The 144,179-nt window shown below is 46.3% G+C and overlaps 3 long non-coding RNA genes across 4 annotated transcripts; all 3 read right to left on the bottom strand.

Annotated features, from left to right (window-relative positions):
• Positions 1-38,055: 38,055 nt before the first annotated feature.
• Positions 38,056-41,384, bottom strand: LOC118600371. The gene is made up of 3 exons (XR_004949973.1): positions 41,051-41,384; positions 40,212-40,304; positions 38,056-39,223 (listed from the first exon to the last, which is right to left on the bottom strand). It is a non-coding gene; the product is annotated as an uncharacterized LOC118600371 (long non-coding RNA).
• A 15,425-nt stretch (positions 41,385-56,809) lies between these two features.
• On the bottom strand, positions 56,810-131,709 carry LOC107506253. 2 transcript variants are annotated; one of them, XR_004949979.1, is made up of 7 exons: positions 131,257-131,709; positions 130,118-130,262; positions 65,868-65,971; positions 63,575-63,849; positions 59,617-59,717; positions 58,324-59,215; positions 56,810-57,994 (listed from the first exon to the last, which is right to left on the bottom strand). It is a non-coding gene; the product is annotated as an uncharacterized LOC107506253 (long non-coding RNA). The 2 variants fall into 2 exon arrangements; XR_004949980.1 differs by having other exon boundaries at positions 58,324-58,488.
• LOC118600373 lies at positions 70,462-80,818 on the bottom strand. Its single transcript, XR_004949981.1, has 2 exons — positions 80,442-80,818; positions 70,462-72,302 (listed from the first exon to the last, which is right to left on the bottom strand). It is a non-coding gene; the product is annotated as an uncharacterized LOC118600373 (long non-coding RNA).
• Positions 131,710-144,179: the final 12,470 nt, after the last annotated feature.

The raw sequence follows: 144,179 nt of genomic DNA, 5'->3' as shown, positions 1-144,179 counted from the left end.
CAATATCAGAAATGTTAAAACGTGAGGAAAAAACAACGTATGAATTATGTGTACTGGGAATTCAGCGAAGCACAGAGTTTAGATTTAAAATTCATCGAACCAACCTATCCTTCTATCCCTATGTTAAAGAAAAGAAAATTGAGGCCCAGCAAGGGACAGTGACTTCTCCTAGTCCAGCAATAGAACCAAGATGAGAATTTTGACTGCATATCAAGAACTCCTTAACAGGTCCCAATAGATACAAATTTTTGCTCATGTTACCTTGCCTGATAGTGACATGTTTATTTAATCGACCACCTGTTCCTGTTTTTTGCCTCTAAAAGATGTGGCACTGGATAGGCAGAGACAAAGGCCCTCACCCCTTCCGCACGCAAATGGAATCAGCAGTCGCGCAGGAGATGGAAACATGTCGCAGCAAACTCATGCTCTGCTCATCTGTTACTAGGCCTACGCCTTGGTCAGCAGCTCTGGAGGGAATGGGGAACATGGGGAGGCCACCGAGGCCTGCACGTAGGAGCCTTCTGAAACCCAGGACATGGCGGCGACACAGCAACGAGCTGATGGCTGGGACCCCAAGGGGACGCGTTCAAACCTCTGCCCCCTCCTCTTACACAATGAGGAGATTCCCTGGGCAGTGGTGCCCATCACGGGGACCGCCAACAAGTCTAGACGCTCAGGGTATCAGAGATGGAAGGGGCCTGAGAGTTCACGCATCACTCCAGCGAACGCTAAAGACAGAAATGGTTATCATCTCTCGTAGTCTGACTTGGGTTAGAAAGACCATGCTAGTACCAGTGCGGTTGATTCTGGAGGCAAAGAATACAGTACTGAGGCCTCTTCAGCTGTTTGGGTAAAGGATACTGGGGACTAAATACCAATAACACCGGAAAGAATAATAGGGATGATCTAAGCAAACATCAGTGAAGCTCCCAAAACATCAAGCTTCTGAAATCATTTTCCTGTTCTTGGTACCAAATAGCCTATGTCCTCACTCTCTCAACACCCCTCATGGCAAACCATCCTTATTTTAGACTATGCATAAATGAGGTAAGAAGGACTAATCACAGCGTAGACTGCCGATGACAGCTGCACTTAAAGAGGGAATCCAGGAGTTAAACTAAATAATGCAGTTGGCGATGGCAGAATTTCAAACATCAACCTGAGCATGGAGAGGCATGTGAGTCGTGGGGCTTCCCACTGCCACTGGCATCCTCAGAAGTCTTTCCTTCTCTGAGAATGCGCGCATGAAAAGTAAGCATGGTTTTCCCATTTTTTTTCCTAGCAAAAATCTCAGAATCTCAACATGTGTCTGTGTGTGTGTGTGTGCATGAAAGAAGACGCGAACGTGTGAAACTTTTGCACAATGAAACAATGCAGAGAAAGGTGAAGGATTACTGTTCAAAATACACAATAGCATGGATTGGATGCACAGCGGGGGGAGAGCGAATGCGTCTAAGGGCCCTGCTTCAGACGAATACCCAAGAATGGTTTATAATTAGCAGAAGATTTGGAAATGGGTCTTTCTCTGGTGCTGCGATCAAATAAGATGGAGTTTGTGAAAATGCTTTAAGAACCAGAAAGCGCTACAGACATGTTTTCTTTAACACCACATGATCCCTTGAAACGGGCTCGCCCTTACAGTGCGCTGAGTATATTGCAATTGAGTCCTCCCCACGATTAGAGCCAGGATTATCTTTATTTTGCAGAATGGGAAACGAAGCCTCAAAAAGTAAGCAGACCAAGACAATGCCCTTACTGGGACTGTGGTTACCACTCAAGGTAGGGGGCAGGGTGTTAGTTTCCTCCTTGTGACTGATTCCAATGAAAAGGATACAGGACTGGTATTTATCGAGCACTCTCCACGGTCAAGGAAAACTTGTAAGCATCACCTCAGGTAGTTCCCAGAGCAAACCTAGGAAGTAGGCACTATCATTATCCCCATTATAGGGATGAGAAAGGTCAGGTTCAGAGATGTTAGGAACCTGCCCAGGGTCACACAGCCAGGAAGTGGCAGGACCAGATCTCAGACCAAGGTCTGCTGAACACAAAGACGCAGCTACCTTTTCCCAGTGCAGAGTTCCCCACCACCGCCACCACCACCACAGTCATGAATATGCATTTGGTGTCTTTAGAATAATAACAATGTCTCCCAGCTTCCCTGGGGAGAAGAGGACCCAAGGGTGCCTTTAATCTGGGTAGATATTGCCTTACCAGGAGTTCATTTATAGAGTAAGCAAATAGTCTCCTTCTCTGTGTAAACCTGCATTCCGCCAAATGAATATATAATGAGGCCTTCGGAACATTGAAACATTATTTTTCCTGCAAATTCTGGACCATTTAGAAGGAGATCAGACCTTGGTTTGCTTGGCGAGGAGTTGTGTTAGTGATCATTCCAAAATATAAAAAGATGGTAGAGAAACAGTCACTGGAAGAAAAATGTCAAGAGCCAAGAGGAGAAGTCAGGGTCAGGGGTGAAAGGGGAATGAGGAAGAGGAAGGAGGAGGGAGGAAAAGGGAGGGAGGCAGGAGGAGCAGCTACTGAGAGCGCTAGGCAGAAGATGCCTTTGAAATGCAGACACCAGGTCAGATCTCAATATAGCAGCTGATCCTAAGCTTCTAGAAAAGGAACTGGAGTTAGCACTTCTGTCTGGCCACAAAGGCAGCTGGAAGACGGAGATGAAAGAACAGGCCACTGGCTCTCTCCCCCCACACCCACCCCGCCCCCATCTCACACGGGCTTCGAATGCCTCCAAATGCAGGGGAGAGAAGGGGTGCCAGACACAAAGATAGGGGTGGGCCGGAAGGAGGGAGAGGCCCGAAAGCTGATCAAAACCACTTTCAAGTTAAGATTAAACTCCACAGATTGCAGGAGGCCAATTTAATGGGAACCATTCCCTGTTCTCCCTGTCCCCTCCTCTGGCTTCCCATGGGAAGGGGACTGGGCTGTGATGTTGCTCATCATAGAAACCCCTGGGTACCAGATCTTATCCAAATGAGCAGCTGTGAAAGGCTAAAAAGATAGAACTAGGGGGAAAAAATAGTTTACAAAGTGTTGAAAGGGATTGAAGGATGGGAAAAAGGGATTTTAATTATCTTGCATCCTTCCTGTTGGGGGCAGGACACCCATGGACATTTAAAGGTCATTAGCTCTGTAGGATGAAGCTGGCTGGTGCAGGGAGGCCCTCTGGCCTAAGAAACAGGGTACCTGGGTTCCAGCTCCAGCTCACCCATTTTACTTTTCCAGGCCTCAGTTTCCCCATATGAAAAATGGGAAAGGTGGGGTGCTATTGGGGTTGTGCTATACTGAACCAGTACACACAGTGGTTAAGCCTATGAAGTCTGCTCGAACCCCTCCTCTCTCACCGTAAGATGTGTGACCTTGACAATTGCCCTAATCTCCCTGAGCCTCAGTTTCCTTTCTGCGAAATGGCAGTGATGGTCACTACATCCTGTTCTACCTGTTAGAAGTATGATGAGGGTTAAATGAGTTAAATCATGAGACATGCATAAAACAGCTTCTGGCCCAGTGTGCATGGAGCATAGAAGTAACTGTTATCATTATTATTCGCTGATTAAAACCATATGGCAAAACTTGGTGGGATTTTAAGGAAGGGAGGGCTCCTAGGTATAGATTTGAGATAAGACTCCTCAAGTTACCTAGCTTATCCCTAAGCCTGACCTTTTTCACCCAAAGTGATGGACTCATGGGTATTAAATAAGGTGAGTGACTGCCAAGTGCTTTGTAAACTCAAGGTCAACACTGGTTCTCTCCTATCATCAGTAGAAATGGGGAGCTATTTTCAAAGGGTATGATCTTCAATCATGCAAGGTGAATGAGTTCTAGGATCCGCTGTACAACATAGTGCCTGTAGTTAATAATACTGGACTGTGCACTTAAAAATTGTGTCCAGTGTTCACATTAAGTGTTCTTACCAAAACAAACAAACAAACAAACAAACAAAGAGGCAGGAGGAAATTTTTGTAGGTGATGTACGTGCTTATGACCTTGATTGTTGTGATGGTTTTAGAGGTATACACATATTTCCACATTCATTGCATTATACACACTAAGTATGTGCCTTTTGTTATATATCAATTATACCTCAAAAAAATCTTTTTAAAAAAGAAAATGCTGTTATGCAAAGAAAATTCCATTTTATGAATATATTTTAGAGAGGAAAGGATAATTAAACAGAAAGTTGTTAGATGTCCCAAACCTTTTCAATAAACATAAGTTGGATTTTGCTTGGCATTCAATACTATATTACTGTGTATAGATAGATGATAGATAGATAGATAGATAGATAGATAGATAGATAGATAGATAGATAGATAAATAGACAGACAGACAGACAGACAGACAGACAGACTAATAACTCCTGTTAGCTCTGAAGGACTTCCCATGCTTAAATTCTAGGGTAATATTCTGAACCCTTGTGCATCCTCCTGGCTGACAAGATCCACATGTGGTTGAGTCTCACCCCACAGTGCTCCAGGAGCATGTTAGCATGTCTCCAGCTGGACAGGCATGAACCTAGAGCCAGAACTGAGTGTGGCTAATTGGATGTCTTGCAGGATGTCTGCAGGCAGGGCCTCCAACCTGCCTGGGAAGCCCCACGCCCATCAGTGGTCACAAGCAATAGGGCATTTTCTGCCTCTGTTTTTCCAGTGGCCAGAATACAAGATGCTTGAGCTGGAGAAAGGCTCGTTCAAAGCCATTGCAGCCCCAAAGGGGTCGGCCCACTGTCGACTTTTCCTCCCAATCAACAGCGTGCTCTGGTCTTGTCCACGTTAAGAGCAAAGCTCGTTGCTTCTCTTCAATTGCACTGCTTGCTGTAGGCATTGGTGCCGTGTAAAGGATAAGGGTTCATATTCTGACCCCACCACTGACACTTACGGTGCCACCTGTTCAGCCCTTTCCCCTTCTCTGGGCCTCAATTTCTCCATGGGGAACTGGAGCCAGAGATTCCTAAACTATCTGGAACATATAATGGTCTATGTCTTATATTTCCAGCCCCGAAGTGAGCATCGTATAATGGTGGTGGACAGGTATTAAGGAGTCTCTATGGATCCCCGCTTGCTGATGTTCACGCCCTGTGTAATCCCCTTTTCTTGAGTGCCAGAGAGCCTGTGACTTGTTTTGAACTAACATGGCAAAGACGATGCAATGCTTTTTCTGTGATTAGTTACGTGAGACTGTGACATCGGTCTCACTAGGAGACTCTCTCCCTTGATGCCTTTAGATAAACACATGATTATTTTGGGGAGGCCCATGTGGAAAGAACTGAGGGCGGCCTCCTGCAAGAAATTCATGTTCTTGGTACCATAGCTGCAAGAAACTAAATGCCGTTTAAATAAACATAAGCTCTTGACCCCTCATGACTACCAAGTTGAGCCTTGAGAGATGAGAGTAGCCCAGCTGACACCTAGATTTCAGCTTTATGAGCCCCTGAAGCAAAAGGCCCAGTAAAGCTGTAACTGGACTCCTGACCCATAGAACCTGCGAAACAGTCAACATGTGTAGCTTTAAGCCATCAAGCTTGTCATACTATTGGTAATGGCAATAGATAACGAATACAATACGATGAAATGTTTAACTCTGTGACTGTGGGACAGCCAATGAATAATTGTTGAATGAACTATGACGACAATCGTGGTTCTCAAAACCTAACATAGGTATTGTTCTGTGCGCCCTGGTGAGGGAAGCTGCCCTGCACTGGTCTCCGCCCTCCATCCGGGCCCTGTTCTGCAGGATGTAACCTAGTTCCCCAGGCCCACCCCAGCAACAAGAACCCAGCACTGTTCAATGGAAATACACTGCGAGCCACATCTGTGATTTTAGATTTTCCGGTAGACACATTAAACAAATAATGTTGGTTTAAATACCATATTTGATTTACTCAATATGTAAACACATGGCATTAGTCACACTTCTAGTGCTCCGTAGCCACACTTGCCTGGTGACAGTGAACACAGGGCAGGGTTAACTGGTCACCTGCCCCAGAGGCAACTTGTCCATAGAGTAACTATTCATCAGAGAACCAAGCCAACGGCCTCTCCCCACAAAAGATGAGCTGGACCACTCGCAATTTTTTTTCTCTAGGCAATTTAAACTAAGAAACATAAAAAGACTGCTATTTGTGAGGAGCTGCAGCTGAGGGGTGAGGATGGGGCTTCAGAGGCAGTGAGGGACAAGGAGCGAGATTTGGTATGGAGGAAAGGATCTCAGAAACTCCGGAAGCGGAGAAAAGCAAAAGGGTGACAGAAAGCAGCATATAAAGGGAGTGAGCTGGAGGCATGTAAATAGCAGGTTACTGGAGTAAAGAAATAATCCTTCTTTCTTTCATTCAACAAATATTTATGGAGGATTTCCCATGCACTAAGCGCTGGCCCTAACAGTGGGGGTACCATAAATAGCAAAACAGATACAGTCTTTGCCATTGCAGAATTGACTATATGCATTTATAATGGGAAGGGACAGATAGGGAACAAATAGTTGTCCAAGCACACATGTAGTTACAAAAGAATGCTTTGAAAGAGACTTAACATCTACTTAACGTGTATGGGGGCTGTCAAAGGCCTCTTAAATATAATGGCAATGAAGCTAGATCCAGATAAATAAGCAGAGTTTTTCCTGCTGTTAAGAGGGAACAAGAGCATCCCTGCAGAAGGACACATGCAGGAGGGCGTGAAGGCAGGGAAGACCCAGGCGCTCGGGGGCTAACGGAAGGCCACAGACAGGAGCATAGTTTGATTAGGGACAGAGGTCTGCGTTGAGGCTGGAGAAGTAAGCGGGAACATGAAGCAAACGTCTCAGCCAAGCCCTGCCAACTTGTCCTGATGCTCGCGTGAGATGGGGAATGCAAAAGGCTGGGAAGGATAAAGATCTTCAGTGGAACAAGAAAAAGTAAAACGAAAGAAATAAAAATAAAGACGAACTGACATTGGTGGTCACTGGTCTCAAATCAGATTCCTTCACACCGAGTACTTGGTACCTAGTGGTTAAATAAATGAAGAGGGCGATGGATGGATGAGTGAACGGCGGCTGAGAAGAACACTGGACCGGGGATCAGAAAACCTGGGTTCTAATTCCAGCTCAGCCAAACCAGAATCTTACCCTCTGCCCACAGGGAGCACCTAGTCCCTTTAGACTCCATGTCTTCATCTCTAAACCCAGACCTACACCCAGAACTGGAAAAGCCCTGTTGCAGAACCCTAAGCATCCCAGCTGCCATGGTTTGTGGAACTGGGAGAGCCCGGGACCCTCGCTTCTGACACAATGCAGCGGGGTTAAGGTAGCACCCCCAAGCTTGCTGAGAGCTCCTATTCTGACCCCATGACGAGATCACTTTGCATCCCTCTCGCCCTGACGTGAGGATGTCTGCATTGGTTCTCGCAGGCAATGCAGAGGGAGTCCTTTTCCACCAAATGCCATTCGCTGGAAGTGTTTTTCAGTGCGACTCTGAAACTCAGAATCAATCAGTGTGCAGAGAAGAACACCATGGAATAAGTGTTCACACTAGGGTCTCTTGCTCTGAAGTCTTGTTGGTTCTGCTGGTTCAAATCCCATCTCTATATCCTTTATTCCTTCATTCCTTCTTTCAACAAGTATTTATTAAGTGTCCACGTTGCACCAGGGACTGTACTAGACACTGGGTATTCGTGGTGGACTAAAGAAACCCATCCTCTGTTCTCTTGGTACCAATTGTCTCTTCTGGGATCCAGATATAATTCAAATAACCACACAAGTAAACAAGCCCAGACGTCACCACGATGCCAGGGACTGTGAAGGAAAATGTACCGAGCATGGAGGGTGTGCCCAGCGAGCCGAGTCTAGTCTGGGAAGTCCGAGCAGACTTCCCTGAGGAAGCAGGTCCTGAGCCGAGACCCGAAGGACGTGTGGTGAAGGGGCGGGTGGGCATCCGGCACCTCTGCTTACAAGAACAAGAAAGGGCACCATCTTTGTTCAGAGAGTCCCCAGCTCCACCGGCCGCGTCTCCTCACTTACAGGATGCAAACGTCCTGAGCTCTTGTTGCAATCTAATCTGTCAATTTTTCTAAGTCTTTATCACACTTTATCAGAATGTGTATCAGTGTGAGAAAGCGAACGTCTGCCACCCCTCTCCTCGGGCAACTGCAAAACTGAAATCCTGCGAAGACAGCAGCACGTTTCCTATTTTAATTATTTTTTTGCATCTTCCTTGGCTGGTCTCTGTTTTATGATGACTCTTTTCATTCCCTCCGAGAAGCAGACCCCACTCCCTCCCCGGGTGGAAAATATGCTTGTCTCTACCGAGGTAGAAAATGCTTCGAGTATGTCAGGATGTCGATTGGAGAAATCGTGTGAGGGAAGAGTCTGCTCTCTTAGACGTGCTAGCCGAAAGCTACTTAAGCAAAGAACGTTTCCAGGAACTTGAGGGTCTTCTAAAGAGCACTGAACTCAGAGGTGAGCTGGGGCTCAAATTCTGACTAACACTCTAACTAGCGGGGTGACCTTGAGTCTGCCAGTTTACTCGGCGCCAGAGCCTGTTCTGAGTGCTTGACAAGGACTGGCTCATTCGGCCCCTAACACAGCAATGAGATAGGAGCTGCTGTTATCTCAATTTCTGTTGGGGGTGGTGGTGGGGGGCGGGTAGAAATAGAGGAATACATGCTGCCCCAAATTCCCCAGGGGGCAGCGGCAGAGCTGGGAGACGAACCTAGGTTGTTTCCCTGCTACTACCACCAGGCTTGACTTCCTCGGTACAGTAAAAATGTGATTCTCCTTTTAAATATAAGGAACTTCGAGGCACAGAAGGGCTGAACACTTGCCAGACTTTATACAGCTAGTAAATGGCAGAGCTGGGCTAGGAAGCCAGGCCTCTGGCTTCAGAGTCTTCTCTTCCCCACTCTATGTGGCTGCCTGTGAAGACGGCCATGTCTCCGTAAGCCTGGATCCCAGTCACTGGCCACTGGCTTAGTGAAGGGTTCCTGGGTTCACTGGTGATAAAGAGGAATAAAATAAGCAGAATCACCACCTTCCCTGAGATGGTGGTCTATTGGGGAAGACAGTTGTCAGGCAGAAAAATAAATGCTAGGCTGCTCTGGGAGCTGGGGTTAGCTTTAAATAACGTGATGATGATACAAGGTCTAGTTAAGTGTCTGGCTCATCGTAGAAACCCGGTAAGTGGAAGGGATTCTTTCTTTCTTGGTCCATGAACGTAGAAAGGATGGGGGTAAGAATGAAGGAGAGAAAAAGGGACATCGGGGTGGGAAAGACATCAAAGTGGTCAGTGGATAGAAGCCCAACACACAAAATCCTTAACATGCTTCTAGTCACAGTGCAAACGCCTTTCATGACATAAAACTCACGCCATCAAATAAGGAATGAATGCACTCTAAGTGATAAAAATCCCGAGGCTGGGGAGGGGTTAGAGTTTATTAATCTCTAAAAATGGGGGGAAGATTATCTTCCCGTCAGAGGTTTGCGAAGGTCACTTAAGTTAGTCCACAAAAGCTCTTACAACAATGCTCGACCCATAGTAAGTAGGCAATAAGAGTTCGTTATTAGAGTCCATGACGTTGCTGCTGTTGTCATCGTTGTTTTTGTGTGGGGCCTAAAAGCACCAGCTTCAGCATCAACAAACCTGGACTCGAATCTACCCCGAAGAATCAAAGATTTTTGTACCCAACATGCTCAGTCCTGTGCTCTGGCTCCTAGTACATGTTCAATAAATAGAAGGTATTTAAAAAATCTTTTTTCACTACTCAGAAAGCATTTATGCATGTCATGTTTTCTCTTTTTAATTTTAATTTTTCAATTAGAGTTGACATTCAGTGTTATTTTATATTAGTTTTAGTAGCCACTTCATGTTATGAACATGAAGTGGACAGTTGGGCCTAATGTATGAAGAGGTGTCATAACCTGCTTATCCCAGAAGAGAGAAATTCGAGAGCTAAGGTCGTAGCTATTTTTTTCAGAGGGAGCTGGACCAGAAACCATCTCGGTCCTACCATTATCCTGCCCCGCTTCTTCTATGAAAGCCCTGGACTCCCCGGGGAATGAGGACCATTGTCTGACGGCCAGAGCTGCCCCAAGGTGAACCTGGCCATCTTAGAAGGGAGGGAGGTTCTGCCAACATGGTCAAGCTGGACAGCCACGACAGAGATGCTGTCGAGAGAATCCAAACACTGACTCAGGGGAGGAAGGAAGGGAATGAAAGGAGAACCAGGCAGATGGTGTGGAACAGAACGATACTCACGGATTGTGTCCCCTGGAACCCTGACCCTAGTGTGTGTCCTCAAGTTTAGCCACAGAAAATGGGGGAGGTCAGATGGCTGAGAGTCCAGGCTTTCCTCCCCCTTCTTCAACAAGATAACCTCCATTTGTATCTATTTATTAATTTGGGGGGATAGAGGTTTATATTCGTTAGCTATCGCCACAAAATCGCTGTTATAAAATACCACACGACTTCAGTGACTTCAACAATGAGCATTGTCTCTCCCTCGTCCTCATGGCTCCAGCTGTCCTCAACTGGGCAATTTTGAGCTTTGCCCTGCTCGATGGGGGAACGGGGGGAGGGGAAGGATGGGGTCAACTGACCTAAGCTCGGGTTGGCTGGAACCATTTGGCTCTGCTCCATGTAACGCTCATCCTCTTTCTGGAACCAATAGGATAGTCTAGGCATGTCCTTCAAATAACTCGTCGCATGCCTCTCCCATATTTTGGACTATTTGGAAAAGCAGATACTCCTCTATATGTTACGGCTCAGAAGAAAAGCGGATGGCCAAGAATACTGAAGTCTTTTGCCTCTTTGAATTGGACTTGGTTTTTTACCACATAATTGCGAACTGCAGACTAGGGAGCTGAAGCTTACAAAAACAGAATTTTCGAGAGCGAGATGACTTCATGGTGTCCGTAAACATGAATTGTCCCTTAAAACCCGAGAGACACAGAAAAACAAGTGGGGAGTGTAAAACCGCAGAAAGGGGAAGAAAATGGATCGTGCTTGAAGAAAACTTCCTCCCCTGAGAAAAGAGATGAACGTGTGATGGGATGTCAGGAGGAGAAGCACCAGAGGAAAAATACTAGATCTTGGGGTCCCTCATGTTCCCGGCCTCCTGAGCCAGGTTACGGGTATGGGAGTGTATCAGCTTATTGCCACACAAATGCTGTGTAACGAACACAAAATCTTACTGACATATTACAATAGAGCTACAGGTCAATTTATTTAGGCTGGACTTGTCTGGGTGGTTCTGCTATGTATGTATGTATGTGTATATATATATGTATATATGTATACATGTATATATATACATATATAATCTTATCCTCCTCAGATCAGAAGGAAAGCTGAAGAAAGATCCCTTGGTCATGGTAGAGGCACAAGAGGACACATGGAAACAGAGATGGGCTATAAAAGCCGAGACTTGGAAATGACACACCATTACTCTTGCCTCATTCTATTGTCCAAAGTAAGTCACATGGCTGTACTCAAAAGTCTAGCAGGGCAGGAAGGTTGGCTGGGGGAGAGGGATGTGCATTGCCTTTATGGAAAGAATTCCAAAGTCACATGCAAAAGGCATGAATATCAAAAGTGGCAACAACAACAACAAAAAATATCTCAGGGCCAGAAATACAAATACTCGGGTAAGCTTGGCAGGTTACAGAGCAGAGGGTACAGCTCCCTGGACAGGGCAGCAGCCATGGCTGCAGAAATGTCCATGGAGATGAGCCAGGGTCAGACTCGTAAACTCCAGACTCCTCAGGGGATGCTGAGAAGGCTGACGTGCAGGGTGTGGAAGTGCCGGCGGACCTGAAGGATACCGGGGAGGACGTGTGAGAGTCTGACAACTGTGGGGCCAGAGGGAGACCACCAACAACAGATGCATCTGGAAGGAGGCCAATGACTCCTCACAGTGCAAGCCACACCTCAAAGAGGCCTGCAAGGACCAAATGCCCTCCTGCCGGTAACAGGTAGTTAAACATAAAGGCCACTGGAAATTAGCTCACATCTCCTACTTCGGGGAGAAGAGGAGGAGGAGGGAGGAAGAATCTTGACATGCCTTCACTGAAATCCCAAACCGATCACCTTTAAATCTGAAAGTCGCCGAGTTATTTGAATGTACAAGATTAAGTTTCCTGCCCCTGGCAGAAATGGGGACTCTGAGCTAAGGACAGTCACAAAGAAATAATGAAAGTTACATCTAAGCACAGTTCACAGATGGGGGTGACTGTAAACCTTAAACCTGCTACTTAATATGTGCCCACTTCTGTACATTGTAATCACATTTTTCTTTTTTTTCTTTTTCTTTTTTCTTTTTTTTTTTTTTTTTTTTGCTGGACTTCTTATTGCTTTTCATCAGAAGATCAATTACATTGCTAATGGAAGCCTTTTAAAGGCTTGTATCAAAGCCCTATGTGAGGGACAAGAACCATCCTTATGGAGATTCAAGCCGCACACACTAACCCTGGTGGCTTTCTCAGCTCCTCCCCCTCGCCCCCTACCCCACCTCTTCCTTGAGCTCTCACAAACACTAAGGATGCTTTTTTGCCTCAGCTGATGTGGAAGGAGTCTGGCTGTCTAGCATTCTCCAGGGGAAGTTGTAACGTGGGGCTTAGTGCATTGATCATGTTGCTTTTTCTTTTCATTCTGTGTTTCTGGGAGTGGGAGGGGAGCGAGGGGTGAGACCGGATGGGAGCCAGGCTGTCCTCGTTTGACTTACCAGTATTTGGAAAGCATTTAAATTTTTCTCTTTTCTATTGGAAGGAGAGTGAAAGCCAAAATTCCTAGCTGTCTCTAAATACCAACTGACGAAGCTTAAAGACTCCCAAAATAAACAGCTTAGCATTCCGGAAAGTTACCAGAGACCTGGGGGTCTGGTGAATGAAGCACGTCCCTCTTGCCCTCCTCGCTTAGATTCTTCTGGAACGGCCCCTGCCTTGCCAAGGAAGCGAACATATGTTTGTTTTGTAGCCAATCGATAAGAGATGAGTTTCTAACACTTCATCTTGTGATTCTGGGGCCCCAAAATAGAATGTTATATTGCCAACAGAATGAAATTCAAATTTAGCATGGTTAGATTGTTCCTTTCTACCTGTCCAATCCCTACCTATCCTTAAGAGGCTGATTCAAGTCTTACGCCCCCTCTCATAATGCAATGGCCTGTGCTCAGCTCCCGGCCTTTAAAAAGCAACACTTTTTTAGGGTCGACAACACTCGGCACAGATGTCGTCCCTTCCATGCCCTGCCCTGTACAGACATTACTAATTGATCGCAGCACTTCTTCCTGCTGATTTCACATACAACCTCACCGTTCTCCGCCCCAGGCAGCCAGTACAAGAATTGGCACTTAAGGTGAAACAGCTTTGCCATACCAGATTTAGATTCTATTTTGGACCTCGAGGCACTGAGAGTAAAAATAAGTATAATGATAGCTATCATTGATCGAACAAGCACTGTGTTAGATGCTTTTCAAATATCATCTAATTTGTTTCTTTCCACGTTGCAAACGAAACATCATGTTCCCCCACATCATGGATAAGAAATGAGGCCAGGTAACGCATACAAGGTCACACGGCTCGGATGGGTGCAAGTGGAGTGAGTGAGAGTCTAGTTCTAGTATCTGTGGAGGCCACTGGGGTTTTGATTTCTCCAACAATACACTGTATCCTACGCTGGTTTGTCCCTAACATGCCATGCTATTCTGTACTCTGAAGCCTTTACTTAACTCCCTTTTCCCAGAACGCCCCTTATCCTTTCCAGCGGGCAGAACCCTTATCTCCAGAGAACCAGCACCTCAGGCATCAATCACATGCTCCAGAAAACACTTCCTGACTCGGACATGACTGGCCCATTCTTTTTTTTATTTGCCTCTCCCCTCCAACGTTGCAACACTCCACTGGATTTTTACTTTTAAAGTTCCTCTTGAAAGCAGCATCTATACCACATCGGTAAGGAATGAATAAATGAATGCATGCATGCAAGCCCCGGACCTGAGGCCTTCAGGAATGGGTTGTTGACATTTCAGTCCTCCAGGAACTTGGTTGACTCCCCGTAGATATTTCCAATGCCTGTTTGCCAGAGTACTAGGTACTCTGATTCCTTATTCTTCCTAGGCAGGAGGATCCAGGGCCCATTCAAACATGAAGACATAATCAACTGAGGCCACCCAAGGAAACACACCCAGAATGGAGACCCAGAACCTTTGACCAACAGAGTTAAGGTCTCAGCCAGGACATACAATGTCAAGTGTCAGATCCGAAAGGCCAGGTCAGAGGAAGGGTGGGTAGATGTGGCAGCCTTCTTACTGATCTCCACCTCTGTCTGCCCATCCAACTCCCTTCCACACTGCCCTAGGGTTACGCTTCGCAGGCAAACATCTGGTTATATCCTCCCTCAAAACACCTTCCACAGGTCCTCATTACCCCCAGGAAAAAATCCCAAACTTTTGAACACAGCACACAAGGCACTTCATGATCTGAGCTGAAATATCTTCTCCAAACCTTCTTCTGCCTCTCTCCAGTCTACTCCTGACATCTCAGTCGCTTTGAATAACTCGAATCTCTACAGGAGCCAGGTGATTTCTGTGCCTCGGCCTTTGCTCATGCTAGTCACCCTTCCTAGAAAGACCACCTCCTTCCTTGTAGACTGGGTCGCTCCTACTCATTCTCGATGACCCAAATATCCGGCATCACCTTCTCCTGCCTTCCAGACAAGATCGAGGACACCTGTGTGTCCACAGCCCCAACCTCACCCATGACACTTGCTTTACCCGGGCACCTATGAGGCTAGCACCTCGCACAGCGCCTGGCAGGTAAGTGCACAGGCCTTATTTGATGGATGAAAAGTCGCTGGCTGAATGGGTTGGATTCAGAATGGATATCTGTATTGAGGAGTAGGTTAGTAGGTTAGGCCAGTAGTTCAGAAGAGACACCATGATGGGACTTTGGGCTGGAGCTTTGTTTTTTCATGGGTTGCCAGCACATGTGACAGGACTAACATGCAGGTCGGGAGACACAGATTAACCCTCTGACCACTCTGTGCAAAGAGAAGGGTTAGAATTCGCAACCCCATTTGAAAGGAAAACTATGGCTGTCTCCCCTCACTCTAAAATCTCTGGGCCGCTCGTGCTGATGAGACACACACTGTCTCTCTGTTTCCGGAGCTCTCTGGTGACAAGACCGAAGCGAGACCAAACTCGTCCACCTCTCCTATAATCGAGCTTGACTTAGTTGGCTGGGCGGGGTCCACCCCTTTTCAACTTCTGGGTCTCAACCTCTTCCCTTCTTCCATTTTCCACTTACTAGACCAAAATAGCTACACATCCTAGAGTGCTTACGGCCAGCTGGGGTCCACATTTCACATACATTAATATCACATTAGATCTGTACAACAATTTTCTGATAATATACAGCAAATTGTATTAATTGCCAGCCTTCCAACCTGGTTTTCTCTGGTTCCAACGTGCTAAGAAATTCCTCTTTTCACTCTTAAAAATCTCCTCGTCTAGGGCATCCTCGCTCCCTGCTACTTACTATGAACTTCCAGCAGATGAAGAAAAAGCCTGTAATATGTTCTCTCCTCCCTGGTCTTTTCCCTTTCTCAATAAATCAATTTAAGAGTAAAGTGTTTGATGGACAGTTTAATAGAGCTCTCTTTAAACCTGGCCACATTAATGATTTCTGGCTGGCTAAATGTCAACTTCCGTAGCTCAGCAGCTATTTCCCTTCCTTAACCATCATTGTTTCGCTCGAGGTTCTTTATCTGGTGGACAGAGTACAGTGCTTTAATGGGTCACCACTAAGGCAGTGGACCTGGGATTTAAACCAGACTCGCTGTGCGACCTTGAGCGAGTCATTTAACCTCTCTGGATCTTAATGGATGTAAAATAGTGACATTGATGCCCAGGTCCTGCCTCCACATTACGAGGAAGTGTTTCATTGTGTCTGTCATGTTTGTTAAGCTCCCTGGAAAAGGGGCAAAGACAGGTAAATATATGTTTAGCCCCACTGTGTTCTTATTTTTAAGTATTAAAGTGCAAAAGTTCTCTGAAGATCCTTTTGTTATCTTACTGCCTCTTGGATAATGCAGGTGGCTTCTTTCCACTTAAACTAGAATGATCTATAATTTTCTAGAAACTGGAAATTTTGTTCGTCTCTAGAAGACATTTTTTTTCTTTTTTTCTACGCTAATGTAAATGGAATTATCTTCTGTGAGAAAAAAGCGGCTTTATCCTAATTCTTTCATATACCGTATGCCATAGACACTCAGCCCCATATTACAGAGAAATGGAGTCTCAGAGATGTTAAGTAAGTAACCTCCCCAAGTTCACACAGCAAGCCAGTGGCAGACTTGGGATTCAACTCTATCCATTTACCCAGCCAGCGAAGCCACCTCCGAATGGATTAGGGTATCAGAAAATAGACCCACGGGAAGCGGGGTGAGGCAGAGTGCATTGGGAGCATCCAGGCAACAGGGCAGCTTTCCTCTCTGGTTGCAGAGTGAGCTGAGATGTTTAAAGCCTTGGAATCTATGTTAAAAGCCGTAAGCAACAATCACTTTTATTTTCTAAAATCTTTTCTTACTTTTAAATTCCCTGACTCTGGCCCATTTCCAAAGCCTCAGGTTATATGTTTAGATAATAAAAATTGTCATCCTGGGTTCCGCTTGTATGAAATTGTTGCTGCAGCTCAGCCCCATGTCCTGTGGGGAAAAGCAGAGCAGAGAGCTTGGCGTAGGTACAGCTGTCTTTATTACATAGTATCCCAGGACTGCAAACGTTATCTTTTGATATAGTGACTCCTCACCCACTTGAGGATTAAACTGATACTTTCACCTGTTCCGAACCTGATCTGGTGCTACAACCTCCGAAGAAGCAGGTCCAGCCACGCACTTAAGTGCATTTCTCATTTAATCCTCACAACTGGCCCTTTTAAAAGCAGAGGCAAACAGAAGCTGAGAGAGCCTGAGTAACTCACTTGAGGCTACACAACCAGTAAGTAACAGGGCTGGTCCACGTACTGGCTGCATGTTCTTAATCGCCATTACTCAGAAAACAAGGACAACTAACACAGCCACACAGCCCAGAGAGAGAGTTACCTGTTTGAGTATTTTACTCCAAGGCGAGCAACACCTATTCTTGCTTGGGGTTCATTTATACTGGCTTCACAACAGAACCTACGCTGCCTTCTAGAAGCAGCGATGCAGAAGTCAGGGAGGAGGCTGCAGACGCCTACAGAAGCCAGGGAGATTAGTTGGGGTGGATCACACGTCTGGGAATGAGGACGTCTGGGTTTTTCTTCTGGTTCGTCTAACTCAAAGCACTTAACTTCTCAGCAGTGAGACCGAAAGTTTGACTAAGTGGTCTCTGAGGATGCTCTGGGCTACAGAGCTTATAAAGAAAAATAGAAGAAGACAATCTTTTTGAGAAATGTACAGCCCCCTAAAAGAGACGGATGAAATGTGCACCTCTAAGGTGGGACGGACAAAAGTCAGTGTTGATTGAGTCAGAGGTGGAGTGCTTTCCGCGGGAGCCAAGAATGTGAAGATTCATTCCGAAGCCAGATACATGATAGTCCCTGTTGTGAATATGGTATGCATCTGCTTTCTTTTTTTTCTTCTTCTTCTTTTAATGCTGACTGATAATCATTACTTTCAGAGTAATGGCACAGGATGGACTAGAAGATTGCATAGACCATTTTGTTAACTAAGGAGTGCTTAATCCCTCAGTTATGGGGACAGTTCGTCTATCCAGAAAGTCTCCTTCCCGCCCTTCCCCGGCATCAAGGTTATATAGCCCAATAGCTCAATGTTTCTACAAAAGGGGCTTGTACTTGGCAGTAGTTCTGGCTTGTTCTGTTATACAAAGCAATTTATTTTATCCTAGTGAAATAAAATTCAGTTGTCTTTGATTCTCTCTTCTGAATCACATCTAATTTATTCTTTATTGGACTTAGAGGGTTTTTTATTTTCTTTCCTGGTTTTTTTTTTTTTTCATCTGAAGTTTTATGAATGGCCCAGAACTAATATATAAGTGAATTGATGTAATTGGAGGGCTTCTGAAACTAGATGAGAATCCAATGCTCCTTGGAGGATCAGGGGGCCTTGAGGTCTGACCCCTGCCCCAACATGGGGCTCAGGTGGAAGGGAGACACAGCCCACCTCTGAACTCTGGTTATTGGAACATTTGAACCCAGGACTTGAAAACCTCACTGTGACCTAGATCCTGTTTACATCACCAGCCCCTGCCCTCTCCTGCAGCCCCGCTTGACGTTTGGGGCCACATTGTTCTCATTGAAATGCTGCATATCCTATGCCCTCTGGCTGGAAGACACGCCCAATCCACCCAACCCTCAAAATTAAACTTATAACTCATCATTATTTTCTACTTATTCATCACTGGCTCCAGAAAGTCTTCTCTGATGCCCTAGGTACCCCCTCTGAGCTTTCCTCCTGCACATCTTCAGCCCTGACCAGCCTGCCAGCTAATCATCACTCTGTCTCTTTCTCATTGGAATCAGTTCCCTGAGGGTCGGAACCAGGGCTGCCTCTTTTGTCCACACTCACACATATCCATCATGTTATATGACCCCGAGGGGATCATTTAACCTCTCTGTGTCTGTGTCCTTATCTTTAAACTTGAGACAATAACATAGGACTTTTATATAGATTAAATATTAACACATGCAAAAAGTTTAGAACTGAACCTGACACACAGCAAGTGCATAATAAATGTTAGCTGCTGTCATGACTGACCGAGGTTTGGCAAACACTCATCACAGTATCCATGACAGAATTCTTGCTCAATAAACATTTTCAGGGCATAAATAAGTAAACATTGTACCCTACAGTTTTCACTGTCCATCTTAGACCAGAAGGGGCCTGAGGGATCAGTTGGTAGATATATAAACTAGATTTCCTTTTGAATCTATTATATTTATTCAAAGAACAACAGGTAATAAAAATAAAAGGGCCTTGCCCCATCCCCACTCTCCTAAAGGAGACCAAGGGAGACCGTCTAGTCTTAAAGCCTGTTGTGCAGGAGAAACAGCCGAAGCTCAGAGAAGGGAGGCGACTTTCTCAAACACAGGGAGCTGGAGTGTGGGAAAGGGTTAAACAGAATCCTGCACAGGAAGCTCTTAGCACAGTGCCTGACCCTCCTGCAGTGAGGCTGGACATTCGCTGGTTATCATCGTCCTCACAGGATCGTTGCTCCCCTGTCCCCTCTGCTAGGTGGCCCCAGGCAGCATTAGCCACAGTCCAAGGGGCCCGCAGCCCTTTGCCCTTCCTCCCTCTCTGACCTTGGCAGGAGCGTGCGTGCAGGTCCAGGGTAGACACTGCGGTTCCCTCACTCGGCACCTCGCGTGGGACCCATCGCAGGAGCAAAATGAGGTGTGGTGCTTTCACCTGTGCTCAATCCCTGCTTGGATGGGTGAGCCACTGAATTCGTGTTTGTCACAGATAGAGAAAGGCTTGCCCTTGAGTTACCACGTGTCATATCAAAGCCCAGCCTGCAATCCGGTACAACCACCGCTGGCAGCGACAGCGCGCACGCGGCATGCGGCACGCGGGGGTTGCTGGGAGCGCTCTGCGCCCTCTCCATCCTCCCGACAGACCTAGGGAGAGAGGTTGTGGGGTTTGACGGTGACCGAAGAGCTTGTAAGAGTTAAAACCCAGGCGGGTGGGTCTAGGTCTGAGCTCTAAGGCCGGCTCTGCTCCTCCCTCGGACCTGCCTTCCAGCCCCTCTTCTGCCAGGACCTTTGGAGTTCCAGGCCCCTACACTGCCTTGATTTCAGACTTTGTGTCTCATTGTAACTCTGAGACTATAAATCTCTGATCTAAGCATTTACATTCATTCATCCTTATCCTTGACCCTAAACATAATTACTGTTTCCATTCCCTGTAATAATAGACTTCTGGGAAATAAGAAGCTAGAGGGGTTCCCTAGTCAGGCCCATCTCAGTCTTCGGAGCAAGGGTCACACTCCACTTATGCATCAGAATCTCCTGGGGGAGTTTTTTTTAAATGCAGTTGCCAGGGCCCCGCCTCTGCCCCGCCCCCCACTAAATCAGAAGTGTACTGGGTCAGACTCAGACACCTCTGTTTAAAAAGGATCAATCCCCAATACATCCCAAGGGCAACGAGAACCCTGCCCCAAGGAGCAGTGCCTTCTCTGGAGTCAGCCTCACCCCTCTTGTACCTGGCTTGTGACCTTGAGGGAAATGTGCAACTTCTCCAAAGAGCTGTTTCGCAATCTATAAGATGGGAAGAAAAACTGTGGCTTGTAGAGATGTCAGACAACCTAAACGTGATATGGCCGGCAGAGTGTGCGGAACACGAAGTAGACATTCATTAAACCTAAGGCCCTGTTCCCATAACCATATGGCTACATGGCGCTTGCTCTTCCACTCCGATGAGTCAGGACTGCAGTTGAAATGAGGGTTTTAGGGGTGAATTTTGCCTTTCCCTCCTAATACGGTTGCTCCCTTGGGCAAGTTGCTGACCCTCTGTTTCCTGACGCGTGAAGTCAGGCTGACGCCATACACCCCAGCAAACATTAAAGGAGAGCGTGTATATAATGCGTTCAGCACAGACCCTGGTTCAAAGTGCTAAGTACATGAAAAAACTGAAATGTACAACACTCACATCCGCTTCTGCTGCCCACAGTTTTATACCTCTGTAAAATCAAACCGACACGCTCCCGTTGACTCAGACCAGGAGCGTTCGGAGACTGGACCAGAATTTCAAGGACTTTTAGTCCTCCAGGTGCCAAGTGAACAGATTTTTGTTTTGAAACTATAAGGATTTAGGACTTAATCCATATGAAATGGGCTTGGCAAAGCACCATAAGAACCAGCACAACGTCTAACTCAGTCTCTGCCCAGGCCTTTATTTACTGATGCAAAATTAATTTAACAGTCGTCCCTGGCTGGGGTAACTCCAAAAGAAAGGGGGGTCAGTTCCAAAAAAGAAGACAGAGGGAACAAGCACATTAGACAAAAGTATCAGGATCCAGAAAGATGGGAACAAGTTTAAAAGAGGAGCCAAATCAGGGTAGAATGTCACGGGGGCAGATGCTCAGTAAACGCTGGTTTGGAAGACTGTTGAGTCCCGTTTCCGGGTTCTAAAAACCAGACACATAAATGCAGGGTATGGAAATTACGGTATTACGGGCTTCAGTGCTCAGTGAGCCAGTGGCTCTCAGGCCTTCACGTTTCAGTCACGGTGGGGCTGTGGTTGAGATCGGAGCTCTGCAGCCAGCCCACTTCTACCATTTACCAGCTAAATTATTTACCTCTGTGCCTCTGTGTTCCCATCGAGAAGACAGAGATATAATAGTGTCTACTTTACAGCATTGCTGAGACAACTAAATGACACAATGCATTGTCCCAGTCCTGGAGGCGCAAATAATAATAATAATAATAATAATAATAATAATAATAATAATAAAGCAATTTCTGTTCCCTAGGAAGACATGCCCTAGCAGGAAAGACTGGCACATAGCTCACCGGGACTTGTTGATACGCCAAGTCTGTCCCTCAGATGTTGTAGAGCAGAGGTCAGCAAACTGCAACCTGTATGCCCAGAAGAGCCTTCTACCTGTTATCATGTTTTGTTGAAACGCAGCCACATCCATTCATTTCAATATTGTTTATGGCTGCTTTCACACAACAACTGTAGGAATGCATCATGACAACAGAGACCATTAGGCCTCCGAGGTCAAAGATGTCTATTATGTGACCCTTTATGGAAAAGTTTTGCCACCTTACAGAGGAAGAAGTTTACTGTCTTAGATGCCAAGAAAGAAGAGATTTTTTGAGCCCCTAATATGCGTTAGGTCATCTGAATAGGTGAACACATATTTTCTCCGGTTAATAAATTTGAGGTTCTAAAAGTTTCAGTAATTGCCCAAAGTCATAAATACGTGTTAGAAGCAGGATTCAAATCTGGATCTAATGACTCCGCATATCAGGCTCTTTTTGCTGTCCCAGGCAAACTAATACAATCAGAGAGTATATTTAAAGTATGGAAAGATGAATAGGAGTTTTCCAGGCAGAGAGAATGTCCAAAGACAGATGGAAGAACAGGAACAAAGTATCCAGGACATGAACATATTTGGAAAATGCAAATAATTCCAGTGCCAGGAAGTTTGAGAATAGGATACCTAGGGAGGAAGATGCTAAAGAAGAAAGGACTCCAGAGGGCAGGCAATAGCTGAGGGAGAGAAAACAATGTCCACTTGTAAATCACCTCCCACAAGGTCTGAGGACTAGCCCTCCCACGAAAGTGGATTCCAGGAGCAATAGGCACAATCACAGCAAGTCTGATCCCATCAAGCCTACATGTTGTACAGATGGCAAAACTGAGGACCGCAAATGAGGAAACTTTGCCCAAGGCCACACAGCACATCACTAGTGGAGAAGCCAAGATCACAAATCCTGCCACGCCATGGAGCTGAGATTCTGCCAGCAGGGGGCGCTGCACCCAGCTCACTTATGGTGGGTGATCCTTGAGATTTTGCAGTCAGTTGAGGAAGGTCTCTTGTTTCCTTGGGACTGATAGGTTCAATCGCATTATCTATCTTGTGTGATGGCGTCCCAGACCCATTTCTGTGGGGTCACCACGCTCTTTAGGATGAGTGATGCTGACTGGAGGCCTGCCAATGTACCTATGGTATTTTGATAACTTCACATATTGCCAACTTCTCATATTAAACATACAACTTACCAGCAAGGCAAAGTTTAACTCACTCTAATCAACTGTAAAATGAACTGGGGACTTGCTGTTCCCCTCTAAAGACCTGTGTCTGCACCATGCTCATCATTAATGGTCACGGAGCTCTCTGCTTCCCGAGACTGGTTATTAATGAGGGCTGGAATTACAGATTTCAATTAAGCGCTTTACGCTGTCCCTGAAACACAGTGGGATCCACTCTGGGGAAATATAAATGCTGAGATGAAATGCAATCCTCCCTCCCACCCCCTTGCTTCCCCAGGTACCATCCTTTCAGCCCCATCTCTGTGGATCAGCAGCAGCATAGTGCAGGGCAAAGAGGATGGGCGTCGGTCTAAGCCACAGCTACACCATTTGCAGGCCCAACCCCGCCGCCCCCACCGCCCGAGTCTGGGCTTCCTCTAACATGGGTTTATGGGAAGCTGAATATGTGTTAGGGGCTGGAGTATGAATGCAAATGAACATGCTCCCGCCAGCCGCCTTGTCTCTCTAAGAACTGTTGTGAGTTTTAACGTCACTTAATAAGTTGGCGTTGATTAAGCACCTACTATGTGCAAAATGATGTCCTTAAACTGATGCCTGAGAAAACTCTCTGGAAAATTCTTTGAAAGCCAACAGAACTGAGTTTAATCCTGGCCCTGCCCTGCTCAAACCATGAGGTCTCAGGCAAGTTTCTTAGCTGCTCTGAAACCCAGTTTTTCACCTCTGATGCGGGAATGAGGGCATCTACATCTCACGGTTCTAAGGATTAAATGTTATAGCCTGCGTGATTCACCTAGGTATTCCTGAATGCTATTCCCCAGAGCTCGTGGGAGCTATTTACGGCAAGGAGGCATTTCTTTGTTCTCCCTCCACCATTGCCCATCCTTGGGACTCTTTGCTTCTTAACATCTCTTTCCCTTGCTCTCATAAGCATTCAATACAAGGCCATTACTATTGCTATTATTACTGATCCCTAGACCTTTACTGAGCATCTATCGCGTTCTTAGGCCTATAATAGGTGCTTTGAAAAAAATACATCGTTCCATGATTAGAAAAATATCTACTTTAAGCTCTAGTTTTAAAAGCTGGAGTGTCAAACATTGAGAATGATTCTGTGTCTAATGAAGATTGTGTAGTGCCTAGTTAAGAGAAGGGCTGAGGACCTCAGGAGACTTGGTCTGGAAAGAGAGCTCAAGCAGCCAGAGAGGAAGGCTGCCAGAACTGAGGCGGGGGCCAGAGAGGGGGCAGAAGAGCATCTTCTTGACTGGCTTGCAGGGCACTCCCAGGAAAGCGATGGGGACTGTAGCAAGAGCTGCCATGTGGCCAAGAAACCCCTGGACTCTCCCAAGCTCTGCTGTATGACCTTGAACATGTCCCTTTCCTATGTTGGGCCTCAGTTTGCCCATCTATAAAGTGGGGACTGTAAAACCAACCCCCTCATGGGCTTGTTGAGAGGATCACACAGAATGAAGCATGTGAAAATGCTATGAAAACTAAAACTTGTGGTCTTAGGGAGAAGCATCCCAGCCATCAGGGAAAAACAAGACAAAGACAAAGCAGTGACACATGAAATGGGACCTCTCTCTCGCAGAGTTAATCTCTTCCCTAAACCTAGTTAAGTTTTTTTCCCTCCTTCTTTGGAAAAAGGCTCCCTCCCTCAAATCCTAACAGTTACCCTGGCGACTCAGAACCTCTGGCTATTGATAAGGGTCATCAGCCCATTGTTAAGCAGAAAAGGTGTTAAGCCAGGCAGAGCCCTTAAAGTCTGAGGGGGGAGGGGATGTTAAGCCAAAGGTTTTTTTTTTTTTTTACTCTTTAAGAAATGTATTAACCAAGTCTGTTTCCCTTTACTCACTTAATAGGCAAATCAATAATTAATAGAGGTACTATTTAAATAATGAGTTTGTATCTTCTTTTCCTTGTCTAGGGACTACAGTGGCACTTCAGCAGGAAACCCAAGACCCCACCCTGACTGAGGCACAAAGGGAAAGAGCTCCATGAAACCCCCATAGACAGGGACTACAGTCATTCTTAGCAGGAAGCAGATATGGAAGAAGAGACCTCCTGGCCCTCAACATCCATAATCATAAGGGGTTCATGGCTCTTAGAAAAGAGGTAGGAAGGAAAGTTAGTTAGGGGGTTTCAGGCCTGCAAAGACACTGAGATCATCCTATCCTAGAAGGGGTCTGCCCTAATCCGCCCACAATTAAGCAAGCCAGAGGGCATTTTTTAACTCACACAAAGGAACCAGTAGGCAGAGATTTAGGTTCCAGTTTAAGCCAGTCACTCGCACCTGCACAATGAAGACTCCAATGACCTTCAATTCACCTGAGTCTCATTATACCATCATTATATGATGCATATGCCCGGAAGTTCATTAATATCATTATATAACAGACTGAATTCTGGGAACAAACATGTGCAGAAAGCAAAATGATGAATCACTGAGTCCTGTCAATCTTAGTTGTCAATCGAGGAAGCCCACTCCTCAAAGAAAAGTCTCCACCCACAGCAAAAAGGGATTAAAAACTTTAAAGTGTTTGTTTCCAGGCCTTTTGAGCCACGCTTCTCTTGCTGGAGGCCTGCGCCCACGTCTGGAAGTGGACTTTCCTTTCTAGTAAAACTTTTCTTTTCTACCATATTTCTATGTCTTGCTCAATTCTTTGTTCGAGACTTGAAGAACCAAACAATGTGCCGGGAGAGGACCCCACTCTCCCGTAACACACAGACGCACGCATGCACACAGACACACAAGTGCATCCGCGACTCGAGATCTTCTGCCTTGGAATGTGTGACCCCAGGAGATCTCACGTTGGTCCTTACTATCTGCTGCCGTCCCTGACCTGCCTTCCTCTGAGCTGAGCAGGATCTGGGACCCTGCTCGCAGCCTCACAGTCCACACGGGCCAGTTCTTTCTCCCTTCAGTCTGTGATAAAGTAAACCCCAAACAGATGTCCCATGAACTCATGACAGCCTTGCTTCCCGGAAGGCAAAGCGTCCTGCATGTCCTCACTGCTCCCCCAAGGAAAGGTGGAAGGAAAGAGGCAGGTGAGGGAGACAGAAGGGTTCAGTTCCCTCACTTTGAGGGGACACGCAGTAGGACCGAAACTCAAGAGGAAGCTCAAGAGGAAGCGTGATGATTCTCCTGTGCCAACTAAGTGCTGTGCAAACTTCAGTGTGGCAGTTCACCTCTCCGAGCCTTAGCCCTTCAAACAAAATCGCTCACATGTACACTTATTTTTAAAATAATAATAATAATAATAATAATAATAATAATAATAATATCACTGGGCCTTGTTTCTCCTGTCTCAAAAGTCACAACTCACATGTGCGGCCAATTTTGGAATTTATAAAGCTCAGCTATATCTATTCTCATAATCAATCCTCACAGCAACTTGGGCAGAACGTGGTAGAAATCCGGTTTCCCATTTTACAGACTGGAAAACTCAAGTTCAAGGTGAAGTCACAGTGGCTAGCATGGATTCCAATCCAATGACTGGCATCCTTATAACAGAAAAATTTGAACCCAGAGACACAGAAACATGCACAGGAAGAACACCACGTGATGATAGAGGCAGAGATTGAAGTGATGTGTCCACAAGCCGAGAAACCATCAGAAGCTAGAAAGAGGCCAGGAACAATCCTCCCCAAGAGCCCTCAGTGAAAGCATGACCCTGCTGATACACTGATTTTTGGGTATCTAGACTCCAGAACTCTGAGAGTAAATGTCTGTTGCTTTGAGCCACCCAGTTTGTGGTGCTTGGTTATAGCAGCCTTAGGAAACTAATACAATAGCATTGGCAGGACCAAAAATGAGTGGCAGGTGTTATACCCACCAGTATCCATCTTTCCCTGAAGCTCTAGCCCCTTCCAATTGCTAAAGTCTGTGGATTTTACTGCCCATGTGGTCTCATGTTATGGAAATCAGGCAAAGCCACATTTCAGTCCATTGCAGAAGGTTTTCAGAAATAACGGCGTAGGTTTTAAATTTTAGTGACTTCTAGATCTCTTCCCAATTCCTCCACCTTCCAACAGACTCTCTTAACCATCTACATTCATCCACTATCCACTTGTCCTATACATAGTATGTCCTAAACACTTGGGGCACAAAAGTCCTACGATCGATCGTATGGAGCTGAGTCATAGCAGCAGAAGCTGTGGGGAGAAACATAAACATGCAAGGTAATGAATAAACAAGTTAATTTCAAATACGGAAAAGTGCTGTGTAGAAAACAAACCAAGGTAAGAGGATAAGGAGGAATGGAAATGTGGAAGGCAGCTTCAAACGGGATGCTCGCGGAGGGAGTGATCTTTGAGGCAGGTAGATAGAATCTTATTAAAGGCAAATAAACAAGAAAACAAATCGATGTCATTACCCATGAGGCTCTGCATCTCAAGAAGAGTAATCTCAAATCGTTTATATCATGACTTCATATCCTCTACCTCCCTACTGCGCCAAACCTTAAAAAAACAAAAACAAAAACAAAAAAAACCCCTGAATTATAGATTTGTTATCCCTGAGGTTCAAATATGAGCCACTATTCCCCTTTCCTAACTGTATGCCACGCTATCTATAGGTAGGTGACTATAAAATTTATCATCCAAACTGGAACACTTTTGAGTGGGGTGGGGGCATTCTTGATAATTACACCAGGACCATAGGCATAAACTAGGACTGTCCCTGGCAAGCGGAGCTGTACCATCATCCTACCTATAGGGGGCTGTAATGAGCCCGAGATCTGTAAGCTTGCTTATTTAACAACAGTATCACACATCAATTAGCTGGGATGGAGAGGAACAAAGGAAGGCCACTATTTACAAAGTCATAGAGTTTAAGATGAAAGCTTTCTACATTCCTCCAGATTCCTGTGGTTCTCTGTTAACACCAGACTTTTTTATTTTACGATGTATCCTAATGCATGCACAACGGATGCCTGCCTGCCTATCTTGACCTTAAACTTTGAATCGTAGTCTTCCATTAAAATCCCAGAATGTCAGAGTGTGAAGGGGAATCAGAGTTTACGGCGGAGGCTGCTAGCGACCCCCAATCTCCACGCTCCCCTTCTTTCAGAGCAATGGAGTTCAGAGGAACTCCGTTCCTTCTTTCAGAGGAATGCAGAATGTGGTCTGCATTCCTGGCTTCTCTTGCAGCGGGAATGGCCACGTGACTTCATTCTAGTTACTAGACGTACGTACGGGTGTTCAGTGGAAACTTCCAGAACCTCTCTGCAGGTGCAGCTGTACCTCTTGTCCTTTCTACTTCACCTTCCACCATCTTTCTGCCATATGGATGACAGTTGAGGTCAAAGGGCACACCATCGTGATTGATGGGGGAGGGGCGATTTGGAAGGTACCCGGGTCCAGAGCACTCTATGGAATAGCGCCCCCTCGCAGCGCTAGACCGTAATATGAATGAGAAATAAGCTTCCCCCTCATTAGAGCCACTGCTTAGGCACTCTCAGCTGAGCCTAATCACTGCGTGAAGACCAAGTTCCTCTGATTCCTGGTGTTGATTCTGTAGGCTGGGAGCACTGAGTCCTGGAGAGGGGCAGAGGGGATGTCCAAAATCAAACTGGCTAATTAGATAATTAAAAAATAGCAGGCTTCTCAATTTCTAGGTTCCATTACGCTCATTCTCCTATTTAACAACCTTTTTCTGAACACAAACTATATGTCAGACAGTAAACCAGTGCTGAGTAAATTATGGTTGCTCTTATCAGGAGCTCATGTTTGAGAGAACAGATAAAATTATAGTCTATGTATTTGTATGTGCGTGTGTGTAGGGACACAAAGAGGAAGGAACAGCCCACTGTCTAGGCTCAGGGAAGGCTTCACAGGGAAGCATCATTGAAGCTGGTACCAAAGAAAGACTAGAAGTTTGCTAGTTGTGGAAGGGGAGAATGATGGCATTTCCGGCAGAAGGAACAGCTCATGCAAAATTATGGAGGCCAGAAAGGACATACAGCGTGCAAAAGGCAGAGCACTGTCCCCAAAAAGGTCCACATCCCAATCCCCAGAACCCATAGGTATGCTATGTCACATGGCAAGCTAGAATTAAGATTGCAGATGGGATCAAGGTTGCTAATCAGAGGAGAATAACCTGTTAAGTGGCCCCAATCTAGTCACAAGCGTCCTCGAAGGGGGAAGAGGAGAGCGGGAGAGTCAGTGCTGCTGTGTGAGAGACACACCACTGGCCATTGCTGGATTTGAAGAAGGAAGGAGGGGGCCATAAGCCAAGGAATGCCGGTAGCCTCTAAAAGCTAAAAACGGCAAGAAAACAGATCTTCTCCGATCCCTCCAGAAAAGGAGGCAACCCTGCTTACACTTTGATTTCACCACAGCGAGATCCATTTCGGGCTTCCGACCTCCAAAACCAGAAGGTAATCATTTGTTATAGATAAATATATGTGTGGTTAAAGCCATTAAGTTTGTTTCCATCACTGTTACAGCCGTGATGGCAAACTACTGTGGAGATGAAAGCTTGTCATGGTTGTCGTGTAGAGTGTGTAATTAATAAGGAGGCTGCGGACATAGGTGGTCCAGGATGACCGTCTTAAATGCCAAGGTGAAGATTTTGAAATGCATAGACCATGGCCAGACACTAGGGATTGTGGGAAGAGAGTGATGTGGTCAGATCTCTATTCCAAAGGTTTCCTCGGCTGATACACGTGAACTGTTGGGGTGAGCCCTGCAGGGAGATTCCTGGGAGCAGATCCCAGTGGTCCTGGTGAGAGATGCTGAGCTGCAGGTGTGGGAGTCGCTACCTCCCCTGAGCCCTGGAGAATACTGGGAACCTCTGCATCAGGCAATGGCAGATGGAGGCCACACTGCTTTCTCCTCTCCCTTTCTTGTGTCCTTCCTGAGACATTCCGTGTGGGAGAAAGCTCTGGACTACGAGAGACCTAGACTTGAAACCTTCTCCACCATTTACTAACTCTGGGGCCCGGGCCAAGTCACTTTACCTCTCTGTGCCTCTGTTTCCACATTTGCGATGTGGTAGTGACAGTCTCTCCCTCAGGATACTTCTCTGGTGTGACACTTTCCAAGCTTCCTACAAATGCCTGCACCATCCTACGGCGCTCCCTTCTGGGCTGAAGCATTCTCCCCATGTTTTGGGGACATCTACCCTGATTGCTAGATAAAGCTGCCAAGCACAGACTTCTTCCTCAAAGCCCACTGGAACTGTGCAGTCTCAAGGGCCCAGTGTCTTGTAGAATATTGGTCAGAGGGCTGGGCGCCATCTAGAGGGCACCGGCAGCAACACCAGGAAGACGAGGAAAACCACAGTAGTTTCCAAAAATGAGCAAGGAGGATGCAGGAAAACCCGCTTCTGGTTCTGTGCACAATACAATAACGTGTGAGATTATATAGACTCTCAGACACGCCAAGTTATAGACCAAAGACTCTTTGGATTCTAGAATCTAGGAATCATGGAATTGTAGAATAAAGTCTCCAATCTAATAGCCGCCAGCTAATTGTCCAGTAAGTAAGTAGTTAAGGCTATCAGTTTCCGTCCTAATTCAGACTAGTCTTGGCTGCCTGGCATTCAAAAGCAAAAAGGTCTCGGAGGCCGCTGTTAGTGTCCAAGCATGTGAGAGCTGAGAGAGATCAGCGAGATTAGCAAGAGAGTGCAGTAATACATGTGCCCGTGGATCTCAACTCTGGCCGTTCTCCCTCCAAAGAATGGTTTATTTCCAGGGGGCATTCTTGACTGTCATACTAGACAGAAGAGACACCATTGGCATTTGGATGCCACACAGCCTGCAGCACCCAGGAGGGCACTGCCCAGTAAAGAATCGGACCACACCTCATTCAGTCTGGGATTGTCCCACTCGACATATGCGTGAAAACTCCCTGCTGTGATGATCTGGGCCTAGATCCTAGTTCCATTTCACATATATGGGCACAAAGAATTTTTTGCATGATTTTAATAAACACTGGATTTCCTAGGAATTAAACCACCATACAGATGAAGGAGGGATTGTACTTAGTTTTGTTCGGAGCTCCCCTGTTTCAGAAAACCATGCCTCCGAAGGCCATGCTATTCGTGCATTCCAGGGGCCAGTTCCACACAGACATTTCCCTTTCCATCAAGCAATCACCTGACTGCAGTTGTGAAAGCAGTCTAGTCATATCCTCTCATTCTCATATCAACACACATATTATTTTATTATCAATTACTTTGCCTCTTATTTTTCATTTACTTTGCCGTGTGGGCATTATATAGACTTTTAAAATGAGATGTCTAAGTGGGTTACGTAATTTATGAATTCCATTTGAGGATAATAAAGGGAGCATCACGAAATATTAGTCTGGAGGGGTTGAGAACCACTGGGTCACGTGACCCCTGAGGTCCCTTCCAGCCACAGCAAAGTGAGGGTATTATGCAAAGAGAGGCATGCCCAGATCACGTGCCGCACATTACAGGCAGAGAATGAGGGTAAATTATCTTGTTTTCCACAAATTGTCCTCACCCACTGAATGTCCCTTAGCCATCCCGGAAGGCACAGTAATCTGCACCACTGAATGCATCCTGTCTAATCCCCTGAATGATGAAATTGCCTGGAATTGAGTGTGGGCACATCTGAAATTGCTCAAGAATGGCCCAGCCTCACCGGGTTGGAGCTGAGTACGTGCTTTCTCTTTTTTAATTTATAGTGTAATTGATTTCTTTATAAGCCATTCAGACCTTATTATTTATTAATTCACCTGTCAAGGTTAATTTAAACTACTTCTCAATAAGGTAGTTTGACAACACCTTTGTTTACCAGGTTGACAGCCCCAGTGAGTAAAGAGATGGCGGAGCGATTCTCCCTCCCAGAACACCGAGCTCTGTAAAGCACCTTCCAGCCCTCACTAGGAAATACAAGAGGCCTCCCTCCTATCTGATGGAGACAGAAATCAGAAGCCTTTATCCTCTGTCTCCGAGAAGGTCCTCGGCCCCAGGTCTTGCAGCCGACATTGGGTGACCACTGCATGCTATGGACTGTGCAGCCTCGAATTCTCCCGGATCTTCCTCTCCTCCCCATTCCTACTGCCATGACCTTAAGACACAGTCACCTTCTCCCGGGCCCATTGCGACATTTCCCTCACTGGCCTCCTTGCCTCTGCTGTTGCGTCCGTCTCATCCGTCCCAGGTGATCTTACCAAAATGCAAATCCGATTATGTCACACCCCTGAACAGAACCCTTCAATGGTTCCCACAGAGCCAGGTCCATGCCCTGGCCCCGCCTACCGCTCCGGCCTCATCTCCCACCACGACCCTCCTGCTACCTTGCGTGTCATGTCCCATCCATACCACGCAGCGTGCTCTTCCTCGTCGTGTTGCTCCCTCTTCCTAGATCCTTGTCATGATGGAAACTCCGGCACTCCCACAGTAGGTGCCACTTGCTGCCCTAAGTAGCTCTTCCAGAAGGTTGACCCTTTTCCACTGTGGATTTATATTATGTAAAAACATGTCCATCAAATCGACAAGTGACAAGTACGTACTGAGTGTGGACCATGGGCCGAGTGTGGTGAGCACTGAGGACACAAAAGACTAGCGTCCTGTTCTTCCAAAGCGTGCGGTGCAGGCTGGGAGCTCCCAGAAAGCAGTTGTTCTTAAGTATTTCTTAGCACGGGGCTGCAGGAAGCGTGGGGAGACAGGTGAGGCTCATGTTCACTGAATGCAAGCCACGAACGCGCTTGTATTTCGTCTTAGCAATAGCCCTACGAAGCCAGCATTTTCGCGTCCCCCTTCGCAAATGAGCAGACTGGCATACAAGGAGGCAGAAGCGCTTGTGAGCATTCACCCAGCTCATCTGCGGTGAGTCCAGCGTTCAGACTTGAGTCTGGCCGATTCCGAAGCCTCAGTTCCAGCTCTACACTCTACTGCTCTCTTCCACACGGAGTTCAGGCCTGTTGAATAAACCCATGGCATGCACCAAATCGAATACCCTGTTCGTGTTTCCTCAAGTGCCTTCCATAGCATCAGAGGAGAATGACTTTGATTTTAATGACGTTGAGTGGCTCAGTCTTCAGTAGGTAGGCCCATGACCCATTAGAACCCGTGAAGTCCAGGATCCAGCCTGCCTTGGGTGATATTAGATTCCTAGCACCTGAGCATCACTCGAAGATGCTGAGTGCCTGTGTTTAAATGAATGAATAGGTGAAGTTCCCTGAGAGACTGACAGTGAAGCATTAACATTCAGTAGGTAGAATGCTGGCTTGATCCAAGTCTGCATTCCACACCTTTTCAAGGTCAAAGTGTATAAACCGCTCAGATATTTCACAAAAGGAAGTTTTCAGAGTCAACACAATCTCCAGGTGTGAAAGTTTAACAGGCCACCACACAGCTGCCCTGTGTAAGGACAGACCCATCACCCCGTCTCCAGTCACGGAACCAAGTTAGTCACAGTGATGCAGTTGGGATGGGAGAATCCAGGGGTACACAAAATTTTGAGGAGTCCACGTAAGATATCGAGAGAGAAGAGGATTTTCATTGTTATTCCATTTGCATTTATAAAAAGTAGCTGTTGAATACATAAAAAGCCCAATTTAAAAATAAGAAACACATTTTGGATCATGTGGGTTTGAAATGTTCTGCTCCATCTCACACCTCGTCCAGGCCTTGAGGTGGGAGCAAAACATGTAAGTGGAGCAGTTACTTAACCAGCCCGGGGCCCATCTTCCCATCATCTTTTTGGACTTGGGCACGGAAGTTAACGGCAACAGAGAAAAGGAAAAAAGACGTGTCAGAAGACAGAGGGCAGAGTCTTGAACACATTCGTGCCAGTTCGTAAAGGGGAATGTCACACCCTGTGTGGCTTTGACAGGCCAATTATGTTGAGGACAGGATTTCCGCCTAGGCTTGCAGGGACAGTATGGAAGGGGCGTGTAGGGTTCCAGATGCCTTTCGCTAGCTCCACCCACAGAAAGACGCGTTGTTCGTCTGATTGGCAGGAATCTGAAGTTCTAGGCCATGTTTCACTAACGGACAGGGTGGGTCCCGGCACGTTAAAGGCCCGCCCTCTTGCCCGACGTTTCGCTGATGCTTCGCTGATGCTCGCATGCAGGAGGACTGCTTCTCATTTAATCTTACTTCCTGCTTCATGGAACCATGAGAGTGCTGAGGCTCAGGAAGGCGCTAAATCCCCACGCATCTCTTTGTTGTGACCTTTCCTTTTGGGTGGCAGCCTGGCTCTGGTTACTGCCACTGGCAAGAACTAGGCCACTGGCCCAACTCAGTGCATCACCCCTTGAGGGGTAGACATGCTCATTCTCCTTACGCTTCCAAATGGCCTTTCTTCCCACGATGGAGAGAGCATCCCACCATCAGTTTTCTGGAGGCAGACATTTGGGGATGATCTAGACACAGATTCAGGGAAATCTGGGGGAGAGGTTGAGAGGAGGCTGGAGGAACCTCACTCGAGCCTCCTGTATAAAACCTCGTTTTGACCTGCACTTGGCACCGGCTGTGGGAAACCATTTCACTTTGTAAAGTCAAACTTGACTTGCCATTTGTCTGTTGACCTTTGTGCAGAATTCCCTCAAAACCCCTGAAAGGAAGAGGGTGGATTTCAAACCCTTGACATGTTTTAAGCTGCCAGGACTCAGGATGGGCACAATGACGTCTGACTTCCTGCCACCAGTTCTTGGGCAGCAATCAGTCTACTAAGAGCATGAGTGCAAGCCCCAAAGGGCTCCGTGAAGGCAAAGGGGCAGCCTTCCCTCGGTGACCGTAAAAACCCAAGTCTCACTCCCCCTCCCGTTTCAGGGACCTAGAGGCCTTTGCTGTTTTTGCTGTGAAAGTGGCTCCTGTTGAACACTTCAGCTCTGGATCCCTCCTTGGCTCAACTTAGGAAGGAGGTAGTGGCTGGCAGGTAGGGAAGTCAGGGCTTAAGCCCAGTTCTGAAACTAGAATAAAATACAAAATACGTAACACCACAAAGCCCTGTACCATCTAAGCCCCACCTATGTTTACATGCTCACCTCGATTCACTCTGTTCCTCACTCCCGACACATTCCGGACACATTATTCTTTTCATGGCTAAGTTGGGCCAGACTTCCTCTTGCCTTTGACCTTCAAACACATCAATATCACTTTCTCCGAATGTTTCCTCGCCCCGGCTTCTCCCTCACCTGGCTAACGGCTGCTCACCCCTTGAGTCTCAGCTTACACAGCCTTCCTCAGGGAAGCTCTCCTGAGTTCGCAGCACAGGTTAGGTCCCCTTGCCATTCGTTCAAACAGCAGCCTACGCCCCCTCCCCAGAGTAGCACTCATACCCCTCACAGTACTTCCGCGGATGCTGCTGGATTGACTGCTGGACAGTGAGCATCATTAGGACAGAAGTATCTCAGTTTAATTCATTGATGATCACTGCTGATTCAGTCAGGACAGGTGAGGATGTGCTGCAGAAACGAACATCACCAAAGATGTAGTGGTTTAACAGGAGAATGAGTTATTTCTCATTTATAGTACATGGGTCTTCAGGGGACGCTTCTCATTGTAACTTAGGCTGATGAAAGTTCTCTCTTGACGTGTGCCTCCATGGTCACACGCCAGGGGAAGAAGTGTCTCACTCGAGCAATTAAATGTTCCAACTCGACTACGTCACACATCTTCACTCACAACTCTTTGGCCAGAATCAGTCCTGTAGTCCTGTGACCACACGACAGAACCCCAAAGTGCAGATGTCCAGATATTGGTGAACAGCACTAATGGCTACCACAGCAGTAACTCCTGGAGCACAACGAATGCTCAATCGATATATGTTGAATGATAATAATAGCCCCTATTGATCAAGCATTTTGTTTCAGACATTGTGTGCTAATTGTTCTACTGAAATACGAATCCATTTCTTCCTCACAATGGCACACACAGGTCACAATGTCACCTTCCAGCTTTATAAAACCTGTTGACCCCAGAACCCCAATATTTTTCAGCAGTTACCTAGAAGATCCATCTACACATGTTATATCCCCTTTCTCACCTCCCATCCTAACCTCATTCCACTTCAATCGGGCTTAAACCCCACCAAGACTCTTCTGACAGTCAGCTGTGACTCACGCCTGCCAAACCAGTGGTGAGGTCTCTGTCTTCCTCTCACTTGACCTTCCACCAGCTTTTGCATGGTGAATCCCCCAGCCTGAGATACCTTCTTCCCTAGATGGCCATGGCACCTTACTCCTCTCCCGTTCCTGGCCATACCTGCCCAGTCTTCTTCTCTGGCTCCTCCAGTCTGCCAGGCTTCCCAATACTATCGCACTCTAAGATCCTGTCCAGCCCTTCTCCTTGCCTCACTCCCTAGAGGGTCACACTAGAGGGTCTTAGCACTCCCATATATTACACGTCCCCAGTACATCTTTCCCAGTCTTCTTCCCTTCTAGCATCTCTATTTGATGTCTAAAATTTAATATCTGCAAATCAGAACTATCGATTCCTACATCCTGCCTCAACCCCATGGCTTTCCCATCTTAATAAAGATCAGTACTATCCCCTCGATTGCCCAAGCCCTAGACTGAGGAGTCACCTTAATTTGCCCTCATTTCCTTACACCCCACATTTAATCCCATGGTAAACGCTCTTGGCTCTATCCCCACCGTTATGATGGGGGATGAATCCAACCGCCTGTCATTATTTCTTTCTCTTCTCCAAGCCACAACCAGCCCTTATCTGGAAAATTACCACAGACTCCTGAGGAACCTTGGAACTCTCCAGTGGCTTTCCCACAATATCCTGAATGAAACTCACATGACCCCCTGAGGTCTGCCTGGCTGGCACCCCCTCTGCAACCTCACTTTTCCCCTCCCCCTTATTCAGCCCATTGCAGCCACCCCGATGTGGCTGTCTTTCTAATGCCGGTCACTTCCAACCCGGGGTCTTTCACTTGCTGTGTTTCCTGCTCGGAGCATTCTCGCCCCAGAATTTTGCCTGGCTGGCTCCTTCTCATCACCTAGGGACCAAGTTGAGCATCATCTTTCTAAAGGGAACCTCTCTGTCCACCCTAGGCACTTTCAGTCTAATCAATTGGCCTCGAGCACTAATCGATACTTGAAACTACTTTACAAATTAAGTACTGGTTGTAGTGGTTGATGTCCCTTCTCCTGCAAGTGTTGGCCCTGTTGACAGTAGGACTGTCCCTGCTGGTTCACTACCTACTGTATCTGCAGTGCCTAGAACTGGGGTTGGCCCATAGCAGACACTCAATAAATACTTGCAGGCTGACCCACTCAGAGGTAAGGCATTACTATCTTCATTTTACAAACAAGTGAGGTTTTCACTTTTTCTTTTTTTTTTTTTTGTCTAGGAGCTCATAGAATGTCACACAGCTAGAAAGGGACATGGCCAAAGTCGGGAAAATTTTGTTTGCTTCTCAAAGTCTTCTTTCTTAGCACTACACTGCCTGATGCTAGAGAGTGGTGGCTAAGTGCATTATCTTTGCCTCTCTACAATTCCTTTCAGTATTAAAATTCCATTTTCTTCTAAGTGTACTTTTGCAAAGGCCATTATAAGGTCATCTAGCATCTAATCTTTCTTAACTTTGGACCAAAGAGAGTTCTCTAGGACTTTCTCAGCTGTAAAAAAGAAAAAAAAGATAATACCTGCCCAGGAGACTTTAAAGACAGGCCTGGCAAGGTGTCAGGCACACAGTAGGGATTCACTGAATGCTAGCTTCCGTCCTCCCTGAGGCTGTTTGCTTATTCCACAAATATCTGTAGAGCGATGTTCCATGCTCGGGGATTACAAAGGTGAACTGGAATAGGGCTGTGTCCTCTAGAAACGTAAATCCTCGTAGGGGACAGAAAGCATTTACTTAAATCATTGTGAGTAAACCGTTCTTTAACACGAGGTAGGAAATGTGAGGTGCTTGGACATTGGAGTCCAACAGACCTGGGTTCAATTCTTAGTCCCTTCTGACCAGCCATGATGTTCAGGAAGGTATTCAACCTCTCTGAGGCCCGTTTTCTTTGTCAAATGGAGTCAACACCTAGACTCTGTATTGTTTACAGGAATTAAAGTAGTAGATACACATGCAATATATAGCAAGTGGCCAATAAATGAAAACTGTTAGGATTGTGTTAGTTGACATTTACTGAGCACTTACTATGCACTAGGCATGTTCCAGGAGGGAGCAAAGAAAGCTGAATTCCACCTGCGTGGTGCAGCCAGGCTTGGGGGGTGGAGGGGGGAGCAGGGGGGTGGTACAGCTCCCGAGTTCTCCTTAGCTCCAGCCTGTGCCCTCAACAATACAACCGGCAGAGGCTGGAAGGTTTGACCTCTCCCACCCCCAAAGTCTGGCAAGACTGAGGTGTAATGTTTGAAAATTGCCCAGTAAAGCGTGAGAGCAAACTGGGCAGAATGCTAAAAGACCGGAACACATAAAATTTAAAAACAGCCTCTGACCGTGCAGAAATCAAGGAAAGATTTTTGCAAAGACAACTTTGTTTCCAGCCAAACGGAGTTTTAATGCACCTGGTAATTTAGCACATCTGCTCTCCTTCTCCTGAAATAAAATCACTTTACCCTGGGCAGAAAATAAAACGAAGCTGGAACCAGGTCCTCGGTTATGAGAGCATTTTGCCACCTCAGCTGTGTGGGTGAGGAGTGACAGAGGGACAGAAGTAAGTCAAGGGAGGTATGGAGGGAGGTGCTTTGGGGTACACAGAGTCATTCTTGGCCCATGTCAGGAGGAGACCCTTGGAAGCTGAGCTTCCCAGAGGGGGAAGGGAGGAATTGGGGGTCCGAGGACACACGGAGAGCTCAGTTGCTTTGTAGATCTTGAGAACCAGAAGAAACCCTGAGTTACGTTGTGGGAGCGGACCACAGGGAAAGCATGGACCCTGGAGTTGGACGGGCCGAGGTCCGAACCCCAACCCTGCGGCTTCCTGCCTGTGTGACTCTGGGTAAGTCCTTCTGCCTCACTGAGTTTCATTCTTCTGTGAAACAGAGATAAGAATATCTGCCTGGTGGGGTTACAAGAAGTCAAGTCCCACACCATCAGCCAGAGACACAGTGTCAGGCACAAAGCACGAACTCGACCAGTGTCCCCGTAACCTCCCTGTCTATCCCGGCCTGTCACAGTGTCACGCAGGTCCCCCTTTAGGAATGAAGAAGTTTCTCCTCAGCTGGCAGTTCTTTCTGGAAATTGCCCTCTGCTGAAGAGAGCTTGCCTTGCCTCAGGTCGCGCCCCACTTCCCAGGGGCCGTCCGCACCCAGGGACTGGTCAGTGTTAGGGACGGAAGGCCCACTGCCCTCACTGCCATGCTTACCCACACAGCTCTCAAGGGTCAGCCCGGATGCACAGTGCTCTGCGGCTTGGCGACAGCTTTTGTGGAGATGGCACAGTATGGCTTCTCCCTTTGCCCATTCCTGCTTCCTTCCGAAGAGTGTTCCCTCACAAACCTCCTGCCCGCTCATCTCTGTCCAAGAATCTGCTTCCCGCGATGTGGTCCTCATCCCTTCCGGTCGCCAGTGCAGTCCCATGAAGAATCCTCAGCCTGCTGGTTACGCGCCACTAACGAGCGATGGGAATGTTGTCCAGAGACCTGCAGAGTGTAGGACACATTATTGAACCAATGATCATAGCTGGAGTCAGGGGCTCGCGGTGGGTGGAGCGAAACACATGCTTCTTTCCAGAATGCGTCTATTTGTCTAAGTCAATATATCTATTAATCACTCACATTTATTGACCACCTATCACAGGTTGGGTTCTTATTTAATATGAACTCCAACCCTAGCAGGCAGGTACCATCATCTCCTTTTAGAGATAAAAAATAAAAAACTGAGCCACAGAGAGGATGCGTGACCTGTCCAACGTCACAGAGCTAGTGTGTGGTAGAGGTAGGTCTCGAACCCAAGAAGTCTGGCCCCACAGCCCACATTCGCAAGCACTACCCTACTTTCGGACACTGTCCTTTGGGCTGAGGGAGGAAGCAATTGGCATGGACAGAGCCCATCGCACCCTTGGGCAGGTTGGAACCCCCATGGGGAGGGGCCGACCCCACCACCGTATGAGCCGTTCTCCAGAGGAACTGAATGAAATGGGGCACAAGAGCATTGTTCTGGGGTCAGGTGACAAGATGAGACAAAGAACTAAGGAGCAGGTGTACCTGACCTGCAGATGTGGAAGGCAGACTGGGAGGCACTGGAAGGCAGCATCCTTAGTAAGAACCTAGAGATTTCACTACAGAAATGGCGGTGATGCCCAGGGGCCAAGGGTGAAACACACAGACTTCAAAAAGATGTTGGGGACACCCCAGATGCAAGGTCTCCTCTAAACTAGGGAAGATGTATGTCTGGGCTGAAGACCTGATAGCTCATCAGTGAGGGCTTAAAGCTATGAAGATGCCAATATTGGAGAGAACGTGGCAATGAGCAAACCCACAGTTTGGGAAGACTTGGATATAAGGGCTTCAAAATGTTCCCGTTGTGCAGATGAAGGCTTTGGGGTTCAGATTGGTAAGGTAATCTGCCCGGGGTCATACAATAGCCACCTCCACAGCCCAGCTCGCCATCTGAAGGGCTCAAAATCACCTCATTTCCTCTTCTGGCAAGGAGCCTGGCCTGCAATCCTGAGTCACACGGGACTTGCCTGTCCTCACGGTTCCCAAAATCCAAGAGGAAACCCTGAAAAATAGTGGGAACACACCTCACCTCTGAGTTAAATCTTTTTTTTCTCAGCCATCTATTTTCTTTCAGCCTCTAGTGTTGGCTTGCTAATAAAATATCAAGCAAAATAAGTAAATTTCATCACGAACAATTGAAAGAGTAGCAGTTAAGCTGCAGGAAACCTGAGTTCTGATCCTGGTTCTTTATCTCCCCTCTAAGACCCTGAGAACCATCCTTCCCCTCTCCAGTCTATACTATAGGGGACCCGGTAACAAAACAGCTGGCTTGTCCTGGATCATCTGTAAAGATCATTTGGAACACCTTGTAAATTCAGATTTATTTATACTATGGTATAAATGACTGCTAACAGCTGAAAAACTCAATCTCCATCTGGAGAACTGTAACTTAATCAAAGACCAAGCTCTTGAGTTGAAGCAAAACTAGAGATAGGCTACTCTTGGGGCAGCCTTTTAGCAGAACAAGTCCTGGTCATCAGGCTCCTTTGAGTGACAGAGAAAAGAAGCTAACATTCATTGGGCAACTTATGGACGTTTTCATTAGAAAACCGCTAACCTCACAATATCATAAGGTGGCGACCACCCCATTTTCAGACAAGGAGACCGAGGCTCAGAGGTGTGAAGGAACTCGGTCGAAGTTCCCCAACGACCAAGTATGAGACATGAGTTGGCTCCATCGCAGCTCACTGTCTCCTGCCTCCCATCCAGCCCATCCGCCCCATGGGAAAGACGGTTAATGGAGACCACCTGCCATCTCCACTCTCCAGCCTAGAAAGATCTTTTGTCTCGTTTGCATTGATTTTCATGTGTCTGTTTGCTCTTGATGCATTTGCAGAACCTGAGATCCCAGCTGCCAAGAAGGCAGATGAAAAGGGAGGTCGGAGAATGAGAAGGCGGACTCCTCTCCGCAGCTCCCGGCGATGACAACATTTCCTGCCGTCTCCACTCTCTTGTTTGTTGCCTCCTTAATGCCTCCATGGTAATGTGCCAGCCGCATCTCCAGCCCGTCGTTTTTCAAAACCCTGGTTGGTGATGGCTCCTGAAGGCGACCACGGAAATTAGTAGATTCTGAGATATTCATTTGCAGCCCTCCTGCCCAAGTGCAATAGCCTCTTAACCAATCTTGCCTGCGGCCCCTCCCAGCACAGCCTAGAGGATGCTACAGTATGCAACGCCCTCGAGCACAGCCTGAAAATCTTCAGTGGTCCCTTATTGTTCTTCAGAAGAAATTCCCCATGCTGTCCTTGGTTCAGCCACAAACTGGCTGTCAAATCTAAGATCCCACTGCCTCCTTTACCCTGCTTCTCAGGAATGAGGGCCTCTTTTGTTTGCTATAAAGGGGCAGTGATTTTCTACTCTACACTCGCTTCATGCTGTTTGTTCCCGGTTCCCAAAATGGCCCATCCTGCAGGTCCCAAGCCAACCACAGAGTCATCTCACAGACAGCACCGAGAACCGCGAGCGAGCCTCGTATTTTGTGCTAATGATTTTATGTTGTGTCGCCTTTTCTGCGAGTCCCCTCTCCTCACCCCTGCCGCTCACCTTGACCCCACTAAAGGCCGTGAGCTCCGCCTACTGCAATAATAATGCATTAGTTCATTTCTGCGTCTCTGTCCCTAAGGAAGAACCTGGAACACAGTAGGTTTCAGTAAATGCTTGCAAATGATAGGAGCCAATTAATAGAAAGAAGCCCCTTGCATTAGAACAGCATTTGCATGAATGACCCATTTCTCAGGCGAACCCTACAAGGACACCAGGAGGAGAGATTACCACTCGGCAGTGACATCAGAACTACAGTTTTGCTCTCCTGTCCAAGTGCAGTGTCTGGAGGTTTTTCTTTTATAGAAACGCTTTTGTCCCTTCCAGTGATTCTAGCCTCTGTCCCAGACCACTCCCAGCCCTGGCAGGACTGGGAGGCTTCTCAGAGATGCCACCGCAAACCCCGGAGGACTCCGTGACACCACCCCGCTGACTCGCCTGCAGGGCCCAGCCAGCTGACAGGTGCCAGCTGCTCCTGAGAGGGCACTAGAGGGAGACTAAAGTGAGGCGGCTGGGACCACAGCGGCCGGTGCCCGCCGCGCATCCTTGGCATCTGCCAGGCTGACTTCATTTCCAGATTTGCACCTCCAGACGTTGAGGAAATTTCTTGGCCCATCGGAACATCAGGACCAGGTTTATTAATTTGCAGCCTCTAATCCACCTCAACGGCTGGTCTCAGCCCCAGGGTCATCACCCAGGCACCCATCTGGCGACTGCTTTGAAGGGTCCTTTGACGACATCTCCTCTTCAAATCTGCTTCATTCCCGGCGGTGAGCAAAGAAGCCAACACTTATCTAGAAAGGTCAAATGCCTGCACTGTGTTTGTTCACGGGAGTGATATTTCACCAAAGAGCAGATGCTTCCTAAATGATAAATAAGAGGATCGGCTCCCCACAGGTCTCGGGGGAGGGGAAGGTCTCCACTCCGCATGCAGTGCAGGCTCCAGCCAAGGCTGGGAAGCAGGAAGGGCAGAGTTTAATTCATTAGGATATGCGCATTACAGTGCAGTATCCATCCTTGGAATGGAGACTGCACCTAGCACACAGTGTGTCCTCCATCAGTGCTTAGTGGGTAGATAGATAATAACTTAAACAGCCATCAGTTAATAAGCACTCACTATGTGCCAGGCACACTGCTATATTCTTAAATATATCTCCTTATTTAACCCCCATCACAATTCTCTGAGGAAACGTGCTCAGAAAAGGTGAGCTACCTGTTCAACGTCACTCAGCTTCACGTGATGCATCTCAGGTGTGCCTAACTTCAGGGCCTGTGTTCTTCAGCATGCTGGGACAAGGGCATGGAGCCCAATTAACGTGGGCCTGGATTCAAGTTCTGCCTGAAGCCCAGCAGATGGAGGGCAGGACCTCAGAAATGACCCGGACGCAGAGGCGGTCAGCTGCCTGTGTAGCACGGGAGAAGCGTGGCATAGCTGGCGTCCGACGGGCTTGGTCTGGATGTCATTTTCTCCACTCTCTGACTGGATGATCCCCATGGGCGTTACTGAGTTTCCGATCCTTATTTTCCTGCTGTGTAAAATGGAATGAATAATAATGCAGGATGATCATAAGCATTAGACAGGGTGATAGATATAAAAAACAGGTATATAGCAGGTGTTTAATAAATGTTAGCAGTTATTACAGGTTTATGAGTGGGAGGAACCGAGGCACATATGGAGTGGATAAATGCTGAATAAATTGAGACGACAGCCAGATTGTCAAGATTAAGAAGCATCTCGAGTTGTCTGTGAGACTGAGGGCCACCTCATAACATCGTCACCACTGGCTACAGGCAGCGTGACCTATGAGAAAGGAAAGCACCTACCACGAGCATATTTGGGTCCACAAACCAGTATACAGACTCCATCTCTATGCTCAGTTCTTCGCCTTTACACCAGGAGCACACCAACCCACCCACCGACAAAGTGGCCGGTGGCGTCCAACTCTGCTTAGGGGGCCAAGGTGCCCGGCAGGGTCTGGGGCTGAGTGGGTCGGAGCATGAAAGTCCCTTACCCACCTCTAGATGGCACTGTGCCCTGGACATGAAGCAGGCCTGCCCTGCCCTGCCCTTGGACAAGGCGTGCATCCAGCTCGCTGGCTGCCGCTGTCACCCCTCCATCCATGCATAACGCCAGTTGCCTCCGCTGGCAGCAGGGGACAGAGGCTGTGGAATCCTGCCGCTCTGCTTTCCCACACAGTTACACACATGTGTGCATGCCCGCGTGCTCGTGCGCACCCATGCATGCACACACACACGCACACACACACGCATCTCTTTCTTCTTCCATCCTCCAGAAAACTGAAGCCTTGGAGATTCTGAGTGGGGCGACGTGGTAGTATCATCCACACCCCCATGTACCCATGTCTCAACTCTGCTCCAGTGGAATATGGAGGCACAAAAAAAAAAAAAAAAAAAAAACGCCATTTGCACGGGAGAATCAAGGAGGGTTTCACAGAGGTGGTGACATCTTGACTGTGGTGTCTAGATAATGGAGAAAAGCCGGAGAGACCTGGAGCGTGGGTTGTGACCTGGGAAATAAGGCTAGGACCAGTCTTGGAAGGCCTTGAACACCATGGCAAGGTCTAAACAGTATCCTCAGTGGTGGTGTTACTGAGGGCAGTGTCACGAACCTTGGGAAGGGCTTTTTATAATACGCATGCTTTCCTCCCCATCTCTGTCCTCACTCCACATCACTTCTAATGTTTTACACCTGGAGCGGAACCTGGAAATGTGTATTGGGATAATATGTACCATGCAATTCTGGCATATGCTCTTTTTTTTCCATCCTTGCAAAGCCCTTTCACAGACAATGGGGAGCCATAGAAGGTGTTTGAGGGAGGAGGTGGCTTGGTGCAATCCATATCTTGGTACCTGCAGCAAAAGATGAACCAAGGAGAGCCGCACATGCACACTGCAGTCTGCACGCCCACCGCTAGCCTGTAGTACGCCCCTGTGCAAATCAGAAGGCGCCCCACCACCAGCAGCAGTTTTTAGAGTTTGTAGGCTACCCCGAACAGCCACAAGCAGCCTGGCTTTGATTCAGCAGGGGTGTAGGCACAGGGCCCCTCAGGCTATGTTAGGTGCCCCTCAGGTAAAGAAGGGGGAGGTGGAGGAAGGAAAGGTGGGGGACGGGGACAGGGTGGGGAAAGCTCTGGCCCTGTCTTTACTCTGCCCATCAGCTAAAATTCACAGCACAGACACTTCGCGTCTCCGGCTTATGAAAAAATTGATAGAGTATATATGTCTCGTTAAGAATCAGATGTCACTGCTGTTGTGTGAATGTGCCCACTTGGCCTGGCTCTGCCCCAGGGGAGGTTTCAGAGGGCAGTGAGCAAACTCACCCATACCTTCTCCATTCCCACCTGCTTGGCACGGACTCACATGCCGTTTGCAGACCACGCTGTCCGAGACCCCTAACCCCCATCCCTTAGATGAGGCAATGTCAGGTTCAGAGGGAGAGAAGGTGGGAGTCAAGTCTCTAAGAAAATAGGTGGATGATCTCGGGAGTCATCCAGAGTGTGGTCAGGACAGGGGCTGGGGCCACATGTCAATTCGCCTGCGAGTGTGTTGTGTGTGGGCTCCCTGGGTGATACACAATCCTGTGCGCCAGCTGGGAGGCCTGGGTTCTTCATGACCACGCGCATCTTCTCATATAAGTCAGTCCATATTCTAATAGGGATGGTGTTTTTTTGGACGTGTAGTGCACAACCTGAACAGCTGCATAGAGTGGCTTTGATGGTCTAGTAAAGAGTCTCATGTATCTGGCTCTCTCCCTACAAGACTGTTGGGAGAATCAAATAAGAGAAGAGATGGAGAAGCACTTTGATCCTAGATTTTATTATTATTGTTCTTTTACTGCCCTAAAAGAATATCTCTCCTGGGTCTTCGAATTACCTAGACCATTTCTTTTTCTATTGACTTTGGATCCCCAAGAGAGAATCACAGTTTCAACAAGTTTTAGCTGCTGTAGATTCATGAAGTGATGGAATGACAGACCCGGAAGGCGCCCAAGGGATTATCTACTCCCACTTTCATGCGGATGGGGAAACGAAAGGCCGAGGTGAGTATCTAGACTGAGGACACATGGCATGTTAGTTTGCACCCTTCACCTTGACCCGTCTGCATGGTGACGTCCAGTGGCTCTGAGGTGAGAATGTTTCCAGAAGTCACTGAAAGAAGGACCTCAGAGACCCTCTCCTCTCCAAGCTCTTTCTGAGGGAAGAATTGGAAGACCATGGGACCTGTCTCTCTGTCTGCAGCTGAATCGGCAGGCTCGAGTTGGCTCTGAGCTTACCAGAGAGGAAGCAAACAGGTATCGGGACATGGGCGCCCCAGCATCTCCCCTCGGCCACCTCCAGCGCTCAAAAGACAGTTAACATTTCACATGGAACTCTTGACAGAAATACACTATTTCGTGCAGAGTTCCTGACAGGCTGACAGGGGAGTCTCAAGAGAAACAAAGGAAGATTTATTGGAAAGAAAAGAGAAGACATCGAGAAGTGGAAGTGAAAAAAGAAAATGGTTCTGGCGAGAAGGTGCGCTGGCCATCCGAAGAAAAAAGCTCAGACACTTTCCATCCATCTTGTTCCACAAACTACACTTCCATGATGCCTTTCTGAACGGAATGATTTAATTCTCCCTCTTTAAAGTTCCCTGCTACGACTGACAGCCGGAACGGAGATTATCACTATAGCTCTATTACCACAGAGGTGGCCCACACTTGGACCCTACCAGTCTGTGTTTGGCTTGTCCCAAAGCAGATGGGGACCTCCTTGTTCAGGGACCATGTTATTTTGGGGACCCCACCCCCCTCCTCCCAGCATCTAACCCATGGCTGAGGAAACAGCAGGCATTTATTTTTGAAGGGACTTTATTTAAAAATAAAATATTAGGACAACTGATCTAGGAGCCTGAATTTCTTTGGGGGACAAAACAGAATATTTGAAATAGGAACATGCCTGAGAACCTGAGACAGGTGAGCAAGGCACCTGTGTTATTTGATGGTTGAGAAATTATAGTCACCCGAACAATGACAATAACAACAGCAGATACCTTCTGATTACCAATAGATTATAAGATTGCCTTCTCCAATTGCCGACTCCTCCAATATTTATTTAATGATTCAACAAATATCGAACACCTGCTATGGGCCAAATATTGGTGTAGACTTTTGGGGAAGGGGATGTAAAAACAGAGAAGGTACAGTCACCACCCTCCCTCGGAGGTAGAGCTCAGGGGACAGACACATGAATGAAGATGTGCAATGTGACCACCGACAACACCGAGGTCTGAGTGATGTGCGGATGGAGCAAAGGGGAGGCCCCTTAACTCTGCAAGGGGAGAAATGGGGTCAGCTTGGCAGAGGTGGGGACCTTTCAGTTGGGCCTTGAAAGATGAGTAGAGGGTTCGAGGGGGTGAGCATGGGAGAAACCAAAGAGACCTTGAAAAGGAAGAGAAGTTTGAGTAGAAAGTTCAGTGGGAGGTTGGGCAATGGTGAGAAGTGAGGCCGTGAGTGCCTGGCTGGGTTGGTGAGGATTTGGCCTTAACCAGTAGGTAACAGGGGTAGTTGAGAGCAGGGGGACAGTGCCCTGGTCGGGATACGGGAGGAGGACTTCACTTGAGGAGAAATTTGGAGGGCTGCCGCCATAACGGAGGGACTGGGAAGCAAGGCTAGATTCAGAGGTCCATGAGCATAAGTGACAAGACTTACTGACCATTTGGATGGAAAAAGAAGAAGAAAATATGGTTAAAAAAAAAAAAAGAGGTTTTGAGCTCACATAACTGAGAAGCTACTGGTGCTTTTAGCCAAATTTGGAAATAAGACCGAGAATCTAATTCAGGGAAGAAACAGTGAGTGCAGCTCTGACCCCTTCCCTTGGCCAGAGCTCCTGGTGTCCAACATCACGTGGGTACCCCATTATGAATTATTGTTACCAGACCACTAGAAACATACACTCTCTTACAGATGAAGACATGTACATAGATAATATAGTCCAAGACAAGACTGGAGTACCTTTCAAAACAGAGACCTCGGGAAGGCAGAAGAAAGATGATCTTTGTTGGAGAAATCAGGAGAGGCTTCCTAGAGGAGGTGGCATTGAATTTCAGCCTTGAAGGATAAATAAGCGTCCAATCCATAGAAACGTGGGTGAGGAGCACAAGCTAAGGCAACAAGGGACAGTAGGTTAAGGCAGTTTGGCAGAAACAGAGGGAGGAAGGGAGGATTGTGAGGAGAAAGCAGCAAATATTGAAAATGCCAGTGGGAATCAGTGCCGATGGAAAGCCAGTGAAGGTTTCTGAGCAGCGGAAGGACCCTGGACTTGGAAAGTCACAGCTGACAGTAGCAGAGGCCCCAAAGGATCTTAAAATGGGGAAGGAGAAAATGACTTTCTGAGCCGTCCATCCAATCTCTCATGGGTGGCCCGTTCTTGGGCTGATGATAGCTCTCTTCTGGGACTAGCTCAAAAAACGTACTCGGAGCTAATAATTTTATGTCAAGTCTTGTGTAAAATCAGGTTGGATTAATTATTGATGCGAACTTAGGCAAATGAAAGCTCACTCTGGCTTGGCAAGGTTCCCTTCAGCGAAATTAGCTTACGCAGCTCTGTCTGTCTCCTGGGGAGAGGCACACGCCTGTCAGCCGCTCAGACTCACCAGTGGGGACAGGCGCATGGAGGGGCTTTGAACCTCTGACTTCAGATCTGCGCCCAGCATCTCGGCCGCTTCCGAACGCCATCTGGGCTGGGAATGGGAGTGCAGGCCCAGAACGAGCGGGCGGCTCGCTCCCAGGCCTCCCCTGGGTTCCCTCGCAGCCGACCGTGCACAGAAAACAATATCGGTGATAACAACCTCGCAGATTCAATTTCATCCATTTAATTAAATGGCTTCGGCGCTCGCAAATTGCAGCGACGGATGCGAGCTCATGCCAGACACACAGCTGCAGGCCTGCGACATGGTGCACTCTGGAAGGTACAGCAAAGACCGGTTACTGCCACAGGAGAGCCCGCCACCAGGCAAGGCGCGTGGACAACAGGAACAACCCTCCAGCCTCCCGGCCTCCCAGAATGGACGCGTTCCCTTCAATCATTTATTCAACAGACGCGTATTAAGGACCTACTATGTGCGGGGCCATTAGAAATGGAGGCGTGAAAGAGATGGCCTTTACATTAGGAGACCAGAGTCTCCTGGTAACACAGAGGAGCACACGGACGATGAGAGGCGGGTGCGCTCAGCGCGTTCACAGGAGAGCTCATTTAGCGGTGCCGGGGCAGGCTTTAGGGGCAAAAGGGCGCGAGCGTTTGGACGTGATCCTGAGTGCATGGCAGCCCCTGGGGGAGAGGGAGGGTTGAGCAGGACAGCATGAAAGTGCTCGGATACTGTAAGACACAAGACATTCACACTCCCCGTCCCCCTCGCCCCACGCACCTGTGCCCTTCCCTCCCAGGCAAACATCAGACCTATGGGTTCTAGAAAGTGCACCCCCAGAGAGACCAGTATGAGGGGGAAAAACCCTGGAGTAGGTCAACTGAGAAGAACAAGTGTTAATGTAGCATCAACGACTTGGGCCATACCATTGCCTGATATATGTTTTCCCCACCTGAGAAATGGACATACTGCGGCATGCGCTGCCTACCCACCAGGTGTCTCACAGATTCGAATGGAAGATTTCAGGTACATGTAGGCACTGAGCGCTTGCCTTGAGAGTGAAACACGATGGAAGTGCCTGATCCAGTAAAAAGCACCATATCATACAGGAGGTAAGTACTGTGCTCTCAAGTTCTCAGTCTCCTCATTTGTCGAATGTCAGTTGATTGTGCTTTACGGTCTATAAAAGGGAAAGAGGGCTGGGAATAGCATTTACTGAGCATTTATTGACTCGTTCATTCAGTCATTCATTCATTCATTTATTCAGCAAATACTTATGAGCCAGATGCTGTCTTTGCACCCTATGGTTACAGTGGTGAACAAAACAGACCTGGTCCCCTACCCTCTTGAACTTCATGGTCAGTAGAGAGGTGCAGACTAACAAAATAGTCCCATTAGAGAATACAAAATCACCCACTGTGGTAAGTGTGCCTGAAAGAGAAATGCAAGAAAATGTGGGAAATTGAAGAAAATGGCCATGAGAAGCCTTCCCACTCCTAGGCTTTTGCCTGTCATTTCCCCCGCCTGAACAGGGGTGCCGTCCCCAGCTCTGAACAGGCCCGGCTCCTTCTCAACTCCTAGATCTCAGCTTACAGAGGTCATTTTCAATGACCTTGGCCATTTCCCAGACACTCTCTAATGTCACCCTGGTTTGTTTCCCACAAAGCACTCATCATTATCTGATATTTCCTTTTTTTACAGGCCCTTTTCTTTGTCGATTGCCTTTTTCTACCCGGTAGAATGTGAGCTGCATGAGAGATGGGGCCATCTCTGTGTTCCTAGCCTTTGGAACCATCGTAATGGAAGCCAAGAAACATGAAACTGATCTGTAAAGGACACACGGCCAGGAAGAAATGGGGCTGGCATGCCACCAGGATCTGAACCCAGAGCTTTCCTACCCAGGGTGTCCTCAGCGACAACGATCTGAGAAGGGCTCGGCTTCGAAAGAGATGTGATCTCTAGAAACATGAGTTGTCATGAATCGAATTATAATAATAATAATAGAACGTACCTCTTACAGTTGTTACAGAATGTGCTTCGAATAGTTCAGGCATAGTTGTTGTTAGTAGTAATTGGGGTGGTGGTGCTGATGCTGGTGGTGGTAGAGCATCGTGAAAGTTTTAAAGCTACTGTCAAAAATGTATGTGATTGAAGTTGACTTCAAACATCACCAGAGATTAATTCTGTTGGAGGCTTCAGAGAGCCTCTTTCTTCTTCGTTAAATTATTAGTTAGAGGATTCCTGTGCCAAGCTCCAGTGTGACTGTTTAATATTTTCTGTATAACCATTAAGTAAAAAAAAAAAAAAGAAAAAAAAAGTGCTGGGTAAAACAAACCCAGAGTTAGAGAACAGACTGAAGTGGGTTCAGATTCTGACTCGACCCCTTACCATTTGCTAGACTCTCAAGAGGCCACGAAATCTGTGAGCCTTTCTTTCTTCATCTATGAAATCAGAACAAGAAAAACTGCCTTGTGGAGTTGGCGAGAGGATAAAAAAGATGCTAAGAGCAGTGTATACAACCTGTAGCTCGTCACACACACTAGCTGCTCCATAAATATCACTCACCTGCTTCCTGAGTTTGCCCAAATGGAGAGGGGTTGATGAAGTCTCACCAGGCTCCCTGAAGACCTTTCATCTCCCGAATTCGTCCCTAATTTTACAAATGACTTTGGGCCACAAACCCACCCTCTCTGAGCCTTGGTTTCCCAGCTTCAAATGTTAGAGTAGCCAATTTTGTTCTAACTTAATTATACCCTCAGAGAAAGAGCCTCATGGTGCATGTAACTAAATTAAAACATTAATTAAAATAAAACGTGAGATCAGCAACAATTAAAATGGGAGAAGAAATCTATAATAACATAATTCTTATATGCACACACATGTACACTCCAGCCTCGGTCTCAAAGCACTCAGGATATAAGAATGGCTTGAAGTCCGACAACCAGGGACTTGTTGCTAAATCATACAGGATATGTAGGGGGCCACAAACTTCAAAGCACATGCTCTTTGCGTTTCTCAGGGTCAATGTTTTGAAACGTTCGCAGGATTCAGCTTTTGCACACTTACTCATTCAAACAAAGGCATCTGGTTAAATATAGCTAAATGTTGAGATGCAGAGAAATTCCTTCATTGAAACAAGTTTGTTTGTTTGTTCGCTTTGTTTGTTTGTTTGGTTGGTTGTTTACGTGCTGCCCTATGTCAGCCCCTGGGCCAGTCTGTGGAGATGCAGAGGTACCAAAGTGGCCTCTTTCCCAGGGAAGCTCTGAGTCCAGTGGCCAGGCCGAGCAATGCCAGCGTGAAGCAGAGGCCGAGAATGCCCAGTGATCTGTCTCGGCTGACTACTTCACTGTTTCCAAAAATAATCTATTGCAGTCTCTTCCTTTCCCTTTGCTTGGCCATTTTCTCTCCATGATCGCCTTTCGTCTAATAAAATCCTCCTCATTGTTCAGAGCCCTGCTCAAGACCACCTATCCTGGGACGGTCTTGAGCCTGCCTGGACCAGCTCACCCCAGCCAACTGCTCCCTACCCCAAGGTTCTTCCCTCCCGACACACTGCAGCATTTCCTGGACACAACGCTTATTGCTCACATGTCGATACACGTGTTTTTATAAGGACGCAGCGTATAAAGGAGACTTTTCAGAAGGAAAGGGGACCTGAGAGATGATCTGGCCCACTGATCTTATTTGACACCTGAAGGGCCTGAGAGCCCCAGAGGAGAATCAACGAACTCACAGCGAAAGGTGAGATGGAGCAGAACCAGGCTTACATCCCAGGCCCCTCGACTCCCAGGCCCACTGCTCCTCACTGACTATCTTGTTCATTCAGATTTCTGGGTAACAAAAAGAGAGGCCGGTCTGACTGGCAGGATGGGCGGGTTTGGGGAGCCAGTATCACTGCAGCAGCTGGCTGTGGCCATCCCAAGCCCATCTCAATTGAACATGTATAGTAAACATTGCCTCCTTCAGGAAGCCTTCCTGATTAGCCCAGCCCATCCTGAGCTCCCTGCTATAAGGTCTGTCACGTGGTTTAACAGTTCCTAGAGGAGAGGGCCTGACAAATTCTTATGTTCTTGGGCCCGCCAACTCTGCAGATCTCAAGGGAGTTGATTCTCCCTGAATCATTTTCCTTTATATTTGTGGTCAAAGGGACTTTGAGCAAAAATGGGATTCTACTTATGTTCGTTAGTTCTCTGATCTATAAAGCTGTAAAAGAAAGAGCAGTCAACTCAGAACCAGGGTTCAAGCTCCATTTTGATACTTCTTGCCTGAGCCTCTCTCAACTTTGCTCAGTCCTCTCCTTATCTGCCTTTCTTTTCCCATCTTGTAATGGCCAGTATCCCATGACAACTAGGTAGGGCACTCATGGGAGAGACTGGAGAAACGAGGTGCCAATGTGGCATGTGCTCTTATTTTCAGGCCCAGGTCTCCTCCTATCTTCCTGTGGCCTCTTGAAGGATATGCCAGAAATCTGCCTGTGAATGAACACTGAGCAAAAGTCCACGTGGAGCCAGGCTTCATTTCACATCTTGGCCTCAAATAGATGTAGGGAGCTACTCTGGGATCTGCACTTAGGCAGCGGGGATTCTGGAGTCGAATCACTCTGGTTGCTGCGGCATTCTCTGGTTCTTCTGAATTAGGCAGATCACGGCATTGGGTCAACCAGCATATTCCTACCCATGCAGCAATGTCCTCTGCTGAGAACCTTCATTTGCTTTGCTCTTAGAACACCCTGCTTTTATTCTCAATGACATTGAAGGTCAACATAAATTGGTCTGACCATTTCTTTTGCCCCTCTAGCGGAGCTTAGCATCCAACAGGTCCGATTCAAGCCCTCATTCTATACCTTACTAGTTGTGAGATATAGGGCAAATATCCCAAATATCTCTGTACCTCAGTTTCCACATCTGTGAAATAGAAATAATAATAGCACTTGCTTCATAAGCTTTTGTGAAGATTAAATGAGAAAAAATATGTAAAATATGTAGCATAGTGTCTGGCATGGAGTAGGTACTCAATGAATATTGGCTATAATCACTGGCTATATTGTTATCATTATATCATAATCATCAGTAGTAATAATAGTAATATTAACAATTCCTTTTTAATTCAGTGCGCATCCTGCTCCTTTCAAAGAGAATGCTCCCAGCAGAAATCCTCACCCAAGTCTGGGTGTCCCCTCAACATAATCCTCACCTGTCCAGGCTTCCACAGTTATAAAGCATTTACCAGAGCTCATGTGAGATTTGAATTTGATTTATCAACATTAAGCACTTAATGTGTTCCAGGCTCTGTGATAGGCACCTCCAAAGATACGTAAGACAGTCCTTGCCCATAGTCTACTAGAAAAAAAGGCAAGGACACAGCTCCGAGTGGCAGATCTCACAGGGGTAGTCGCTCATGCTTCACGATGGCATCATCCCCAACATCACCTCCCCCAAAAAGCCTTCCCTGGTTATCCCGGCATCCTGAATTCTGTCCTATGAAGTCTCCATGGTTACATGAGTCAACAGCTCCTTGATGAGAAGAACTGCCTATTCCTTATCCCCTTCCGTGCATTCAGCATTGTGATCTCAAATGGGCAATACCCCAAGGATCTGTTTCCTTTTTCTTTGTGTCAATGGGACATTTGATGGAAACCGCATACAGCTTCTGTTCCTTAGTTCTCTGGCCTCTGAATGTAAAAGAAAGAACTCTTGACCTGGAGGCCACCAGCTTGGTTTAATCTTACTTTTGAGGACTCAGAAGAGACACTTCCCTTTTTGATCCCAAGGGTCCTCATCTACAAAACAGGACCAGCCCCTGGGCATGTCATGAGGACCAGATAACATGAATCACAGTGTGGCTAGTACATAGTGGGTCTTTCAACAAGTCATTCCAATTCTTTCCTGGTCCTTCTCTCCAGAAATGCCATGGACTGATCACATACCGCTGCAGAGCATGGACCCCAGGCAGGGCTAGTCAAGTCATGTGCAATTAAAGTTTCATTACCTTTACCAAGTAGAGTACAGTACATTTACTAATGTAATTACACTGCAATTCTCAAAGTCAATGAACAATGTGCATTTATGAAATAGCGTCCTCAACAATTACAGCCGCTTCCCTCTTCCTAACCCACAGTGTCACCGTCTCACCCACCGAAGACTTCCTATATCTCAGAGACTGAATAGCCCAACTTCCTTGGGAGAAATATGAAGAGGCTGGAGATTCAGAGGCTGCTTCTATCTCTGCTTTCCAACTGTTCCGGACGTCCCGATGGCAGACAGAGGACAGTGGAGGAGGGACGGTCAAAACATTCATTCCTTCTAAGTTCCACTATCATGAAACTCACCTCCTCCTGTGGAACAAGATCTTGAGATATACACACATCGGTTTCTGAGGCTGTCACGCTGCACACACTCCCCACCTGGGCAAATGCCTTCTCTGTGTCCTCTAGGCTGCCGAAGTCCCAGCATAACTGTCTTTTGGCCAAGCCGTGCAAGACCTTCATTCACGCCATCGTAGCCGTGCCACGGCAGGCACTCTGACTTCTCCAGCCTTTCTCATGTGTTATCCAGTTCTCACATCGCTCGGTAGGAAGAGCATCCTTCCCAATGGCCCGAGGAAGGAACAGAGACTTGAAGAGATGAGTAGCCCAAGAATACACAGCTAGGAAGTCACAGTGCTGAGATTCAAACCAAGGCTCCCAGGAAGTCTGCCCGCTCTGTGGCAGGGAGTGGGAAGAGCCAAGGCTTCTCCAGCTCTGACTCTCTCCGTGGGGACTTCTTTTTCCAGCTCTGACACTTCCTAACTGAGGGACCTCCCGTAAGTCACTTGCCTGGCTCCCCTCTGGTCCTCACTCAAAGAATGCTTCATAGACCCCAAATCATTGGTATAGGTTTCCTGCTGCGGTTATTCATTTGTGTTCTGCGGTTGGTTCCGATTCTGCTGCTAACTTGGGGAAATCACATCTGGGGCCTCGGGTGCCCCGTCAGTGAAGTTGAAGTGATAACCAAAGCCATTTTCCATTTATATATCTGAACTAAGGCGTTAGAGGTGTGGATCTATTTTTGGATGGAGATGGCTGATCTGATACATGTGAGAGAGTCACACAGGCCCGGGTTAGCATCCCGGCCCTGTCTACTTCCTGGTGGGTGAAACCCCTTTTGCCAAACTTTTCCCAATCTCGCAGAGCACTTGTCAGGGCCAAGGCTAAAGTCTTTGCCCTGCCTATCAAGTCCTGTAACTGCCCCACCCCCCACCTTTCTGGCCGCACCTCCTCCCAGGGTTAATCTCACCCACCCTAAACTGTCTACACCCTCCTGCCTCAGGGCCTTTGCACTTGCTCTTCTCTCTTCCTGAGCAGCCTTCCTCCAGATGGCAATTGGCTGACTCCCTCATCTCCTCCAAGCCTTGGCTCAAATGTCACCTTTCCTTAGGGCCTTACCTGATCACTCTATTTAAACTTGCAAACCTCTCTCCCCACCTTCCCGCAGCCTGCCAAGCCCTCCTTAGGCCCTGACGCAGTTATATTTTTCTCTATAACCCTTATCACCATCTGACATACTACATATCATCTGTCACTTGCCACTAAAACGTTGGCTTCATGAGAACAGCAATCTTCGTTTCACTGCTATATCCCCAAATACCTAGAACAGTTCCGACACCTGTTAGGTGCTCACTAAAGACTTGTTGAATGAAAAAAATGAATGGACAGCATAATGCGAGGAACGAATATTCCTTCCTTCTCCTTTTCTTCTTCCTAATAAGTCCAACCAGTATTGGAACACTTCCTATAAGTCAAACCCTGTGCTAAGTGTTCTGCCCACAGTGGCTACCTGTGGTGTCATCCTCAACACCTGTAGCTTCAAGCTACTTGACCTCTGAGTAATCAGAGATGCCCCGTTTCTACCTGTCATTTTTCACATCCCTGGTTCTCCCAAAACCCGTCTCTTAGATGTGTTCAAGGAACCAGTGAATCTTTTAATTAAAACAGTCTGCTGTGATGAATCTGTTATTACAGAGCCTTACCTATGTAAAACATTAATAATACAAATTTCATTTGTTTATGTCAGTGCCAAGCATTAATTTTTAATAGCAAAATGTATGAGTTATGAAAGGCATTAATGCAAACCAAATCACCAGCTGAGGATGAAAAGGAAATCTATTTTTTAGGGTAAGCAATGGCGATGAAATATTATTGTGGCTTCCGAGCCAGAGGAAAAGAAAAAAAAAATATTTCTTCACCCTTCAGCGGTAATTAAAAAAAAAAAAAAGATCCAGGTGAAGAAAGAACTTTATCATCACATTAACATCCATTCTAAATTGGAGCCGAGAGCTGTCCCTTTTATCCTCCTGGATCTCTGGTGACAATTTCAGAGGAAGAAGTTTAGGCAAAATTGTCCTAATTAACTGCCCGGTCGCATTAATACTTCTAGGATAAAATATTAATAGTAATTTGTTACATTTGCACAGCACAATAGAGTTTACCAAGCGCATTCATTAAACTATCTCAGCTAATCCCCACAATTCTGGAAGGGAGGGGAATGGCTGCCCATTTTACAGACGGGCTCACTGAGGCATTTGGATGGAGATGGCTGATCTGATACCCGTGAGAGAGTCAGTGACAGGGCTGGGACTGCAGCAAGTGTTTAGTGAACCAATGAAGGAAAGGGGGAAACAGACAAGGGAGAGGAAAGGGAAGGAGGAAGGGAGGAAGAGGGCCGCAGGGGGACGTGGCAGAGGGAGAGGGAAAGGAAAGGAGGTGCAGACGGCCTAACGTTCAGGTGAGTTTCCATCTGCCACACCTTCCCTTCTCAGATCCATGCGCAGCCCTCCTCTGCCCTCCCCTAGGGCCCAGGAAGCTCGTCCCTGAGGACTTCATCACCGGCCTTCCTCCTTCTTGCATTCAGCCAATAGGAGGCCCCCCTGGACGGATCACCAGATAAGGAAGAGAAAGGAGCAGGGGCCTTTCTGCTACCACCCTGCCCTCTCTGCTTCAGCACCAGCTCCGTAGCCATGACAACATCTCTCCACAATTGCACAATTGCGACTTCCACCAGGGTCCCCCAAGAACCCTCTGCCCTTTCATTGTCCCTTCATCCCTAGAGATGCTAATGGCCTCCCACCGATGCCAGTCTTTGGGTGCCCCAACCCTCTGTGGTTTTACTCCCTCATGCCTGCTCCCACCTTTGTAAGTGGTCCCTCCGGCAAACACCCTTCAGCTGGACCATCCGGAACTCATCGTGGGTGACTTCTCTTTCCCGCCTGGAATGTGACCTGCGTATCAGTTCTCTCACCCCACTATTACAGATGAAATTGGATTACCAGGATGGAAGCTGATCCCAAACAGAGATCAGCTATCATTTCCCTGGAGCTCCTTACCTCAGTAAAGGGCATCTAAGTCAGTTAACTCAAAGCCCGTAGCCTCTGCTTTCGGGTCCCGTCACATCGTTATGGTCACACGGGACGGTCAGGGGCAAGGCTGCCCTTATGGAGAAGGCGACAGCAACATGAACAGCCGATAAGACCCTTCGGGATGAAGAGAATGTCAAGGGTATCGATGTTTGCACACTGTGTATCAGATCGCTCAAAGATTTCATAAATACATATGTACCTTAATGTGTTACATTTATATGTTTATGTATCTACCCCTTAAATAGGTATTATCATCTTCACTGGTAAATGAGGAAATTGTGGCTCAGAGGCTGAGACTAGCTTGCTTTATTAAGGTCACACAGTTATTATTATTATCATCAAAATTTGCCTTTTACGGAGTGTCAACTCTTGAGCAACACCTTGAACAACACGTGGCATCACATTTAATCCTCTCAACAGCCTTTTGAGACCGTTATACGTACCATTCCCAGTTCACAGGTGAGAAAATGGGGCTTAGGTCGAAGGTGAACGTATCCACGTGAGCCCCAGTGTGCTGGCTCCGAAGCCCGTGCCTCTTTCTGCGATGCCACAGGAATTCCTACTAGACAAGGCCACGGTGCTGTCCCTCTTTACCGCACACGTGGCCTCTGCCGTGAAATGAGAAACACTGATTTGTTCTCAGCCAGCCTCCGAGGCCACTGCAGCCTGGGCCTAACGGTTTCACAGGGGCCGATGGAAGGCCCCGCCCTCTCTTAAACACCTTCCCCACCTGCTGGCCCCGTCTCCTCTCTGATGCTCATGTCTATTTTCAATCTCGTTGATGACTGACGCCAAAAGGTAAAATCCTGAGATGACAAAAATAACTATTCCTGGGAAAAGATTCATCCTATGGCCCTTTGAACCTGGTAGATTCTTAAATATTAATGTTAATAGTAATGCACCATCACCGTTATCATATAAAATGGTATAGAAGGGAATAAAGTGAAAAGTGAATACTTCCCCTCTTCTCATCTGGTTCCAAAACTCGTTTCTGAAGTAACCACTATATATAATTTATGTCTTGACCCCAACAGAAATTTTAACATGTTTTAGACGAGTAGGATTAGGCTAGACAAATTGTTCCACAGCTTGATTTTTTTCCCCTCTAAAAGTGTGCCTTACACATCCTTCTATATCAGTACATATACTTCATTCGTTCATTCATCAAATATTTATGGAACTCCGCATCGTGCCAGGCACTGTGTGAGGTGCTGAGCGCACACTGGCGAGCGCGTTGGCCTTCCCATCATCGTCGCCTTCAGCTGGGCAGCTGACATGTGCCCTTCACATTGACCTTCTCGTTAGAACAAATGATGGTATAGGTACTGTTAACATCTGGGGAGAGAAAATAGCGGTGTAAAGAAGTTAAGTACGTCACACGAGGTCACCCCATTAGACCCTGGTGGATCCAGGATTTGAACCCAGGCAGTCTAACTCCAGATCTCAGATTCCTAAGTAAACCCATCGTGTCTTAGGGTTCACGTCCTTATCGAGTTCACAATCTGGGAGGCAGGGGTAAGTGTTATTTAAAGAAGACGGACAGGTGACATATTACTTAGCATCTTATGTCATAATTTACGTAACCTTTTCCCCATCGATGGACATTCGGTTCTTTTCCGGTATTCCATGATTACAAACAACATACAGTGAACACTCGGGTCCACACCATGCTGGGCAAGTACATCTGTAAGATAAGTTCCTGAAAGGGGAACTATGGAGGCAAACAGCATTCGTACCTTTAATTTTGATAGATAATCCTCACGAAGTGACGTCGGTCTGTGCTCCCGCGTGTAGGGCACGCGAGCGTGCGTTTCGACATTCTTACCAGGACCGGCTCCTAGGAAACACTTTCATCTTTAGTGAAAAGTGGAATTTCACATCTGTCGTTATTCATTTCTTACTTCTATATATTTATTAACTATGGTCATTTTTTTTTTTATTTCTATTCATTATCTGGGGAGAGAGTGCGATTTCATGGAAAGAACTTAAGATCAGGGCACAAGAGATTTGGGATTTAGTTCCAGTACCAAAACTTACCAGTCAGGTGGTCATGAAGATGTCACAGACCTTAGAGTTGGGGTCCTGAGGCAGAGAAAGATTGGGGGCTACAGCCTTCTCTGGGACCACCATAGTGACAAGCTTCCTTATGAGGGTTTTGGGACAAGGCTACCTGGAGGGCATCAGCTGGAGGATTTAGGCCTGTCACATATGACACTTCCGAAGCCTAAGGGTGTATTTGGGATTGAGTGCCTCAATATGAGAACCTATGGGAGTCACCACGTCCATTCTGAGCTTATAACCCAAGGTCTAGATCACTAAGAACCAACCGAAGTGAGGGAGACTCACTTTCCATGAGCAGACACACTCCCCCTTCCACTTCCCTCTCCCTACCTCGGAGCCAGAGGGGACCAGGCAGGGGAGAGGGGACCCCTTCTTGCAACCCCCACCCCAATCTCTGAGGCTTCAACTCTAGACTTTTAGGGTGGTAAAGGGAGCTTTGAATCTGATATAAAATTGGAGTTTTAAAAATAAACAGAACCAAATTGTAATCATCAAAATAGGACTGTTTTAATACCCAAAGTAACTGACAGTCCTGGAATCAGCCCGAGCTGTCATTACGAGCCCTTCACTCAGCACGAACGCCGGGATGCAGCGGGCGCAGCTGTTGGCAGTTACGAGGGGGGAAATTTAAGCAGTTTGTGTTTATATCCCAACCAGTTAAGACTCTTCATTATTAGTAAATAATGAGAAGATTGACTCAGCTGATCTTTCCTACTTCTGTAATTCTGAGATTGCATGATTTATTCATTCATTCAACACGCCTTTGAGGAGCACTTATGCAGTAAGAGTTGTGCTGAACTGTGATGCTACGGAAAAGAAGAGTATTCTCTTCATCCTCTAGGAAGATTCCATCCTCAGGGGAGACAGGGGCTCGACAAAGCAATAACCACACCATGCAGAGGTGCAGCACCGAAGTGAGCGGAGGACTCAGCCGGAGGAAGGGACCAGGGGTGTGAAAGAGATGTCTAAAAAGGGAAACTGAGTCTTGAATTAGACAAAGGAGGTTGCTGCTCAAGAAGTGAGGACAGAATGTTCCAGACAGAAAAAGAGCTGTGCTCTGGCACGGAGATACGGTGGGTACTTGGAAGAATTGCAGAAAGGTCAAGGCTGTTGGGGCAGGAGTGAGTAAGAGAGGGATGAGGGGGATGAAGGAGCTTGGCCTTGGTCCCCAAGGTAATGGAAAGTCATGAGAAGCTGGAGGCTAGGGGTGTTTCATGGTTAGCATGAGTTTAAGATAGCTCATGCTGATCCAATCTGGAGAACCAGTTGCAGTGGCTGAGAAGGGCGTGGAGGCAGCCTAGTCTCTGCTTCCAACACCTCCTGGGTGTTTGAGCGCCCCAAGGAAGCACATCCAGGAAAGCACCCTTGTTCACCTTTTCTCCTGTCGCCACAAGTTTAAGCAATAACACAGAGGTTTTCTCTCTTTTACTATCCCAGCAACGTGCAGTCCTGTCAAAATGGCCAGGCTGAAACAGGAGAGGTGGTGGAATGAGGGGCGGAGAGAGAGGCACGTGGATTTCACAGATGTAACCCCTGAAGGTACCAGGGAGGAATCTTCCCTTGTGTCTTCTAGCTTCCGATGGCCCCTGGCGATCTTTGACTGATAGCTGCATTGCTCCAGCCTCTGCCTCTGCCTTCACGTGGCATTGTCCTTCTGTGTGTGTGTGTGTCCCTGTGCCCTTTCCTTTTCTCATAAGGACACCAGTCATTGGCTTCAGGGCCCCCACCCAAATCTAGTATCACCTCATTTTAAATTAATTCATTCCATCTGCAAAGACCTTATATCTAAATGAAGTCATATTCTGAGGTTCCAGGTAAATAGAAATTGTAGGGGATGCTCTTCAGCCCGATACAAGGGGCAGGATTCTTTGGAGGAGAGCATTAAAATGAAAAGAGATATTTGTACTATGAAGATTAAGCTCTTGCTAGAATTTCTCCAGTACCTAATAATGCTAAAATAGACTCTTTCTACTACCTGGCTTTGAGTGACCTCATCATATGTTACCTTCTGTGACATTCACTACCAGAAGTGCAGGGTCAGAAAATGTGTGGGTGGAGGGACAGAGAACCTTCCTTCGCCACTGAGTGTGGTTGAGGAAACAGGCCCAGAGAAAAGTGAGTGTGGCTTTTCCAAGGGGTTTAGAAGCTGGGTCGCCTGACACCAAACTGGGGCTCTTTCCACTTCACCACCTACTTACAGCAGGAAAACAGGTGCGTGTGTGTGTGTGTGTGTGTGTGTGTGTGTGTCTTCACATGACTAAACATTAGGCCCCTGAGGGGAAAGAGCCAATAACCCAAAGATAATGAGGCAGGTATGTTTTGTTTCTCTGTGCTGAAGATGCCCAAGACCTGGGGCTAACATCCCTAGGACCAGAGGCGAGCGCTAGCCCTGGCCAGGAAACACCACACAAGCTTTGGTGAGCTTCCAGACTGTTCTATCTCTTATCGTGGAGCCTGGCAGTAAGTTGCACCCACGTTCTTGAATTGGAAAGGGAAAGGCTCTCTCATGTGGCATGTATAATACTTTTCTAGTCAAGATGCACTGATTTTGATCCTTGCCTCTGCCCATTGGCGAAAGGAGGGAAGTCAAGTGGTTTCAGGGCTGGAGAATGTCAAAGATGGGTTCGTTTTGTTTTGTTTTGCCTTGTTTTGTTTGACCAGCTCCTATGAGCCTGGAGTTTGTCCAGGTCAATGGAGATAATGACAGCTCCAGGGCTCTTTCAGGTGAGAGTTCATAGCGTTCCAAAAAGATGACAGGGGCAGTGGGAGGAGAGAAAGAGAAATGGCTGCCGCCTGTCTGGTGCTTGGAAGATGCAGTCACTCAGGAAGGATGAGCCATCTAGCCTGTGATTGAATCTTAAACCTGCAATTACCTGCCATGCAATCTTTAGCAATGCCTACTGCTGTTGGCCTCAGTTTCCTTACCTATGAATAGGATGCTATCCAGGTGGCTGTGAAGGTTGAATGAGATCATTTATTTTTAGAATGTATTTACATACCTGTCTTGTTCCAGAAAGGATTTGCAGTAGCTATGAGATAATGTAGACACAGCACTTTGCACACTGCTTAGCATGTAATAGGTCCTCAATCAACGTTAGCCTTCCTTCCTAAGGAAAACCTCAGCAATTCAGTCTAATTCGATGTGGAGAGAATGCAGCGGCCAAAATGAATTAGGGAAATGTAGGTATTTTTAGAGAAAAATCATCTTAAAAAGTAGATCACCTAGTCTTTGAAAAAAATAATAATAACTTTGGAAATTGGGTAGCAATATAAAAAATGTTCTAAAAAGGCAGTGGAAATAAAATAAGATAAATTTTTAAGGGGGGGAAGCAGCGAATAGTTCTACATTTGCATGAGGCTTTATACAATATTTCCTCGAAAGATCAATTTTTACTTCTCCCTCACCCCTGCTTTTTCTTCAAGAATTTCTTTGGATAAGGGAACAGCATTCGTTTAGGTCAATTATTTGGGAAGAAGTAAGCTAAGGAAACTACACCTTCCCACGGTCCCCTACAGTTGAGTCAAGTTATGAGCTCACGCACAGTTGGCGGTAGGAGGCTTGCTAGGGTACCAAGGGACGCGGTCGGAGTTTGTGCTCAGACTGATGTGAAGATAAATGAAAACAACACGTACAGACACAGGATCACGGAGCAGAGCGAAGCCAGGGAGCGGTGGAACACAGAAGCCGTCAGACGTGGTGAGAAGAGTTCGCACTCTCTCGAGGCGTCGAATCAGAGAATCAGGGGCCCGGTGCTGACCCCTGGGTTACATTTTTATACATGAACAAAGATGTAAAGAAAAAAATGAAAACAGGCAATATATTATGATGAAAAAATTGTGGTTGATTTTCTAATACTTTTTTTTTCCGATTGTAAAGCCGTATATAGGTTCTGCAGAAAATTTGAAAACTACGGAAAAGCATAAAGAAAAAAAACCAATGTTAGTATTTTGGCGTATGTCACTTTGGTCTTCTCCCACAAGTATGCGTGCTGGCTTGCACACTTGCCCATGCACACACACACATTCGAATGTATAAGGTCACATGCATCACATTTTCCGCCCTCTACTTTTTCTACACAACCACATAACATGAGCATTTCAGGTGGCACTAAATTTCTCTTTCTAGTTCATTTTTAATGGCTGCATAGTATTCCACCTAATGGGAGTACATAACTTGATCAATTCCTTAATTTTGAAATTCACTATTCTAAATAATGCCCCAAGGTATGCTCTTATCCCCTTGTTTATAGATACATGGCCATTTCTTCAAGATCCATTTCTAGAAATAAAACTGCTGGACCAAAGGTATGTATATATTTAAGGTTTTCACCACACTTGGTCAAATGTCCTTCCACAGACATTTACATATTTCATGTACCACCAGCCATGTATAAAAATGATCATTTTCTCCACATGTCACTTAACACGGGATAATAATCTTTCATCTCTGCCAGGTTAATGAGCGAAAATGGCATATTAGTATTGTTTTAATTTTTTTCTTTGCTCACTAGGAAAATTAACCATTTTCTTTTACTTATAAACTATTGGATTTTGATTTCATTTTTTACTAATTATGTATTTGTGTCCTTTGGCCGTTTTCTTATTGGAGCTTCTTTTCTTTTCCCTATATACTTTAACCATTTATCTGCTATATATGCTGTAAATATTTCTTTGGTTTATATTTAGCTTTTTAACTTGTTTATGGAGTTTTTTGAAACATAATAGTTTTAATTTTATTTAGTTAAATCTATTAAATTTTCCTATATTATATGTAATGAATGCTTAGAAAAATTTTCCCCATTCTGTAATCATGTAAATTTTTGTTATTTTTTAACCAAAATATGCTTCCATTTCTAAAAAAAAAATGTTATCTTCAGTCTACCAAAATCGAGTAGTCTATATGATGTAGTAATCTAAAGCCATGTGTTTTATAGATAGTCAACCATCCCAACATAATTAATTGACTGGTTTATTTTTTCCATTAATGTGACATGTCGCCTCTGCTCATGAGTGGCATTTCATGAGTCCTTACGTACCCAAAAGATCTTTCTGTCTATTATGTTTGACTGAGTATAAAAATCTTGAATTACAGATTTTTCTTTCAAAATTCTGTAAAAATTGCTACATCACCTTTTAATATTTAGTTTTGTTTTTTGATCTTCTGAAAAATTTTACAGAGAATAGGCACTTTTTTGTGATGGTTTGGAAGAATTTGTCTAACAATCTAAGATTTCACTATTTTTAGAGGTAGTTCTTTGAGATTCTCACTCTCCCCACCCCACAACCCATCCAAACTTCTCTTTATTTATTGTCACTTTATGTCAAGTCTACTTAGGTCATTTTTATCTCTTTTAGAAATAGTTGATTTTTATTTTTTCTAGAAAATCATCCAGTTTATACAGATTTTCAAATTCCTTAATAAGAAATTTTACTCAGAATTTTCATTTCTACTTTATCAGAGTTTAGATTCCTTTTCTTTTATCCAATGTCGAATGCTTATGTTTTATGCCTTTTTTCATTGTTAAGAATGCCAAAGATTGTTTGGTATTCTTCCTTAAATTAAATTTTAGATTTATTTCCCAATTTGACCACTCTTCTCTTTTCTGATTTGTTAATTTCTGGTCTTAAATGTATTCTGTTTTTCTTTCTCCTTACTTTGGGCTAAGTCGGTAGGGTGGTTCTATCCTTCACTTCTCGAGTCGAATGCCTGGTTCATTTTCTTTTCCTCTTTCATGCTTAATAAGAAAATTGTTCAAGGCTATGAATATTTCTTTGTGTAAATTCTCAGAGATATTCATCCGTGTTGATATGTTATATTATCACTGTTAGTGCATTCTTCGCAGTCTGTAACTATAGTTCGTTTGATTCAATCCTTGACTAAAGAGTTATCTCATCCTTATCCAACAGCCTTCTCAGCCCAACTTACTTCCTTTAGCTTTCTGATGTATCTTCAAGCAGACCTTGTCTTCTTGTCTGCCAACATGAAGCAGTTTCCTGAGTTTTTTTCTTTTTCTTTTCTTTTCTTTTTTCCTAGAGTCCAAAGAGATATTCTTTCATCATAAATCTCTTCTCTTGATCTGTAACCCTTTTTCATAAGATTTTTATTTTTTTCCCCTATTATTCATCTTAAAGAAAGTTAGAGTCTATCTAACCCCTAAAATAATGCAGGGTATAAGAAACATACTGGTTCCCCACTCTGTTCTCCCGGGCCATGGCTAAGCGCCCTTTGCAGTCTTCTTCAGGAGGATGGACTAAAGCATGCAGCTCACAGCTCAGTTCTCAGCATGACTGAAGGACCTCTTCTCCTGCACTGAGGACTAGTTCTCCAATCAGGTAAGACACATGGAGGAATTATAATTCCCAGAATAAAGCCATACTTGTGGGTCATCCCATGTTCCTTCTTTTGACTACAGCAACTCATTAGTGGGGCTTGCACTCCAGTGTTTGGAATATGGAACAATTAGTGCACATGCGCACACACACACACACACATACACACACATGCAATTTTCTGTTGAAAATTTGAGTTACTGTCCCCCATTGAATGCAGACAGAGAAGAGGGAGGGAGGAGCAAGGGCAGGAGAAGTCGGAGGTGGGAGGGAAAGAGCAGAATTCTGGTTACCTCTCAGTAAAAGGATGTCTGCCATATTTTCCCACTTTTAGGGTCTCAGGGTCTCAGAGACAAAGAGGCAGTACAAAATCCTTTCTTACTTTTTTTTCAAGTGGTCTCGGTTACATAAAATAAAGTAAGGCAGGTTTCTCTTTGTCCACCTCCATCTGCTTTTGAGTTAGTAGAAATCTCTTTTCGATTCTGTATCAGGCTGGTTTCCAATCCTAGTTTTGTGTGATTTTGTAAGTCTTTATCTCATGTTTCCATAGGTATTTAATGGACAATTTGACGAGTCTGTATCCAGAGCCTGAGAGCTAACTATCATTTTGAGGAGCATTTTTCGTTTATTGTTATGATTTTGCTTGTGTGATAAATTCGTCTCGCTGCCACCTCAGTTCGGTCCCATCATTTCTTGCTGGGAGTACCGGGCATAGCTCCTGACTCCCCTCCGCCTCCAGCCCTATCCCTTCCATTCCGTCCTCTACCCCAGTCACCGAGAGTGACATTTCTAAAGCCAAATCTATTCAGTTATTTCCTCCATTCCAAATCTCCTGCTCAGCCGTTCAAACCCTCACTGAGCACCTTCTTGGTACAGTAAGTGGCTCCCAGTTGCTCTGGGGTTTTGCGGATGAGGGAATCAGCTCAGTGCTCTCTTCCCGAACCATCAGGCCAAAGTCTGAGGAAACGCAGGGCGAAGGAATTTGGTCCTTCAACTTTTTTAGTTTCATTCCCCTGAAAATAGTATTGTCAGGATCGGCTACATTGCAAAATGAAAATACAGGTCCCCTTGTTGAATAACGATTAGGAATTTCAAGATGACAGCAACAGAGCATTAAGCCAAGTGCAAGACCCTTCTGAGTGTGGAGATCTGAGCAAATGCACAAGCCACACACTCACAAAGCCAGTCCTAGTGTCGTGTTTAGACTAACCATCAGTTATCAGCTGGCTGGAGTTGGAAACGCTGATGGAGATCATTTAGACCAAATCTAACCCATTCACTTTTCACGTAGAGTTGGATCCAAAGCTCAGAAAAGGACAAGATCTTGGCCAAGATCCTAGAGCAGGTCTGGGTTGGTTCTCCAGGTTCGGGGTTCTTTCCTCTACACTGCTCCACAAGCCTGTCACTCATTCAACCCACAGACATGAATGAAAGGCCAATGACAGGCCAAGGACTGAGCTCTAACATTGATGGCCACCTCCTCATAGCACAGAGGCAGTGTGGTTTACTCAGGAAGAGTCTCAAATTTGGAGCAAGACTTAGAGAACTTATCCCACCAAAATTTGCATATAACATGGGTAGGTCAATCTTGCTCTCTGGGTTTTAGTCCCCGCCTGTCAAATTAGAAGGCTCTGAATCACCTGGTCTTGAAGGTCTCTCTCAGGCCCAAATGATGTAGAAACAACAGGGAGGAAAGTATTCTCACGGAAAACCAAGGGACCTCTCACTCCCATCAAGGATGCAGCTCTAGGCTAAGCAGTCCTTGGGTGAAATGAAATTCTGCTTCCAACTAATTTGCCAGTTTTTCAGCCTAATAATAATAATAATAATAATAAGTATCACAACTACAAGCTGTTCCAAGCCAACCTGTCCTTAAACAGATAATCGGATTTGCATAAATTGGGTGCCACTAAGGTTTAAATAATTCATCAACATGGCAGGCTCTTTTGAATAGCCACACAGAACTGCCAGGCTTCAGGAAAAGATCAATGGCAGCCCACATTCCAGGGATGTGAGCTGCATTCTCAGGCTGGCCAGGGCTGCTGGGTAAGGCCTGGAGACAGGAATCTGCCTCCTGGTTCTACATGGATTTCGACAAAGGGTGTGCTTTTTTTTTTATTCCATGGTACTGATGTGTTTAGTAAAGCTTATTTACAGAGTTAGGGTGAAGGGAAATACCTGAGACCCTTTGAAAAAAACACGAACTATCCTGAGAAATCTCAGGTCTGCCAGACTCAGGGAAAATGAGAGGGGTAAAGCCGTATTGTGAGTTGGTGGGAGACAGAACCAGGGGAGTTGAACCATGCTCTGGGTGATGGGGGACAATCTCACTGCCTTTAAATCTCTGTAAGGTTGTCATGGCCTAGAGAACAGAGTTGCTTGTGTGAGGCCCACAACTGGGGCCAACAGGAATCCCTGGAAAACAGGTGTCAGGCTCTCTACAAAGAGATGCAGTCTCTAGCTGTCCCTCAAGAGCTTGTCCTGCTTCGGCTGTCATCGTCACCCATCCAAAAGGTCACCAAGAACACTCCTATGGTCAAACAAAGTTGACTTCTTAGCTCATTGAGTTGAGGAAGAACATGTCCCATGAGGAACTGTGAGGAGTATCAATGAGAGGGCGTGAGGCTGACTTATTACAGGATTTGAGCCTCCGTTAGATAATTTGGGAAGGAAGGGTTGAGGGACATGGAGTTCACTAGATTGGCTGCTCAGAAACTGGGGGTTAGTTCTACAACTGGGTACTTTAATAAATCTTACGTAAAAAAAGAGAAAAGAACATAGCAAAGCTACAACCGAAATAGGTAAAGAAGAACAGTCACTTTAGCTGCAAGCGAGGGCCATTTGACACTTTTGTGATTTGCACAGTGACCTCGTTTTTGTCTACGCTTGATGAGATTATAAAGGGATCTTGCTTTTCTGTGTATCTCATTACACTCACATAGTGTTCTGTGAGGGCATTTAAGTCTGACAGGAAAACACCAAGTCCCAACCGGAGTGCCAGGCCAGCTCCTAAGAGCACCGAGGCCTCGCTGTGAGTGGCAGACCAGTTCCCAGATATCAGAGACTGCTCCTCGCTTTCTCCCAGCCGTACAAGAAAATCATTTGTAGATTACCTGCCTTGGACTTTGACTCAGAATGTTCGGTGCTGACTTTGCTGTCTTCCCCTTAAATGTGTCCCCTCTCCAGGGCTCCCGACCTGAATAAGTGGAACCACCTCCCACATCGGGACCCAGGTGAGATCATGGGCATCATGCTAGCCTTGTCCCTCTTCCTTATCCACCCCGCTGACATTTAATGCTGTCATAACTCCTGCCGTTCTGCCTCAGATTAAACTCAGAGTCCTACAGACCTTACTGTCCTTGCTCTCGAGTCACTGTCCAGGGAGGAGACTGCAGATTGGAACAAAGAAGATGATGGGAACAGTAAAGATGATGCTGCGGTCTCTGTCCCCTTCCCCGCTAGTGCCTTGGATGAGCTCGAACTAAGCAGGTCTGCTGATTACAAGCTGAGTGGGACTTCGGGTGCAAGCAGGTCTAATTCAGTGAAAAGAGATCGGTTTTAGCCCCTCCTTGGCTTGTGTCCAAAGCCTGGCTCGGACATCTCTTTGTTGTGTGACCTGCAGCATGTCATTTCATCTTTTCTGAGTCTCAATTCGTCCATCTGTAAAATGGGGTGGGGGGGTCATCATCTTACCTCACAGGGGTGCTGTCAGGATAAACGCGAATGTGTATTTAAAGCATGGAGCCCCCAGGAGGTGCTCAATAAATGTTACTTCGCTTTTTTCCAGATGGGGTGCTCTACCTTCCTTATCTGCCCTCAAGAAACATGGGTGGGGGGCTTCTTTCCGACTTGCACTCGGGGGAGACGCACCGTTGTGATTTCATACACATCTCTCCCCTGTCTGCCTTTATCTTCATGATATCTCCCCCCTCCCCCCTGCGCCCTCCCCCTGGCCATTGCCCGTGGCAGCAAAGGCCTGTTTCCAGCCTTGGACCAAACAGAGCAGGGATGACAGACAGCGTGGGGGACGATGGCCACATGAAGATCCACAGCCAGACATCCTCCTCCCTGTCTGCTTTGAGGCCAGACATGAAAGGCCTTTTTAGGGAGATGCAGAGAATTGTCATTAGAGCCTTTCTTCTCTTGATAATGATCCTGCCAGAACCAAAAGAAAGGGAAAAAATACCAAACACATTGATGTGCTATTTATTATAATACACGGGCTGCGGTGTATATATAATCATGAAAGTCATTCTTCGACCAAAACTGCTACAGTATCTGTGCTGGTTTTAATACTGTGTACTATCTAAAATTTTTCTACTGGTAGTTTTAAAGAAAAATTATAGAACTTTAGCATTTTAGAGGAACCCTAAGCTATTCAATCCATCCTCAAAAGAAGCCAGTATCCAGTGATTCAGTCTCTACTTGCACATCCATAGTGATAGTAAGCTCACTATCTCCTTCTTCTAAAGTTCATTGTTTGGGGCCTTCAGGTGATTAACAATCATACCCCTCTCCCCTCCCACTTTGAATCAATTAGGAAGGAGACAGGTGAGTCAGCGGGGGATACCAAATCAGCTTCACTGCTCATAGAGGAGGAATGGAACAGGCAAATGGGACATGAGACCGGACTGGGCTTTCTATACCTCCCCCAAGTCGAGGGCCAGCTTCCAGTGAGAGGTGGGTCTCGAGCAGCCTCTCACCCACCCTGCTCCGTGGGAGACCCTCACTGCCTCATGCTCCACTTGGGTCCAGAGGGTACGGTTATGTAGCACTGTGCTGCCTTATGAGTGGCATGTGGCTCTTGGTCTACTTGACACGCAGAGACCAACAAATTCAGACTCTCACCATCTCACTGGCTGGGTAAATCATTTCCTCTCCTAAGACTCGGAGCCAAACAGAGGCGAAAGCCCAGCAGAAGTTTTCTCCTTTAAACTTCTGAGAGATCCCGTTACGGGCACAATACATGGGGGGAGAGAGAGCATGGTTCTACCCTCTGTGATTGTTTGAATCAATCGATATGATACCTTTTTTTTTTTTAATTGAGCTGAAATTCACTTCTGTTCAAATCCACTCACTCTCCCCAGCTCTGCACTCTGTCACCGTGCAGGACAAGAAGCCAAGCACAGCACCCACCACCACGGGCTCCGTCATCGGCAAACCTCAGTTCTAACTTTGGCTCTCCCACTAACGCGTCATGTCCCCGAGGACGAATTGCTCTGCTTTCCTGAGTCTCCACTTCCTCATATGTGAAATGGGCATAATGACGGTTCCTCCCTCATCAGGGTTATGGCTATGCACTGAGATAGCCAAAGGGGAAGCATTTAGCCTATCACCATACATGCGTTAGTGTAAATAGCACGTAATGTAATACACGAAAGAGAGCGTAGCCCACCCTGTGGTGTGACTCCTGGTGGCTGCTCTGGGAAATGCAAGAGGAAAAACACAAGACCCCAACATCAATCACCCTTTACCAGCCACCTAGGGGGAGGGATGGCCAAAGAGGACCACGCACGCAGTCGTGTGCTCATTCACTCACCTCTGTGGGACATGTTCATTCATTATCTAAAATGTTCTCGCTCCTTGCCCTTGTTTAGGCCCTGAGCTGGGCCCTGAGGCCACAGAAGTTAGCCTCGGATCCTTACAGAACCCACAGATCTAGCAAAGGCTTCGGTGTGTAGCTGCAGAATAGAGAGACCGAGGCGGGAGATCACTTCCAGACTGTTCTTGGGAAGGCTTCCTGGAGGCGTGGGAATTTGAACCGAGGTTTGAAAGATGGCTTGAACTTGATGGGTTGTATAATGGTTATTTATGCCGCAATCACTGCTATATACAAGCCGCTCCAAACTCAGTGGCTTAAAACAACAAGCATACACGTTTACTCCTGAGTCTGTGCCTGACTGGGCGGCCGTGGCTGGCACTTCCACGTAGCTCGCCTGCTGGCAGTCAGATGGTCCCGAATGGAGTTGACTAGGACAAGCGGGCTAACGTGGCTCTTCTCCATAGGCTTCCCATCCTCCGGCAAGATCTCCTGGGGATGGGGTCCAAGGGATCACAGAGGAATAGAAGTGAGAGCCGGCTGCACTGTACAAGTGTTTTTCAAGACTCTGCTATGTTACACTCACTGACATCAATTGGCCATCAGAAGTCACATGGCCAAGGCCAGTGTCAGGAGGGAGGACCCTGCTAAGTTACAGAGCACAGGAAAAGGAGAAGAAACAGAGGCTTCTAATGCAATCAGTCTGCACAGGAGAAATGAAGAGAACAGACAGAAGGAAGGCTGAATGAGCCATTGGGGGTGGCGGGGTGGGTAGCCTTTCCTCCTCCATCTGGCCCAGAGGGCACCTCGGTCACCACAACTGTGGCCACGTGCTGAGCATCCGCAGTATGCCGAGCACAGTGAGTCACATGGCACCGTTACCTCATTTCAGCTGCACAACAACTGTAGAAGGCAGATATTCCCATTTTATAAATCAAGGTTAAGGGATGGAAGAGCCAGGATTCAAACCCCAGTCTGTCAGACACAAAGCCCTCCATGCCTTTGCCCACTTCCCTCTACTTTTCAATGTCCTTTAGGAATCAGGGAGAGAATTAAAGATCGGACCCAGATGGTCAAGACCCAGACGTCTACCCTGAGTCCTACCTTTCATAGGGCCGCATCCCCTTTCTACTGAGTCTCACTTTATTCCAGAGCTTGCATTTTCTCGCCACCGCCAAGACCTTCCCTGCACTCGCCACCTTCACTTAGGCCTCCCGATTTGGGCTTAATTGGGTTTGTGCTAAGTTCACGAGTCTCTGTAAACTTAATGGGCTCTAAAGGGAACGTGGAGATCTTGCTCACCAGGTGTTTACTACCTTCCCAGGTTGTCCCCACTGCGCTCTCGGGCTCATTTCCAAGTTCCATCTGGTTAATGGGTGCAGGTGAGATTGAGCAAGGTGCTGCACACCCTCCCCAAGTGCCCGCACCTCAGTCCCATCCACGGCACACCCAGATACTCCCTACGCCCCAGCAAAAAGATGAAAATGAAATGAGAAACAGTCCAGGCCAGCCTTGTCCCCAAACAAGTCAAATCCATTCCTCAAATCTATCCCTAGACATTTTTGCAAAGAACAGAAAGCACATGACATCTCTTGAGTACCTACTACGTGCTAAGCACTGTGCTCATATTCTCTCATTCATTGAGCAAATTGGCAGAGCATGGATCCCAGAGTCAGTTCGCCCAACTAGGCCACTTGCTGGGGGTCCCCCTGCACCTCAGTTTTCTCACTCGAAGCTGGGGACAATGATAGCACTCACTTCAAAGTTCATTGTGAGGATTAAATTAGTTAATACTTATAAAGTACATAAAACAGTTCCTGGCTCGTGATAAGGACTAAATGAATATTTGCCACTGTTATTATTTCTATTACCCTCACGATTCCGTGAGACAGGCATTTTCCTCATTTAGAGCTAAGAAAAAAGATTTGTAAGGGTAAAGCAATTTACTCCGAATCATCTAACTATACAAATAATAATTAACAATGAGGTTTAAACCTTCACTGCCAGCAAAGTCCCTTTGCCTGCCCATCACAAAACCACCCACCTCCCTTCTCTGTGGACGAGGTGAGTGTAAAGGAAATGGTCTTTAATGCAACAAACCCAATTTTCCTCAAGGCAAAAGCAAAAAAGCTTCCCAGGAAGTGGCCTCTGGAAGGTCCAAGCCTGTGTTCTCTCCTCTTAATTCTCTTTGCCCCCAGAGAGTCCCCTCAGTGCCTGGGCTCAAGACATGATACTCACTTGTACCCATTCTGAGATGCATAAAATGTGACCCTCACCCTGGATCGCCTTCCTAAGCTGCGGTGGTAGCTCATCCTGCCTGGGGCTCAGGGACGGCTTGGTGGATAAGGGACCATTTGAGTGGGCTTTAAAGGTTAGGGCAGTTCCCGCAGCCCATGGAGAGAAACAGAGAGAGCCCCAAAACAGCAACTACAGAGGACCAGGAACAGGAGGAGAGTTTTTGGCTTATCCCCCAAGGGGGTCCAGGATCTGGTGAGTCCAGGGATAAAGTGATTAGGGCTGTGGAAATGGTAGATCATCTTGGAGGTCCTTGAGTGTCAGGAAAAGGCATTTGGGCTTCAGCCTCTGCTCGGCAGGGGGCCACAGAGGGTTTTTAAGCAGGTAAGGTAACACAATCACGGCTGGGATTTAGAAAGCTCAGTGCATGGAGACCTGATTTGAGGCTGTGGCTATTCAGGGGATATTTGCTTCCGAGGGTCAAGTAACAGACTGGACACTAAACACAAGCATCCCATTGAGCTTCCCACTAAAGACTAAGGACCCTGGGCCAAATGCCCCCTTCTTCCTGATTTCGTAAATAACATTTTTTTAAAAAAACAGTCACCATATGCATGGCTGCTTCACAGTATAATAGCAGAGCTGAATCATTGCAGCAGAGACTGGCCTGCAAACCCTAAAATATTTACTCTCGTGGCCTTTACAGGAAAAGTTTGCCAATACTGTGTTAGAGGGAAGCACCATTATCCCCATTTTGCACACGAGAAAACTGCCACTCTGAGAGGTGAAGTGACTCACACAAGGTCACACAGCCTGTAAGGGAAAGCAGGCAGGTGGACAAAGAGGCTCGTGACAATTGTAAGGTGGCCCCAGAATGCCTGACCCCAAATCCATTACAGCCATCCCTTCGGGACCACCCTGTCCCCTTCCGCCCAGCCGCCACTGCGGTCAGCCCAGGGGACTCAGGCGCCTCTTTGCCAGCCAGAGCCCTTGCTCTGGTCCCCAAACCAGCATCAAATGACTCATTTAAAACCTAATGCTTCCACTGTGTCCACCCAGCTGCCCCTCCTTCGGCTTATCGCATCCTATTCAAATCCAAAATAAATTATTTCAGCTCTGCAGCCTTTGGATACAGAAAAAAAAAAAATGAAATTAAAAAATAAAAAAGGAAGAAGGAAAAGCTTTGAAGGGACAGCCTGCCTGCCTCCCTCGCCCACGGTTCCAAGCTCTTTTCTAAGCCCACACTGATAACCCCCAGGGGATGCTGAGCTTGGGGCTGGAGGAAAAGCTATAACTCCTCCCAGACCCTGGACCTTCCACAGGCGGCAGGACAGAGCGATCCGACGGCTTGGGGCACAAATGGTCTTCCATCTCCCTCCAGCTTTACGAAGCACTGTCCTCTTGAATAGGCGAGACTCCCATGTTTTCGGGGGGATAGGAAAGGTGGAGAGAGGAATGAATGAAATCAATTGATAATCATTCATTTATTCTTTAAGGCTGCATTATCTATCTGCTATACGTATGCCAGATGCCGAGCTAGGCTCTCCGCATACAGAGATAAGCAGCCGAAAGGAACCTTGCTTGTGTGCCCATTCTCATCGAACCCCCAAACCCCTGCACTTTATAGTCTACAGAGCCCTTCCTCCTCAAGTCACACTAGGCCCTCCCAGTGCCTCTCTGAAGCAAGCTGGAGTCAATATCAGTAAGAGACTCATTTTACAGATGGGGAGACTGAGGCTTAGAGAGGTAAAGTGACTTACCCAAGGTCACACAGTAGGTAGGTGGCAGAACTACGCCCCGCCCCCCCTCCCCAAACCCCATCAGAGCTGCTGGTAGCATAATGGAGTAGTTAAAAGTCCGGCCAGACTGACCTGGCTTGCTCGCGGTGTGACTTGGGCCAGATTTCTGAGCCTTGCGAAGTCTCACTCTACCCATCTCTGAAAGGGGAAAGTAAAGTCTTGTTGTGTCATAATGGGGGTTAAACGAACAATGAAAAGGATGTAGTGCGGCGCCTGACACACGGTGAGTTCTCCCCGACGGCCTGCTGGGTCTGCTGCTGCTGCCGGATGACAATGACAACGATAAAGGAGGACGTGGGTGGGAGAGGAGGACCGCGATGGCTGTTTGCCGCCACAGCTGACTCCCCGTGGCCTTTGCCCTCAGCCCTCGCTCCCCGCTCAGGAAATGAACACAGACCCGGAGTGTGGTTCTGGCTGCACCATGGACTTCCTCTGTGAACCCGAAGAGATCCACCCACCTCTCCAGCCTGTTTGCCCACTGCAAGTGACGGAGAGGGACAAGGCAATTTCTAAGTCTCTGTCTTGGTCTAACTTGCAGAGAATTTAAGTACCAATAACCAAGAGCAGAGAGACCCAGACCCCAGGTCCAGGCGACTGGAGAGAAGGCGTGGGCAGGGCAGACGCCTCATAAATCAAACACCTGGTCTTTCTGTAAGGGAGCTGAGGCCCTCTCAGCCTGAGGCAGTGAGGGCTCTCCCTTCTGCCTTCCCTTATTCAAGAGGGATGGTTGTCACAGAGAAAGCTAGAAGGAAGGATGAAATCATATTCAGCGGGTTTCCTGACTATTTTGGAGTAACTCTGTTTTTGTTTTGTTTTGTTTGGAAGGGGGGTTGTTTCTTGCTTATCTTATCATAGGCCAGGCAACTGAAGGTTTGCATGTATTAGTTCATTTAATCCCTGCCTCTGCCTCCTGGGGAAGGTCCCTTTGTCCTGATTTGCATGAGAGAAGTGCTGAGGCCAGTGGGAACCAGGGGCTTGCCCGAGGTCCCTTATCTAGTCAGACAGACAGGGTCTCAGTCACTCTGCTCCTCCTCGGCTTTCCTGCACGTGCACGCTTTCTTCGCCCCGGGATTGGAATGGTACCGATTCTCATCCTTGCCCTGCAGATGGGGACACCGAAGGCCAGGGAGGCAAAGAAAGGGCTTGTTCAAGGCCATACGGCTCAACTCCTCTGTGGCCCAGCCCGAGGCAGAGCTGGTCTGGCTGGCTCCAGTGCCCCAGCTCTCACCATGACCCCAGGCTGCCTCTTCTTGTAATGCTCCATTATTTAAAAACAGAAGGAAAGAGACTAGTGCACTGAGTGTTTAGCAGAGATGAAGCTAATCGAAGGCATCGCATTGGTATTAAATGATGGCTCGAGCCAGGCTTGAAGCCTGGACCCTCCCCCTGCCAGGCTCCAGCACCCCGCCCACTCTGGGCCAGCCTCTGACAGCTTGTCAGAAAAGGCTTCTCTTTGGGTGACTTGCTGATGGGCTGATTACACAGCTGGTGTGACCAAGGAGGAAATGGGAAAGCACCTTGGCTTAACCTCCAAGGCGCTACAAGGAGCTCTCACCTTGGGCCAGAGATGGGCTGTGCCGTCTGGGAGCGGGATGGTCCGTGTGATAGTCTCCCATCTGTATGCCCTTTCACAATGGGCACTGTCACCTAAGGTAGGCAGCTTGGAATAGGGAGGGGGCCTGAGCTTAGCTCCAGAGAGACTCAAGCTTCAATTCCAGCTCTAACATTTTACTAGCTGTGTGACCTTAGGCAAGTTGTTTGCCTTCTCTGAGCCTTGGTTTCCTCCTCTGTAGTACAGGAATAAATAATGGTACCTATTATATAAGGTTCTTATAAGTCACAGGTGAGGTAACAGGAACAGCCTTGGGGACAAAGGCTTGAGTTTGACTTCAGCCATCCTGAGTTAGGGGGTTGACAAAGATGTCAAGGAAGAAGTTGGCAATTACGATAAAAATAAATAAAAACTTTAGCTCTGAAGAAAATCAAGACAGGAGAAAGAGGTGAATTGACCTCTTGCTGTGCCCCAAATGGAAGAGCAAACGGGTTACAGGAGTTACAGGCGAGTTATAGGTGACTTGGAGGTAGAGCGTGGTCTGGCGGGAGGGAGCTGGGCACAGGCAAAGAACTGATTCATTAGACATTTACTTAGAGTCAAGCCTTCTGTGAACAGCCCCCTGTTCAACCCCCTCAGCAACCTCATCCTGGTTTAGATCCTGGTTTTGTGACCCTCTCTGATCTTTACATGCCTCATCTGTGAAATGGAGATAATAGTAGGCCAACCAGCTGCCTTCAGCATCACATGCCAGGTGCTGATTCTGCGGCAGGGCCTGGTCTGCCCTGATGCCTTAGGCACCTGCTGTCAGGCCTGGAGCGAGGTGGTCAGGATGGACCTGAGGGCAAAGGGGCAAGCAGGAAAAGGGGAGGGGGACCCTGCCCCTGGGAGGAAAGGAAGGAGAGAGGGAACAGTCAAGGAAAGTAGCCTTCAAGATTCATGAGGCGGGAGTCAGCGAATTCATTCACTTCATCTGCCTGGGCCTCTTTCCTCTCAGACGTGGACTCGTGGACTCGGTACCTGCTCATTGGGATTAGACGAGAGGGTGCAGGGTGCTCTGCAGAGAGAGCCTGGCAGGTGGGAGGCGCTCAGTAGGCAGCTGCTCCCCACGGCAGCCTGCCCTTAGTGTCTGGGTGGGAACGCCCACACCGAGGAGCTCCAATCAGAACGTGCGCGTCTGCGTCATTCACCTGGGCATGGTCTGTGTGTGTGTGTGTGTGCAGGTACGTGTGAGAGCACGCGGTGTGATTGCTATCTAGTGTGTGTGTCGAGGTGAGTGTGCTGTCTGTCCTCACAGTGCTTTAGGGGGAAAGAAAAAAGTGTAAGGGGGGATAGAAAGAGGAAAGGGAAAATTGAAAGAGTGGCAGACAAAAAAAAAAAGGAAAAAATCTGTAAAAACACTGTTTCTGTCTCCCTCCCTTCGTCTGTGTACATGTGTGTGTATACGCGTGCATGTGTCTGAGTATCTCTCTGTCTCTCTCCTCTCCCTCTCTCTCTCTCTCTCTGTCTCTCTGTCTCTCTCCTCTCTCTCTCTCTCTCTCTCTCTCTCTCTCTCTCACACACACACACACACACACACACACACACACACACGCCACACTCTCCAGCCCTCCCCATGCAGCCATAGCCTCTTCCAGACACTCCTTGACCTTTCCAAATCATCACCCTTCCCCTGGCCCTGCACACACACCTGTGGCCAGATACCATCGAACCCACGCATCACTCACTTCCCGTCCACCCGCCAGTCTCTGGATCTGCCTTCCAGCTCTAGGATCGCATGTCTGTCTGTCCCGCGACACCCACATCCGTAGCAGAACGCTAGGCACGCACATACTGCACACAACATACTGCACTCTGCACCAACATCCACATGCCCACACAGCTCCCCACGATGTAACTGCCCTCTCATTGTCATCCTCTTCGACCACCCGCAATAGAGTGTCTGCTAGAGGCCGGGCTCTGTGCTGGGTGCCGGGAGGATGACAGTGTAGAGCTCACAGTCTACATAGGTGATAATAGGGAACCCTTCTTCCCGGCCCCTGATGTTTCCTCTTAATAGTAAGAGCACAATTAGTGTAACTCCTGCCCACTCTATCTTTCACTCTCGCTGCCCAGGGGACTCGGGAAGACTTATGGCGTCTCATTTGTGAATTGGGGAAGAGAAACTGAGCAGGCTCAGCTTAGCTCAGCCCTCCTTCCTGGGAACAAGCTTGAATCTGAGCACACAGGTCCCCTCTGCTCCTCCTTGCCCTAAACCTTGCCTGGGAGGGCTGCCATGTAGGAAGCATGTCCCCCCCACAGCACTCCTCACCGGGGTGGTTGAGCCTTCCTAAAGCTAAGTGTCCAGGAACGGAGCCTATAGACCTTTGCACTGTTATGAGCTGTCACAGAGACCCCAATAACATACTCATGCACCCCCCCAAACAATTTATATCCATCTACTACATTACATGCACACATCTCTATTCTCATCTTAAACCAACTCTGATGTACAATCTACTCCACATGTTAACCCCACCCATCCCCCAGAGGACCCAGACCCACACGCCTCTCTCCATTTCCTTCCCTACGTCCATCTCCATGCCCCCCTCAACAAGCCCCCACACTTCTCAAAAGCTCTCCTCGCACACCACCTAGGCTCTCACTGCAAGACATCCCCCTGCCAACGGACAAAACCAGATCACGTCACAAAGCAATCTGGCCCAGCTAAAGAGGCTTTACACTCGGCTCACAGATAGATAACTAACAGGACTATCTTCCCAACTAACGGGGGCGGAGGGATCTGCTGGGCTCGGTTGCTGCCAATATGCATTTAAATGACCATATCTAGGAGGAAATCTACATGAGGACTGAAGGGAGGCTGGGACACAGGGGGAAATTTCCCCACTGTAATAACTGTGAGGTGAAGCAAATCAACAGAAAGCTGTACACTCACTTGGGGAGAGAGTTAAGATGCTACTGTGTGCTGGGACACTTATTGGAATCTTCACATTTTTAATATAATGGCATTAGTGTCACGGTTCCTTACGTATTAACTTTACCTACCGCACGTAATGAACGGAGGGCTATTTCCTAGTGCGTGTGATGCTTGGATGTGGGTACGGGGCGAGGGCATGTGCTTAATGACCTCCTTTTGAATCTGGACAATATGGCGCAGTCCTGAAATGCAGACAGAGACTTCATTTGAAGGCAGAGCAGACCTCCTTCAAAGCTAGGCTCCACCACTTAAAAACTAGGTGACCTTGGGCTCCCATAACTGTGGGAACATCTACCTCCTCGTCTGTAAACCAAAGACCATGATGCATACCTCCAGAGTTGAATTGAAGAGTAAATAAGTTATATAAAAGCGCTTGACAAGTAATAAGCACTTAATAAATGTCATTCATAGCCCTGGTTTTGAATCCTGCCTCTGATACTTACTAACTGAGTGACCTTGAGTAACCTACCTACCTTAGCTTCCTCATTGTAAAAATGGCGATAATGATAGTCTTGACCGCGATGAATGCACTCAGAGTGCTTAAAGAGTGCCTGCACTTTGTATTGGCTCAATTCACATGAGTTTTCTTCATCAGCATCATCAGCACCAGAAGTCAAAGTTGCTGAAGTTTGGGAGAGGAGGAAGTCGCGTCGCATGTGAGTCTGAAGGGAAGGAAACCAGAGAGGTGGTAGGTGTCTGAGTACCACTGACGTGGCAGGTGAGCAAGCTCTGGGGTAGGGCAGCTGCAAGAACCGAAAAAGAACAGGTGGAGATGGATGGGGGGTGCTTTCCGGCCGGGTTGTCTGCAGGGTGCGATGCCACGCGATTGCCCCTCCCCGTAACCCTCGCTCCTTCAGTCAGGGTCCTGCGCTCCATGCCACAGATGTATGTGTGTGTTCATTCGGGCCAGGAGGAGCAAGAAGAAGGAACTGGCCTCCCGCTGCATGACAGGAAGACTTCTGCCAAAGATAAAGAACCAAAAGCAAATCCAAGAACAGGAATGCGTGAGAGACGAGACATCTGAGTCAGAGATCGTGGTAAAAATGCGAGTTCCCAAGGTGTTTGTAGAAAGCTCGAGATGTTTGGACTTCTACGCAGTATAGAATGAGGATTCCAGCCAAATTTATCCAGCTCTTAGGAGGCCGAGAACTTCTAACTCACGTGTATGATATGAATATGTCTATAAAAGACTAAAGAGAAGGAAATATACCAAATTATTGAGAAGTAGTTGCACAATTATAAACTTTTTTTCTTCTTTCTTTTTCCTTAAGTTTCTAAATTGTCAACAGTAAATCCACAGTATAATCAAAAAATATATTAGAAGTAAAAGTCATAAAGCGGGATCCCTTAAAAGTCTATATTTCTCCTGGTCTGGATTGAATGTATGAGAGAGCAGGACAGGCTCCCCGCTGTTCTAGACAATACATTCCTAATGACAGAGTTTAAGCTGGGCGGTAACGCATCACAGAACTGGGCCAGCTGTCAGCACCATAACCCGCACTCCTTTGGCGTGTGCTGGGTCCTAGCCACTTCTCCCCCCACCCTAAGCCTGTGCTGCTGATGTCTGGGACCTGAGCACAGGTGCAATGGTTACCCCGACTATGATTCATTCTGCAGGATTCCATCTCAAGCCGTAAGCTGCCGAGACCTTTGCTGAGTCTGAGTCTGTCTTCCAAAACATTCGCGGAGCCTCCCGGCATCCTGTTCCTGGAAAACTGAGATAAGCCTGGCATCCACGTCACCTTGTCTTCATTCAGTTATAATGTCTAACATTTACTGAGCAAGTTCCATGCATCAGGGTGTGTTTTACGAGCTTTATGTATTAGTTCATTTAATCCTCCCAATAACCCTGCAAGATAGATGCTAGCATCTTCCTCATTTGACAGAAGAAAAAGCGAGGTATTTGGAGGTTAAAGATCTTGTCCAGGATCTCAGCAAATCATGTGGCAGAGGTAGGATTTGGCTCCACGCTCTTCAATGACACACCATCCAGTCTCTGAAGCGGTTACCAAGGGCCAGGCTCTCTCATATTGGTGCAGAGAGGAATGATGCCTCCCTTCAAAGAGCCTAGGGGGCACTCCGGGTAAATGTCGTCAATGCTATAGGTGGTACGCTGGCTTTCCTACTGTGGGACCTTGGGCCAGTTACCTACCCACTCTGTTTTATGGTTTCCTCGTCTGCTAAAGGAAGCTGAAAATAATTACCTACTTTATGGGGCCGTCGAGAGGATTAAACAAGGTAACACATGTCAGGCACTTAGAAGAGTGCCTGGCACATAGTTAGTGCTCAGCTAACATCTATTATTATTACGGTAGGACATCATGAGACACAAAGGAAGGAGCCGCTCGGTACTTTCCAAGAGGTCTCCGGAGAGGTGCCCAAGCCTGAGTGCTGCAGCAGCAGGAGGGCTTTTCTCTAAGTAAGCAGCGAGGAAAAAGCTCAGGCTTTGCAGACCGCTAAACAGCAGGAGCCAAGGGCCAGAGGCGGGAAAGCAGGAAGCAGCGTGTTTTCACTCCCCATGGGCGTTTACCCACAGGCTGCTGTTTTCCCTCTACTGGGGAAGTGGGAGCAGCCTCCCCTGCTGACCTGGACAAACCACCTTAATTTGCAGCCCCTGGGGTGGGAGGGCAGCTGAAGACTTTCCAGGTTTTAGCTCTGTTTAGCGCTGGAAGAGCCCAAACTTTCGCTTCAAAGAGAAAAGGCATTTGAAAGGCTTATGAAAGGGCTTACGAGGCTTCTTGTACATCAAACACGCCTTACAAAGCAACATTTTGATGAGTTAAGTGCAAATGAATCAGAAACACAAGGATTAAATTTCCCTTGAAATACACATAGGTTTAAAGATTAAAGGGAAATTGCCTAGCAAAACGTGCTTTGGGTTAAATACTACAAAGCAGTTCGAGTGAGTTCCTGTCTGCCACTTCCCCTCTGCTATTAGTATAAATAACAACAATAATAATAGTATCAAAACTGCTTGATATACTTTTAGCTCACTCGGGGCCTATGGGAAGCATCTAGGTAGGTACAAAAAAAAAAAAAATTAAAGCGTAATGATAGAAAGAGAACCTCATGCAAGGAACGAAGATGGCGCGGCAGATGCTGGCAGCTGTCCACCAAACCAGCTTCCGCTTGCCTCCGCGGCTCACAGCTGGACTAAGCCTCTCCGTCTGTGTTTCCGCCAACAGAACCTAGGCAGAAGCAGGCTCTGTCTCTTTCAGGCCTGGCCCATAAAAAGCCCCCATGCGTTCTTCTGTTCTCTCTCTTTCTCCAACTGACAGCTGGACATTGGCGCTGAGCATGTAACCTTGGAGGTCACATGTCGAAGATGGCAGCCTTTGTCCATCTCACCGCCAGAGGACTTTATGTGAACGCAAAATAAACTTCTATTGTGTGAAGAAGCCATCAAGGTTTCAGGACTTCTCATTATAGCAGCTAGTGTCACTTTAACCAAGGCAGATCAATGCAGTGCCACATGGTAGAATAAGAAGAAATTTGTATCATAACCCAGGACACCTGAGTTCTAGCCTGTGCCTCAAACGTGCTGTGCAGGGCTCAGGATAAGGCCCTTCCCACCCTCTGAGTCTCAGTTTTCCTGCTGGTAAAATGAGGAGATTAGAAGTCCAGCTGTAATGGGCAGGATTAAATGATTCAAAATAACAAATTTCAGAATGAGCTCTATTCTAGTCAACAAAGGTCGTAGAGATAAGTCAGTCCAAGCATTTAGAACATAAGTTTGAAGATAAATGACGATAATATAAAATAGCAGAAAGTAAATAATAGGTGATAGATTAGATAGATTGATGATGATGATGAAGATAGATAGATAGATAGATAGATAGATAGATAGATAGATAGATAGACAGACAGACAGACAGACAGACAATAGATAGATGAAATCAGAGTACAACCAGCTCTGCCTGGGGGAACGTGGTGGTATAAATGAAGGCCACTAGGAGACAATGACACTTGGACTAGGCTTAGGTGAGAGAAGGCCACTGTCAGGCTACCAAGGTGGGGTGCTATTCCAGACAGTTCTAGGGATTTTGTAGCTGAAAAGGTCCTTGTTTCATAGATGGAGAAACTAAAGCCCAAAGGGTCAATTAGACATACAGCTGTTGAGTGGAAAACTTGGATGTCATTAACAAATTTCCCAGAGTTTCAGTTTTGGTCCAGATTTAGTCCAGATTTTTTTAAGTACCGAAACTTATCAAAGGCAGCTTTTTGTTTTGTTTTGTTTTGTTTTTGTCTAAGTAAAAACCTCTAGGAGGACAGATCTGAGATTCAAAGGGCAGGGCAAGGCTGCACCAGCTGACCCACACATCAAGGAGAGCCCCTTAACATTGAGCAGGACATCCCCCTGGGGCTTGGGGTGAGAGGAGATGGAGGTTGAGAGACATATAACTCAGTCACCCCAGTTGCCCCTGGTGGCAGCCATCCATCCATCAGACATTTGAATGTGGCCAGCTAAGACCAGAAGAAAAACACAACTGAGCTCCAACTAAATGGACAACCCCGGGCTCATGAGCTAAATAAATGCTCATTGTATTAAACCACTGAGTTTTAGAGAGGTTCGTCACACAACATTATTATGGCAATAGATAATTGGTATACACATCCATACTGCAAAGGAGGGTGGGAAAACAATATCTGGTATTTTCAGCCTCAATAATGAGAAAGAATAATGGCTACTGGATAGGCAACCAACAGTGTCTGCCACAGCAGCCAAGAGTAATGAAAAATATCCAGAAGGCCAGGGAAAGGTGAAGACAATGCCAAACGCTTCTATATAATTCTTCAAAAGGGATTGGGCAGTGGGTGTAGGGTTAAGCAGGGAAGGAGATCAAAGTCCTTATGCAGCCAAGATTTATCAGGTCTTTCTGCCTGAGTTGTGATGATAAATACATCAGGGACTGTATTATCATCAAGACAATTGAAAATCAGAGGACAACTCACTGTAATACAGAATTCATGAGCCTTTGGAAATAGTCTGTATGAAGGCATTTCTCCCAGGTCCCATGAGCAGAGTTTGGACGTTCACATTCTAGTACATGGTCCATCTCTGAGCTGAGCCCCCATACCTGGCAAATCCCCTGAGAGAGCACACACGATTCATCCTAGGGCATGGTCCTCACCAACCCCACAGCAAGAAGTGGAATTAACCCCATCTTTGGCCAGGCCTACCACAATCCTTCATGTGATGCATTTTCTACTTCCCGGTAATCTCCATGTTCTCTTGGAATTCTTACCTCCACCGTAGGAGGTTGATGTCAACCCTAAACTCAGATGAGAACACTGAGGTTCTGAGAGCTCGTTCCTTGCCCGAGGCAACGAGCAAGATGATGAGAAAGTGCTTACTCTTTCTGCTTAGCAGCTAGCTATACTCTGGATCTCCCTATATCTTTCCCCTTCACTTAATTTAGGTCTCTGCTCAAACACTAGCTCCTCAAGGAGACCTTTCTGTATCACCCTTCCTAAATTGCCATTCTTGTGTCTTTCCCTTACTCTCTTTTATTTTTGTTAATAACTCTTATCACTACCTGACTGGGTAATACTGCAAGTTCTCTAAGAGTAAGAACTTTATTATGCATACGGAGATATTCCTAGTTCCCATGACAGTGATGGACACAAAGTAGGCAGTTAATAAGTATTTGTTGAAGATAATGAATGAATGAATGAATGAATGAATAATATAACCAGGTTGACCTTCCATTCCATATCTGGAAGCACAGAGCCTTCCAGGGTCATCCTAACCCTAACCTCTTGCTTCTGCAGAATTTGCTCTGTTAATGGAACATCTCCCTTCTGCTCATGTTTTACCTCTATTCCACATCGCCTAGACCCAAGGAGAAACTCAAATCCTTCTGCCATCTCCACTAAAAACATTTCAGACACACAGACCATTCTTGGGCATAGTCAACTTTACTGACCATCTGCGTTAGGGAGTTAGAGAAGGAATTTATGTTACGTGAATACAAACAATTTTGTATCAAACATCAGAAACCCCAATTTTTAATAAGTCCTCTCTTCCCTCCAATGTCAAGGAATTTTCACCAGCCACTTCCCCCATTCCCTCATCCTTCTCACCACCTCAAGCTCTCTTTCTGCTCTCTTCATCTCTCCCATACCTTCCTTCCCCCATTCCCTTCCTCTCCCCCCCTTTGGCTTCTCTCTCAACTCTTCTTCCTGAACAAAACAGAGCATCTCTTTCCAATGCTTTACCTCCTATGGTATCTAAACCCCACAATAAGATATTTTTATTAACAAAGACAACATCATCCCTAAAAGAAATTCAGGTCCCTCCCAAATTTTAAGAGTTTGCTCTGCTATGCAAAGCAGAGCTCATTAGAGTGTAAACACAAAGCAAGTTGGAGAGATCCACCCTTACTGGCCCGCCTACTAAATATTCATTACCTTACTTAAGTCTTCTACATGACAAAAAGCACTGAGGCCAGGGACCTAGGAGTCTTCCTGGAGTCTCCTACTCCTTTGCCTCTCATATCTAATCTCCATTTAGTCTCCCTAAATATCACTCAGCGCAGCCCCCGCCCCTCTTGCCCACCTCGTCTGCCACCGTCCGGGCCAGCGTACACGTCGTCTCTCCCCTGGACAATGGCAGCCACCCCTTCCATCCTGTATTCATCCGCCTCCGCCTCCCGTCTATTTTCAACGCGAAGTGCTGCCTATGAGATCTTTCTAAAACACACGCCTGACTGTGTTACCCTCTTGCTTGCAAACCTTCTGTGGCTCCCCACTGCCTAAGAAAAGGAAGAAATCCCTCCATCTGATCCATGCAGCCCTTTAAGATATGGCCCTATACATGTCCCACCTCATCCCTTATAGTCCAGTCAGGGTGAACACCCGACGACTCTTTCTCACTTCGTTCTCTCTCGTTTTCACTCTTCGCACCAGCAGTTCTTTCTGCCTACAGCTTCATTTCCTACATTTTCTCTGTGTGAGCATTCTTACTCTTCCTTCCACGCTTCACATACCCAAATCCACCTTCCTCTGGACTCCATGGCAACGATGCGTGTTCTAACACAGCCCTTATCATGCTGAGCTACAATACTTGCTCTGCTGGTCCAACTGCCACTCTGAACCATGACTGTCTGGAAGGCTGGCACTGAATAATGTTACTGTCTCCTCAGTGCTTGTGCTTTATGGGTGCTGAACGCATAGTCAACGCTTGGTGACTCTCCGTTGAATGAATGAATGACTTAAGATGTCCCCTGTCTCCCTTCCACCACTATCGATGACACACAACCACCGTCTTCCCATCACTACCACCTGTTCTGCAGCATTTTATTCTCATTCTTGGTCATTTCATGAATCAAGTTTTTCATCTTTCCTTCTTGTGATTTGAAAACTCTGGGTTGATATATATAAGCTAACCGCCATTTCTAGGATTTGAATAAAATATAAATCCTCTTTAAAGGAAAGTGCTTCTCACCAACCACGTCCAGTTCCCTCAGGTCCTCCAAGCTGGGTTTGAAAACAGGGTTAATAAAATGAAGTCTTATTCTATGAAAATGCCTTTCAATGATGAATTAGTACTGCTAGAGAAGCTCTGTCTATAAAACTTGTAAAAAATAAAGAGACAAATGAAAGAAAAAATTCTCATAACTCAAGAAGCCTAAAGAATATGTTTGCAGACTCTAAAGTCTCATGACCCCAGTTTGAGAAATACTGGACTAAACTGTCAGAACTATAAATAACCTAAGGCCGCCACCTCTTCCGGCTTTCTTGTCACACAGTTGAGGAAGCTGCAACCCAGATGGAGGTGTGGCTTGCTTAAGGTCCCACAGCGATGCAGATTAGAACCTGGAACTCCTGGCACTTAGTTCTTCTTGAATCTACTTTCTCTTTGAATTATCTTGATCCCTACTCTACCTAATCACACTCTCTGCACATAATTACAATCTTCTTCTACTTCATTTTTGTGCTACTTGACTCGGTTTATTTGAAGGAAGTAGGTATAAAATTCCCCCCCCATGAAAAACGTCAGACAGAAAAAGTCGAGAACATTGTGATTTCACTCATGTAAAACTGAAAGCAAAAAATGAACAAGACAGACAAAAACTCATAAACACAAAAAGCATTCTCGTGATTACCAGAGGAAAAGGGGTTGGGGGGGGTAGAAAAGGGTAAAGGGGGTCAAATAGATGGTGACAGAAGACTTGACTTTGGGTGCTGAACGATAATATATAGATGATGTATTATAGGCTTGTACCTTTGAAACCTGTATAATATTATTAACCAATGTCACCTCGACAAATCTAATTATTAAAAAAAAAAAGAATCGATAGCCTCTTCTTGTCATTGAAGAAAAACGGCAGACCGGTACAAAAAGAGATGTTTCAGTCTATCACTCTCTGGTCGACGACAGACAAAACTCCCACCAAGAGAAGCAGGCCTTGACATGACCCTCCCAACCTAAACCCTTCCCATAGCCAAACAAATGTCCTCACTCTCATCTCATTTAGTCATCCGTTTGTTCCTTTGACAAGTATTAATTGAGCATCTGTTGTGCACCAAAGTCCCTCCGAATCAGGAAACTGAATCTCGGAGAGAGAGAATGACTTGCCCAAGGTCACAGATCTTGAAAACGGCATAGCCCAGACACAATTAGAACAAAATGAATCATTTTATTTGAATTCCCCAGACTCTTGGAAGCAGTTCACTTTAGAGCAAAGATCCCATGCAAAACTGGTCGATGGATCTGAACGGAGACATACACTTTAAAATAATAAACAAGAAACCATTTATAAGGAAAGAAAAAGTGAAAGGCAGAAAAGTAATGAATCACCATTGCAAGTCGGTACAAAAAGAAAAATTAGTTCATAAAAATGCAGTTGGATAAATAATAGGTTATTTCATCATGTAAATATATCCCCAAAATAACTTTATTGAAACGAAAACATCTATCGCAGCCTAAACTATTCATCACACTAACGTATATCTAGAATCCTAACAAATTTATGAAAATGTTATACTCTATAATCTTCCTGATCCAAAGCAAATAAATAGTTGCGCTTTGACTGTCTCATTACGAAATGATTAATCACAGCTGCCAAAAGCAGCCAAGAAGCTAATTTTGATTTCTCACGTTGTGGGTGGCATTTGGGGGAGTCTCCAAGGACTGTATCTCTGAATATCAGAACTTCTGGAATGAAGATCTCATTTCTCTGCCTGCCCTAATCTGGACTAACCTGAGGAAGAACCATCATTATCACTTTCAAGCTGAGGATAGCTTTTTCCAGCTAAAGAAATTTAAGAGCTTCTTATTGGGCAAGATAAATCAGGAGAAGGAAGGAAGGATAGAAATTAATGTCCACCATAGTCATTTTCTTTTATCCTCTCAACTTTCCAAGAGATAAACTATTGTGATTGACCACAGGTGAGGAAATCGAGGCACACATTTACCCCAGATCACTTAGAAATTGGCTTAGTAAGGTGACTTACTTGTTCAAGTCAGCCTAAGACTTTCCTAGTTTGAGCATCGAAAGTCCCATGTCCTGGAAACCTCATCTCATGCTGGCAAACTAGGACAGTTGGTCACCATACCCAGGGACTCAAATGTGAGTTTACCTAATTTCAAAGCCCTGTGCTCTTTATATTTGTACATCACCACCTCCCCCTAGAAAACTCAGAGGGCCCATTTTGGTGACAAGGACCCTTTGGACTTAGAGACAAAGGATAGGGCTCTTGGAGACAGAAGACAGAGCATGTATCCAAGTTAGGCCTCTAATCCTAGAAGCTGTGTGCCCTTGGACCTGGCTATTAAATCTCAGGACTTCTGTTTTTTCAACTATAAAACAGAAGAAGGAGAAAATGGAGATCAGACTAAATTATCTCTACATCTTCCTCCAATTCCAACGCTCTGTGAGTCTAACTAGCCTCTACCTGTCCTCTGCTTTCTGCCCCATATAAACCATTCTGGACCTAAGAATCCAGAGGCAATAAGAACCCTCTCATGTGTGTTTAAAATCCTGTTCGATTACCTTTATAATTAAAACAAGAAGTTAAATTTTTACTTTAGAAATCTTGTTCCATTTTTTCATTTTTTAAAGAGTTTATTTTGGAAGAGAAGCTAGTTCCTGCAAGGAAAAAAAAAACTTTCTGGCTGAAACTGTGAATTTTTTAACTGCAAGCTCTTTCAAAGGCAAGAAGACAGACTGTGAAACGATGGTTGCTAGGGAGACAATTGTATTTAAATTATCAGCTCACAATAGACTCAGCAAAGATATTGATTGGGTGTGAGAGGGTAAAATTATATTTTTTCAAACTGGGGAAAAACTTGAGGGTCTGGCTGAAGGTTCACTCTTCCCAAGGTGGAGAAAGGCTGTGATTGTACTGTTTTTCTTTGTTTAATTGGATACGCTAAAAACAGAAGAAAAAAAAGATGCTTGCTTTACATTCTCCATAGTACTCTCTCCCTCAACGTAGCTGAAACTGTGAGAAACGAACACATAGAGAAGTTTGTTGTGCTCACTAAGAAACTAATGGTTCAAAGGGAAATTTTTCTAACAATCCCAAAGCCAGCATGTATGAGAAACTAATAACAGGAGAGACATTCATACTGCTTTCTATATAGAAGAGCATTTTTCTAAGTAATTTCCTGTATTAGCACATTAAGCCTCACAAAAACCCAATGAGGTTATTATTCTTGTTTCCATTTTACAGACAAGGAAACTGCAAAGGATTAAATAAGTGTCTCAAGATCTCACAAATAGCACATGGCAAAACTGGGATTAGAACGCAAGCATCTAAGCGCCAGAATCCAGGCTGCTAATGTAGGGAAGAGGCGAAAGAATTAAAAATGTTAATCAAGCCACAATCAGAGACTGCAAGGTGCTGATCAGCCCTGCAGCCAGGCCAGGAAGACAACTTCAGAACAAAATAAGATTTTTGCTGGAATTGCTAACAGCCCATTCCCCACACCTGTGAAGGGGAAAAGGAACCAAGAAGTCATTCTCTGTGGCTAAAACCACGGGGAACCTGTGGAGTAAAGGCTGGGAACTGGCCGCAAGCCTTTCACTCTACAAACTCTCACCTTTCCCACTGCATACTCTTCCCCTTCCTCATCGTATGTCCACGTCAAAGGAAATGGGTTAACAAAGTTTTTTAAACAATAACTCACAGGAACTCAAGAATGATATGTAAACAGAATTCCCTGAACACTCGGGCCCCTGCTCACTGTCTTTCCACGTCTCTCTTGGTCCCTCACTCTGCCTCTGAGAGGAGACCACACTCTGTCTCTGGAGCGTTACCCCTTTTCTAATAAACTTTCATTTTGACTCTATCTTTGTCTTGTGTGTTGAATTCTTTCTACAGTCTCTGTCAAAGGACCCTCTTCTTCTCGGTGAAGGGTTTGTTCTCCCTACCACCAACTTGGGAAAATTTTCCCTGTCCTGTATCACTGCCACATCTGCATCAAACAGCCTCTCCAAGCTTTTGAGCCCCCATTGGCATAATAACCCTATAGCCTATGGACAAGCTCCAGAAGAAGTGTCGTCAGTTAAAGATGCCCAATAGAGATAGAAAGATACGTGTTCTTCAAGCCTGGAGAGAAAAACCAGCATTGGATTAAGTCATAACTGATGGCATTTAAGGACTAGCGATCAAATCAACACATTGTTTCTAGATGTGATTCCAGTCTCTACAACCTTATAGAAAAGGAATGACATTTTTAGCTACTTTTTGACTTAGAGGTTGTTTGATAGCAAGGCACAGACTCCTTCCCCGAGTTAGCTCAGGCAAGGAGAATGCTCAGCAGGCTCAGAAATGTACCACGAATCAAGGCTGCCGGCCACATGGCTTCTGCTTCTCCCTGTACTTTCTTTCTCATCCAGGTTCCTCTGCTTCTCCCCAGCCCAATGTGACTGGCAGCTCCATGTCCTGTAAAACACATCCTCCAGCGCCCGCTACTCATTCTCTTTCTTCAAACTGTCCTGAGAGAATTGTTCAGAGGCCAGCCAATTAGGGAACTGGAAGATCGTAATTTGGTCCAAAATCTGTGAGGTCTTGAGGAGGGATGGCAGGTGGAGAGAAAGAGGACTTGAGTCCTCCCTTTACTAGACTGTTACGTAATGTTTTTATTCAAGTGTGTTAATACTTGCTTCTGTTCTTGAAATAGTAGTGAGTTGAGCCAGGATATCTGCAACCCTGACCTTAAATTTCATGTGTGTATTTTTTTAATCAGTGAGTTCAGATTAGTTTAAGTCCTCACTGGCAAAAAACAAACAACTTCCTCCCCCCCGCCCCCGCAAAAAAAGGCATAAAAATAAAGGGAAGTATTAATTAGCCCTCAGACTATCGATAAGAATCAAATGAGTCAACAGACATGATCTCAAGAAGTAGAAAATTAGATCTATTACGTAAAAGTTTCATAGGGAACCAACAGAAGAGCTCATTGCTATGGTAGCAAGATGTGGAAAACAATTTAAATATTCATTAAATAAATTATGATACGTCCATGTGATAAAATAACATCTGGCCATTAAAAAGAATGTGGCAGATCCAAAGATACTCAGGTGGATCATTGGCCAGGGTGTAATGAGTGAAAAAGTAAAAGTGCACAACAGAGAAAAGGGAAAAGAAGGAGTTGATGAAAATGTGTGGCTTGAACGGGGTGCCTCTGAGGGGTGCAGAAGAAACAAGGAAGAGCGGTGCCTCCGGAGATTTTGCAGCTGGGGGGCAGGGATAGGAAGGAGGAGGCTAAGTTTTCACTGCTTCGGTTATTTTTATGATTATCATGCATTATCTCTTAAAAATAAATTTTCCTTGATAGGTGACAGATACATAGATAGACAAGTAAATGGATATATATATATATATATATATAAATGTATGCCATATATATGCATGCATGTGTGTATGTGTGCATCCACGTGCACAGGTATAGCTATAGATTGATACATCCCAGGTGCTTCTGGCATGTCCCTTTCTCTTGCAGATCCCTCAGGAAGGTGAGGCATCTCTGGGACCTGGCTCTCACCTCTAGCCTTCTGCTCAGGTCTTCTCTCTGGTTGTGTGAAGCCCCCGGTGCTTGATGAGATGCTTCCATGTCTATTTGACCCTCATAACAACCCTTTGAGAGAAGCTTGGATGTTATTCTCCCCATTTTATAGATGAGAAAACGGATGGATTTGGATGCAGCCACAGGCCTGGAGAATCTAGGTCCTCTAGACCCCAGCCCCGTGCTCCTTCCACTGATCAGGCTACCTTCTGGGCAGGATCTTCATTGGACCCATCTCTGGCGCCTCAGCCACCACCTACCTCCTCCTTAAAGTCTTCGCAGATCCCATCCCTGACCTTCCACAGCCCCGAGTCCTACCCTATGCTCTGCAAGCTCCCTCCCCGAGCAGGTAACCAGATGGGTAGCACTCATGTTTATTTACTTTTCTCATGATTCCCCTACTCTTAATGTGAGCCCCTCAGCCAATCGCTTTTTATTCCCCTCTCTATCCCGGGCCCAGCACTGTGCCTGGCACCTAAAAAATGCTCAGTAAATGTTTGTCAAATAAATGATTCAGGGACTGATCATTCCAGAGCCTGGTGGCTTCCTATGATTTGAGTTATTGCTTTCCCCGCCGCCCCCATCTAGAAAGAAAAGCTCCCAGACCATCCCTCGGCTGTGTTCAGATATTATAAATAATTGATCATAAAGATGAAACACGCGAACTGGACGGAGACCAGGGAACCTGTCAATATCGTGGGAATAAATCTCCATTCACTGTGGCCCACTGCCTGAGCTGGCTTCCCGAGGCCATTAAACTCTCACTGCAGCTCAGGCATTAGTTGGAATAAAGTGTTTGTGTTTGTTATCATTTCTTAGTAAAACTAATTAAGGAACTAATTGATTGTTTTGTTGTTCTACTAATTAACTCCATATGGTGCCCATTTCCATGGAGATAGACTATGAGTTATGGGAAGGACTCTGATTTAACGTGTCGTTTCTGGGTTTGGGGACAATCCTTTAGAATTAAGCATCCTTTCCAATATCGTTTCACTTCATTGCCACAGCCATGTTCTTGGCCTTTGCGATTCCTTGAGGATGGAGAGATGGGGACTGCCAAGACCATCCAGGAAAGCCCTGGGTAGAGAGAAGAGCATCAGGGCTGAAGCAGGTAGTGGAGAAAGCCCTGGGCTAAGTTAGTCACGATTATTATTGCAGAAGCTTCTATGATGCACCTGGCACGTGCTGAATGCCGTACACGCATTACCGCAAACCCTGTCAATGACCAACGTCCACATTTGCGGTCCCGTTTTGCAGAAAAAGAAACAGTTCTCAGAGTCACTTGCATAAGTGACATAAGTGAGTCACTTGCGTAAGTGGCATAAGGTGAGTCGACGAATTCATTTGTTCTTTCATTCGACACTCAGCAAATATGTATTTGGCATTTTCTACGGATGAAGCACCATTCTAGCCTCCGGAAATATCTCCGAATCAAATTTGATCCTTCCCCTCGCAGAACTTATTTTCTAGAAGGTGGAAACAGATAAAAATAAGAACATAAACAAGACTATTTTTAGATAATGACAAAACAAGAAAGAAAATAAGGGGGTTAAGAGATAGCGATGGGTGTGCTGTTTTATGTCAGGTGGTTAGGAAGGACCCCTGTGAATGGATGACATTCAAGCTGGAATCCAGGTGATAAGAAGGAACCAGCCATGTGAATTTTCATGTGAGAACCTTCTGGACAAAGAGAAAAAATAGAAAACTAAGGCAGGAAGGAGCTTGCTGTTTCCCGGGAACCAGAGGAAGTCCAGGCTGAGGGAGGCAGAGAGAGAAGGAGAGGAGACGTGAGGCCAGACTGGGGAGCAAAGCCAGGCCATGAAGCCCTTAAATGTCACCAGAGAGCCTGGGTTCTCTTTCATGTAAAGGATTCAGCCCATTGGACTCTAGAGCTCATGCTCTCAGATACAAGTCTGAATGACCCCACGAACACACGCCGGACACTCACTGGCATGGTCCTAAGAGGGTCATTTGAGACTGGCATGCTCAGTGGTTCCTGATCTATGATCCTCAGTTTCTCAAGAATCAGAGAAATTAATCTCTGGAGGCCTGGCCCAGGAATGGGGATGCCCTTTACGCAACGGCAGGCCCCAAAACTTTAGTCAACCTTCCTCGAAGACCTGGCTCATAGTGCAGATTAGTGTTCAGTAAATATTCTCACACACACACACACACACACACACACACACATCCCCCACCCAGCCCCCTGCAAGGGATGCTGCACTGGGCTATGTGACTTGCTTTGGCCAGTGGAATGCCAGCTGACGTGAAGTGCGCATAGGCCTTGCGTGTCTTGGGTGGACTGGCTGGGCCTTTGTGCTCTGGTGATCTGTCATGAGACAGCATCCCAAGTAGCTGCTGTCCTTCAGCTTAGACCCTGAAACAGTCCCACAGTACAGAGCCAAGCAAGCCCAGCAGACTACAGTTTGGAACAGAGTCACCCAGGGAAACTCAGCTTAGATCGACTGAACCACAGGTGACCAACAGGCCTGTGAGCCTAAAAATAAACACTCACTTTTATAAGCTACCGAGATTCAGTAATGTTTGTTACACGCGTTACTACGGCAGAGCTAATCAGTATACCTACTATGTACGAGCCCTTGACTAGATGCTGGGGTGCAGAAATGAGTCAGATTAAGGAATCGTGTCTGTCCTTGAAGAGCTGACAGTCTAAAATTACTCATTTTTTAAGTCGTATTTATATTAACTCAATGCAAAGACACTGGTGCTTTCACACTGATTGACAGTCTGATTGGTAGTTACCTAATTACAGATTTCAAAGGGACAAAATTAATTAAGTATAACTTAATGCACATTGTGGTGGAAGTCCCAACCTGGTAGAAGGATACAGCCTTGGAAGCCAAATACATTGAGTTCAAATCCTGCTTTTGCCACTTAGTAGCTGGATGGCTTTGGAAAAGAGACTGGACTCCTCTCTGAGGTTTCCTTGAAAGGCACTAGGTAGCCCAGTGCAGTAGCAGCTGTGTTAACAGAAAAGCAGGAACCAGCAATGCCCAAAGCAGGGCTTCTGTGTCAGCGATGAGCTCGAGAAGGAGGCTGCAGCCAGAAAACCAGGAATGACTTCTGTTTCCGCCACCTGGGCCCGCCCCAAACAGCCACAAGGCAGAGGAAGGCCACCTGCCTCTCGCACGGTCACAGGCTGGAGAGCGAGCTGGGGGCTGGCTGAGGCTTCTGCCCTCAGACTGGATACTTCCTCTCCCGCATCACAGACACAGAGGGAGCTGACATGTGGGGGATCATGGCCTTTCCATAAGTGCCAATGTGGGGGTCACAGGCTCATTAGTGGAGGAGGAAGCAGGGCCCACAGTGCTCCCTGGGTGGGAAGAAGATGCTAGACTGGAATTTCCATCCTCCCGAGGTCCAAACTGTACCAAGGACTAAGGAGTAGGAATGTTTACCTTTTTCTAACGCCAAAATTGAATTATCAGATGTGTAATATGACAGCCAAAAATAGAGGGGGAAAAAAAAAAGAATGTGTTCACAGAGCTGCACCCCACAAACAGAGCATTCATATTGATGGAGGTGACAGTCTCCCTCAATTTAGCCTTGATTAGGCAAACCACGCTTGGAACATTGTGTCCAGGTTTGGATGCCATGGCCTCAAGAGGACATTAATACCTACCATATGCTGAGAACCTCCTTTCCTAATTAAGAAACCAAAATCTAGACAGATCAAGTGACATTCCCAAGTTTATCCAGCCGGAAGTGGCAAAGTCAGAATTTGAACCCAAAGCTACCTGACCCCACAGCTTGGGTTCTTGGTGCCTCCAAGCAATCGTGATGATGGTTATGGGCAGACTGGTGTTTGGCAGACACATGGGCACCCAGTCATTCCTGTTCCCTCTAGAATTCAAGATTGTCAGTCTTAGGATCATAAGAGTACAGTCGGGTAGCAAATATTATGACACTCCTTCTATATGCCAGGCACTGTTCCAGACCCTGGGGATACAGTCCTGAACAGGGCAGGGAGGATCCTTGCCCATGATATGCTTAGTTTCTAGTGAGGTGAAACAATAGTAATTGGGGGAAAAAAGGAAGAAGAAAAGAAGTAAGGAATGGGGGAGGAAGGAAGGGAGCAGGAGAGGAAAGGAGGAAGGACTATGAGAAGGAAGGAAGGAAGGAGAGAAAGAGGAAGGGATGGAGGGAAGGCTGGAGGGAGGAAAGGAAGAAAAATTCCAGGTATTGATCCGTGACATAAAGAAGATAATATCAGTTAATATAACAAAGAATTCCCGTGAGGCTACTTTAGCCAGGGTGGTTGACAAAGAAAAGTCTCTCTAAAAGCACCATTTGAGTTGAAATCTGAAAGACGAGGTGATAACCAGGTGGTGATTACAGGCAAAGCAAAGGTTTTGAGACAAATGAAGTCCGTGGTCACTTTCAAGCATTAAAGTAGACACTTGCACGTCAAGGTCCAAAGCTCACTGTAGAAGCTCAGGCTTAAAATATAAAATCGAATATCAAATGGAAAATCTTTCGGCTTTTCAATGACAACATTCGTTGAGATCATCTAGGGACCAAATGCAGCTGGAGAAGAGGAGCAGGCGAGGACGGGGGCATGGGGTCCCGAGTGAAAAGTCCATGAAGCCAACAAAGAAGATTAAGGAAGTCTCCTGGGAGGCCCAGGGAGGTGGACAGAAGGCCGGGGGCGGGAAGAAGGTGTGTGGCGGGAGGGAAGGAACGCGTTTCAAGAGTTAGGAAGCCCGCGATCACATTCAGTGCTGCGGAGAGCTCAGCAGTGACGCCTGGAGTCGGCTTTGGCTTTGGCGAGACATCAGCGTCCATCCGTACGTACGTAACCTTGATGTGAGCAGGCCCGGGGTACGAGGCAGGAGAAAGCCTGACTGGAGCAGACTGAGGAGGGAACAGCAGGCGGGAAAGCGCAGAGCGCTAACGACGCTTTCAAAGAAGTTTCTTTTGAAGTCGGGGCAGAGAACTGATGTGCAAAGCATGCTCGGATGCCGGTGGGGACAACCCAGTAACAGAGGAATTGGTGATACGGGATAAAGGATGTAGCGGAGTCCTTTGAGGACACAGGAAGGGAAGAGACCCCAGGCTTGTGTGGCAGGGTTGATCTGAGACACTATCTTTCCCCTGGCTCAGGAACCAGACAGAGCTTGGCCTGCGGGTGAGGGCCTTGGTGCCTCTAGGTCAGAGAGGCTGTGACTTCTCCTCTATGTGTGCTCCTCCCTGGGCGGCCACCAATGCTGGACTCACTGCAGCATACGGCCCTGGCGTCCACCTCGCAGTAGAGAGGAACCGCCACTTTCGAGGTGCCTCCTCTGGGCTGAGCAGGGTTCTAGGTGTTCACTCATGGTTTTTATAATCTTCCCAACACGGAGATGTTTGTAAGTCCTTTGTAGACATGACAGGAGATCTGACTTCACTCCCGCCTTTGCCGTTCACTCTGCAAAGCCGACCCCTCCCCCAGCCAGGCCTCAGTTTCTGCATCTATAAAATGAGAAGCTGGGGGGCTTGGAAGTTCCAGAAGGTCCCAACGACTTCTAAAAGGGGACAAACTCGTTATCTGTTGTGCCACTTCCGGTCTCGGCAGTTGCTGAGACTTTCTGTGAATCGGGACTAGTTAGCACGGGAAACTGTTTTTCCAATCACACTCTCCCCGAGTGCTCAGGGCGGCTTCCAGCTCACCTGGAGCGCAGCTGCTTCCCAAATTTTCCCAAATTGCCTCCTGGCCTTCCCTCCAGCCCCTGTCTCTAACCTTCCCAATTGTTTATTTCTTCTGATATTGTCTGAAGCTCCAGGATAATTGTTGCAGGAGAAGTAATCAGCTCAGCCTTCAACAAGTCATCGAGACAGACAGGCAAGCCGGGGTATTAGGCTGTCAATTTCCGGGCCCTTCCAAATGTAAGAACAATTTTGGTGAATTACAAGCAATAGAAAATCACTTTGGGTGCTCATTAGGTGGGAGGCAGGAGCCGTGATAAATGCTTTGGAAGCAGAGGCAAAAACAGGCTTTCCTGGAGCCACAAGCCCACCTTCCAGTATCTTCTGGGGACGGCTCACTTAACCCTCACTCTTCTGGAGAAAGCCCAACGCACCCCCCAGTTTTGGTGAATGGTGATAGTTCCTCTAGGCCCTGAACAATTTCCTGTGTATTTATAGAGCACTCACTGCCTGTTGAGTTCCAGGGATGAGCGGGACATCTTTGCTATTCTGCTGCTCGGTCCAGTGAGAGAGACTCACATAGAAATGCTGAAAAAGGGGGAACAGAGAACTATGGGAGGCAGGAGGACAGAGGGACTGATTCTAACCAGGGACAGACACTGAGGGTTCCTTACAGAAGAAGCGGCATTTGAGTGGGGGCTTGGAGAATGACTAGAACATTCAAATACACTCTTACTCCGCCACTGACAATAATAATAGTAATGGCTAGCACTTACATAATGCTTCTCTAATGCTATTATGTTCGAACTTTGTAACTGTGTTTCTTAATATTATTAAGTTATCTCATAATTCGCAAGAGCCTTAGGTAGAGACTATTATTATCCCCATTTTATAGATGAGGTAACTGAGTACAGAGAGATTATGGACTTACCTAAAGAATTATAGCCAATTAGCATCCAAGCAGGGATAGAGAGACGTGAAGCAGACCTGGGGTAGTCCTCTAGCTTTTTAGGGAAAATGAGAGGTGATTGATAAATAGAAGGAGCATCAGCCAATAAGACCAGAGTTCACTTCCAGGCTTTGCCACGTGTGACTCAGGTGGGTATTCAGGTGATTTAAGGGAGTGACTTAGACTTCCTTAGAGGAGTTAGCATGGTCTCAGGTATCTAGGGACAACATCCAGACCTAGTGCCAGGTTGAAGACGGTGCCAGGAAACCAGATCTGTATTCGTTCCATCACTCACAAGCATCCATCGAACACCTGTTGTGGGCCCAGCACCAGTTAAGTGTTGTGGGCAGAAAGACAAATGAGATGAATCCTTGCTCTTATGGGAAATGCGATGTGGTAAGGAATATTAATCTTATACATATTAATCTATGTGCTACCTTCAGACTCTGGGGCCACTGAACTCTTTCGAGGGGACCCCAAGGGTCTTTCCTGTTCCCTGCTCCCTAGCTGTACATGTAGGGGTAAGTCATCCTCCGTGGAATAGAAAACAAAGACTGCTGTGAACACGGAAAAATGCAGAACGAATCTGCACGTCGGCAGAGCTAGGTTTTCTGATTGCAGAGACCATGTAAAGGACGGAAGAATAAAGAAGAGAGAATGGGTATGGAAGGGACTGTGAGGGCCAGAGAGAGTAGAGTGGAGTTTTGCCAAGGGGAAGAAAGGGAGCTTGTGCCTGACGTGTCAGGTCATACGAGCACACGGACTGACTCGGCAGCACCTGAGGAGACCTTGTTGGCCAGGGGTCAGTCTCTCCAGCCATTGGTTATGCAGCTGGCCGTGGTGTCTGTGCCCCACAGATGATGCCTCTGATTAGTCCGTTCCATGAAAACCACCCATCACCCCAGACCTTGCAAGTCTTGGACACTTGCGAGATCCTAAAAGCAGCGGATGGAGGCCTTGGACATCTCATGGGATGATCTTGACCCAAAAGAAAAGTCTCAACCTCTGACCAAGGTGGGACCAGAAGGAGCCAACTTGAAGTTACCTCACTTCACTGTCTGTAAAGGGAGTCAGAGACATGAAAGCATTGAAGATGTGGGTGCTAGGATGGAACCTGCCCAGTGTCCCAGGTCACAAAGGAGAGAGAAGCCAGTTCCACCAGTGGAGACAAGGGGCTGGGGTCAGGAAAACCTTCATAGGCGAGGTGACCTTTCAGCTAAGCCCTGGCCCCAACCGCCAGGTCTTGTGTTGGGGCAGGACAGTTGTGAAGCCCAGTAATAGCAAGAATGGAGCTTCGGCTGAAGGGTGTGGATAAGCAGGAGGTACCAAGACAGAAGCATGACTCGGGGTAGAAAACAGGACGCCCAGATTTGGGCCAGAACGGAAATGGAGAGAGGGGAGCTCAACCCCAGAGCATGAGGTCGGGGCCCCACTTTTCTTAGGAACGGTCGTAGCCCTGGTGGATGAAGTCACAGGTGGGGCTCAGGTGGCTCCAGACTGGGGGGTAGGGTTTAGACTAAGGCGGAGACCAGAAGCCATGCAGCACTTGATGCATGAAGATGAGTGTAAAACGTTTGCACTTTGATCCCAAAGCCAACTCCCTGAGCCCAAGATGGAAGAAATACAGGAAGAGAAGTGTATATGAAAAAGACTTAAAAGTAAAAAAATGACAGCAAGCTCTGGGGAAGCCGGCCCTGAATTAAACCTTGATTTGTTACAGTCGTCCCAAATGCGTGACAGTCAGATGTACAGTCAGGATTTCATAGAAGCATCTTTTGAAACCGACAGAAGGAATGGGAAGCTAAAGATGCATGGACTTACCGCTGGATAAAAAGCACCCACCCAGGCTATGAAGTCAGACGGACATGGGTTCGAATCCTGACCGGGGTGTTTAATAACTGGAAACCTGGTGAGCTATTTTGCTTCTGTAAGGCTCAGCCTCCTCAACTGGAAGAAAACAAATGTAAAGGAACTGATGGAGTGAATGCCTGGCACAAAATAGACGGCTCAAAATCTAGTAGCCTTTAATGACGATGAAGGTGGTAACGATGTCATCGTAAAGGACTCTGTAGGAGTCAGGGGTCATAGCAAGATGGGAGAGGTGCTTACGCGGGAAGGAAGAGCTCCCTGTCACGGGAGGCAGTCCTCAGACCTTTTAGAGGGCTGAGTGCAGAAGTGCAGATCGATGCACTGGGTTGAGGCCAAGCTTGCATCTACGAGGTCCAGGAACCATTTCAACCGTTACTCCTTCCGAGCTGGAAAACTAAGAAGGGGACTCAGCAGTCGTGAGGCTATTTGAGACACCTGGCCATTGCCTTATGCCTGGGCTAGAGGCAAATTCTGACAGAGGTGCCCGGCCCAACCCTGGGCATAAACGCTCTCGAAAAACCGACCTTCTCTCGGTGCCTTAATCCCTTTTGAGCTTGTCCTGCCTCCTTTGTTCTCCCATTTCAATGATTCCGTTCTCTCCACTGCGCCCCCTTGACAGCCACCGCGGATCAACCCCCGCTGCAGGAAACCCTTTAATTGGCAGCAATGTTGCCAACACTCAGCTGTGCCCATGGAGAGGCATTTTGTGGGGTTTGTTTCGTTCGGCGGGAGGAGCAGGAGCCCTTCAAAACCAAGTGGCTCCAGTAGCTTGTTCGACACGATTGGAAAGTGATAGATCGGACCTGATGTGTTTGTCATTTTTTTTTTTTTTCCTCTGCCGGTTCTTCTGACAAGTGGCCATTGCTGAGATTTCTGGAAGAGACAGAATTACTTTCTGGCCTTCTCGTCGCCTCCCTCCCTTCCTTCAGGAGCTGCCACGGCCCCAGGGACAGCAGTGCCAACAGACCCAGGGCGGCGTCTCTGAGGATCCAGGTGCCTGAGCTGCTGAATTCCGAAAAGAAAGATCTGGAAAGAAGGCGGGGTGCGTTCATTCCATGGAGTACGGCGGTGGGGCCTGGGGAGTGGCGCCTGAGGAATGGGCCGAGAGGCTCGAGCTCTGGAAATTCTTCCACCAGTCCCGTCACTCTCTTGCCATGCGATTCGTTCACTCCATAAGCATTTACTGAGCACCTCCTATGTGCCGGGGCACCATACTAGGGCCACAGAAGTGAACAAATCCCCATCCTGGGGATTTGGTATCTGTGGATAATGGGGAGACACGGGCAATAAACAATATATATAATAAATCTGGAAATCGTATATACTTAGAAAGTGTTGAGTGCTATGGAAAAACAAAAACAAAACTAAGCAACGGAGGAAAAGAGTGGTTTTCAATAAAGTGAACAAGATAGCCCTTGCCGAAACAGCGCTATCGGAGCGAAGCTCTAAATGCATTCACTCATCCTCCCCGTTGCCCACTCATTCACTCACTCACTCATTCCCCTAAACCATGATTCCTCTCTTCACTCGGTCACTCCCCCATTTACTTGCTCACTCATTCATTCACGAGTTCGCTCGCCCAGCCGTGTCTCCGGCACTGAGCCCTTTTCATTTCCGGCCGCCCCCGTGCCCCACGCCCCCTCTCTTCCCGAGCCTCACATCCGGGGTTCTCACGACCTGAAATGCTACTTCTGCTCATCCCCGTCTGCAGCGCGCCTGCCGCACCGGGTGTGGACTCGGCCTCTGCCGGAGGCATCTCTGACTTACAGTCTGGGTTAAGGGCTGCGGCTCAGGCTTTGCGCACTGCTATTTCTCTCTCTTTCTCTCACGTCTCGGTTTCTCAGCCTAATGCTCCCACAAGACCATGAGCTCCTTGAATTGGGGACAGTGTCTTATCCTTACACCTGGAGTCATACTTGGCACACAATAGATATTCAGTAAATACGTGTAAAGTCAACCAATTGTCAGAAACAGTCTGGGCAGAGAACTGGCAGGAGAATCTCGGACCAACCAGAAACACGCACCAGGCCGGGGGGGGGGGGTGGGGGGAGGGTGGAGCGTCTGTGCCAAGTGCCACCACGCGCCAGAGGCTGGACAGGCCCGAGCATGCTCCACACTGACCCTGGAGGGCTGGCGTTTTGAACTCCGCTTCACAGATGAGGTCAAATGCTCTGCCAAAGATCCCATGGGCAAGAGATGGTGGAGCTGAACTTGATCCTTAAGTCTGTCTGATGCCTAAATCCTGCTCTTGCCACAGCCCTGAGCCGCCTCCCTAAATACAAGTGAAGTCCATCTGGCCAGTTTGAGAATGAGCTTAGAGATCTGGGGTCACATTCATGGGCCCCCACCTTAGCTATCTGCTGCTGGCTGATATAATTCTCCTGACTGCATTTAAATGGGGCCAGACCTCCCCAAGACCATGGACACCCCCGCCCCGGACCTTTCAGCTGGTAATGACTCCTCAGCCACAGTGTGAGGTCATCCATTAACCCGAGGCCAAAGTGCACCTTGCTAATCAGCCAGCTCTGATGCCATCAAGTGGCTGGACTGACAGCGGACCTTAATCACGGAGGGACGGGCACAATCGAACTGTCCAGCCCTGCTCCGAGCCCAAAGGGGAAGGGAAGTTTTATTATAGACCGGCTGACATTTAGCAGCCTCTGTAAGGAAAGGTGCCACAGGCCATGTCGCAACCAACACTTACTTAAAAACCTTGCAAAACCAAAGGGAAAGGAGGAGCTTGGGCAGACCAGAGGGAGCACAAGACAAGGATCAAGGGAAGGAAGGGAACTTCTTCGAGCACATGGGGCAAGCACTGTGCTGCATGCTTCACTCATATGGCCTTTACTCTTCAGGTAAAGTTGCAAGGTTGGTATTCTTGAGGTCCGTTTACAATGAGAAAGCTGGGTTTCGAGGAACTTAAGAAACTTTCCAAGGCCGTACAGCTGGTAAGTGACAAAGCCAAGACTCAAAGGTTGAATTTTTCTGGTTCCAAAAATCTGTGCCTTTTCTACCATCCCCGGGGATGGCATTTACAGGTTGGCTGGTTTCCTTGTATTAGGGATGGGCAGATATGTAAGTAGAGACCACAGTGCAGTGCCTGTTCTAGCCATATTTGCATTTGAAGAGAACTGTGATTAACCTGAAGAACAGGCTCAATAGCAGCAGAATTTCAGGCACTGCAGTTAGGTGCCTGGGGGACCTCTATCAGCCAGGAGTATTCTTCAGGTCTCTCTGAGTCCCTACTTATAACAGTCCCCACCCTCTGTTTTCTTTAATAACTTCGACCGTGAGAAAACAGATAGGAAAGCTTGAGACCCTGCAGATGTTCTTGAGAACAAAGGTAAGAGAGATCCACCTTGGAACAAGGTGGCCCACTCTTGGGAAGGAGACTTCAGCCTCGAATAGAAGACGACGTCTAGAGCGGGCAGAGCATCTCATGGCCAACGTGAGATAAGCAAGTAATGCCATTCCTTTGCACACACTGAGACGGTGGCCGGGGAACCTAAACGTAGGTGAAAGAACAGATGTAAAGGGCTTCAGACAGGTGATCCCAGCAGCCTGTCCGTGACTAAGGGATTTCCTCGCTTCTTCCCACGATCCCCCATATGTAATCCATACACCTGCGCACTGGGTCCTCCGTTCCTGTGCCCAGTCACTCCATGACACATTACCCTATATTATTTACTGCTTTCATTGCACTTCTCTCTGAAATCACCTTCTTCTGTCTGTTTACTGTTTGTCTTCCCATTGAAATGTTAGCACCCAGGTAGGTAAGATCTTGTCTGGCTTGTTCACAGCTGTAGGTCCCAGCAGCTACCACAGTCCCTGGCACATAGTAGGTGCTCAGTAAATATTTTTAAAGGAATAATACTGCCACAGGATGGGTAAAAGATAGGGACCTTCGCAGCAGAGGGACTAGAGGCAGAATGAGCCATAGAATCCGGTTCATTGTCTGAAAGTTGGGGTCTCGCTTCTACATATAAGGTGTAAGGATGTGGAAAAGCACAGGACAACTAGTTCCAAAGGGTCATTCTTGACTAGTCCTTCACTACCAGTCCCTGTTCAGTAATCTCTGCTTTCTAAAACTTTCTCATGCCTGTCCGCTCCTCTCCATCCCGTCCCCCGTACCCATCTAGATTGGCTTCATCATGACTTGAACTTCTCTGCAGCCTCCTCACAGGCTCTTCTGCCTCCAGTGCGACCCCTTCCATGCCGTCCTCCACCATGCAGACACAGTCGGCCTCCAGTTCTCATCGGCGACAGTCTGCAACCTCTGCTGGCTCCCATGTGTCCTCCTAAGAGGCCCTGGAAGCCTCTTTTGCTTTGTCCCTCCCCAGTCCGCTCCAGCCCCACTGGACTCTCAACCCTCAGGTTCACCAGCCTCTTCCTGGTCTCAGGTTAAAAGTCACCTCCTTGGAGTCCCTTCTTATACTTCCCCTCTCACAATACTCAAAAGATTTAATCATGATAGCTTACTTAATGTCCCCCTCCCCAGCAGATTCTATACCCCACGAGGACAAGTGCCAGTCCTCTAGTGCCAGGGCTGTCATCAAGGAGGTGCTTGACCTTAACTACAAGAATGAATGAATGAACAAATAAATGATGCTCAAACTATAGAATCTCTTGTTAGATCTGTGGCCCTAGGGAAGAAGGCTCTTCCTAGCTTCCCACAAACCCTGTAAGGGCAGCTCTGTCTCGGGCCCAACACCTGGGTGAGCTGTCTGTCCCATTTTCAACTTCGCCCAGTCTGTCGCCCTCTGCCGGCCAGAGTAATAAGTCCACTGTGATGCGACGGAGGAACCAGGCAGAGATTCTCTGTCCAGCTGTCCAGACCACGTCATTCTTTGCTTACCTCCCTCAAAAATTTGAATATATATATATATATTTAAAAAATTATAACTTACTTATTTTTTCTTCTTTCTGTTCACACCCCAACTTGTTTTTGAGACTCGGCAAGCACTGCCGAAAGAAAATAAATTCTAGGCGTGTAGCTTTAGGTACTTCTTAACGGCCGCAAAGAGCGAGTTGAAGTAAAAGGACATAGTTTTAAATGCAGATTTGAATCCCAGCTATGTGTCTTCCCAGCCGTGTGACCTTGGAATCCCTTCACGTCTCCGATCCTCAGTTTTACCACCCATGAAAAGGGCTGATGGCACCTTCCTTGCAAGGCTGTTGTGAGAACCGAGGTAAGTTAAGCAGCGTATCCAACCACAGTAAGCGCTCGGTCGGTGATCGCGGTCACTGGCAAACAGGTCACAAGCTTTGGCCTTGCTCTGCCTGTCTGGCTGTGTGACTTTGGGTAGGTAGCTTCCCTTCTCTGAGCCTTTCCCACTCCCCTTACCTCCAGAGTCTCCGCTAAGATGCTGCTCTTCCCGAACATGTCACAATAGGTCACCGACCTCCTTAATGAACTTTCCATAAGCCCAACAGGGCCCTGAGGTGAAAACTGCATGACAAGATCACAGAATCCATACATGTCTCCGGCCACTTACCAAAATGTCCCTGTGATGCCCACAGCATCGGCGTGTACTGCCAAGCTCAGGGAGGCAGAGCACTCGGCCCTGACCTCTCTTTCCTGTCGTAATTCTAAACCCAATAATTTAGGTCAACGAACATTCACTGAGCACCTACTCTGTTTCAGGTGCTGCAGTGAGGAACCAGAGTTGAAGAAAAACATGCTCCATAATAACCCAGAGCCTAGGGGAGGATTAATCCAAGGCTGGATTTTGCCCTCCTTTTCTGGGCTCCTCGAAAGCCCACAGTATCAGAGGCCCTGCAGGAATCCAGTGGCATAGTCAAACATGGCCACTGAGACGAGTTTAATAAAGTCTCTTATTTCGAAAGGCCAGGGCAAGGCTAGGGAAAACAACACAGTTTAGTGCAGCATTTCGGAGTCACTACTCCTACCTAGGTCGGAGCTTAGCAGAGGTCTGTCTGGGGAGGGAGGAAAGGGAAAAAAAAAATTTAGTGTGATCTCTACTTTCCCCCACCCTTTGATCCCCTGCTGTTGCTTCCCTTTTGCTAACCTGACAGGAATCCAAAATGCAAAGGGAACCCACTGTTGCTAAGTCCCTAAGGGTGGGTGGGTGGCCCTCCAGGACACAGAGCAAGGGAGAGGAGGGCACAGAGAGGATCTGGAGGGGCATACTTGCCTGCTTCCGAGAACTGGGCACGACCCTGGGAAGGACATGACCTTTCCCCTTTCCACGTATGAAATTCTCGAAATTCTCAAATACCAGTCTCGGTTGCTATTTCCATGAATGCTTCGCAGGGGGGCGTTTAAGGCGCAAAGTGCTATTGTGGAAGCACCCTGAGAGTCTCTCCAAGGCCCTATTGAAATTCTCTCCCTCTTCCCAACTCTCAGGGTAGCATTGCAGGATTACTGCGGCTCGAATTCATCTGTCTCCAGAAGATTAAACCGTCCCTAGGAAAAGGCCACTGGTTCCCAAAGGAGGAGAGCCCATTTATGTTCGTTCCCTCAAGAAACTGACTTTTCAGAAAAAAAAAAAGAGAAAAAAAAAATTTACAGGTTGATTTCTTCCTCAGCTTGGAAAGAAGCTGATGTTTCTTATGGAGGTGGGGGTGGGGAGCATGTCAGTTGTGTGCATCTGAAGAAGTTTTCTCTTTAACATCAACCTACCCCTAAAGTTCTGTTTGACTGGGTATGTTGAGAAAACCAATGACAATAATAGCAACGATAATAACTGACGTGTATCTGTTAAACACTTACAACTTAGCACTATGTTGTCAAGCACTGTACACGAATTATCTGATTGATTGTCATAGCTTCATGTAGAAGCTCCTATAACAACCTCATTTCATAGATGAGGCAACCAAGACACCGAGAGATCGAGTGACCTAAAGATCACACAAGAGGCAGAGTTGGCATTGGACTCAGATCCAGGCCTCTCTCTAAAGCAATGTTTCTCAACTGGGGACTATCTTGTCCCCCAGGGGACATTTGGAAATGTCTAGAAACATTTTTGATTGTCACATCTTGGGGGAAAAAATACTAAAGGTATCTAAAGGTAGAGCCGGGGATATTTCTAAACATTCTACAATGTTTATAAATGGACAACTCCGCCCCCCGCACCAAAGAATTATCTGGCCCAAAATGTCAATACTGCTGAGGTCAGAAGCCTGCTCTAAAGTCTCCCACCTCCTAGGGCTGCACTTGTCTAATCACAGTGGCCCCTCGGCTGGGGGAAAGCTGGACAGGAAAATGGGGGCTATGATCATGCAATGCCTCATTTAAAATGTTGGTCTTTGGTCTAAGAAGTTTGGAAGCCCCAGAAGGATTCTAAACAGGGGAGAGATGTGGTGAATTTGAATTTTAAGAAAATAACTGGCTGCCGTGTGGAGAATGGATTGGAGAGTGTGGAGGAAGACCAGCGGGCAGGCTGCCGAGGTAATCCACACGATGGTGGACTTGAAGGACAGGGTGACGGGAGACAGAGACAAGGAGGTAGATTAGTGATCTATTTAGAAAAAGGCAAACTCGACAGGACTTGGTGAGAAGAAGGAGGTGTTAGAGATGACTGCCACTCCTCTGGCCCGAGAGACAAGTTGGAAATAGGATCATTCACTTTGATTTTATAGACCTTGTCTCTCTCTATATATCTTTCCATAATGGTGTCTCTAACAAGCAACTGTGTATTTCTGACAGAGGGACTAGCATCTGAAAAGTTTCTGAGAAGAGAGGAGGTGGAGGCCCATCCTCAAGGCTGTCAGGTACGGTTGTGCAGGAGGTCTACAGTGTGAATGGCGCCCCCTGGTGTGGAGCAGCCTACATAGCAACCCACGCTTTCCAGGTTGTCATACTCTCTGGCCTGAGTTCTTGACTCTGGGTTGGCCATTAGCTAGGAAGGCCTGAGTCCCCAGCTTTGAGAACAAAACTACCAAAAGCAAACTCAGTCCGAACAAGAGAAGACTCAAGTGAGCATGGCAAGCCACTATCTCTAGCTCTTTACAAGGCTCCCTACACATGGAAAGGAGAAGTCCGTGGGGGACCTGGGTGAGAGTAAGCTCAGAGCTCATAAGAGGAAGTGAGGGAGAGGCATATTTCAGCTTAATAAAAGAACTATTTAACAATGGAAGCTCCGGCCATTAAAATGGTCTACCTTGTAAAGAAACGAGCTCCTTATCATCAAGGAACCCAACCAAGCTCAGGCACAAGAAGCTTCAGTCAGAGATGCAACAGAGGGATCCCAGCACTGTCAGGTGGAATATTGACCAGACCCTTTCAAAGACATGTTCTGCTCTGAAAGTGTAGGATGCAAACAAGGCATGGCGATATCTCCAGGTTGCCCTTTTGAAGCCCAAATGATTTCTCTAACCAACTTAGAGTGTCTGTAGCACCAGCTGAGAAAAATCACACCAACACTCCTGATCACATCACTTATTAAAAAGCACTCCCTGCAGGGCAGGAAAAAAACCTTCCAGACATTTTTAGAAATGCATCAGTGATGTGTTTGCAGCCGCTGACAGAACTTCAATAAATGCTCTCTCTCGGTATACACGCACTTCCTCTCTCTCCCCTCTAACCAGCACTTCCTTGGCTCCCACCCACCTAAACACCTCCACATTCTCTCCTTCCTTCTGGCTAGGATTGGGGGAGATCAGACATGATTCAGGAGGTGGTGCAGGAACAGCCGTGTCCACACCTTGAGGTGAGTCACGAACTGCCGTGATGATTCCAATCTGGGTTCTCCCCAGCCTGGAGCTTTCTTCTGAGCTCCAGACCCACAGAGCCAACTTCCCGTGAAGCATCACCTCCAAGATGTACTACAGGCATCTCGGATTTACCAGGTGCCTAGCACTGTCCCTTTCCATCGCCACCAAAATGGACTCCTGCCCCAGAGCTCCAGTTTCAGGCACTGTCCCCCAAGCCAGACACCAGAGTATCTTTGATTTTTACCTCTCCTTCACTCCCCATAACCATCTGCTTCCGCCTTAGTTTGGGTCTCCCCATTAAGGAAAGTTTGAGAAGGATTTAAAGACAAGTCGTTTGTTTGGGAATCTGTGGTAAAGGAGTGGGCAAGTGAGACAGGGATGAAGAGGAAATCAGCCAAGGATGCGTTTATCAAGCCGTCTGTGCTGTGGGCAACTGAAGCTTCATTCCACATGGACACTTGAGGAAATGATGTGGAGACAAGCCTCAGAGTCACGTTACTTGTTGGCAGAGGGCACTCTTGGGGGGTGTTAATTCTCGGGTACTTACATCCTGTCTTACACATAGGCAGTTCCCCAGCTTCAGATAAAACCTACAGGCAAAGAAATACAGATACTGCAGTTGGAAGTAAGCCAGGAAGTGGTGGGACTCGAAGAATGCGAGGGCATCAGCAAAGTCTGCTAGAACATCAAGTCCTATAGAGTCTATTGCCTAGATAACTCTCCAACATTCTACATTCTCTCCATTCTGGATTCCTCCATCTTTGTCCAGGCCACTATCTGGCTTTTTTGCCATCATCGCCAACTGGTCTCCCTGCCTCCGGACTGTCACTTTACAATTCTTCTTCAAACTGCAGTCTAAGTGAGGTGGCATGCATAATGATTACAGTGCAAACTCTGGTTTTGCACTTCCTGTCTTCTTTCTCAGGTACATGACTTCTGGTAAACCCCTTAACACTACCATACCTGGTTTATTTTGTTTTTTTGTTTTGTTTTGTTTTTTTTCAAGTGAAAATTAGGCGTAAAACTTGTACCTTCGTCGCAGAATTATTGTGAGGATTAAATGAGTCAAGTTGATATATGTAAAGCACTTAGAACAGTACCTGGCACATGGTGGATGTCCAATAAATGTGAGCTATTAAGATTTCTTTAACAGAAATTTGATTATGTCACTCCTTCAATGTCTTCCCTCTGAGAACTAGACCCCGGAAGAGTAAGCTTTGATAATTGCTGACAGATTCAGAGCCTGGGGAGCCCTAGTGATGGATACCCTTGGAGGACGGCTCTTCATCCTAGGATTGAAGATGCTCTTGATGCAGCAGGTGCCTCAAGACGAAGGAGCCACAAAAGTATGGGTGCTGCGTGAGTTTGCTCATCATGGGCGTTGAACCCAAGAATGAAGGAAATAGAGGATGTCTATAGCTAAGTCCTCCCTAATTAAGGGAGGATTTGTGGTCAGAAAGGTACAATTAAAGAAGGAAAGGGTTTCCTCTCTGGGCAGCAGTCCGAGTCCTACCAGCAGAACGGTCTTCAGAAGGAAGATGATACAGGATTACAGTGTGTCCTCAACTCAGGCAGGTGACTTGATTTCTTTGGATCTCAATTTCCTGATCTATGAAATAAAAATGATACCACATGCCTTATAGAAATGTTGGGAGAATTCAATATTATCACATATATAAAAAGCCCAGGCATACAGTAGGCTCTCGATAAAAGTCAGATTCTGGTTTCCTCTCCACTCACAATGACTAGGTCTCCTAGTGCTAATCTCTCTATGAGCACAGTGGAAACTATAATACTATCTTAGGTAATTTGAATATCTCATCTTACATCCTCTCTACCTATTTTTTTTCACTTCAGTCATTGTTGCTGCAGCTACCGCTGCGTGGCTAAAGGCTAACCACGCCTCGTATCTCGCTCTGTCTCTCCAACTTACACCCATGGCCTCCTGAGAATTTCCTTATGACCAATTAAACTTAGGCCTGGCTCACAGATATGTTGGTGCTACTCAAAATAAATAGCTGTTGCACTAGAGCCCTACTCAGGGTGACCCTGGAGGACAGGGGTGAGGGGATTCCTCCCAGTACGTGGGATTTTGAACAGTGTACTTGGCGGTTCACTTTTTCTGGAGGCATAAAGGTGCTGAGGTATGAATATACATAGACTCCTGGATAATGACAAGGGGTTGATCAGAGAGCTGAAAGAAACATGATCAGAGATAAGAGATAAGGAATTTTGAGGAAGGGGAAAGAAGCACATGACTAGATCTATGAGCATGGAAAGAAAACATGCAGATGTTTGCGTCTTGCATTATTGCTCACAAAAGATCATCTGAGCAGAAGAAGCACTCAACAGCTAGCTAGACAGGCTGAGTCAGCCAGTGGTATCAGCCAGCCTCCTTCCTTGGCCACCCAAGTGTTTTGCAATGGGTTTATAAACAGAGCAGCTATGTAGCATGGATGGAGATTAAACATAGGCTCAGCAGCTTGGGTCTTTCTCACTAAGGCTTATCTAGCTACTGCCACTGATGAATGCCTAAACTAACAGCAGCAGAGACTGAACATGAGCCCCCAAAATGGCACCACAAGGACACTAGCTAGCCACTTGGTGGCAGACTAATTACCTCAAACTTTTTTTTTATTGAAGACAGAGTAGCAGTCATCCATATGGGAACTGACATACATTCTAGCTATGGGTTTATCATCTCTGTCTACATCGCCTCTGCCAGCACCACCAATCAAATATCACCTTGGACCCATGAAAGAGCTGTGACAATAGGTGTGTGACTTCAGGACATTCGAATATTGAAATAGTCTATTAAAGGCTCAGTTGAGGAGCCAACGCTGGGAGAATAATCTGCGGAGCTGGAACACTGGTGCTAGGTCACTGATAGCTGGGATACACAGGCCCAGGAATCAAGGGTGAAAGTAGGGCCGGTCTCTCTCGTGCTCACTTCATGATACGCTCATGGCATTTGTGCTGCTCATTCCTGCATCCTGGTTCCCATGGGATGCAGGATGGAAATATACTCTGAGGGGGGGAAAACAATAACACGTATTAGTGCGGTAATTGACCCTGATGCTTCTACTAATGTGGCAGAAAGACGTATGTCCAGGGGACTCCCTGGGACATCTCTTGGTGCTTTCGTGACATATGGTAACTGTAAATGTTATTGCCAACAACCATAATGGACAAAAGTAAAGCAATTAAAAGCTCTGACTTTTTAGGAAAAAGGTTTTTGTTCCCTCACCCAAAAATTTAGATCTGCTGAAGTATTTGCCAAGGGTAAAGGAAATCTAGAATGGTTACTAGAAGTAAGAAATAATGAAGAGAGTTATATATCCTTAGGACCTGCTGCAGTAGTAGGCACTATAATTTGATCATCTATATTGAGAGTTTCACAGAGATCTCAGCCTACTACTACGTTGTAGACTGGACTTAATGGTGAGCACAGCTGTTCAAGAGATGGACTGTGTTAGACGTTTTTATGACCTGTCTTACCTCCTCTCAGTGTACTTTTTTTGCCCTAGCTGTTGCTGTGGCAACCAGCTACAGCCAGATATAACCTGATGGAACTTCATCTCAGCTATCCTATCTCTTGCTTTCTATCCTGGGCTTTCTCGGCCCCTATACAATGCCTTTTGAAGCCCATTTAGTCATTCTGGTACATGCATGTATTAGTCAGGGTTCTCCAGAGAAACAGAATCAATAGAAATAGATGATAGATAGATAGAAAGATAGAAAGATAGATAGATAGATAGATAGATAGATAGATAGATAGATAGACAGACAGATAGATAAATTTGATTTCTAATAATTTTTAAAATTTTCAATTAGAATTGACATACAATATTATATTAGCTTCAGGTGTACAACATGGTGATTAGACGCGTATATAATTTACGAAGCAATCACTTTGATACATCTAGTACCCATTTGACACTATACAGTTATTATAATATTATTGACTAAATTCCTTATGCAATATTTTACATCCCCATGACTATTTCGTAACTAAATTTGTACTTCTTAATCTCTTCCCCTTTTTCACCCCCCAACCCCCTCCCATCTGAAAACCATCAAAATGTTCTCTATATCTGAGTTTTTTTCTGTTTTGTTTGTTCATATATTTTGTTCTTTAGATTCTATATGTAAGTGAAATCATATGGCGTAAGAAAATCTGTTATAAGGAATTGGTTCATCATCCTCATGGAAGCTAAGAAGTCCCACGTTGTCATCTACAAGCTGCAGATCCTAGAAAACCACTAATGTAGTTCGAGTCTGAGTCTGAAGGCCTGAGATCCAGGAGAGGCAATGATGTTATGTTCTAGTTCAAGTTCAAAGAGATAAGCATCAGGGTTTATGCATCACATGGGATTCTGCATCCTCTACCATCGTATGTAAGTCCCAGTCTAAGGGCAGGCGAAGGCCAATGTCTCAGCTCAAGCAGTCAGGCAGGGAAAGAGAATTCTCCCTTCCTCCACCTTTTTGCTCTCCTCAAGCCCTCAGCTGGTTTCATGCAGCCCACCCACATTGGAGAGGACCATCTGCTTCACTCAGTCTACTGATTTAAGCGCTAATCTTGTCCAGAATCACCCTCGCAGCCACACCCAGAAATAATATTTAACCAGATACCTGGTCAGTTGTGGCCCAGACCACTTGACACCAAAAATGAACCACCACAATATACAAACTTGGAAGCGTGAGGAAGTTAACAGCCACCCAAGCATCCTTTGACCAACAGGGGCCAGAAACTAGAACATCAGTATTTCCCTTCTGTGTCTTGAGTGGAAAATTTTGAGGCACATTCTACATGGCTCCCTGGTAGAACCGAGCGCTAGTTGCTCCATGTACTAACAAGGTCAATCATACACTGTTGGGTAGGATTTCCTTATTTCACTACCCTCCATGCCCCGTCATTCCTTGGGATCACCGAATAAATTACCTCACTGTAGACTGGCTTGGGAAAATAACGACCTCTCTGAACCTCCATTTCCTCTTCTGTAAAATGGAAATAGTAATTGCCCCACCCTCCCAGGGTTGCTGTGAGCATGAAGTGTGAAGGGCTGAGCCTGGTGAGGGCTCACACAGGTAGCGAGAGAATTGAGACAATGGATGAAGCACTGTTTGACAACCTCTTTAATAAACTATTAAAATGGCTTGTTTTCATCTTGTTCCAGTTTTTTTTTGGCTTCAGTCCCGGTAGGCACCCTTTACACAAACGTACCAATTGGTGCGTTTTTCTCTTTGGAGAGAACCAAGCTGGAGAGGGCCGGCTGGCATTCCTCTCTTGAGGGCATGGGGGATGAGGGTTCTATTATTCATCAGTGCTTTTCCAAGGAGAGACCCCAAAGAAAATTCAGTTGCTAATGCCGCCCCAGAAAAAATTGGAATGGAGTTCCTCAAAAACATGGCCCAGCAGTGAATCCTTTGTTTGAGAGTCACCTGGCTGTGCCTGTGAATTCTTTAGAAATAAGATTTTGTTTTCATTGGTTTTGGCATCTCTTTATCCAAAGCCTCGGATGCTACATTCACAAGGGGCTCATGAATAATGTATGGTGACCTGAAAAACTCCAGGCGGGTAAATTAAAGATGAGCATGAAAAACCTGGATGCTCAGGCTGAATTCAGCTGTGACCACAGCAGGCAGTTCTGCTACACATGATTCGCTAGTGGTTATCCACTCTCTGCCTGGGAGGCCTGTCCCACCTTCTTTCAGTTCTGTGAAAGAGTCCTCCACATTGGCCTACTAACCTCTGCAGTGTTCCAGTTCTGACCTTGACCTGTGGCGACCTTCAAAACTTACCCCTCCATAGAACCCAGCAATCCTTCTTTTGGGTATCTACCCAAAAAATTTGAAAATATTTATTCATAAAGATATATGCACCCCAATGTTCATAGCAGCATTATTCACAATGGCCAAGACATGGAAACAACCAAAGTGTCCTTCGACAGGTGATTGGATAAAGATGTTGTACATGTGTACAATGGAATATTACTCAGCAGTAAGAAAAGATGGAATACGGCCATTTGTAACAACATGGATGGATTTTGAGATTATCATGCTAAAGGAAGTAAGTCAGACAGAAAAAGCTGAGAACCATATGATCACACTCATACGTGGGATATAAAACTGAAAGCCGCAAAAGCACGTGACAAACATGCAGAGCCTCATGGACACGAACAAAAGTGGTTACCAGAGGGAAGAGGGGTAGAGGAGAAGTAAACAGGGGTAGAGGAGAAGTAAACAGGGGTAGAGGAGGTCAAATATAAGGTGACAGACGGAACTTTAACTTTGGGTGGTAAATACACAATGCAATACACACATGACGTATTATCGAATTGGACACTTGAAATGTATAATTTTTATTAACCAATGTCACCCCAATAAATTAAATGATAAAAAAAAACCCTTACTCCTCCAATGTCCCATTTCCTCTACAGCTTAGTAGGAAGTTATGATTAAACTTAGAAACATTCATGCAATATCAGGAATGATGAACAATGCCCTGTCACCCTTCCAAATGGCAAATTTGTGACTTTTCCTAAAGGCTGTGTTTGAACCAAAGTGTCTGCATATACCATCGAAATCAGAGGAAAGGGGGGAGCTATTGTCATTATCATCCTGCAAGAGCAGTGATCCCTGGAACCCCATAGAATGGGGACATAAGAGAGACCTGGTTTGGGTCTGGTTCCTGCTGTCATTGTCTGGATGAATAATCCAGGGCCAGGGACTTCCTGTGTCTGGTTTCAGTTTCCCATTCCACAGATGGGAGAACTGAGGCCCCAGAGTAGGAAAGTTATTCTTCCGGGGTCACACAGCAAGTGGAGAATAGAGCCAGAAAGAGAACAAGAACTTTTGTTTCCCAGGGCTGCCCTCTTTCTCCAACTCTAGAATGCCCACCACCCCTTTGTGTCAGGTGAGCTACCCCAGGAAAAGGAGGGATAAACATATTTGCAGGTGATTTAAAAGAGGTTGCTTCCAGGACGCCCCGCTCCCTCTGGGTAATTTATGGATGTGTGAACAGGATGATGGGCTCACTGCTTACACCGTGTAATTCAAAAAATGCAGCCGCCCTGGAAAGATGGGTGAGAGGTATAAAAATATGTACATTTGATGGAGCATATATATGTGTTTGTAAATACAGTCTGTTATTGCTCAGTGTTATTATATATCCATCATCTTTCTTTGGGTTATTGGAAACATAAAACTCTTAAAGCACTAAAAACACAAAGAACGATAAGTCACCCAGGAAAGTATATCTTCTTGGTGATGATTTTATGTCTGGAACAGTTTGTGCCTTCTGAAAATAAAGTCCTTGTACTGCCAGGGAGGGAAGAGGAAACGAGAGTGGGGCTGGGAGATGGTCCCCACAAGCCCCTGGGCAAAAACCGGTCCTAAAGAGATGGGAGGTCAGTGGCTCAAGGAAAAAGGCTGTGGGCTGAGGGTCCAACCCAGTTGAGCTTCCGCCAGTTGGGGAAGTCATGACCTTGAACCTAGTGCCTTACCTATACACCGAGGATCACAGTGCCCCCTGGGACTTAGTAGGGCTCCACAAATATTAGTTCCCTCCCCCTCAAACCACCCCTCTCTGAGCAAGCATTGAATGTCGCTGCACAAAAATGACTTTGATATATCAGTCCCTCTCTCTCTCTCTGGATTCCTCCTCCCAGGCAAAGCATCCAAACCATGAAGTGAACCATAAACTAAATTCCAAGCAGCAGACATAGTCAATAGCACAAACATGATTTTTAAGTGAAATTAACGATTTTTCGAATATAGATTTCCTCTCTGGGCCCTTTCGTCCACAATTTCGGAGATTCATGCCTCTAAACGTATTTGGTAACGGCCCGGGGTTCTGTTATAAGTCAAATGTTAAGGAGGCCCAGAGGGGCGTGAGGGCAGGAGGTGAGTGGCGTGAGTCCCGTGTGCAAGGGGTCCTTTTGCAATGATGGGAGAGGACACGGAAGTGTGGAGAGCGAAAGCAGCGGGGGAGAGCGATCCGGACCCTCGCCCTCCGTCACGTCATGCCCGCCCTCAGACCCGCCGCTCCACTCTGCCTTCGCTCTGTGTACCGAAAAATGAGGAGCCTAAATGGATGCTCTTTAAGATTCTTGTAGGACTTCACTTGCAACATGAACTTGGAACGATACACATTTTCTTTCGTTCACCTTCCCAAACCCCAGCATGGGAAGTACTAGAAAAGGTGTGGGTACATAGCAGGGGCTCAATAAACCTTATTTCATTAATTAATTTTGCTTGCATTCTTCAGAAATTCATTTAAGTGACCCCAGAGGTAACAGGCCAACTGCCTTAATGGCCCCAAGTAATGGCCTCCGTGGCCAGCTTTTGCAGTTTGTCCCTATTGGACCCTGGACTTAGTCATGTGACTTGTTTCCACCAATGGGAGAGTAGTAGACTTAGCGCTGCAGAAACTTGAAAGGCATTTGTTCTTTTGTTCCCCGGCCGCATCTCTCTCTCTCTCTCTTTCTCTCTCAGTTGGACCCTGTCACTGCTGAGATCTAGCTGCTGGAGGGTGTGAGCGGCATGTGGAGGAAAGATAAGGCATTCCAGCCAAGCCATGCCAGACCAGACAGCCCCCAGCTGACCTGTCAGCTGAGCACAGACATGCGAGCAAGCTTAGCGCCAACAGCCCAGCCCAGCCCAGAGCAGCAGGACCTCCCAGCCAACCTGAAGACTCCTGGGAAATAATAAATGCTTATCTGTCATGTAGCAAAAGCTAACTGATACACTAGGTTTAAAGTGATTGCATCTAGAAATTAGCATACCTGGAGAACACAAAATAGCCAGGCCTCAGGGAGAGCAAACGAGTGAAGACGGTGCTGGGTCCAAGGTGGGCTTTGGATGTCAGCTCAGGAACTCCTGGATCTTTCTTATCTTGCTCTGAGCTTGCAGTGGTTTGGCTGGTATTTACATGTTCCTCTCTTCTCATGCCACCCACCAACTTTCACACCCTCTATCTAGACACAGATTTCTTCTTTCTTCATTCCTTCAGCTTATATGTGGGCATAGGACCCATTACCACCACCCCAGGCTCTCTCTGCACCAGGGCCTTCTGGCCTGGGTCCCTGAGGCTGAGTCAATGCCACAGCCTGCCATCTCATACTCCAGCACTCACACATCAGCTGAGTTTACAAGAGGGACAACCAGCAACGCTATATGTGTATATGCATATGTGTCACATGCATATGTATATCCACACGTATGTATCTATACACATCTACATGAGCATTTACAGAGAGAGAGAGATACTCAAGCCTCAGAACAGTGATTGAACTAGATGGCTCCTACAAGCCTAAGTTTCTTGCATTCTCTCTTCCGAGGAAGCCCAGAGAGAAACAGTAATCTCGCCAAGGTCATACTGTATGACTCAAACTCGGTTGTTCTGACTTCATCCAAAGCTTTCTCCAATGCATTAGATCACGTTTCCTCATGGTCCAGTTCCTGGGAAATATGGGAGTGGCTTCAGATAGAGCCACAGCATTTATGCAGGAGAACCTGACATCACCTCTGTGTATTCCCTCTGGGACATGCCTGGTCCTCGCAGGCTAGAATGAGCACCAAGCCGGTGTCATATTATTTAATAGATCTTTCGCGCAACTCCTAACATCAGGTCTGCTAGTGATAATAAACTCTATTCTGACATATCAACAGCTCAGAAATTTTCTGCCACAATTTTCAGAACAAAATGAAAGATCCTACAGAAGTGGGATCTCTGAGGCTGTTTGGAGCAAACTGATTTCAAGTTTATTAACAGGATGTGGAAAATGCAGATTACACAGAGGAAGCTTAATACTCTTTGGAAGACCAATTGGGCTCACACACTCCCGGTGGGGTCAGGAAATGGACGGGCTGGACCAAATCCGAGTCAGGAAAACCAGCTTCCACTGGGTCTCTACTGGGTAGCCAACTCTGGCCTGCCATTGGGATTGCAAAAGTGGCTTAGACAGACTCTGGAAGAGATGCTCACATTTACTGACCATGTGACCTAGGGAAAGCTGCTTGCTCTGCCTACACTTCTTCATCTATAAAATTGAAATGATAATAGTATCTGTCTCTAGGGAGACTATTATTGTTGTGAAGCTCAAATATGAAAAAATCATGTTAAATGCCTTACTCAGGGCCTGGCAGATATAGTAGATGCTCAATAAATGCCAACTCATTACGATTATTTTACAGAAGAACATGCCAGGCACAGAGGAACGTGGTATGGAAAGGACAGGGAAGCAGGAAAGCTTTTCTGGAGGAGGTGACAACTGAACTAGATTTGGGGAAAATGGTAAAAGGCAACCTGACAGACATGCAGAAAGGGCATTTCAGGTAAATGGCAAAAGCGAGGTTAAAGAGGCTTGGAAGATCTCAGTGTGTAAAAACGGAAAAATAGGTTGATATATTTGAAGGGTAAAGGTCAAAGTCAGGGAAGGATGGCAAAAGATAAATTTGGAAAAGCAAGCAGAGTCCAGAATGTGAAAAACCTTGCATTTCACATTAAGGAGCTTAGGATTGTTCCTTTAGGCACCAAGGAGCCACAGAAGGATTCTCAGACCAGAAATAGCATAATGTATACATTTATACTAAAGTGAGAGTAACTGATATAACTTCAAATGTGAATGTCACTTTCCTAAGAATATTTGCTGCTTTTCAAGGGCCAATCCCTTTGATGATAACAATAACAGCTAACATATTTAATGCTTACAGTATGAAAAAGAGCCCTTACTTTAAAACTTATAACAACTCTGTGTTGTTGGTTGATATCTTAGCATCGTCTTTCTCTTTTTCCCCATTTGACAGATGAGAAAACTGAGGCACAGAAAGATTAACTAGCCCAATGTCATTTAAGCAAGCAGTGGATTCAGGATTTTAAACTCAAGTCCATGCTCCCAACGATTACACTATAGCGGTGTCATAGAAAAAGAAGTCAGTCTTTAATGATGTACTTCAGGCATGAGCAAGATTCCTAACTGGAAAAAAAGGATACTTAATGATAGGATGGAAAGAACTTGGCTCCAGTCAAGGAGATCTAAGTTCCAGACCCAGCTTAACCTCTCAATCTCTGTGTGATGCTGAGCAAGGGGCTTCCCTCCTCTGGGCCTCATCTCCCCATCTGATCCACTAAGTCCTGCTAAGTTTGATATGCCCTGGTTCTGGGGCTTTCTAGGAGTATAGAGAGTAAATGTCGTAATGTTAACTTATGCAAATAAGGGTCAATTTGCAAAACTTGGGCAGGAATAGGCTGTATGAGATAGGAAGAAAGCAGGGTAGGTAGTCAGGATGGCTCTAGAGACCTAATATGAGTTCATTGTTGCAAGAAATGAGTGCGCCAACCAGGAGAAATGCAAATATCTTCACCCTGATTCTAGCCTAGCTATGCAATCACCAGCTCAGACAATACCGAAGCAGAAAGATCTCTTAGAAGTTAACAAGCCAATGGTATTTACACTTATTTTAAGCTATTTTTTAAATCTTGCACAGAATGCAGTATACAAAGCTGATTTTAAAAAGCAATGTTTTATTTGTGTGAATTTATTTTATAAATACAGATTATAACCTTTACTTATTATAAAGTCAATCGATAAGAACAAGGCTGTTTTGATTAAATAAATGGGATGCTCAAGTTGATATAAAACTGCAATTGTCATCAGTAACCCCCTGACTTCACTTTTTTGTGCGTTTATCAAAAGAGCCTGATAATTTTCATTAGTTTTGGCTGTATAGTATCTTGAAAACATTATTTATACAGATGAGTAGTTACAAATGCTGGCAGGTTTTAAAAAAGAAGTAAAGACAGCTTTGCAATCTTTGAATATTCTTCAAAGTGGTCCAGAGGCTTAAGAGGCAGCCAAAGATAATATAGAAAATATCCTGTTCCAGATCACAACCATGGCGTAGAGCTCATTCGTTCATCTGTTTATTCAACAAATACTCATGAGTGCCTACAATGTGTTAGGCACTGCTCCAAGCATGGAGGATGCAGCGGGAAGCAGACCAAAGCTTCCCTGCCCTTTTAAAGTTTAAAACTAACATGTGAGAGATGGACAATCGATAGAATACATAAGTGAAATCTATAGTATGATTCCTATACTATGGTAAAGTGCGGTGATGAGTACTATGAGAATAAATGAAGCAGAAAGGGGCTAGGGACTCTGGAGTGGATGGTGGTTCCATTCGGAATATGGAAAGTCTGAGCAACAGTCTGAAGGAGTGAGGAGGCCGGACCTGAGCCTGCGGGAAGGGCATCCAGCTAGTGGCATAGCCCTGGTGAAAGGCCTGCTGGGTCAGCTCCAGGAAGAGTAAGAAGGCTGAGTCTGGGCAGCTGGAGGCACTGAGCAAGGGTGAGGTCAGTAGGAAACAAGGTTAGAGAAAAGAGTAGAGATGGGGGGAAAGATCACGCTGGGCCCGGGAGACCATTCTCATGACTCTGGCTTCCATGCAGAAGAAAAAGGAAGCCACCGAAGGTTTTTAAGCAGAGGAGGGACACGGGATGCTGGGTTGAGAATAAAATGCAAGCAGTAAGGGTGGAAGCAGGGAGAAGAGGTGTTTGCCATAATCCGGGAGGGATGGTTGGTGGCTTAGACCAGGTGGAAATGGTGAGAAGTGATTGGATTCTGAATATGCTTTGAAAACAGAACTGGTAGGTGTTCCTGACCGATTGGGCGCCGCTTATAAAAGAAAGAGAGGAGACAGGGATGACTCCAAAGGGTTTGGCTCGAGCAACTGGCAGGGTGAAGCTGCACTTCACCTTACCCGAGATGGAAGACTAAGGAGGGAGCAGGTTTGGGGTGGCTGTGGATCAGGACTTCAGTTTGGGATGTGTTACCTTTAAGATGCCTGTTAGGAGTCTAAGCGAAGAGAGACAGATGAGCCTGGAGTTCATGGAAGTGGTTCGACCTGGAAGTATCTGGGGAGTTGTCTATTGTAGATAGTGCTTAAAGCATGAGGGAGACAGCCTGGTTCTGGCAAAGCAGTAGGTATGGACAGAGAAGAGGTACAAGAGTTGAGCTCAGGTCTCCCCAACACCAGGACATCAGGGATTGAGAAGCAACCAGGTGGGAGACTGAGAAGGTGCAGGTAGGGACAGGGGAGTGGATGCCAGCATGGTCAGGTGTTCTGGAGACCCAGTGAGGGAAGTGTGTTAAGGAAGAGGATGTGTTCAGCTGTGACAAATGCTAACAGGACAAAATCAAGGTGGCCTGAGACTAGACTGCTGGCTTTAGCCAAGCAGAAGTCATGGGTCGTGGGTGACCTTCGTAAGCCCAGTTTTGATGGGAACAGAAGTCCGACCAGGTTATTGCAGGAGGGAAATGGGGGAGAGGGACTAGGACGGCAGTAAAGACCAATCTTGCCAGAACGTTCGTTATAAAGGAGAACAGAGAAAGGAAATGGCAGCTGCAGGGGCAAGCGGAATGGGGTCGGCCGTTTGTCGCAACATGGGAGAAATCTTGGGCACGTTTGTACGTGGATGTCGATGTTCCAGGGGAGAAGGAACCTGCTGTGGTGTAGGCGAGAGAGGGGGCAGCTGCAAGGGCGATATCTTTGGAGTGTAGCGGGGGAGGGCTGACCTCGGGGCGGGGGCTGCATCTGTACTGGCAGCGGGGAAGGCAGGATGTCAGCACACTGAGGCCGGGCAACTGTGGCTTCTGGAAACCTGTGTGAGTTCTCTTCTGATCGCTTTTCCTGTCTCTGTGGAACGGGAAATAGGCCATCAGGTGAGAGTGAGGAGAAGGGACAAGGTGTTGGGGGTTCAAGGAGGGAGGGGGAGGTGTAAGAAAAACCATCTAGATGCGAGGAAGAGCGAATGGACCAGGGAAACGGGTCGTGGTTGCCAGGCAGCATAAGGACTCATGGGAGATTCAAGCTCAGGACTCTAAAGGAAGCAGTCGGCACGGCTGTGTGCTTTTCTTCAGATCCACCTGGCTGCTTTGGGGCAGGCGCAGAACAGGGAGAGTTGTGGTTCTGCCCAACAAGCGTCAGGAGGACAAGAGTCAAGGATGCGAACGCTGGACACAAGACGGCTGGTTGCACATCCCTGACCCACCATTTGTTAGCTGTGTGACCCTGAGCAAGTGGCCTAACCTCTCTGTGTTTCAGCTCTTTCACCGGGTTCTGAAGTCAAGGTTAAATTAGCTAATATTCATACAGTATTTGGAACCTGGCACATGAAACGCTCTCAGTAAATGTTAGCTTTTATTATAATCAATACTATTTGAGGGAGCCAGCAAATGAGTTTCTCAGCCAGTTAAAATTCTCACTGTTTGTCAGAAAACACTTGTGAAATGTATCTTGTAACATTAAGAGATATTAATATCATTTTTAAAATCTCATCCAGCCTATTTTTTTGTTGGATATACTTCAGAATTCTCAGTCTAATTTCTTTTTCTTTTCTTTCTTCATTTTTTTTTTTTTTTGTATGTTGAGACCAACCATTAAGTTTCCATTTTCCTGCTGGCACTTTATCTGCTGTCAGCACTGTGACAACCAAAAGTCAGTCAAAAAGCACCCAAAAGGTACAATGACACAGTATTATCACAACACGATGTGATGCACGCTGCATGACCGAGTTTTACACCGTGAAGAAGGCAGGAGCCTGAGATTCACCTGAGCCTTGCCTGTGAGTTTTAATTGACATTAAAACACATTTTTTTTTCTCAACTCTTGCATGTTATAGCTGTATAGACACTGATATGCTTTCATATGAGCAGACATGCACAGGAGCAATTTTTAAGAGACTTATGCAGCTACAATTTCACTAGCAAAAGACCCGTTTTCAATAGGTCCGAGTATATTTACTGAGTTAATGAACTCCAGGGCAGAGTAGCGGAAGATGGAGAAAGATGTGAAAGTTCTTTTGCGAGCACTTCTAATTTCTTGGTAGATAAGGAAAGAAGGTCATCGGCCGAGAGCAAAGGTCGGGGAAAGGAGCAGAAGGAGAGGGAAGCCCTAACTGCAGCTGAATGCTTCAACACCCTGGGGGTCTACAGGTGTGAAGTTCAGAAAAATGATACATTTGAACTTGTAGGTTGTTTTGTAAAAAGGTTAGGAGCACCCGCTCTGGCACCAGCTGTGTGTATCTTTGGCATGTCACTTAATCTCACTTAGCCTCAGTTTCTTCATCTGAAAAATGGGAATCATTACAGTACCTAGTTCATCAGGTTGACATGAGAATTCAATGTGGAAAAAAATATGGGCAGCCTGTAGAACAGAATATGATAAAAATAAATATTAGCTATCACTTTTATTGTTGTTTTTGTTTTTGTTTTTTGAGAATTTAAATTATATGTCTATTCTGAGTTGGGTTTCTGGAACCTCTGACATGTCTGCTTGGTTCCTCTGACTCCCATGATCAGACCCAAATGGCATTTGCCACGGTGACTCTGGGAAAGAAGAAATGAGCTGTTGAGAGGGGTCTTCCTGGGGGTTCGTTCAGAAACATTCAAGAAGGCTGGCAAAGGGGAAAGGAACGGCACTCACATGTTGAGGGGGGCGGTTATTCAGGGGCAGTTTGGGGACCAGCAACAGCACAGGAGCTCCTGTGAGAAATGCAAGGCCCCAGTCCACACCTGCTGAACCAGAGTCTGCATTTTAGCTCGACCTCCGGGTGACTCCTGTACATGTTAAAGCTTGAGAAATGCCAGGTCTACTGGGTCCAACACAGCGTCATCTCGATTATTCTTCACTAGAGCTCAGCCCACTTTACAGATGGTAACTCGGAGGCTCAGAAAGGTCAGCCCGAGGCTTAGTGACCGGTGCATGGCAAAGTGTGGGTCTGAACCCAGATTGTGAGGTCCCAAAGCCTGTGCCCTTTCCATGACCTTGGGCTGTGTGGCAGGATAGAAAGCTGCATGAGCTCAGTTTGTGAAGGGGAAAGAGAAGGGAAACACCGGCCAGGAATCCCATAGAACCTTCCCGTAACACAGTACAGAAACCCTGGAGCACTACCTTATTCGCTCACTTATTCATTCAGCAAACGTTTCCCAAGAGCACCTACTGTATGCCAGGAACCAGAGTGTGGAAAAGAATGCCGCTATGGCTGGACTGAAGAAACTTAGTCCTTACTGGAGAGATGGAAGAGTGAGTCAATCATTCCTGTGTCTCACGCCCTCCAACTCCCACTTCGACATCTTGTCAGGCCCTCGCTTCTTTTCCTCTCCTTTCTGCCTTCTCGTCCCCTTCTGTCCTGTCCTCCTTCTCTTACAAGGACCCAACCGGACACTTCCAAAAGAGAATAGCAGCAATTGTCACCCCAGTGCTGGCTCTGCTGGGGAACAGAGCCAGCCACAAATGGTGACCCCAAGCACTCTCTGTAAGCTGGATCTCTGGCATTCCTGTTGGTTTCTGAAAGCCGAGTCTCTAACTCTTGGAACCAGAAGAATCATTGCCGAACTGCGTCCCTTCCAGCTGACTTCAACATCCATTCTTTGGCCGAGGCCTCCCTGCTTCCCCGGGAAGCAAGAGGAGGCCTATTCCCAGGACAAAGCCCCCCTTTGGAAGCTTGTATACAAATGAGTGTGTTGGCTGATTCAGACCCAGCCAACACCGAACGAGTCTGGATTTTGAGTTTCAAAAGCAACAGCAATACCAGTTGGAGGGGGACAGAGTGGGAGGACTCAGAGGTTGGAACGAAAGAGGTCAAGAGTAAGGCAGAACTGGAAATATCCTCTTTACAGCATAGCCCTGGGAGACAGCAAGAAAAGTGAACCCAAAGACGGCGTGTTCTGCCACAGGGTTAAATGGAAAAAGCAGATTGTAAAGCAGAATGAGCCCCGTTAAAGATATAGCAAGAATCTGGATATACATGTGTACACAAAAATGTCTGGAAGGAAATAGTGTGAATCTGTGTTGGTAGGAGAGTGGCTCCGTGCTAATTGAGGGAGCAGGCCACCAGGACAGCAAATGGAAGGGCGGGTCCCCCTCCTACTCGCCCCCAGCAACTTGACATTAGCAGTGAGTTGACCAGGCAGACATCTGCATGTGGACTTCCTCTTTGCTTCTAGTCTGTTGATTAAGACATTATCCGTTTCTGTCCATGTCTTCCTTCCCTGTAATTGTTATGATCTCTAACAGGGTTGTAAACTCCATCCCTATCCAGCCCAAACTCCTAGCTTCATAGTTAGATCATTTACAGCTGCAGAAACAAGACTCTGTTAGAGCCAGAAGTGGGGGTGGGGGGGGTGGGGGTGGGGGGCGGTCTGTGTTGGAAAACAGTTTTGCCACACAGCGTTGGTCAGATGAAAGAAAATATGACCCTGAGGGCATGGACTTAAACTAAAAAGCTTCTGTTCTCCTCTAAATTTTTGAAGGAGTTTTGTGATCCATATAAAAATGGTATATTCTTCCAATATTTCTCATTTTAGACTAGTTTGAGATACCATGCTACTTTCTCTCCCAGAATCCTTTAATGTCACTGAGATTGGAAAAAAAAAAAAGAATCCTGCTCCTAAAAGCAGTCTTTTTTCTGTACCTTGCCCCCATGGAAAGCCATCCCAGATGGGGAGAAGTGTCCCAGTGCCAACGTCATAACAGCAAGGACAACAGCGATCGTTTATGGAGTGTCTTCCGTGTGCCCAGTACTTGGTATAAGTTATCTCAGTTAAGTCCTCACACTCAAACTGTTACCGTCCCCGATTTACTGATGAGAACTGAGGCTCAGAAAAGAGAAAGCAACTTGCTCGTCCAGCTAGTCAGTGAGAGAACCGGAGCTCAGCGCTCAGTGCAGGTTCACTGACCCTGGTGTGCCCCAGCCCCCAGCCCCAGATGCCAGCGTTCGAACATGAACAGTGGTCCCCCCCAGGTCACGGGGTGATGGGCAAGTTTTGTTTTCTTCTCTTGGCTTATGTCAACTTCCTAGATATGCTACAGCAGCGGTCCTCAACCTTTTTGGCACCAGGGACCGGCGCTCCTGTGAGAATCTAGTGCCTGATGATCTGAGGTGGAGCTGAGGCGGTGATGCCGGCGCTGGGGAGCGGCTGCAGATGCAGATGAAGCTTCGCTTGCTCGCCCACCACCTACCCTGCTGAGCAGCCCAGTTCCTCACAGACCACAGACTGGTACCAGTCTTGTCGCCTGGGGGTTGGGGACCCCTGTTCTACAGTAATCATGTTAACTTTGAAAGAAGGTTTAGAAAATTAATGTAGAATATTTTTTAAAGGAAAGGAAAGGAATGCTGGATTCAGGCTCCCCTCAGCGAGGAGGGCTGTGGGCAGGGAACCAACCTTCTGCAGGCTCTGGCTTGGAGTTGCCTTGCGCTGAGCTCGGAGCCTGCATGTTGGGGAGGCCAGAAGCAGAGGCACCCATGTCCTGCAGAGGTTCCCCGCACAACCCTGAAGGGCTCAGCCCATTAATGAAGTGTCCCAAACAATTTCCTAGCTAAAGCACACAAATTGTTTTCTATCTCATACTCTATGAGGCAGAAGTCAGCAAGTTATTTCTGATTCACTAAAAGTGTTTCTTGAAACAATCATCTCTCCTAAGCCATTGAAGTGTGTCTTTAAGGGGATTCTTCCTCTGGTAAGCTCTGCAGGGCACTTTTCTCTCTCCTTAGAAAGGCCTGGTCTGGCAGGTGACTCTGCTGTGTACACGTCACTCTTCCACTGCTAATTCTTACTAGCTCAAGGACTCTGCATGCATAGGCACGGGCTGACAGGAAATGTCCCCGGGCACTGTGGGGTTGACATTGCAGAAGACAAGGGCACAGCAGGCAGAGTGTACACTCAGTGACCGCTTCACAGAGTCCCCATGAAGGTTCATTGTGTCACCAGGTTGGAGCAGTAGGTGGCCTTCATACCCTCAACTTTGCTGGCTATAGAATGCCTACAATTCTCTAGCTTCAGCCAAGATGCCGAAGATCCAGAAAGAACAAATACATTGGCCAGTGGAAAGCTGCCCTCGTCCTCAGCCCTGTCGGCACCAAGGTAGGCGCCTCCCGTTGCCTGTGTTCTAGGCAGGATGCTCAAAGCAGAACCTGGGCAACTGCATGTTCACCTTCGCCACCGCAGGCCGAATTCCAGGTAGAGAGGTGAGTTCTGGGAAGCACTCAGGGGTCAAAGACCCTAGCAGGGTTCTACGTGGCCTTCTAGTTGATGGGTTTTGTGGTTACGCGATGCATCAGTGCTCTCACAGATCACCCCACTACAGGTGGGGTTTTACCCCACGCAATAAAACTGTGCCATCACGGCGGCCACAGATGGGCCTTTGTGTGGTCTCGTCCCCATGCAGATCCGTGAGCTGTCCAGCCAGCCTGCTATTTGCATATATCAGTTTACAACCCAGCAGAGGCAGATGGGACCTGTCTTGATTGGCTTTGCCTGATAAAAACCCGTAAAGGAGAAGAGGAATGTAGAAGAAGAGATTCACACTTCCTCACTCCAAGAATTTCAAAAGCGCTAAATGATCTACTCCCACAGTCTACACCCACTGCAGACCTCACCGATCCTGCGTGGAACGCCCTCCCCCTGAGCCCAACCCCAGCCTCCTGGTCCTCATCGACATCATACGTCAGCCTGCAACTGTTGTCGGCTTGGAGGTGGAGCACAAGGTAAAGCTTATTTGACATCTCCATTAAAATACAAACCTACCCTTTTCACAGAGGACAAAACGAGGCTTCAACACGGGGAGCGACTTCGGCCGGAATCGTTTAGGGAGTCATGACAGAGGCATTTCGTTGCTAGGACGATCTGACTGCATCCTCTTTCTACCGCACAAGAATCAATGTCCTCGAATCTGAGGATCAAGATGAACAGAAGGAGGTAAGAGGAAGGTGGGGTAAAAAGTTACCCTATGGAAAGAACCCTTGCGTGGCCCGAGTTGATCTGGGTTCAGACCTTACCTTGGGCAAGTGACTTCATTATCTGGCCCTCGGTTTTTCCACCTGCAAAATGGGTGCCTAGCTCATAGAGCCATTGTGATATCCATAGAGACCGTGCCTGGTCCGGTTCCCAACACAAAGTAGATGAACAGTATATGTTGCATTCTCCCCCTGCCAATATCAGGCTCCTAATGTCTGCCACTTCCCTCCATCCCTTCTTTCCAGCCGAACCACCTCCTGTTCCCTCAATTGCCATCAGAGATAGATGAGGCTTTGGTTTCCATGGTTGCCTGGACCTCTTAATTGAACAGATGACTTTCACTGCCTGCAGGTCTCTGCTCAGAGTTGGCAAATGCAGCCCGAAGATGCATTTCCAAGGCACCTGGGCTCTCTCCACTCCAGAGGGTGCCTTGAGGATGCTCTCAGACTCCCTTTGTCAATTCCTGGGTAAGGGTGGTGACATTTTCAGAAAGCTCCACACAGAGTCAGTGTCAAGGGCCAATTGAGCACATTATCACTCAGGCTCCAAAAGCCTTCTCTGGCTCTTTCACTAGCTTGTGAGCTCCCCACAAGCGAAGCCTCGGTCTTGTTCAGCTCTGCATCTCCTGTGCCCCCATCTTCTAGCATGTAGTAGATGCTCATGGTGAACTGCGTTAGTGACCCCAATTCTCCACACCTCCCCACGCCCACACCCTCTATCTTGTAACTTTGCAATGCTCTCTCGCTACAGGCCGGGCGTGACTCCTCACTCCAGTCTTAGTCATGTGATTTTTTTTTTCTTTTTAACCATAAGGATGTGTGTTAGTTATTTTTGCTGCATAACAAATTACTCTCAAATTTAGGAGCTTAAAACAACACCCATTTATTATCTCACAGTGTCTGTGGGTCAGAAATCACTACCTGGCTTACCCGCATCTTCGGCTTCTGGACCTCTCACAGGGCTGTAGTGAAGGTATCAGCTGGCCTGTATCCATCTCAAGGCCCAACTGGGGTTGGTTCTGCTTCCAAGTTCACGTGGCTTGTTGGCAGGATCTTGTTTTACGCAGGCTGTTGGCTGGAGGCTGCCCTCAGTTCCTTGCCATCTGGGCCACTTCAAAATACATTAGCCAAGGAAATAATAGAGAGGATCTGATAGCAAGACAGAAGCCACAGTTTCTTATCACCTAATCACAAAAGTCCATCGGCTTTGTTGTATTCTATGAGACAGAAGCAAGTCACGAGTCTTGCCTATCTCAGGGGAGGGGATTACACAAGGATACAAATGCCGGGAGGTGAGGATCACTGGGGACCATCTTAGAAGTCTGCCCACCACATGATATTTACAGATGTTGCAAGTGGCGTCAATAAGGATGTATGCAATTGATCTTGCATTCTCTTATACTTCTGCCTCTTGCAGTTATACAGTCCTAGAAGAAGGATCAGAAACACAGCGTGCAGAGCTAAGTTCCCCCTGCCAACTCCAACCTATGGTAGAGTCCCAGTCAAAATGCAAACACATGAGTAAGCCCAGCTGAGACTCGGAGGATCACCCACTGGCAACACGGATCAGCTGAATCTAGCAGAGGTCCCTGAGGTTTTGTGGCTGATTGTGATACAGCAAAAGCTAATTGGTAACATGAGCAGTAATTATTAATATAACATATAATCATTTAGTTTGCTTCTCAGTTTCCTCATCTGTAGAAAGGGCAAAATAATATTTACATGTCAAACGGTCATTATGAAAACTAAATGAGAATTTCAGAATATTTAGAGCAGTGACTGGTACATAGTGAATAAGCGTAAGTGCTTATTGAATTAAAATAAATCAATTGACTATAGTTTATTTGTTTGAGTGTTTACCAGATGTTAAATACTTTATATGCATTATCACATTTACTTATTACAACAGTCCTATAAGGTTGGTACAATTATTATCGTCATTTTACAAATGAGGTTTAGAAAGTGTAAGAAATTTGCACAGATCACACTGCTATTATGTGAGGACGCCAGAATTTAGATTAATGATTGACTAAATAAATTCCAAGACTGGAAAGCTAAGAGAACGGAATCCTCGATGAAGGGGCTGAGAGAGTAATGAGAGGTCCGAGCAGGTGAACTGGGGACTAAGCCTGCAGAGTGGGGCAGGTGTCAGGGCGTTCTTTTTGTTGGTGCCTTGTGTGTCCATGGGGACCAAAAGGATGAGCCAAGGATAACAGAACAGAGACATGTAACTAAGAAAAGAAAAATCCTTAAGGGGTAACGTGAGAGACATTTTCACATTTTCAAACAAGAAAAGCCAATTGGAAACGGGAATTGGCTCGCTCACTGTGACTCCAGGGGACAGACCTGGGTCAGCTGGGTGGAATTTCAGAAAGGGGTCAGTGTAAGGAAAAACTAGATAAGAATTCAGCTACTAAACCATAAATAGAATGCCCGAAGAGGCGGTGAGTTCCACCAAAGGTATGTAAGCAGATTCCGGAGGCCCACATGCCAAGAATGTTGTAGAGAGATTTCTGCCCTAAATAAGGAGCCGAATGCTTTACCTTGCAAGATTCCTTCCAGTTCACAGAGTCTGAGCTTCCAAGAAAACAACTACATCTATGGGTGCACAGATTAGACCTGACCTGTGGAGACCTGTCACCTGCTTCACATCTGACTCCATGGCAGAAAACAAAGACAATTTACAATGAAGCTCTATTTAGTCTTTCAAAAAAATAAGAGTGATTATAACTGATTATATCCCAACACTGAAAGTGCTCAATTAAATTAATCTTCATGACAGTCTTCGACAGAGAGCTCGGATGACCTTAACCCTCACTTGAACTGAGGAAGGGCACAGACACTGCCCTTGCCCCAGCTCAGACCTGGCCAAACCCTACTCCCCACTTAACCTCCTTCCCTTTCCTTCCCTTCTCCACTGGACGTCTCCAACGCTCATTCTTGCTGGGATGGAAAGCCAATTCCTTTTGGCAGCCCCTTTCTCCCTTGGTTTTCTGGTGGTGCCCCCATGTTCTCCTTCCGGAGGCTCCTCGGTGACCATCCCTTCTGCTCTTCCCTTACATGTTGGTGGTTCCCAAGACTCTGCTCAGCCTCCATTTTTGATCTCAGCCACCCTGTGGGGTTTTGACCATTCAAATACCAGCCGCCCCTTGATCTCATGCTCTAGCCCAGATCTCCGAGCTGAAACCTGTACATCCAGCTGCTACTAGACATCTCCACGGGGTGTCCTCTATGCATCGCGGACTCGACCTTTACAAAACTTGGCTTTTACCTTTCACCCAAATCCATTCTTCCTTTTAATGGCAGCAATACCCAGTTACCATGCTGTGTGTCCTTGGGTAACTTTCCCACTCTGGGCTTCAATTTTTCCATCTGCAAATAAGGTAGTTAGATTGGATTATTTCCAAAGTCCCCCTTTTTTTTTTTCAGTTCTGACATCTTGTTACTCTAAGGTTTTAGGATTTTAAATGATGCTATGTTCTATCAGTTTGGAAGATAATATAATGGTATAATAATTAATAATAGCTGCATTTTTTTTATCAAATTACATGTGCTAGAAATTTCTATAACTACTATCCATGGGTCACCTCCATAAGGTGGCCCCATCATCGTTATCTCTATTTTTGAAAATATAAAAATGGAGGCTCAGGGAGTTTAGAAGATTTTGCCAAAGACACACAGCTGGGAAGTGGCCGCATTATGATTCAAACCTCCGTGATCTGGCTCTCATTTCTGGGCTGCAGACCTAGGTCGGAGTCTTGAGTTTGAGTCTTGGCTCCCAATTTTGTTAACTCCGTCCTTGGGTAATTCTTTTTCCCTTTTCTGGCTCAGTTTCCCTACCTTCTAAATGAAAATGGTAATCGTCACTAGTATAACTCACTTGCGGACCTGAAGAATTAAATGAGATAATACTTAAATATAATTTAAGGACTCTCCTTGCTTCCCATGATGCCTAGCCCTCCCACCCAGGAAGCAATGTGGCTAGTCCTCCAGCATTCACTATTGCTGGGAAGGGATATTAATTCAAAATGCAAAGAAAAGGCTGACAAGCCTGGACCCTAAGGGAATTAGGAAATAAATATTGATGTGGAGAAAACATTGTTGAGTCAGAAAAAGGCTTCTTGTCCACCAACCAGAAGAAAAGATTTCTGAGAAGCACTGAATGAATAGATTTAGGGGCTTTCCTGAGAAAAAGGTCCTGTCCTCCCTGACAGCACAGGCCTCCATGTGAGGCGAGGGTAGAGGGAGGGTGACAAAAGTTCTAGATAGAGTCAGAGATCTGAAACTAAAGGAGACTTGTGCCCCCCAACACTAGCTCAGAAGACTCCTATGTATAAGTGGCTGTCTCAGGTTTGGGCAGAAGAGCCTGAGACTACACCCCAACATTCTTTGCACTCAGGGTGACTCAGGAACCACAGAAAATTCCTGGGGCCAGGGCAGCAGGGATGTAACTGATAAGACCATCATAGGTGGCCTTGCCATCAGGACGAGGGAAAACCCAGCAGCAACCCCACAGGGACCATGGCATGGGAACCAGAATGTCCTGGCGGCCAGCAGCATGAATAGAGATGATGACATACATAGTACCAAATGCCCACACCTCTCCAGATCCCACAATGCCTCGACTGACCCCCTGCAAGGCCCCTGGAACTTAAGACATAACCCCAGGGCAAGGTGCGACCCAAGTCAGGTTTCTGCCATTCAGCAAACTAGGGGCTCAAAATAAAAGTTCAGTTCAGGCAGGAAAAAAGAAAAGAAGCTATAGTTGAGTTCTTATGCCCCTAGATTAACGGACTCTAACCATGGTCACCACATGTGGAAAGCACTCAGCCTGGTGCCTGACACAGAGTGAACGCTGGATAAATGGCGCCTGGCACTGTGACCCCCTCCTCTCCACACAGGCTTTCTCCTGTCCCAGCCCTTGCATCTGGGCGCCCCAGAACAGAAGTCTTGGCACCCCCGGTAATCTTCACCCAACGCCAGGTAAAGAAATCACTTTCCTCTCTCACTGGCTGCAGAAACTTATTGATGCTACTGTGAAAATTAAGTGGCTTGCTGAAGATTACTCTTTGACCCTGGAATTCAACTTGGAGTGTGTCTATTAATTAACTAGTTAATCAGTTTATTTAGCAACAGCCAAACTCTACATGACAGTTATGGGAACAAAAATCCTTTAGATTCATACGGCTCAAACTTTGAGATGCCCACACATCCCATGGAGATGTTAAAATGCAGATTCTGACTCAAGGTCTGGAAAGGGGCCTGGATTCTACATTCCTAACAAGCTCCCAGGTGATGGCAATCATGTGGATCCATGGGCCACCCTTAGAGCTTTAGAGTCAGACACAGTGTGTTCAAATGCCAGTTCTGGCTCTTGGTTGCTGTGTGATCTTAGGTAAGTTAATTAACCCCTCTGTGTTGCGATGTTGTCTTTTGCTAGGTGAGATTATATAACTTCTTACTGAAAGTTTGCATAGGATATTAAAAATTATTCAACAGAGCCCTGGTAGGTCATGAACATTCAACAAGCGGCAGTGTGAGTCCCATTTCTGCAGAGCGTAGAAACATGTCTTTCCACCTGACCCCCAGGAGCCCTCTTATCCTGATGGTCTCGCAGTCTGTGGAAACAGAACATCTCTCAGTGAAGGCTGGCGCTGCCCACAGGGGAGGGGCAGCACTTGTCTCTGCTGTGGTCCCTGTCATCATTCCAGACCCTCCCGGAGCATCTTACTCTCATTGCTGAGCCCGCCCCCTGCCCGGGGGCGGCACTCCTCCTCTCCCCTCCTCAAGGTAATCGATCCCAAGCCAGCTCAGAATGTGTCTTTATTATTCATTCGCTGCAATCTGCATGAATATTAGGGCAATTCCCTGGCCGGAGATCGATTTGTACCCACGCACACTCTCCTGAGTCTCTTTCTAAGGTCCTCAGAGCCACTGGCAATTTTGCAGGACCCAACCCTTGGAAATAAAATTTCAGTTAAAAATACTAGAAATTAGATTAGATTTGATTACTGGAAGGAAAAAGGAAAGATGACAACAATCAAAGGCTCAGAGGAGGCATACGCATGCCAACAGACAACTCTGAAGCGAAAAAGCCGTTTTACAGCCTGACTCACCAATCCTGAGAAACCAACGAGTGTCTGTCCAGCTTGGGGACAGAAGGAGGTGGGCTCAGCTCTCATGATGGCCCACTAGAATAAAGGTGACTTCCACCTCAAAGACACAGGGCAAGGCTCCGAGAATGCCCTTGCCCTAGATGCAGACCATTAGAGTTCAAACCCAGGCTTGCCCACTCCCAAGCTGCATGAACTTGGACACATGCCATGCCCACCATGAACTTCCATATCCTCCCCTGCACCATGGGATGATGTTAGTCGCAGTACACGTAGCTCAGAAGACAGGGACATGAAAGAGTAAGTGAGATCTACTAAGAAGCATGAACTGGGTGATCAGAATAAGAAACACAAAACACAGTAAGAAATATAGTTTTGCAGCAAGATCCTGTGCATACATATGCAAACGAAAATAGATATAATGAAAAAACTTAACGGGTAAATAAAATATCCCCCAACTGAAGGCGACCCGAATATCTATTAGCAAAAGGAATGGATAAATCAAGTATGGTCTGTTCATGTGATGGTACAGTGCCCAGCAGCAAAAACAAAGAACTGATTCACACGATGTGGGTGAAGCTCGTACATATAACATAGAGCGAAAGAAGCCAGGCACAGAGGAGTACATGCTGGAAGCTTCCATTTATATGAAGTTCAAAAGAAGCAACACGAAGAGATGGTGATCAAAGTCAGCAGAGCCATTACCCGAGAGGGATTCTAACTGGGAAGAGCCGAGGGAATGTTTTGCGGTGCTGGGGATATTCCATGTTGTCCTGACGTAGGTGGTGGCCATATGGAGTTCAGGTGTGCAAACATGCACCGAAGTGGACACTCGACATTGATCCAGCAAGTGCACTTTCCTGATCCAATATGTCGCACTTCAATTCTAAAGATATTTTCAATAGATAAATAAGCAGCAAACGTGGAATGGAGGCCTGGGCGGTTAGGTTAGCGCAGTTCTTCAGATGAAGGAAGAATTCGATATTTGATTATTATCCAGTGGCTTTCAAGGAGGATAAGGGTATGCGTCAAGCCCCAATCTTGCCTCTTTTGGGTGTCTCTGGTTCTGATTCCCTCCACGAATCTCAGGAACCTGATGCCTCGCTGGGAGCCCATTTGGGAAAACCTGTCTTTAACTGCCTTAACATTGGAAACCAACGGGCCTGGAAGGTTACGGTTTGCTCTGCACCGGGAAGTCCTAATCTCTTGCCCCTGAGATTGGCAGTGACAAAGAGAGATAACATTTTCTTATGCAATGGGCTTGAGTTATCCCAGGGATAATGGAAAGGTATTTTTCATCTTTAGGGTGTTAATGAATATAAATGGGATTCCCAACCCATTTCTCTGCTTTTTGTTCCCTCTGGGACGTGAGACTGTAATGAGGAAAACTTTCGGTGGCTGAACGGGAGTGGAACGTCACATTGGGCGCTCCCAACTCAGGATACCCCCACATACAGGAACCACTCCTGCAACCCCAATGCCTTCCCTTTCTGCGCAACTGGTAAAAAGTCCTCTAAGCAGAAACTAATTGATTTATCCCATGCTACAGGATTTTTAGCTACAAGGAGTTGCCAACCAATAAACTTTACCAAGTGAATCAAGACCCCGTGAAGTCAATGCTTAAAGCACTTTTCTAAGATGGGCTACTTCTCTCTGTTCTCGTGGCTTACTTCTGGGCAGAAGGGAAGGCATCTCCATCTCTCAGGGAGATAATTCTGACTCCTCTCCACTACTTGTGCTTTGTTCTATGCTGGATTAATTGCAGAACTCACAAAGTTATCCTCCTCCGGTCATTTCCATGTCATTTGCTGTGCCATGAATATGTCTCTCTTCTCTGCTTGGCCAGGGAGAGTAGCTTAAAAAATGGAAGAGGCATCAGAAGGGATCCTTGTGACTAAGAACTCTTGTGTTCTGACCATATCAATGTCAATATCTTAGTCACTATATTTTACTAATGTATTACAAGATGGTGCCAGTGGGGGCAAGTGAGTAAAGAGTATATAGGATCTCTCTATATTATTTCTTATAACTTCATGTGAAATTTTGATTTTTTAAAAATCTCCTTGGATAATCTAAAATGCAATTAGGGTTAAAAATGATCACTCCAGACCAATATTGTCCAAGAGAAATTTCTGAGCTGATGGAACTATTTTCCATCTATATTTTTAATACGGTAGCCATTAGCCTTAATAGCCATATGTAGATATTAAGCTCTTGAAAAGTGACTAGTATGACTGAGGAACTACATTTTTAGTGATGATTAATTTAAATTTAAATAGCCACATGTGAGATATTTTTCTAGGGCTACCTTAACAAAGTAGTACAAACTGGGTGGCTTGAACAACAGATGTATTGTCTCACAGCTCTAGGGGTTAGAAGTCCAAGATCAAGGTCTCAAGAGGGTTGCTCTCAGTTGACAACTATGAAAGAAAACGTAGACTCGGCAATACATTTTTGAAAAGAGGAAGCCCATTCCTCTAGAGCAGAGGATCGGGAAAGAGGAGTAGAGATAAAATTGGAAAGATTAAGCTGAGGCTATCTGAAAGAGGCCTCTTTCACAATGTCATGGGCCAGCCCTAGACCTCAATCCAAGTGAGATTCACCATAACCACCATTAACGCAAATATTAACACCATCATCATCACCTTCATTATTATCACATCATCATCATCATCGTCATTGTAGTCACTAGCAACACTATCAACATCATCATCATTTCCATTATTGCTGATATCATCATCATCATCATTACACAAGCCTCTTCTGAGGCTCTATGGCCAAGAAAAGAGCACTGGGCTTGGGAGTCAGACACATAAATTCAAGTCCCAACTTTATTACTAACTATGTATGTCTATTTCATTTTCAGAAGTCTCTATGAGCCTCTATAAGTCTCTATTTAGCCTCTGTAAGCCTCGGTTTCCTCATCTGGATAATAATGTGTGAAGTTTAAAAGAATAAGAAAATGCTCTATTAATACCAAGCAGTGATAATCTTCTGTTCTAATTTATATTAGTCTATGTCTTGCCCGATCTACCTTGTGCTTGATTTCCCAGGAACATTATAGTCAGACCTCAACTCCTGTGACACAGTTACAATATCAACATCACGCTGCTGCTATGTGGTGTGCTAAATATGGTGTCCAATCCACCCAAGCTCTGTGGCTTCAAGTGAGTTACCTTCCCTCTCTAAACCTGTTTCCTGATACAGAAAATGAGATTATAAGGTTGTTCTGAGTATTCGATAATGAATGTTAACTGCTTGGCACATGGAAAGTACTCCATGGATTTCCATGCTGTCTCCCTCATTATACCTTTAAGTAACATGGGATGCCCAATATATTGGGGAAAATACAACATAAAGAGGGAAACTGACTTGTGCTTTTTGTTCAGGAGGCTCTGGATGAACTTAAACTAGGTCTCCTCACTTCAACCAGAGATCTCTGAATTAGACTACAGCAGCTCAAGAAGATAATACTCCCCACTTTCTTCATTTGCAGTGTGTGAATGAACAAGAATTCCTCAACTAAAGCTACTGGTAGACAGCTCTTAGGAGAGAGAAGGGCTCTCAACAACTGGAGACACAAGGAGGGGGAGGAATAGCGTTATCTACCCAAATATACATCTGAAAGCATCATTTCATCTGCACTTGCCTCAGTCATAAACAGAACTTTCCTTTCCAACCAAAGGTACTTCGATAGCTGGCCTAACGTCCGTGTGGCAGGAATATGCACCTTGCACGCATGAGTTGTTATCGACTTGCCTACAAAGGCCAATTTGGGGATGCCAGACAGCGTGCACAGAAAAGTTAAAAGGAAATGCTAGCTAAACTGCTGTACACAAAGAAAGCATGTTTCCATCCACTGGTGAGTAAATGGGAGGCTGGAACACTGACTGCTGGTTAATCCTCTCAGGCAAAGAGGGAGGGTTCCAAGCCCAGCATGTAAACTGTGACTCTGGAATGACACAGTGGAGGGACCAGGGCTGTGAGCGAGATGAATATTATCAGTCTAGAAGGAGGGAGACCTGAATTTGAGTCTCAGATCTGCCAACAGCTTACCCAAGACTTCTAAATCAGTCTGGCTCCCCAACACATCAGGCCATGAGCAAAGGGAGCTGTGTAGGATAGCGATGGCCACAATCATCGCTATTTATGAGTAATTGCTTTTATTCATATATTGAGCTTCTACTCTGTGCCAGGCACTGTGCTAGGTATAGACATGGTCCAGGCTCTCTCAACATGTAGAACCTGATAGAAGAGACCGGGAGTAAATATTTAATTATATCTATTGTAAAATATATATTTATGTCACTTCAAATTGAATGGTGGTCCCCAAGGGATGTAGAGTAGGAGAAATAGGAAGAGGTTGGTAAAAGGGTACCAACTTTTAGTTATAAGATAACTAAGGTCTGAGGATCTAAGGTATGTTGTGGTGACTGTAGTTAATACTGTATTGTATAATCGAAATTTGGTAAAAAGAGTATAATTTAAGTGTTTTTACACACACACACACACACACACACACACACAGATCATTATGTGAGATGATGGATGTGTTAATTAACTCAACTGTGGGAATCTTCTCATAATGCATTTGTAGCTCAAATCATCACATTGTATGCTTTAAAGATATTACAATTTTATTTGGCAATTATACCTCAATAAAGCTGAAAATAAGAGTTAACAAGGCCAAAAGATTGGTGGAGTTCACAGAGAGAAAAATTAGATGAGAATTTAAAAGTAAAGAGAATGTAAGTCAGACCTTATGTTGAGCTCTTTATTTACATAATCACATTTTATCCTTACAACAATTCTTTGAAGTTGGTTTTATGATTATCCCTAACTTATGAATGAAGAGCTGGGTCAATGATGATTAGGACAATCTGCCTCAAATCATAGGAAGCTGGGATTTGAAACCAGAAATGTTGAACTCCAAAGACTTGTTGTCTTGGTTGCTACATGCTGCTGTCTCTCAGGCCACTTAGATCATCCTCTCACTCTTCCTGGTCCTCGTAGTTGAACCATTTCCCTCCCTGTAATTAGTTATTGTGGTATTAAATTAATGCTATATAACAAACAACCTCAAACTGCTCGTGGCTTACAACCAAGTGTTCAGTTGCATCTCTGGCCTTGGTGGGGCTTGACTCCAGGTTGTGGGTTGAGTTCAAGTATGCTACATATGTCTTCTTTCTGAAACCAGAGGCGGCCCAGGATGTATTATTTTCAATAGTGGAATTTAGGAGTGCAAGAGGCTGACCTAATTATGCCAGCATATTTAAAGCTTCTACTCGTATCATGTACACCAGCATTCTGTTGGTCAATGCAAGTCATATGGTCAAGCCCAAAAATACTGGATGAAGAAATATATTCTGCACACTACAGTGGGAGATAGTGCAAAGTCACGTGGCACAAGGCATGTGTGTATAATTGGTTTACATTATCCAATCTACCATATGCTCTGACACCTTGGCTCTTAAATCCTGCTTTAGACCCTCTGTGCCAGAGACTGGCAAGACACACACTCAGTTTTTCCTTTTTCTCCTGAGAATACTACTAAACTATAATTTCCAAGCTTCTTGTCTTCCAAAGTGGGACTGTGTGACTAGATTGGTCCATGGGATGTGGGCAGAAATGATGCCACCTCTTCTAGGCTTGGTTCTAAAATACGGCAAGCAATCCTCCCCTCTGCCCCCCTTCTATGTCAGCTAGCTAGAGGCAGGTGATATGGTAGAAGAATTCAAAGCCCTGGACAAGCCACTGTGTGGAAGAAGCTTAAACGTCTGCATCTTTGCTTGAAGGAGAGGGTCCAGGAGAGCCCACCAGACCTATAAGAGCCACAGTGGGCTTTATGGAAGCAAGAATTAAACTTTTTGTGTTAAGCCTCTGAAATCCAAGGATTGTTTGTCATAGCAGCCAATTCTAACTAATACATACTCCTTCTTCCTGGGTAGACCAGTCAGACTCTAATTCATACTTTCTCAGCCTTTGTGCTAAACGTCATATTGTGAAACCATAAACTCTGAGCTGTGCGTAATGATGCTCCCCTTGCCTCCACATCAAAGATGACACGCGCTTGATCCCCTATTCATATCTGTGCCTGAGTACCCCCATCTGCAAAGTTACTAGATGACTCCTTGGGGCTCCTCTGACTCTGATATTTGCCCTTCCAGAAACCATGGTGGGAGAGTTACACATGACTGAATGAATTCAAGGATTGAAGACAGGTCTACTGAAGTGTAAGGCCAGCCACATACATTCCTTAGAATGAGGTAGATGTTACAGCGTGTCCCTTCTGAACCTAGGCCTCAAGAAACTTTGTACATTTCCACTCATTCTTGGACCACTGCCATTCCTATGAAAACAGATTCAGAAAAGCCTGCTAGCCCCACAAGAAGGATGAGATCCTGAGACCACAATTGCCTCAGCTAAGCTGATTCAGCCCAGCCCAGTCCAGCTGGAAAAAAAGACCCCAGCCAAACATAGATGCTTGACACAATGTAGCCAGTGTCAGTCAAGCTCAACCAAGATGAGCCAAGTTCCAACCACTCCCGTACATAAGCAATAAAGTCTCATATGCCACCAAACTTTTAGAGTTGCCTGTTATGCAGCATTGTTATTGTGGCGATAAATAACTAGACACACACTAATATAGATTCATTGGCCATGGCTGTCTGGAGTTTTATGTTAGGAAAGAGTCATATCCAGGCAAACTGGAGAAGAATATCATAATGAATTGGTGATATCTACCATGAGTGGAGAAACAGAGACAACATACAGGAAATATATTTTCCATCTCTGAATGGCATTTAGCAAAACAGATGTTTTCATTGGAAATAATTTTGTCCAGCCTCCCAATAAGAATTACAGTAAAAATAAAATTTAAAAGATCTGTTTATTTCTTTGTAAACAGCCTTGCCTGGAGTCGATTTTGAAACGGATCGATCACACTCTGCATATCGCCGGTAACTAATTCCAGCATCAATCTATTGATCTCTTTGTCCATATTTTTATTCATTATCGCCTCTCTCTCTCTCCCTCTCCCTCCCAAACTACAATTGTGGGTTTTATTTTAAGATCCACATTCTGTAACAGATATTTAATAATTGGAACTCATACAGGTGAGGATAACCAAGATGGCTCAAGATTCCATGATTATATCCCTTTAAAACTGAAAAAAAAAAAAAAATGACAGAAAGGGCCTGATTGCTGATTTCAAATCTCAGAAGATCTTTCACAGAGCACACCAAGTTTATGTGTCTCCTGCAGGTTAAACCAAGAGGTCGAGGTTATAGGACAACCTAGGGAAGACCTTTCCAACAACAAGAATGCTTTGGAATTGGCTTGGGGAACTTTGTGAGGTAGGGAGCTCTTGGTCACTAGAGGTTTTCAAGGAAAACCTGGCTCATAACTTCTTTGGGCTACTGTGAAAGGTATTTCTTTAATGGGCAAAAGGTAGTATTAGATACACATATTCCGTCATTGAAAACGTTCTTTCAAACAAAATGTTCAGCACTCTTGAGTGCCAGCTACATGGCAGGCACAGGGCTTCATGCCAGGGTAGCTGAGGATGATTTGCAAATCAGTAGCTTCTAGATCTCTTTGGGAAATTAATGGATATATATTCCTTCCTATTCCACCACTGATTTCTTTTACACTGAAGAAAGTAAAAGATAACTGTCTGTTTGAAAAGATGTCTCTTTTGCAGACAGAGGCAAAAAAAGAAAAAAGGAAAGAAAAAGACAG

This window comes from Rousettus aegyptiacus, unplaced genomic scaffold (assembly GCF_014176215.1).
Source record: "Rousettus aegyptiacus isolate mRouAeg1 unplaced genomic scaffold, mRouAeg1.p scaffold_m13_p_3, whole genome shotgun sequence".
Taxonomy (NCBI): Eukaryota; Metazoa; Chordata; class Mammalia; order Chiroptera; family Pteropodidae; genus Rousettus; species Rousettus aegyptiacus.
This window is presented reverse-complemented; position numbering and strand designations above follow the sequence as displayed.